Source organism: Carcharhinus amblyrhynchos, chromosome 20, assembly GCF_965287045.1.
Source record: "Carcharhinus amblyrhynchos chromosome 20, sCarAmb.v2.hapA, whole genome shotgun sequence".
NCBI classification, from domain to species: Eukaryota; Metazoa; Chordata; class Chondrichthyes; order Carcharhiniformes; family Carcharhinidae; genus Carcharhinus; species Carcharhinus amblyrhynchos.
Genome location: NC_137343.1, coordinates 41,657,675 through 41,801,853, shown reverse-complemented (window position 1 = coordinate 41,801,853; position 144,179 = coordinate 41,657,675). Strand labels below are relative to the sequence as shown.

The 144,179-nt window shown below is 48.7% G+C and overlaps 2 protein-coding genes across 2 annotated transcripts; one reads left to right on the top strand and one right to left on the bottom strand.

Moving 5' to 3' along the window:
* Positions 1–7,282: 7,282 nt before the first annotated feature.
* slc2a11b (solute carrier family 2 member 11b) lies at positions 7,283–62,689 on the top strand. The gene is made up of 12 exons (XM_080208712.1): positions 7,283–7,766; positions 29,447–29,545; positions 31,846–32,006; positions 34,653–34,777; positions 37,177–37,306; positions 45,551–45,699; positions 47,513–47,700; positions 51,678–51,788; positions 54,396–54,497; positions 56,722–56,797; positions 61,347–61,474; positions 62,467–62,689. Exons 1-12 carry the CDS (start codon positions 7,719–7,721, stop codon positions 62,656–62,658), a joined length of 1,509 nt encoding a protein of 502 aa, XP_080064838.1. The 5' UTR covers positions 7,283–7,718; the 3' UTR covers positions 62,659–62,689.
* Positions 62,690–74,968: 12,279 nt separating this feature from the next.
* Positions 74,969–141,845, bottom strand: LOC145355955 (solute carrier family 2, facilitated glucose transporter member 11-like). Its single transcript, XM_080208468.1, has 12 exons — positions 141,761–141,845; positions 111,458–111,556; positions 111,189–111,349; positions 109,289–109,413; positions 102,317–102,446; positions 95,400–95,548; positions 93,432–93,619; positions 88,898–89,008; positions 85,920–86,021; positions 83,248–83,323; positions 78,976–79,103; positions 74,969–75,390 (listed from the first exon to the last, which is right to left on the bottom strand). Exons 1-12 carry the CDS (start codon positions 141,773–141,775, stop codon positions 75,169–75,171), a joined length of 1,506 nt encoding a protein of 501 aa, XP_080064594.1. The 5' UTR covers positions 141,776–141,845; the 3' UTR covers positions 74,969–75,168.
* Positions 141,846–144,179: the final 2,334 nt, after the last annotated feature.

The following is a 144,179-nucleotide window of genomic DNA, read 5'->3' as shown; positions in this document are numbered from 1 at the left end:
ACATGATGAGTGCTCCTTGGTGATCTATGTATGCTTTGATTTCTGCACCAGTACAATCAGTGGCCCCCTCTAGCTGTGGGAATTCAGCCATTGCAGTAAATGTGAGAACTTTCTCATTCTGTCCTCATCAGTAGACAACCCTGGCCATCTTCGTAATGTTCACCTGTGAGTTGCTGCTGTGAAATCCTGGAGCTGTCACCAGCAGATCCTTCCAAGCAGCTGGTAGAGCTCTCGTGATCTTGACCGCCACTGGCAATGGGTCACCACTGGCCAACTTGGCAGAAGGTCATGTTTTAGAAGGCTACAGATGTCAGCAATAACCTCCTGACAAAGACAGGCCCCTGAGGCATTGCTGCTCAGGTATGGCCAGAGATATGATCCTTTTTGTCTGTATACCTTATGTTGGGTGTGTTGCCTCCATTGGAACTCTGTGTTTGTTCCAACCAGTGCCTGTGGAGGTGTTAGTGCTATTGGTGTTGCTCTTCCTGGAGCAGTTCTTCAGGTAGAGAAAGTCCAAGGTAAAGCTGGATTAGCTGCTCCTGTGACACAGTGAAGGCTGCCAAGCGGGGAAGCCCAGATCAAAATGAAAAAGAGCCAAGTTGTGGAAATGACCTCCAATGAGCTGGAAAGACATTGAAAGCTGACAGTTCCTGTCAACCTCTCACTGACCTAAACAAGAAAAGGGCTGCCCTCGTTTTGAGTTTAAAGGAATTTCAGTTTCACAAAGCTATGGTTGCCAACTGTGTACTCACCTTGTTGACCCAATGAGGTATTAGGTAGCTCAAGAAACCTGTCCAGTTGGCAGTTCTGGCCAGAACGCGGACTTCATAGTTTTCATATTACATTTGCTTACCTGCCAGCCATGCAGGGGTCTTCTACGTTGATTAAATGAGGAAGGGAGTGGATGGCTTTCTGACACACTGAACCTCTGCATGCATTCACAGACCACCAACCAGTGCCCCCCTTCCATCCCTCGTAATAAAATTCCATCCTTTCTCTCTCTCTGAGGTGGTTGATTTGTGTTTGACTGGTTTGCCTTTTCCACTGACTGTTCTCTGAAAGGGAAAGGAGGAGGGGGTTGGGATCTGCACAAAAATTCCATTGGGACTTATTCCTGTTGTGCATTCTGCCCTTGGATTTGTGTGCTTTCACATGCAGTAGCACAGGTATTGTCTCTCTCACCAGGCCTGATCTGGATTCATCTCTGACCCAAACCCTCCACTCCTCACCCTCTTTTTGCTCATGGAGTTCGCTGTGGCCCTGACTGAGTTCTGAGCATTGGGATAGGATAGTCTTGTTCCCAGATCTACTTAGTTGGCTGCTGCAGGGTGGGTGATTCATTGAGGCATTTGGGAATCGCAAATTCCTTTCTCATTAAGATATGAGACCAAAGCAAATGACTGCAGATGCTCAAATCTGAAACAAAAGCAGAAAATGCTGCAAAATCGCAGCAGGTCTGACAGCATCGGTGGAGCGAGAACAGAGTAAACCTTTCCAGTCTGGATGCTCCTTCGTCAGAGCTCGTCATCAAGATTATTTGCATTTACTCAGTGGTGACAAATTACCAAATCCTTACCCAAATCATGATCAAACTTGCATAAAAATATATCCACCTAAGATTAGGTAAATATATGAAGTTTCCAAAATTGACTGCATGTTATTCCAGTATGACCCTAAATTAGACGCAGTAAGAAGTCTCACAACATGAGGTTAAAATCCAATAGGCTTATTTGGAATCACGAGCTTTAGGAGAGCTGCTCCTTCATCAGGTGAGAGGTGCAAATCAGGTGATTCATCTGAACATAAGAAATAGGAGCAGGAGTAGGCCATCTAGCCCCTCGAGCCTGCCTCGCCATTCGATAAGATCATGGCTGATCTGAAGTGGATCAGTTCCACTTTCCCGCTTTCTCCTCATAACCCTTAATTCCCCTACGTACCAAAAACCTATCTGCTCGCGTCTTAAATATTTTTAGCGAGGTCGCCTCCACCACTTCAACGGGCAGAGAATTCCAGAGATTCACCACCCTTTGAGTGAAGAAGTTCCTCCTCAACTCTGTTCTAAACCGCCCCCCCTTTATCCTGAGGCTGTGCCCTCTAGTCCTGCTGTTCCTTCTGAGCGGGAAGAACCTCTCCACCTCATCTGATGAAGGAGCTGCACTCCAAAAGCTCGTGATTCCACGTGAACCTATTGGACTTTAACCTGGCGTTGTGAAACTTCTTACTGTGCCCACCCCAGTCCAGTGCTGGCATCTCCACATTATGACCCTAAATTAGAACTAAGAATTATAAAATAGCACTTCAGTAAGTTTGGAGGAACGTATGCTACAAGCGTATGTGTCTGCAGCAGATTTTGTTTCAGATTCAGCATCACCAGCCACTGTCTCGGTGGCCTTACACTCTGGAGTGGATCTTTCTGTATATGCTGTGTACTGTGTTCTCGAAGATGCTCTGAACAGCATTTGGGTGGGCTGGGGTCAATCTTAAACCAACAAACTGATTCATTTTAAATTAAATGTATTCATGAACAAAAAGACCTTTCACAGTCAGTGTCACCCTTTTCCTTTAGAAATTAATGTGCAATTAGTTACAAGTCAGTAATTTCCGAGCTAACTCATTTGAACTGTTCTGTCGTAGGAAGCGTTGATAACTGTGAAACAGTTGTCATAGAAGCATAGAATCCCTAGAGTGCAGAAGAGACCATTTGGCCCCTTGAGTCTGCGCCGTCTCTCTGACAGAGTATCTTACCCAGACCCTCTTTCCCACACTCTAATCCATCTAACCCACACATCTTTGGAGAGGGGTAGGAAACCGGAGCACCCAGAGGAAACCCACACAGACACAGAGAGAACGTGCAAACTCCTCTCAGTGGGAGGAACAGGGGCAGGGTGATTAGAACAAGAGGCCACAGTTTCCGAACAAGAAGCAGGCCATTTAGAACTGAGATAAGGAGGAATTTCTTCACTCAAAGGGTGTTTAACTTTGGAATTCTCTATCCCAAAGGGCTATGGAGTCTCAGTCATTGCGTATGTTCAAGACACATTGATGAATTTCTACGTATTAAAGATATCCAGGGATTTGGGGATTGTGTGGTGGCACAGTGGTTAGCACTGCTGCCTCACTGTGCTTGACACCCAGGTTCAATTCTGGCCTTGGATGACTGTCTATGTGGAGTTTGCACATCCATCCCGTGTCTACATGGGTTTCCTCCAGGTGCTCTAGTTTCCTCCCACAGTCCTAAGATGTGTGGGTTAGATTGATTGGCCATGCTAAATTGCCCTTTAGTGTCAGGGAGGCTAAATATGTGGGGTAATGGGGATAGGGCCTGGATGGCATAGTTGTCAGTGCAGATTTGATGGGGCGAATGGCCCCTCCCTGCACTTTAGAGATTCTATGAAAATGATTCTGAAGTAAAAGATCAACCACAATCTACTTAAATGACGATACAGGCTTGAGGGGCTGAATGGCTTACTTCAGCTCCTATTTCTTCTTTCCTAACCATGTTATAAGAGCACTGCCTATTTAATGTCCATGAAAGTTATTGTCTTGTTGTTAAAACCTAACTTGTTGACTGACATCCTTCAGGGGAGAGAACCTATCATTCCTACACACTCGGACCTACATGTCGCTCTGGCATTACACTGTGCGGCTGAGCTAAATGCCCTCTGAAGTGAGCCATGGCATTATCAGGGTAACTGGGATAAGAAATAATAATAAGAAAATCCTTGCAGCTGCCCACTACCTAAGGAACAAAATAAAATCCAACAAGGCTCATTGAATCAAAAACATTTGAATGGACATTGTAAACTGCTTGGGGAGGTACTCAATGGCTTACTACTTCAAAACTTAAGTGTAATACCAATGTAAGCAATTTTAATGGTGATGGTTTCTCCTTTAGAGCACAGTGAAATTTTCAACCACCATCGTGTTAACGAACTGTTTATGTTAAGACAAAAATGTATTCTGCAATCCTGGACCTTAGTCCTTCAAAAATTGGATGGGACTTATCCGTCACATAACATACAGTAAGAAATCTCACAACACCAGGTTAAAGTCCAACGAGTTTATTTGGAGTCACAAGCTTTCGGAGTACTGCTCCTCTATCACCTGATGATTCCATGTGGAGTTTGCACATTCTTCCCATGTATGCGTGGGTTTCCTCTGGGTGCTCCGGTTTCCTCCTATAATCTGAAAGACGTGCTGGTTAGAGGCATTGACCTGAACAGGCGCCAGAGTGTGGCAACTAGGGGAATTTCACAGTAACTTAATTGCAGTGTTAATGTAAGTCTCACTTGTGACTAATAAATAAACTTTATTTTAAATACAAATGAGAAAAAAACATTTGATTCAGCCAGAAAGATTTAACAGTTAATAAAAGCAAATTATTGTTCTTTGTTCTTTAGAGGGATACAAACGGATGGTCTAGTTAGGAACACATGATCAGTGCAGGCTTGGAGAGCCGAAGGGCCTGTTCCTGTGCTGTATTGATCTTTGTTCTTTGTACTGTGGGTACTGGCATCAGAAATGAAAAGAGAAAATGCTGGAAAATCTCATCAGGTCTGGCAGCCTCTGTAAGGAGCGAAAAGAGCTGACCTTGAGTCCAGATGATAAAGAGTCACCTGGAGTTGAAACTTCAGCTCTTTTTGCTCCTTACAGAGGCTGCCAGACCTGCTGAGATTTTCCAGTGTTTTCACTGTCCGGTGAAAGCTAGGAGGTACTGTCCAGAGATCGATTTGGGAACAAGGATGGGAAACTTGGGAACAAGGACATCCGTAAGGAGAAAAAAGAGCTGATGTTTTGAGTCCAGATGACCCTTTGTCAAAGCTAGCAAGATTTCGCAGTTGCTGCTTCACTTGTACAAAAGAAATTGTTGTTCCTTCAGTTATTCCAAGAAGTAACAATTAGTTTGTGCCTGAAAGGATCACTGAGGTGAAACTGGTGCCCATGAGTGATCAGTGGAGGGCCACGCAGTGTCAGGAAGTGTTCCCAGAAAGCACTGTGCTGATCCTAACCAGCTGAGATGCCAGGACTACACCAATGTGGTATATCTGGGAAAAGATGGGGATTGGAAGAGGAGATGGTGAGCAGCAGCAGGATCCGCAATTTCAAGTAGCACCAGCTTCCTCCTGGTTCTGCATTCAGGTTAGTAAATGACTATTGTTTGGACTGCTTCAGTTCAGTGACCCATAGACTCAAGCTGCAATCTGACACAACACACTTCAAAAAAAGGATCTTTAAATGGTGTTCAGTCCACCAATTCACAGGCAAAAAGCTTACTGCTTGCTTGAGACACATATCGGGGATCTGTGATTGTAATTAGCATCCTTCCATCTCCTGACCCATGCTTTCCCTAGAAGAAGTATACTTCTACACGTGATGAGAAGGAAACTCTTCAATCTGTCCAGATTTGGAAACCAAGACAAAAGGCCTTTCCTGATCAGAGAACTCCTGTAAGCTGGTGATGCTGTGCTAGTTTCTCAAGTGGCCAGCTCCAAAGCATTGTCTGTCTCCAGCTCCAAAGGATTGTCTGTCTCCAGCTCCAAAGGATTGTCTGTCTCATGCTTGCATCATGTTCCCCTTCCCTCACCATTAGTAGTTCTGGGACAGAGTGTAATGTCTTTGCCTGTGATCAGAGCCAACAACACACCACTGGGAGCAGACTGCAAATTCTGCTTATTTGGATTGATGGTGACACATTAACTGCTTTTGCTGAAGATGTCCTGCATGGCGTAGGGGACATCAATATTGTGTCCATTTGTGCATTTGGGTTGTGTATGATTGACAACAAAACTTGTTGTGAGCTTGTTTAGTGCCCTAACTACATGGGAAGCGAAGTTTAAATTGGTTTCTGGGTTTTTTTAATTCATTCTTGGGAAGGCCAACGTCTGCATTTGCATGTCCAAGGATAACTTGCATCCATTTACTTATTTATATGAAGAATTTATTAATATTAGTCCCTCAAAGAATGTATTCTTTCAGCCACCGGTCAACTGGTGATCTTTTTGCTTCAGAGTCAGAACTGTGCGTTCAAATCCCAGGCCAGGGGACTGACTGTGTGGGATTACAGAGATGAGGGCAGGGGGAGAGGGCCTTGGTAAGATGCTGTATCAGAGAGTCAGTGCAGACCAAATGGCCTCTTCTATACCTAGCTGGTCATTTTTTTATTCATTCATGGGACATGGGCATTGTTGGCTATGCCAGAATTTATTGCCCATCAATAGTCCTTGAAAGTGAATGGCTTGCTAAGCCATTACAGACAGCACTTGAGAGTCAACATTATTGTTGTGGCTCTGGAGTAACATATAGGCCAGACCAGGTAAAGATTTCCTTCCCTAAAGGACATCAGTGAACTAGATGGGTTTTTTTCAACAATAGTTTTATGGTCATCAGTAGATTCTTAATTCCAGATATTTTTTATTGAATTCACATTCCACCATCTGCTGTGGTGGGATTTGAACCCAGGTCCCCAGAGCATTAGCTGAGTTTCTGGATTAATAGTTTAGCAATAATACCACTTGGCCATCGCCTCCCCCGATTGGGAAACTAGTGCAGCATCACCATTTTACAGAAGTTCTCTGACCGGAACAGGTCTTTTGACTTAGCTTTCAAGTCTTGACAGTTTGAGAAGTTTCTTTCTCATCGTGTGTAGGGGTACACTCCTTCCAGGGAAAGCATGGGTCAGGAGAGGAAAGGGTGCTCATTACAATGACAGATCCCTGTTGTGTGTCTCAAGCAAGCAGTAATATGGTGGACTGAATGGCCTCTTCTCCACTGTAGGGATTCTATGACATAGGCCAACACTGGTACTGAGGGAGTGCAGCCACCTCAACACTGTTGCCTTTCAGTTGAGAGGTTCAGTTGAAGCCCTGTCTGCTCCAGGTAATAGCTCCCACTGCACTATTTGGAAGATTGGTGTGGCTAATGTGCCTGTTTCACACAGAGATTTGCTGAGGGGAATTTGCTGGCTAGATATCATCTGCCACCTTTCCTACATTACACCAGTCACTGCCAAGGGATGCCATCACCTGAGATCACAGAAGGCACCAAATCAATGCAAATATGTCAAATATCTGGTGAGGAGGCAAAGTGGCTTCTTAACTGCTCACCAGGTTGGGCCATCTCTCACTGGGACTGTTCACATTGGTTGCTGCTTGGTTTGTGTGACAAGTGCTTGTTCAGTCTGAGGCCCAATCGTGACCAGGGGGAGTGTTTGCATTGCTGGAGTGAAGAGTATGATATATAACATGTAATCAAACTTCTGGATCCCCAGACAATGGCGACAGCAGAGAAATTGTGTGAAGGTGAACAGCATCTTCATTGGAGAAAGGTACTGGGTCTCCAGCATTTATTGGCAAAAATAAATTGAGGAAAGAGAGTGGCGAACGTGCGGAGTTGAATGTATTTGCAACAAGTTGATCAAAGCTCTTTTGTTCTGACTGATATTTCTAAGTGGAGAGACATGTGCTATATTTGATGGGCTGGGGTCAATTTCTAACTCGAATAACTGTCAGATCGTGCTGGGCTCTTACCACTCGCAGCGCAATCGCTAGGGCGATGAATGGCGCGATTATGGGCGAGCCAAAAAAAAATTACTGTTCAAATTTGTTGAAATAAAAGTAAAGAATGCGCAGAAGGTTTTAGCGAGGCGAAGGCACAGCGCCCGACTTCTGGCGTGTTGATGAATTGAGCAGGCGAGGAAACAGCTCTCAGAGATTGAAGCAATGGAACGGCAACCTCTGCTGAAGAGGAGTGAGGAGGACATCGTCAGGGTGAGTTAGATAGTAAGAACTCTCCACATAGCTGCTCACAGTTACATCTGGGGGGCATCTCCTTTCGTGGGGACTTTTCACTTTTACCAAAGGTGCAAGTGTGCGCCGGACTCATGAATATTGTAGAGTGTTGGTCGTGTCTGTTTACCCTAAAAATAACAACCGTTATTTTGTAAGCAATATATCAGAATTTGTACGTTTTACACAGCGGTAGTTTATCGCGAAGCTGTAAAAGTTAAACATTTGGAATGGAGTCAAACTCATGCTCTTGTGTGCGGAGTGTCCTCTTGACAAAGGTTAGAACCAGAGTGGCAGCACCCTCTCACCTGACGAAGGGGCAAACCCTGAAAGCTTGTGGCGTTTACGATCTATTAAACCTGTTGGACTTTAACCTGGTGTTGTGAGATTTCTAACAGCTACACAGAGTTCAGTGAGGAGAGGCTCTTCACTGCCAGAGGAAGTTAAGCGCAGAGTCAGACAGTGGGAAATGATGAAAGGGTTGAGACCCACACGTGAAAGTTGGACTTGCCTTTTCCACCGCAGAAGTTGCTGGATCTTCCCATCATTCTTCGGATTTACAACATCTGCAATGCTTGACTTTAAAAAAAATGGATTGAACAAGATGCCTGACTTTAGGATGTAGATGGCTAGGATGCTAGGGAGAGGCTGGGATAGACAAAGGTATATGGTGAGGTTGAGCAAAATCTAACCCCATGAGAGTCCTGGGAAGAGAGAGACACCTCACTCCAGGGAAATCTAGAAAGGTAAAACAGCCGGAAACAGTGGAGTGAGTATCATTGCGCGTTATTTTAATTATGGAGCAAGCTGGACTTTACGGGAAGAGGATCATGCTTTATTAATTCATGGCAAGTGAGAATCCCTGGAAAAGTCAGTGTTTATTTGCCCATCCCTAATTGCCCTTGAAAAGGGGACGTTCCAGTACCAGTGATGATTTGATCTTATTCACATAGCCGGAGTGTGGGAATGTAGAGCCAAAAGGTACCCAGTCCCACTGGGATCAATCATAATAGACGTTGCTGAATGTGCTGTGTAACATGGTGTCTTGAGATGGGAGAAAGCTGGTCAACAAAGGAAGCAAAGAGTTGAACTAAATGGGTCTTTTTCCAATGGATAAGCAGTGACTACTGGGGTACCATAGGGATCTGTGCTAGGGACCCAAACTGTTCACATTATATATTATGGAGCTGAGGAGGAGGAGCACATGATGATCAGGGCCTCCCTTGCCACCCTTGCATGCCTGATCCTTACTGTCACCAGCCCTCCAACACCATCTTCCTCTTCCTCCTCCTCCTGCCAGCCAGCCTCCTCCCGAGTAGTGCCCGGCTGGTCAGCCTCTACATCCTCCTCCACCTCCAAAATGTCCCCTTGCTGATGCACCGGATTGTGTAGGGTGCAGCACAGCACCACAAAGTGGGGCGATATCAGGGGGCTATATTGGAGGGTCCCACTAGACTGGTCCATGCACCTGAACAGAATTTGAGGAGCCCTATTGAACTCACCCCCCCCAAACCACAGACCCCCGGCAACACACACTCCCCATACCCCCACATACACCCCCGGCAACACACACTCCCCATACCCCCACATACACCCCCGGCAACACACACTCCCCATACCCCCACATACACCCCCGGCAACACACACTCCCCATACTCCCACATACACCCCCGGCAACACACACTCCCCATACCCCCACATACACCCCCGGCAACACACACTCCCCATACCCCTACATACACCCCCGGCAACACACACTCCCCATACCCCCACATACACCCCCGGCAACACACACTCCCCATATCCCCACATACACCCCCGGCAACACACACTCCCCATACCCCACATACACCCCCGGCAACACACACTCCCCATACCCCCACATACACCCCCGGCAACACACACTCCCCATACCCCACATACACCCCTGGCAACACACACTCCCCATACCCCCACATACACCCCCGGCAACACACACTCCCCATACCCCCACATACACCCCCGGCAACACACACTCCCCATACCCCCACATACACCCCCGGCAACACACACTCCCCATACCCCCACATACACCCCCGGCAACACACACTCCCCATACCCCCACATACACCCCCGGCAACACACACTCCCCATACCCCCACATACACCCCCGGCAACACACACTCCCCATACCCCCACATACACCCCCGGTAACACACACTCCCCATACCCCCACATACACCCCCGGCAACACACACTCCCCATACCCCTACATACACCCCCGGCAACACACACTCCCCATACCCCACATACACCCCCGGCAACACACACTCCCCATACCCCCACATACACCCCCGGCAACACACACTCCCCATACCCCACATACACCCCCGGCAACACACACTCCCCATACCCCCACATACACCCCCGGCAACACACACTCCCCATACCCCTACATACACCCCCGGCAACACACACTCCCCATACCCCCACATACACCCCCGGCAACACACACTCCCCATACCCCCACATACACCCCCGGCAACACACACTCCCCATACCCCCACATACACCCCCGGCAACACACACTCCCCATACCCCCACATACACCCCCGGTAACACACACTCCCCATACCCCCACATACACCCCCGGCAACACAAACTCCCCATACCCCCACATACACCCCCGGCAACACACACTCCCCATACCCCTACATACACCCCCGGCAACACACACTCCCCATACCCCACATACACCCCCGGCAACACACACTCCCCATACCCCCACATACACCCCCGGCAACACACACTCCCCATACCCCTACATACACCCCCGGCAACACACACTCCCCATACCCCCACATACACCCCCGGCAACACACACTCCCCATACCCCCACATACACCCCCGGCAACACACACTCCCCATACCCCCACATACACCCCCGGCAACACACACTCCCCATACCCCCACATACACCCCCGGAAACACACACTCCCCATACCCCTACATACACCCCCGGCAACACACACTCCCCATACCCCCACATACACCCCCGGCAACACACACTCCCCATACCCCCACATACACCCCCGGCAACACACACTCCCCATACCCCCACATACACCCCCGGCAACACACACTCCCCATACCCCCACCACCCCCCCGGCAACACACACTCCCCATACCCCCACCACCCCCCCGGCAACACACACTCCCCATACCCCCACCACCCCCCCGGCAACACACACTCCCCATACCCCTACATACACCCCCGGCAACACACACTCCCCATACCCCTACATACACCCCCGGCAACACACACTCCCCATACCCCTACATACACCCCCGGCAACACACACTCCCCATACCCCCACATACACCCCCGGCAACACACACTCCCCATACCCCCACATACACCCCCGGCAACACACACTCCCCATACCCCCACATACACCCCCGGTAACACACACTCCCCATACCCCCACATACACCCCCGGCAACACACACTCCCCATACCCCCACATACACCCCCGGCAACACACACTCCCCATACCCCCACATACACCCCCGGCAACACACACTCCCCATACCCCTACATACACCCCCGGCAACACACACTCCCCATACCCCCACATACACCCCCGGCAACACACACTCCCCATACCCCCACATACAGCCCCGGCAACACACACTCCCCATACCCCCACATACACCCCCGGCAACACACACTCCCCATACCCCCACATACACCCCCGGTAACACACACTCCCCATACCCCCACATACACCCCCGGCAACACACACTCCCCATACCCCCACATACACCCCCGGTAACACACACTCCCCATACTCCACATACACCCCCGGTAACACACACTCCCCATACCCCCACATACACCCCCGGCAACACACACTCCCCATACCCCCACATACACCCCCGGCAACACACACTCCCCATACCCCCACATACACCCCCGGCAACACACACTCCCCATACCCCACATACACCCCCGGCAACACACCCTCCCCATACCCCCACATACACCCCCGGCAACACACACTCCCCATACCCCCTTGACACAGTCCCCCAGCAACACACACTCCCCATACCCCCCCCCACCCCCAGCAACACACACTCCCCATACCCCCACCACCCCCCCGGCAACACACACTCCCCATACCCCCACCACCCCCCCCGGCAACACACACTCCCCATACCCAAATATAGTGTATTCCAAATATTAACCACTCATTGATCAAAGAGTTCACCATTTGCTTAAATTGCTGTTGATCTTTTGCCAGTTACTTGAAATCTATGCCCTTTCCTCACAATATTTTCATCAGTGAGAATAGTTTTTTTTCCCCTGTATCTGTCCAGATCCTTCATGATCTTGAACACTTATCAAATCTGCTCTTGGTCTTCTGGTCTTCTTGGTTGTTTAAGAAGGGTGCCAGGCAAAAGGCGGGGAATTATAGGCCGGTTAGTTTAACGTCTGTGGTAGGTAAAATGTTAGAATCCGTCATTAAGGAGGAAATTGCGAGGCATCTTGAAGGGAATTGCTTGATAGGGCGGACGCAACACGGTTTCATTAAAGGGAAGTCGTGTCTGACAAATTTACTGGAGTTCTATGAGGATGTGTCTAGGGCAGTGGATAGAGGAGAGCCGGTGGATGTGGTCTTTCTGGATTTTCAGAAGGCGTTTGACAAGGTACCTCACAAGAGGTTATTGCAGAAGGTCGAGGGACATGGAGTTGGGGGTAGGGTGTTAGCGTGGATAGAGGATTGGTTGTCAAATAGGAGGCAGAGAGTGGGGGTCAATGGGTGCTATTCGGATTGGCGGTTGGTGACTAGTGGGGTGCCCCAGGGGTCGGTGCTGGGGCCTCAGCTATTTACCATTTATATAGATGATCTGGAGGAGGGAACCGAGTGCAGGGTGTCGAAATTTGCTGATGACACCAAGATTGGGGGAAAGGCAAATTGTGCGGAGGGTGTGGAGAGTCTGCAGAAGGATCTAGATAGGCTGGGCGAATGGGCCAGGAAATGGCAAATGGAATTTAATGTTGGCAAGTGTGAGGTGGTCCACTTTGGTAGGAAGAATGGTAGGAAGGACTATTACTTACGTGGCGAAAAACTGCAGCAGGCGACGGTGCAGAGGGACCTCGGGGTCCTTGTGCATGAGTCGCAAAAACCCAGCTTGCAGGTGCAGCAGGTGGTCAGGAAGGCGAATGGGATGCTGGCCTTCATAGTGAGGGGGATTGAATATAAAAGTAGGGAGGTCTTGCTGCAGCTGTATAGGGCATTGGTGAGGCCGCAGCTGGAGTACTGTGTGCAGTTTTGGGCGCCGCACTTGTGCAAGGATATTTTGGCCCTGGAGGGAGTGCAGAGGAGGTTTACTAGGCTGATACCGGAGTTGAGGGGATTGAGCTATGAGGAGAGGCTGAATAAACTAGGCTTGTACTCGTTAGAGTTTAGAAGAATGAGGGGAGATCGCATTGAGACGTATAAGATGATGAATGGGATGGATAGGATAGAGGTGGAGAGACTCTTCCCGCTCAAAAAAGACAGTAGGACTAGGGGGCACAGCCTCAAGATAAAGGGGGGGGGCGGTTTAGAACGGAGTTGAGGAGGAACTTCTTCACTCAAAGGGTGGTGAATCTCTGGAATTCTCTGCCCATTGAAGTGGTGGAGGCTACTTCGCTAAATATTTTTAAGAAGCGGGTTGATGGGTTCTTGATAAGAGAGGGGATTAAGGGTTATGGGGAGAGGGCGGGAAAGTGGAACTGAGCCACAACAGATCAGCCATGATCTTATTGAATGGCGGGGCAGGCTCGAAGGGCTAGATGGCCTACTCCTGCTCCTATTTCTTATGTTCTTATGTTCTTACCCCCTCATACACCTCCAGCACCACACACTCCTCTTACACCTCCCAGCAACACACACTCCCATAACCCACACCCCCCCCCCACCACACACACATGCACAGTCCCCCAGCAACACACAGTTCCCATACCCTCCCACTCCCCACACACACATGTGTGGGTTAGGTTGAATGGTCATACTAAAATTGTTCCTTAGTGTCCTGAGATGAGTAGGTTAGAGGGATTAGTGGGTAAAATATGAAGGGATAAGGGGGTAGGGCCTGGATGGGATTGTGGTCGATGCAGACTTGATGGGCCGAATGGCCTCTTTCTGTAGTACAGGGTTTGTATGATTTCTATAACCCACCTCACACAGTCCCGCAGAAATACACACTCCCCATACCCCCCTCCGCACAGTCCCCCAGCAGCACACACTCCCCATACCCCCCTCCGCACAGTCCCCCAGCAGCACACACTCCCCATACCCACACCACACAGTGCCCCAGCAACACACACTCCCCATATCCCCTCACACATAGTTCCCCAGTAACGCACACTCCCCATAAGCCCCTCACAGACCCTCGGCAACACACACTCCCCATGCCCACACCACACAGTCCCCCAACAAAATACAACACCCAGCAAAACACAATCCCCATATCCCCTCACACACAGTCCCCCAGCAAACACATTCCCCATACTCCCCCTTGGACCCCCAGCAACACACACTCCCCATACCCCCTTGGACCCCCAGCAACACACTCCCCATACCCCCTTGGACCCCCAGCAACACACTCCCCATACCCCCTTGGACCCCCAGCAACACACTCCCCATACCCCCCCACAGACTCCCAGGAACACACACTCCCCATAGCCCCCCCGCCACACACCAACCAGCAACACACGCTCCCCATAAACCCCCACAGACCCCCAGCAACACACTCCCCATACCCCCCCACACACCTCCAGCAAAACCCACTCCCCATACCCCCCCAATGGAGTCCCAACAACACACACTCCCCATACCCCCCACAGACCCCCAACAACACAAACTCCCCATACTCCCCCCCACAGACCCCCAGCAACACACACTCCCCACACCCCCTTCACAGGACCCAGCAACATACACTTCCCGTACACTTTCCCTCCCATGGACCATAAGAACATAAGAAACAGGAGCAGGAGTAGGCCATCTAGCCCCTCGAGCCTGCCCCGCCATTCAATAAGATCATGGCTGATCTGAAGTGGATCAGTTCCACTTTCCCGCCCTCTCCCCATAACCCTTAATCCCCTCGCTTATCAAAAACCTATCTACCCGTGTCTTAAAAATATTTAGCGAGGCAGCCTCCACCACTTCAACGGGCAGAGAATTCCAGAGATTCACCACCCTTTGAGTGAAGAAATTTCTCCTCAACTCCGTTCTAAACTGCGGCCCCCCCCCCTACTTATCTTGAGGCTGTGCCCTCTAGTTCTGCTATCCTTTCTAAGCAGGAAGAATCTCTCTACCTCTACCCTATCCATCCCCTTCATTATCTTATACGTCTCAATAAGATCCCCCCTCATCCTTCTAAACTCCAACGAGTACAGACCCAGTCTATTCAGCCTCTCTTCATAGTCTAACCCCCTCAACTCCGGTATCAGCCTAGTGAACCTCCTCTGCACTCCCTCCAAGGCCAAAATATCCTTGCGCAAGTGCGGCGCCCAAAACTGCACACAGTACTCCAGCTGCGGCCTCACCAATGCCCTATACAGCTGCAGCAAGACCTCCCTACTTTTATATTCTATTCCCCTCGCTATGAAGGCCAGCATCCCATTCGCCTTCCTGATCACCTGCTGCACCTGCAGACTGGGTTTTTGCGACTCATGCACAAGGACCCCCAGGTCCCTCTGCACTGCAGCATGCTGCAGTTTTTCGCTCTTTAAATAATAATTCCTCCTACTATTATTCCTGCCAAAGTGGATAACCTCACACCTGCCAACATTATACTCCATCTGTCGGGTCATCGCCCACTCGCTCAGCGTATCCGGATCTCTCTGCAGACTTTCCACACCCTCCGCACAATTTGTTTTTCCACTCATCTTGGTGTCATCAGCAAATTTTGTCACCCTACACTCAGCCCCCTCCTCCAGATCATCTATATAAATGGTAAAAAGCTGAGGCCCCAGCACCGACCCCTGGGGCACTCCACTCGTCACCAACCGCCAATCCGAATAGCACCCGTTGACCCCCACTCTCTGCCTCCTATTTGACAACCAATCCTCTATCCACGCTAACGCCTTACCCCCAAATCCATGCACCCTAACCTTCTGGCGCAACCTTTTATGAGGCACCTTATCAAATGCCTTTTGGAAATCTAAAAACACCACATCCACCGGTTCCCCTCAGCATCACATACTCCTCATACCCCTCACCAGACCTCCAGCAACATACATCTTCCATACCCCTTACAGACCCACAGCAACACACACTCCCCATACCCCACACAGACCCACAGCAACACACACTCCCCATACCCCACACAGACCCACAGCAACACACACTCCCCATACCCCACACAGACCCACAGCAACACACACTCCCCATACCCCACACAGACCCACAGCAACACACACTCCCCATACCCCACACAGACCCACAGCAACACACACTCCCCATACCCCACACAGACCCACAGCAACACACACTCCCCATACCCCACACAGACCCACAGCAACACACACTCCCCATACCCCACACAGACCCACAGCAACACACACTCCCCATACCCCACACAGACCCACAGCAACACACACTCCCCATACCCCTTACAGACCCACAGCAACACACACTCCCCATACCCCACACAGACCCACAGCAACACACACTCCCCATACCCCACACAGACCCACAGCAACACACACTCCCCATACCCCACACAGACCCACAGCAACACACACTCCCCATACCCCTTACAGACCCACAGCAACACACACTCCCCATACCCCACACAGACCCACAGCAACACACACTCCCCATACCCCACACAGACCCACAGCAACACACACTCCCCATACCCCACACAGACCCACAGCAACACACACTCCCCATACCCCACACAGACCCACAGCAACACACACTCCCCATACCCCACACAGACCCACAGCAACACACACTCCCCATACCCCACACAGACCCACAGCAACACACACTCCCCATACCCCTTACAGACCCACAGCAACACACACTCCCCATACCCCACACAGACCCACAGCAACACACACTCCCCATACCCCACACAGACCCACAGCAACACACACTCCCCATACCCCTTACAGACCCACAGCAACACACACTCCCCATACCCCACACAGACCCACAGCAACACACACTCCCCATACCCCACACAGACCCACAGCAACACACACTCCCCATACCCCACACAGACCCACAGCAACACACACTCCCCATACCCCTTACAGACCCACAGCAACACACACTCCCCATACCCCTTACAGACCCACAGCAACACACACTCCCCATACCCCTTACAGACCCACAGCAACACACACTCCCCATACCCCACACAGACCCACAGCAACACACACTCCCCATACCCCACACAGACCCACAGCAACACACACTCCCCATACCCCACACAGACCCACAGCAACACACACTCCCCATACCCCTTACAGACCCACAGCAACACACACTCCCCATACCCCACACAGACCCACAGCAACACACACTCCCCATACCCCACAGAGACCCACAGCAACACACACTCCCCATACCCCACACAGACCCACAGCAACACACACTCCCCATACCCCACACAGACCCACAGCAACACACACTCCCCATACCCCTTACAGACCCACAGCAACACACACTCCCCATACCCCACACAGACCCACAGCAACACACACTCCCCATACCCCACACAGACCCACAGCAACACACACTCCCCATACCCCACACAGACCCACAGCAACACACACTCCCCATACCCCTTACAGACCCACAGCAACACACACTCCCCATACCCCACACAGACCCACAGCAACACACACTCCCCATACCCCACACAGACCCACAGCAACACACACTCCCCATACCCCACACAGACCCACAGCAACACACACTCCCCATACCCCACACAGACTCCCAGCAACACACACTCCCCATACCCCACACAGACCCACAGCAACACACACTCCCCATACCCCACACAGACTCCCAGCAACACACACTCCCCATACCCCACACAGACCCACAGCAACACAAATTCCCCATTCCCCCCCCACACAGAGCCTCCCAGCCACACACTCCCCAGACCCCCCCAACTGACCCCCAGTAACACACACTCCCCATACCCCTCACACCCCCAGTAACACACACTCCCCGTACCCGCAATCCATGCCCAGCAACGCACACTCCCCTACCCCCACAGACCTGCAGCAACACATACTCCCCCACCCTACAAACCCCCAGTAACACACACTCCCCTTTCTCCCCCACACATCCCCAGTAACACAAATTCCCCGTACTGTCCTCCACAGAGTGCCAGCAACACCCACTCCCCATCCCCTCTCACACACCCACAACAACACACACTCCCCATATCCCCCCCCACAGACCCCCAGTAACACACATTCCCCCCCCCTACAGACCCCCAGTAACACACATTCCCCCCCCTACAGACCCCCAGTAACACCCACTCCCCCCCTACAGACCCCCAGTAACACACATTCCCCCCCCTACAGACCCCCAGTAACACCCATTCCCCCCCCTACAGACCCCCAGTAACACCCACTCCCCCCCCTACAGACCCCCAGTAACACACATTCCCCCCCCACAGACCCCCAGTAACACACATTCCCCCCCCACAGACCCCCAGTAACACACACTCCCCCCCCTACAGACCCCCAGTAACACACATTCCCCCCCCTACAGACCCCCAGTAACACACACTCCCCCCCTACAGACCCCCAGTAACACACATTCCCCCCCGCTACAGACCCCCAGTAACACACACTCCCCCCCTACAGACCCCCAGTAACACACATTCCCCCCCGCTACAGACCCCCAGTAACACACACTCCCCCCCTACAGACCCCCAGTAACACACATTCCCCCCCGCTACAGACCCCCAGTAACACACACTCCCCCCCTACAGACCCCCAGTAACACACATTCCCCCCCCCCTACAGACCCCCAGTAACACACATTCCCCCCCCTACAGACCCCCAGTAACACCCATTCCCCCCCCACAGACCCCCAGTAACACCCACTCCCCCCCCTACAGACCCCCAGTAACACCCACTCCCCCCCCCTACAGACCCCCAGTAACACCCACTCCCTCCCCTACAGACCCCCAGTAACACACACTCCCCCCCCTACAGACCCCCAGTAACACACACTCCCCCCCCTACAGACCCCCAGTAACACCCATTCCCCCCCCTACAGACCCCCAGTAACACCCACTCCCCCCCCTACAGACCCCCAGTAACACCCATTCCCCCCCCCTACAGACCCCCAGTAACACACATTCCCCCCCCCACAGACCCCCAGTAACACACATTCCCCCCCCTATAGACCCCCAGTAACACACATTCCCCCCCCTACAGACCCCCAGTAACACCCACTCCCCCCCCTACAGACCCCCAGTAACACCCATTCCCCCCCCTACAGACCCCCAGTAACACACATTCCCCCCCCTACAGACCCCCAGTAACACCCACTCCCCCCCCTACAGACCCCCAGTAACACCCACTCCCCCCCCCTACAGACCCCCAGTAACACACATTCCCCCCCCTACAGACCCCCAGTAACACCCACTCCCCCCCCTACAGACCCCCAGTAACACACATTCCCCCCCCCACAGACCCCCAGTAACACACACTCCCCCCCCCTACAGACCCCCAGTAACACACATTCCCCCCCCCTACAGACCCCCAGTAACACCCATTCCCCCCCCTACAGACCCCCAGTAACACACATTCCCCCCCCACAGACCCCCAGTAACACACATTCCCCCCCCTACAGACCCCCAGTAACACACACTCCCCCCCCCTACAGACCCCCAGTAACACACACTCCCCCCCCCTACAGACCCCCAGTAACACACATTCCCCCCCCTACAGACCCCCAGTAACACCCATTCCCCCCCCTACAGACCCCCAGTAACACCCATTCCCCCCCCTACAGACCCCCAGTAACACCCACTCCCCCCCCCTACAGACCCCCAGTAACACACATTCCCCCCCCCTACAGACCCCCAGTAACACACATTCCCCCCCCTACAGACCCCCAGTAACACACATTCCCCCCCCCTACAGACCCCCAGTAACACACATTCCCCCCCCTACAGACCCCCAGTAACACCCACTCCCCCCCCTACAGACCCCCAGTAACACCCACTCCCCCCCCACAGACCCCCAGTAACACCCACTCCCCCCCCCTACAGACCCCCAGTAACACACATTCCCCCCCCTACAGACCCCCAGTAACACACATTCCCCTCCCCTACAGACCCCCAGTAACACACATTCCCCCCCCCCCCTACAGACCCCCAGTAACACCCACTCCCCCTCCCTACAGACCCCCAGTAACACACACTCCCCCCCCCTACAGACCCCCAGTAACACACATTCCTATACCCTCCTCCACAGAATCCCAGCAATGCACATTCCCCATACCACTCTCACACACCCACAGCAACACACAGTCCCCATACCACCCCCCCATTGACCCCCCCCCACCCCCCCGCCCGGTATCACACACTTCCCACAAACCTCCATCGGTCTCTAGCAACACACATTCCCCACCGCCCCCCACAGAGCTCCAACAACACAGATCCCAGCCACACACACTTCCCATAACACCCACAGCAGCACACACTCCCTGAGACTCTGGCCCCTTGTTCAAACACTCAGTGTACCCAGCACTGTCAAAAGTTTATGCATTTCAAAGAGATCCCCTCTCGTTTTTCCTAAATTCCACTGGATACAGGCCCAGTCGGCCCAATCACTCCTCATATGACATTCCTGCCATTCAAGGAATCAGTCTGCTGAACTTTCACTGCACTCCCTCTTTGGCAAGTACATCCTTTCTTAGATAAGGAGTCCAAATTGCACACAATACTTCATTTGTGATCTTGCCAAGGACATGTTCAGCTGCATTTAGACATTCTGTACTCATGTCCTCTTGTAATAAAGATCAACATACCATCTGTCTTCTTAACTGTTTGCTGTAGCTGAATACTTGCTTTCAATTACTGGTGTACTTGGGCGCTCAGGTGAGTATTTCCCAATCTGTCACCACTGAAATAATACTCTGCTATTCCATTTCTCCTTCTGAAGTTGATTACTTCACGCTTATCCATGGAATACTGCATCTGCCATGTATTTGCCAGGTGCTCTTTGCCAAGGATGAGAGGGAGAGACCAATTGCTCACCTGTACGTGGGAGAGGCCAGGTAAATGTGGAGGAGCAGCATGGGTCCCTTTTAATCTGTTATCTGGCCCAAGGTGTTTTCGGACGTCAGAAGGTGTGGATGGCACAGCACGTTCAAGTGCCAGGCCTCACACCCTGGGCAGAATTTAATGCCCATCTCCAAGGCATGTTTGGAGGAGGAGGGGGCATTTCATTTGGCAGGATGGTGCCAGGTGGGGAGCCTTCCTGCCTCTGCCTGGATTAAACCCAGGATGGGAAAGTTCACCAATCTGCCTTGTGGCCAATTGAGACCCTTAAAATGGCATTCAGCTTATCCACAGGCGGTGCTGGGGTGGCATCACGGGTGGGGGTTGGGGGGGGGCATGTCACATTTGCTTGCAACCTCTCAAAGGGGTCCTTCATTGTCACTCAGTGCTAGAGGGGGAGGTCTCTATTGGAAAAGGGATCTTGCCCCTGGACCTGGGGTCCCTCACTGATCCTGGGCCTGTGGTGGGTGCACTGGCACTGTCTGTACTGGAGAACAGCCAACATCTAGGACTGCCCAGGCTGCCAGCCACAATCAGAACCCGATTGACACAAAACGGTGGACCTTCCCCAAAGGAGCTGACACAGAGTTCCTACTGACTCTGCAGCAGGTGAGAGACCCCCATCGCAGGATTAAAAACTCCTCTAACTTTCCCCAACACAGCACTCCTCACTCATTCCTCTGTCCAGGCATCGCCTGGAATCCCCATCAGAGCAACCAGCACATACCTCTGCCTGTGTGCCAATGCCTCGCCGTCACCCTGTCACCCTTCGCTCTCTGCTATCTCTCACTGCAGCAGAAGAAAGACGATGGGGGCACGATCTTACCAGCTGTTCACGCTGCGGTGAGCCGGGAAAATTGGCGCCATCCAAATCTCCATTCACTGCAGCGGGATGGGAAAATTCTGCAGGCGGGAATGGCCATACCATTCCGGCCTATAACTTTGGAGAGAGGCAGAGATTGGTTGGGGAGGAATTGGGGGGGGGGGGGGGCGACGATAGGGGTGACCCTGCAATGCCACTGGTGAAGGATACCCACCTGCTGCACTGGGAAGGCAGCCTTGCTTTAGGAGGCTACAAGTATCAGCAGCAACCTGCCTTAAACTGGTGAGACTCCCCAGGCACTGGTGCTCAGACAGGTTGGGAAAGAGCTGACCTGTTTGTAGAGCCTGTGTTTTTTTATTATTCATCCACAGGACATCACTGGCTGGGCCAGCATTCATTACCCATCCCTCGCTGCCCTTCAAATGAGTCTGTGCTGGGCCATTTCAGAGGGCAGCTGGGAGTCAACCACATTCTGGAGTCACGTGTAGGCCAGACCAGGTAAGGAAAGCAGATTTCCTTCCCTAAAGCACCTTACTGAACCAGATGGGTTCTGCCAACAAGGTTTCATGGTCATCAGTCGATTCTTAATTCCAGATATTTCTTATTGAATTCAAATTCCACCATGTGCCAAGGTGGGATTCGAACCTGCGTCCCTGGGACATTAGCTGAGTTCCTGGGTTAATAGTCCAGTGATAGTACCACTAGGCCATGGCCTAAGGTTGAGGGTCTGAGCTCCTTAGACCTGGAACTCAATGTCCAGCCCACTCTGTGGAGCAGCCTGTGGGTGAGGAGCTGGTGTTGCCCTAGCTGTTGTTATTTGTGCTGCTGCTGCCCCTCTCATACTTTACCCACACTTGCTGTGATGAAGCTGGCAGCAAGGCAACGCAGGTCAAGCAGTGAAAGCACGTTCTCAGCCCAAATACTGTCAGATAGAACAAAGAACAAAATCAGCCCGGGAAACAGGCCCTTCGGCCCAACGAGCCCACGCCGCCATCTCAACACCACCAGTCCCCCTCTCCGCCCACGACCCCTGTCTAATGTTTTATGGCCATCCAGATTGAGGGAAACTGATTTAGGGACAATTTATTACTGTCAATCAGCCTAACAGCACATCTTTGGGGTGTGGGAAGAAACCGGAGCACCCGGAGAAAACCCACGCAAGTACGGGGAGAATGCGCAAACTCCCACAGACACCGGCCCAAATCCATGTGTCTGCACAGCAATCAGTGATAGTCACTGATCTGTCGTCTTGCCCAGTATCTGGTCCAGTTTAGACACGCACTAACGACATGAAGCACTAGGCCAATCTCAAACAACCAAGAACAGCCCAAGTACGACCCATCGCATGTATGCCCCTCGTTGGACATGAGGTGGACCGACTAAAACCTGTGAATGAAAAGAGAAAAGAGATATCAGCCTTTCACCAGGAAAGGGCTGGAACCCTTCAGTATTAGTGAAGAAGCGTTCACCACTGGGCGAGTTCCAGAAATCCACACAATGGCTGTCAAAGCCAGAACGTCTGGTTAAAATAGGAGTTGATTACCCATTTGGACATTACGTTCCTACTCGACAGCTCCAAGGGACTTTCTCTACTCGCGAACTAGTCCGCCAGTGTGAAACCCACAAGTGAATGGGATGCTATCAGGAACCCCCTCTCCCTCTCCCCCACCACCCACACCCCCCCCCCCCCCCACCGTGCCCACCCATCATGTACATGAGCCCACTCCCAATGCCTCTCCCCATTGGCAGTGATGATTTTGGCCAATGTTTAATCTGAACAAAAGCATCATCACAGGAAACAATCAAAATAAACTCGAAGCAAATTACAGCGGGTGCTGGAATCTGAGACGGGGCAGAAAAACACTGGAAAATCTCAGCGGGTCTGTGGAGAGAGTGTTTCGAGTCCGGATGTCTCGAGTCAGAAGAGTGCAACTTAACGATTGATGAAGGAGTAAAACTGAGGGGTGCTGATGAAGGCAGAGAGGCTGAGGCCACATCTAAATCAAGCAGGAAAATTGGCGGAACTTTTTTTGAAAGGAATCAGAATCATGAGGTTTTAGAACTTCACTGGTTTCGGTTGCACTCTGAGCTTTTTTCCATCACTGAAATATAACCTGAACCTCCCTCAGCGTAGTCCTCCATCAGGGAATGTTAATGGTAGGGAGCCGCTGTTACTGTTATGCTGAACATTGCACTCTGGTCTGATTCAGGCTTTAGAATTCGTGAAGTCAGCCCCGTGTATACCCTCCTGTTCTCTGAGGAACACATTAGATTCCTTACTGCCAATGGGTCAAGTACCAGTCCAAGATTATATAAGTTTCAAATCAAAAACTACTTTGTTGGGCAATTTGCTTGAAACAAATCTCTTTGTATATTGTACAGAGTTTTTTAAAAAATCTGCGCAAAGTTCTATGCATTTGTCATGTCACATTACTCATCTAATTATAGGCTAACAAGCAAGATCATATGGCTTCCTGGTTCAAAGATTAGATTCTGAAATGTATAATGGTCTATAACTGCCTTGTTGTTAAGAATGAAAGGATTCTCATGATTATCAAACCAAACCTAGCAGCAAACCACATGAGTACATGCAATATAGAGAACTGAATCCTCGAGTGAATATCATGTGGTGTCTCCTGTGGACAAATACCACGTCATATTTCCCTCGATACAAGGTCCGATTGATGTCATGTGGCCCACATTTAATATATTTTCCTCACGAGGGTTTTTACATTCAGAGTTTTTTTGTTCATGAGCGATTCTACTCAGAATGTGAAATAACACCAACAATAAGCTGCAGGAGCCAAGAATTTTTACAGAAAGCAAATCACTTGATAGTTGACTGAAAGGAGAGAATAGATGTTTATAACGATGTTTGGACAGTGGTAATCATATATTGGGAAGAACTTCCAAGTCATTTCCCTTTGTGGGTTGTTACTTTAACGTTTCAACTTTATTTATTCACATCACAAATAGGCTTACATTAACACTGCAATGAAGTGACTGTGACAATCTCCCAGTTGCTACACTCTGGCACCTGTTCGGGTACACTGAGGGAGCATTTAGCATGGCCAGTGCACCTAACCAGAACCTCTTTCAGACTGTGGGGGGAATCCGGAGCACCCGGAGGAAACCCACAGATACGGGGAGAACATGTAAACTCCACACAGACAGTGACCCAAGCTGGGAATCGAACCCGGGCCCCTGGCACTGTGAGGTGTGAGACGCTGTGCTAACCACTGTGCCACCTTATTACCTGTACGGGGACATTTTCATTTTAATTTGTTACAGATTGCCAATCTCCTGCATCTCCAACATGGAGTTTGGTTGCTCCTGTGGATAGTCTATGAATGTCTTTTAATCAGGGACATGTCTAGTTTAGTTTATTAATATCACAAGCAGGCTTACATTAACACTACAATGAAGTGACTGTGAAAATCCCCTAATTGCCACACTCCGCCGCCTGCTCAGGTACACTGAGGGAGAATTCAGCGTGGCCAATGCACCTAACCTGCATGTCTTTTGGACTGTGGGAGGAAGCCGGAGCACCCTGGAGGAAACCCATGCAGACACGGGGAGAACATGTCGACTCCATACATACAGTGACCCAAGCCAGGAATTCAACCTGGGTCCTTGGCACTGCGAGGCAACAGTGCTAACAACCTATACTACTAGTACTTAACAATGAAACCTCTCTGTGCCCAGAACTAGACTGAATGGGTATAATCAGCACAAAACCCAGATTGTATCAACATTGAGCCTTTTTAAAATCCCACCCAAGTTTTGTTTCTATTGAAGATAATGAGAGCTTCACTCTCCCTTTCTCATGTATCTTCCCATGCCTTTGCCATAATGTCATTTCACAATCAGACTGTGAAACTTGGTGAGATGTAAATTGTTAAGTTATTTATTTTAGAGTAAAGGAATGGAGTGCATCCCACTCAATCTCACTTCTCATCCTTTCTGTGGAATGTTAGCCTTTTAATCAGAATACAAATAACTTCAAAAACTAGGAGTAGTTGAGGCCATTCTGTCACTCTAGCCTGTAGTGCCAGACCTGTTCTCAATCATGAATTAGCTTGACATTTTAAGCCTTGCCTCTCGCACCTAACAAAAATCTATCGACCTCAGTTTTGACATTTTTATTTGACCTTTGTAGAGTTTTGCAGTGACATTTTCACATTACTGCTACACTTTGTGCACAGAAGTGCTTTGTTACATTGCTTTCTGAAAGGCCTCGCTCTAATCTAAAGGATCTGCACCTTGTTCTGGAACCCTGCCTGGGGGAGGTAGTTCCTCTCTTGCCATCAGCTTTACAAGCTGGGCCTGTCTGCTTTAGGAGAACGGAGATTTAAGGAGGCTATTTTAGATAATATATTTGTACAGGTGGGTTATTTGTCAGCGTGACTGGTAAGTAGGGGGTACAGAGTTAAGATAACGAGGGGCGGCACGGTGGCACAGTGGGTTAGCACTGCTGCCTCACAGGGCCAGGGACTTGGGTTCGATTCCAGCTGGAACCGAACCTGGGTCCCTGGCGCTGTGAGGCAGCACCGTCTGTGCAGAGACTGCACGTTCTCCCCATGTCTGCATGGGTTTCCTCTGGGTGCTCCTGTTTCTTCCCACAGTCCAAGTGGATTAGCCATAGTAAATGTATAGGCTTATGGGGATATGGGCAGGTGAGAGGGCCTGGACTCTGTCAGAGAGTCAGTGCAGTCTCAATGGGCTGAATGGCCTTTTCTGCGCTGTAGGGATTCTATGATTCTAATTGAGGAAAGGAGAAGTGATGATGTGCGGGCAAAGATTTAATCAACGTGTGATGTGGAATCCATTGCCCTCCTCTGTGGTGTTTTGGTGCTGGAGTCAGGGATCTGGCTGGAGGAATCCCTGGGTTGTTTAGTGTGCGGCAGGGGCCTGAGAAAGAGGAGATATCCCTCAGCCTGATTATCTGATGGATGCTGCAGTGCTGGACCCTCACTTGGTTCAACACCACTGAGCTCGCCGTCCGCACAGGAATGGCCCACATCCGCCCCCCCGGCCAGCTAGATGGCTCTGTCTTTCACTTATAGAATCATGGGATCCTACAGTGCAGGAGGCCATTCAGCCCATCGAGTCAGCACCACCCACAATCCCACCCAGGCCCTATTCCTGCCAGCTCACGTATTTCCCCTTCTCTAATCCCCCTGACACTAACAGCAACTTAGCATGGCCAATCGACCCAACCCACACACTTTTGAACTGTGGGGGGAAACAGGAGCACCCAGAGGAAACCCACACAGGCACAGGGAGAGAGTGCAACAGACACAGACAGTGACCCAAGCTGGGAATTGAAGCCGGGTCCCTTTCACTGTGAGGCAGCAATGTTAACCACTGTGCCACCGTGCTGCCCATGAGGGCATTCAGATCAGCCATTCCTCCATCAGCCTGTCCCTCCTGTGCGGTGCCAGCCCTTCCTGAATGAAGGCAAACAGGTTGCCTGCCTGGCATGTGTATTTGATGATTGAAGGCCGTGGGCAGGATGAGGGCCCAGCCTGCAGTGGAAATGAAGGTGTGTGTGGGAGAGTGAGTGGTAATGTGCCTTGAGCTGGCAGTAAGGTCATGTCCGTCACCCCATCTTCTCTACCAGTTGGCCACAATATTTCTAATATTCCAGTGGACACAGCCCCTGAGAGAGGAATTCCTCCAGTGTGACAGGTACAATCTCGCGTTGTTATACAACTGCTGGTATGTGTGGGTAACCACCAAACCACTTTCCCCTCTGCCACCTAACTTTAAACACTTGCCTGAGAAAGTGGCATCGGTTTCGACCTTCCCTTTCTTGTCCTCGATTTTCACACCACCCTCTGCTAACTGGACTGGCACGACCAGACCCACATTGTGTTCAGGAGGTTTAAATTTCCTGCTAAATATCAAATCCTGAAGTCCCGTACCTTAGAAAGGATAGCAGACCGTCAGATCGATCGATTCAAGTTACTTTGTAAACGAGGCTAAAATAAATGATTAAACATCAATTTCCTGAGGCCCCATTTTGTTCAGAACTTTTTACTTTAAAACAGATGGGAACAGTGTAGATATCACTGGATGATCCATTGAGAATGAAGTCCGCTCAGCAGTGAATGCAGCTCTGAAACATCTTACCAATTTGTTTATTTAGATTTACAAAAGGCTAAAAATTGGTCCCTTCCAAGATTGATCTTTATTAATATCATCGAATATTAAATCTCTCTGGATAAAGTGGGAATTGTTTTTGATAGCCACCCATCACCATCATCACGGGTGAGGGATATTCACCAACCGCAGTGTTACTGTAGATCAAGGGTGGCATTTCCCACCAGCAGAGGTGACTTGTCATTTACCCGCTGGCAGGATTTTCCAGTCCCGCCATTGTCAATGGCGTTTTGTGAGCTTCGCCCAGCTTGTCACTGGAATACCCACCGCAGGGCGGTTTGGCAGCACCAGAAGATCCCCCTGCTGGGAATGGCCGTAAGTCCCTTCCCAAAAGGGTGGCACGGTGGCACAGTGGTTTGTAGTGCTGCCTCACAGTGCCAGGGACCAGGGTTCAATTCCAGCCTGTGTGGGTTTCCTCTGAGCACTCCAGTTTCCTCCCACAGTCCAAAGACGCGTGGGTTAGATTGATTGGCCATGATAAACTACACCCCCTTGGTGTCAGGGGCATTAGCAGGGTAAGTACATGGGGTTGCAGTGGTGGGGCCTGGGTGGGATTATTTTTGGTGCAGGTTTGATGGGCTGAATGGCCTCCTACTGCAATGTAGGGATTCGATGATTTAAAGACACTGTCACTGACTACTGCAGTTCCACAATCTACCAATCTTTACTGAGTTTTTTGGAACCCATAGCTGGGTTCACCCCCACTGCCCCCCTCCCATCCCCACCCCCCCCACGCCTGTCTATCTGGTATTGGAGATGACCTGCCATAGGCAGGATCTTCCAGTCCCACTGAAGGCACTGGCACCCTCAATGGCTCACTGGCTGTGCCACTGGGAAAGCCGCAGGCCAGTGTGGGGTGGTGGGGGTGCAGCAGACAATCCCAGATCTTATCTTGAGCAAGCGGCTAGCACTGGGGCATCGTTTGTTCACTTCTTCACCATCACCACGGGTATCAGCTGATGTGTTGAATAGAAAAATTTCATCCTTTATTCCATTAATTTGTGGTTGATTTGTAGAAATGAAGATCCGATCAAAGTTGTATGTTTATGGGGACGCAGATAGCACAGTGGAATTGAAACTGAATGGCTCTTGTTTTTATGTGAACATGTTAGCGGATTTGTCTGAACTTCAGTGAGAAAGAGATGAATTTAATCATTCAATTTTATTTCCTAGGCTTTAAGCAGTAATAATGCACAGTAATTAATAGTATCCAGAATGTGGGACACTGGCACAAATAAAATGGCAACAAAAGGATGACGGAGATAGTTACTATTTTGAAATCTCCTTTGAAAGGATGGGAAAGATTATCTGTTCCTTCTTTACCTGGTGCCGTGGTTGGAAAAAAATTGCCTGTTTAAATTTTGTCTTACAGCTTCCATCTGCTACCCTCTCCCTGGCAATACTTTCCTCAGGTATTGGAGGAACGTTTCAGTACGGATACAATGTATCGGTCATTAACGCTCCCACTATGGTAAGTCCCAGCTTTAGTGTATTTTCATCCTGCACAGATATTAAATCCGGCTTCTGTCTGGAACTGCTGCTTAGTTAGACTCTGCCATCAGCACCCGATCAGCTTGGTCACAAACGTGAGCCCTTTATTCATTAACAGCAACTTTCCAGGTGGCGAGTCGACCGAGTGAGAAACAGCAAGGGTCCATCACACGTTGCTGCAACATCGAATGTTACAGCTCTTTATGTGCCCCTAGTTCAGTGGGCAGTTGGGCAATTCCTGGTAGCTGTCTACTACCTTAACAAGTTCCTCCCGAGATCACCATCACATCCTGAATATCTGATCAAATTTTCCAGTTATTGAATGATGCTCACGAACAGGAATCCTGGCTGAATATTTATTGTAAGAAGTCCCACAACACCAGGTTAAAGTCCAACAGGTTTATTTGGTAGCAAAAGCCACTAGCTTTTGGAGCGCTGCTCTGACATCTGTCCTATATCTCTCACCCCTCAATTTAAAGTTATGTCCCCTCATGCTAGCCATCTCCATCTGAGGAAAAAGGCTCTCACTGTCCATCCTTTTGCTGTAAAAAGTCTGACAACACCAGGTTTCGGTCCAACCGATTTATTTGATAGTAAACTCACTAGCTTTCGGGTTAGCCCCTTCGTCAGGTGAATGGAGAGTTCTGGCCTCAGACAGAGCATATAAAGCACAGACAGTTTACAGATTACTGATTAGAATGTGAATCTTTACACCTAACCTGCTGTTCAAGTCTTGAAGTGGCTGACAATGTGAGTGGAAGGAGCACTGATCACAGGTTAAAGAGATGTGTATTGTCTCCAGACAGTACAGTAAGTGAGGTTTTGCAAACCCAGGCAAGTCACGGGGGTTACAGATAGTGTGACATGAACCCAAGATCCCTGTTGAGACCGTCCTCATGTGTGCGGAACTTGGCTATCAGTCTCTGTTCAGCGACTCTGCGCTGTCGTGTGTCGTGAAGGCAGAGTCTCTGCTGTGCAGAGTCGCTGAGCAGAGACTGATAGCCAAGTTCCGCACACATGAGGACGGTCTCAACAGGGATCTTGGGTTCATGTCGCACTACCTGTAACCCCCGTGACTTGCCTGGGTTTGTAAAACCTCACTTACTGTACTGTCTGGAGACAATACACATCTCTTTAACCTGTGATCAGTGCTCCTTCCACTCACATTGTCGGCCACTTTAGGACTTGAACAGCAGGTTAGGTGTGAACGTTCACATTCTAATCAGTAATCTGTAAACTGTCTGTGCTTTATATGCTCTGTCTGAGGCCAGAACTCTCCATTCACCTGACGAAGGGGCTAACCCGAAAGCTAGTGAATTTACTATCAAATAAATCGGTTGGACTGAAACCTGGTGTTGTCAGACTTCTTACTGTGTTTACCCCAGTCCAACGCCGGCATCTCCACATCATGACTACTATCGACATCCTTTTGCTCCCATCCTTCACTTTTTTGCCTAAACATTTGGGCTCCAAAAGTTGACCTTTTCATGGGGAAGGCCTCATCAGTCACCTTGGCAGATGTTAAAACAGAATTTCCTGGATTTCCTTCCCCCTCCCCCGATGAAGGGATCTTGAGTTTTTCTCTTTTTTGACTTGGTGACATTGCTTTTTTTATTTAAAGTTTATTTATTCATTGGTGTCACAAGTAGGCTTACATTAACACTGCAATGAAGTTATCGTCAAAATCCCCGAATCACCGCACTCTGTTGGGGTACACTGAGGGAGAATTTAGTGTGGCCAATGCATCTAGCCAGCATGTCTTTCGGACTTGTGGGAGGAAACCTGAGCATCCAGAGGAAACCCACGCAGACACGGGGAGAATGTGCAGACTCTGCACAGACATTGACCCAAAGTGGGGATCGAACCAGGGTCCCTGGTGCTGTGAGGCAGTAGTGTTAACCCACTGTACCATCATGCCACCCTTGAGGTGGGATGGAGCGTGTGAGACAGGCTGCTTGGGATAGGCTGGATGGACGGCTGGTGGGGAGTCTTTCTCTGCCCATCAATGATCATATGGCATTACTTTGAAGGACAGTGGAGTAGCTCTGACAATATTAAAGCTATGATGCTGTTACATTAAATACAGTGAAAAGTATTTCTGATTGAAAGAACTAAATCCTTTCGATGGATGACACGGGACAAAGTTTATAAAGAGCTCAGAGTTAGCATTAGTGTTGGGCTGAACCATTTGATCGATTTCTCCTCTGCATTGCTGGTGTATGTTAATGGTGTGCGGTGACGGATCGTGTTCCTACTGTTTGTATTGTGTCAAATCTCCAGTATGTACAGAAATTCATTAATGAGACGTGGGCGATTCGATACGGCAGTGATGTGGACAGAGATCTGCTGAGACTTCTGTGGTCCGTTATCGTTTCGGCGTTTACCCTGGGTGGCTTCCTGGGGGCATGGCTAGGAGGACCCCTGGCAATCAAATTGGGTCGGTAAGTCTCTGTATGTTGTCTGTCTCTGATTCCACGGCACAGCTGAAGCGAATGGACTTTTGAATGGCTTGCTGTGTTTTATGGCCTGTCATAGAGGGGAATGAGGATATTGAATCTGATGATCATAATGAATGGTGGAGCAGGTTCGAAGGGCTGAATAGCCTACTGCTGCTTCTAGTTTCTATGTTGCTATGTGACAGGACTGGAATATTCCACCCTTGGTGTTGCAGCACGCACTGTGTGGGGAGCCACTGGTCAAAACTTGCACATCACTTCATATTGTGTGGGTCACCGGACATACCCTCTGTTCACCAAGAGGTGGCAGCAACATTGTCGGGGGCTAGCAGCACATATACACACCTAAAATAGAATAGACTTGCTTTGAAGTTACCCAGTGATCTTTACTGTTGGTGTTTTGGATTGGAAAAATTAAATAAAATTTCTGAGTTAATTCCTCGTAAGTCCTGCATGATCGGGCCTCTGAAAAATGGGCATAAAAATAGAAACTAGAAGCAGGAGCAGGCCATTCAGCCCCTCGAGCCTACTCCGCCATTCATCTTCCTCATGGCTGATCATCAAATTCAATATCCTGATCCCCCCGTCCCTCCCCATATCCCTCGATCCCTTTAGCCCCGAGAGCTGGAGCTAATTTCTTGAAATCACACAACATTTTGGCGCCAACTACTTTCTGTGGGACTGAATTCCACACATTCACCACTCTCTGGGTGAAGAAATTTCTCCTCACCTCAGTTCTAAAAGGTTTACCCCTTCTCCTCAAACTATGATCCCTAGTTCTGGATTCTGAATTTACCGTCTCAGCCTGTTAGAATTTTATAAGTTTCTATGAGATTCCCTCTCACCCTTTTCAACTCCAGTGAATATAATCCTGACTTAGTCTCTCCTCATATGACAGACCTGCCATCCCAGGAATCAGCCTGGTAAACCTTCACTGAAATCCCTCTATAGCAAAGACATCCTTCCTCAGATAAGGACATCAAAACTGCACACAATACTCCAGGTGTTGCCTCACCAATACCCTATACAATTGCCGTAAAACATCCCTATTCTAATACTGAAGTCCTCTTGCTATGAAGGCCAACGTACCCTTTGCCTTCTTTATTGCCTGCCGCACCTACGCACTTACTTTCAGCGACTGATGGATAAGGACAACAAGGTTACATTGAATATCCATCTCTCTCAATTTACACCCATTCAAATAATAATCCACCTTCCTACTTTTGCTAATGAAATGGACAACCTTACATTTATCCACATTATACTGCATCTGCCATGCACATGCCCACACACTCAGCCTGTCCAAAATGGAGCTCCTCTGCATCCTCCTCACAGCTCACCCTCCCACCCAATTTTGTAACATCTGTAAATCTGTGAGGGATCTCTTTGGGACCATAATTTTATTAGTTTTAAGATAGCCATGCAGAATGATAGACCTGGCCCAAGAGTTAAAATTCTAAATTGGGGCAAGGCCAGTTTTGATGGTATCAGGCAGGAACTTTCTAAAGTTAATTGGGGGAGTCTGTGGGAAGGCAAGGGGATGACTGGTAAGTGGGAAGCTTTCAAAAGTGTGTTAACCAGGGTTCAGGGTAAACACATTCCTCCTAGAGTGAAGGGCAAGGCAGGTAGAAGTAGGGATCCTTGGATGACTTGGGATATTGAGGCTCTGGTCAAGAAGAAGAAGGAGGTACACGACATGCATAGCCAGCTGGGATCAAGTGGATCCCTTGAAGAGTATAGAGGGTGAAGGAGTAGAGCTAAGAGAGAAATCAGGCCTGTTTCTATGCTGTAAACCTCTGTGACTCGATCTGAAAATATACATTCAGTTCCCTCTTCCAAATCATTGATATATGTATGTTAGTTCAGATCCCTGCAGAACCCTATTAGTCACTGTCTGCCAATCGGAACAAGACAGATATTAGGCTCACTGGTCTATAGTTCTCAGCTTTTTTGCTACCTGCCGTTTTAATTACTGGGCTTACATTAGCTTCCCTTCAATCTGGGAAACAGAACCAATAAATATCTGCATATACCATTTTTTTGTGACTTTCCACCAATGATCTGCCAGCAGAATAAATTGCTGGGACTCGCAGCTACATTTGCAGATTGAATCCAGATTGTATCTGGATTTGATGGAATTAGTGATATACTGAACCCCTGAACCATCACTGTCACACCACACTGTCCCAACGTGCAATGCTGCAGATGATACGATTTCCTTTGGTTTTATTTGCGGTTCTGTTTCTCTCCTGAGAACTTCAAAGCCTACAATTTATAGTCCTTAAATTTAAAAGGTATATAACCTGCTGGAGGAGCGGGGCCAACAGCACCTTCTCAGAGCAATGGGACTGGACAACAAGTGGGGTCCACAGCTTTTAAAAAAAAAAGATCTTTCAAACATGATCAAAAATCACAGAATCAGTGTGGTGAAAACACAACCCGGCTGATTCAGTCACTGTTCATCAACAGATGAGAACAGGACACACATGCCTCCGTCGTGTGCCGCAGCCTACTCTGGGGCTGAGTCAGTACCAGTAGCTATCAGAGCCCTGTCCCTCCAGGTTGTGCATTGTATTGAGTGCTATTCAGTGCCTAATGTTCTGACAAATGCAGTTTACTTCTGTGTTTCAGGAAAAGGACACTGCTAATCGTCAACATCCTTGTCCTGGTTGGATCTGCCTTGATGGGAGCGAGTAATCCTGCTGGCCTGTTTGAACTATTAATAGTCGGCAGGTTTCTTGTGGGACTACATTCTGGTATGGGGAAGCCTTGGCAATGTTTCCGTAGGTTACAGGAGAATTCAGCAGCAGCAGTGGGCAGGATTTTGTGGCTGCCCCCCCACCCCATGTCACTGCACAAAGCCCTTTGCAGGAATGGACGATAAAGGGGTCTTATTCAGCAACCGGGGGGGGCACTGAGTGAAATGCCAACATGCTCCCTTTTGCAAAGCATGGAGCTCTCTGCTGCGGCAAATCCAGGTTTCTCACTCGCTCACGGGTTTTAAGACTTTCTGCTTGGCTAATGCACCTAAAGGACTAATAAATGCAGGGTTTATTAAAATAAACAGGAGCTCAAACTTTACCGTGTAAGAAACCCTTGTAGTTGAGCGAGAAATTCTGGGAACTTTTAGAATTGGGTCACCATGTCGCAATAAAGACAGGAATTACAGGAGGTGAGTGAAAGTCAGAGTGACCCATTCTGTGTTTGTGTTCTTTATCACAGGCAGCATCCTTCAGAGACTTTACAAATAATAAAATGCCCTTTGTATGGATTCTAATGGCTGGGCAGTTTTTGTGTTAGTTTCACCTCTCCTCGGAAAACCTCAGCGGTCTGGTGTACAAGTTGCTTCATGTGCTGAGCGGTCCCATTCTACCCAATGTTTCCTCTGACTTCCTACCCGAATGAGGAAAGATCATCTTCACATCCTGCGCTTGTACACTGATGGTTTTAAGGACAAATGTACAAGATTGTGTAGCCATTTGGAGTGGGGGAGTTCTTAAATACAGTCACTTGACTGTGACGTATTAGCTGAAAACAGCCAGAATGGGATTCCGATAGTTAACCAAAGTTCCTGGGCTGACTTCCCTTCTTTCTGTCGTTACTCCTATTAAAAATAACTGCAAAGTATCACCTCTTGAATCAATTCCTGATCTCCCCCAGTATACTGGAGAGGCTGGTCAAATATCTGTGCAATGGAAATGGTGGCCGCGATTCTCCCAAAACCACTGAATTGGTGGGAAAACTGCTCTAGATCCCGACTGTTTTGTCAGTTCAGCTTCTCACCCGAATCCCCACACTCTGTGCACTGCAGAGGTCCCAATCGTGAATCTCATTAAGAGCCCAGTGGGGTTGGGGTTGGGGGGGGGGGGGGGGGGGGGGGTGCAGTGTGGGGGGGTGGTGTGGGTATTCATGCTGGACTCTGACAGTTCTGGCGCTCTGCGCATGTGCAGTGGCCCCGATCTGTCAGATCCCCTGTTTGCTGGCCGGCCCAGGACCCCCACAGTGCTGCCCCCCCCACCCCCACCCCCACAGCTCCCCTCCGCAGCCTGTTCGCGACCCCTGCAGCAATTCCCAGGCCACCCCTGACACCCACCTCCCCCCCCCCCCCCCACCCCACCATCGCAGAGTGCCCCGATGTACAGCCCACCCCCTCCAGCAGTAGCAACCCCCCTCACCCCGGCAGACCCTCGCCCCCCCTCCCGCTGATCCCCCTGGGGTCAGACCTCCCACCGGGAGGCCAGTGCACCCCCACCCAGCCCATCCCAACCGCTGCCCTGCCTCCATCCCTGACCTATCCTGTCCTCAGAGCGGCAGTGGAAACCCCCAACCGCCCTCCCCACTGAGTGCCCGATGGCCCTGCCCACAATGGTCCCCACCCCATTGGCACTACCTGATCGATGCCTGATGGGCAGTGCCAAGGTGCTCCCTGGACATGAGCACTTTGCCCCTTGGGCAGTGGCAAGCGCACAGGCTGGCAGTGCCAGGGTGCCCATGCCCAGGGGGCATCACCCCCCCCCCCCCGCTGCACGACCCCTTGGGGGCCCCCCCGATTGTTCCCCCCTTCATTCCAGCGGGGTTTCCCGCTAGTTCCCTGAACGAGGAGGGGGCTAGTCTGAACCCCTCCTGGTGGGGTGGGAGATCCAATCGGGATCTGAAAGTTCCTGATAATTAGATTGAAAACATCTTTAAAATACATTTTAAAATGACTTACCCGCCTTCCCCCCCGGTTTCCAGCGTGGTGTGACCGGTGACTGTTTGCCGGCTCTGGGAGATGCACCCAAATCCAGATACAAGATCAGCGACGTGCATCTCCCACCTCGACCTGCCAGAGAAGTTACGGGTCGCGATGGGAGAACCGCGGTCAGCGTGTGTGTTCGTTGTCTGCCTCTTACTCCATTCCACTAACTTTGGAACTCCTGTCAATCCAACGGAGATCCGAAACTTGGAAAGTGAAAAATTCTCCCGCGGACCTGAACCCTACCCATCGACGTTGCCAGTGGGCTGTGTTGGTCTGCAGTACACAGTAAACCCTGAGCTGGATGTCAGTGCGATGAATGAACCCGGGTCGTTGTCGACTGTTTAGAGATTGCACGGTGTACAATCAGAGGCACCGCATTCTAACCATTTCCCTTTTCCATTCAACTCTTCTTTACAGGAGTCACCCTGTGTGTACAGCCCATGTATTTGGGAGAAATTGCACCCAAGGCTCTGAGGGGGGCAGTAACTATGAGCACGTCAGTGTTCATAACTGCAGGAATTCTAATTGGGCAGGTGATAGGACAGAGGTAAGACAGAAACAGTGTCTGCACTTGCTCACCATTCATTCTAATGAGTAAAAAACATTTGCCTGGCAGGCAAAGCCAGTAGCACACATTAATATCACCCAGAATGGACTGTCCAACATCATTAATTTACCCTATCGCTGCAGGATTCCTTATAAAGCTCATAATGTTTTAACAACACGTAGCATGTATATAATTTAACAAGTTTAATAACCTGAGAAAGGAACGTCTGAACCCGGCAGAGAGGTTTGGCAGTGTTAAAACTTTAACGTTATCTCAGAACACAAAATGAGCTTCTTTTAAGCCCAGTACACTGAAGGTCCTCTTTGCTATTTTATACTTTGAGGAGATTGAAGTATCTGATTGAGTGTTTTATAATGTAACTGTTTGTCTACCTGCTGTATTGAAACAGTCTACTGGTTTTCAACCTTAACAACTGTCCAGTTGAATAGTCAGCCCACTTCTCAAAGAGCAGAGACTGTGGGGGGGTTTACAGTCAGCGGGGCCCTGCCCCCAGCTCCCTCCCCACACGGAGAACTCACAAACTGCTCCGTGCTTCTTCACCTGTGAAACATGTCTGTATGAATAATTACCCTGTTGAAATCCTAGCTTGGTAAATAAGATGGTAAATGTTGTGTCACAAGGAATTTGCCGTCACTTTATACAATTAACCAACACCATTCAATGTGTGCTTTCTCACTCCTTCCTGAAAGTGATCTCCTCAAATCCACTCACTCAATATCATCTCCTCCGATCTGCTCACAGTGACTCCTTCACTCACTTTCAGCAAATCCTCCTAGGCTTTCTCAATAATCCAGGTCTAGAACCATAGAATCTCTACAGTGCAGAAGAAGGCCATTTGTCCCACCGAATCCGCACCAACTCTCTGACACAGCAATTATCCAGGCCCTCTCCCTGTAATCCCACATATTTATCCCACCACTCCCCCTAACCCACACATCTTGGGACACTGAGGGGCAATTTAGCATGGCCAATCCACCTAACTTGCACATCTTTTGATTGTGGGAGGAAACCGGAGCACCCGGAGGAAACCCACGCAGACACGAGGAGAATGTGCAAACTCCACTCAGACAGTGACCCAAGGCTGGGACTGATTTGGGGTCCCTCGCGCTGTGAGGCAGCAGTGCTAACCACTGTGTCACTGTGCTGCCCTGCACTGGATAATCTATTTAAACACAATACACTTCCCTCATTCATTCACTTAATGAGAACCCATTAGATGCAAACACTCAGTGAGTTATTCTGAGATCCACTTTCTCAATAAGATCCCTGAGGCTGAACTCAAATGAATGGAAACACTCAGACCATTTCCTGAATGAGATTTCCCTCTCCCGTCACACATGAAATCTCTCAGAAACCTTCTCTCTGAGAGATTCCTCAGATTCACTCCTCTTAAAGACAGCTCGTCAAACACAATGACCAGAACTTTCCAGTGGGAAATTCCAGTCCCGCTAACAGCGCACCCTTGCTGCAGGTTTCAGGAAACCCCGTTGACAATGGTGGGACCAGAAGCTGATCACTGGGCAGTGACCAATGTGGTGGGCTGTGTAAATCCCACCATAGTCACCGTTTGGGATTTCTTTTTAAAGTAAATACTAAGGTTAGTAGTTTTCTAATGATGTGATTTATGCAGAAACTTGTCTCAAAAGGATTCATTTCCTGGGACAGCTCCATAGTAAGTGATGCTGCCACAGCTAGGCAAGAGATATTTAAAATTCCCTCCTATAATTATTGCTTATTATCATCCTCCACCCCACAAGTCTTTGTGTTTGACGGATAATTCTTGGTCATTTCTGCTATCTCTACCACAATTCCACACTCCTTCCCTCCCACTCCTTTCAATATTCCAACGTGACCATCTCCACCACCACACCCTGGTCCACCGCTCCATCACCTCGAATACCTGCCCTACTCCCGCTTGGTGTTAGAATCCCTCTCCTTCCACCTGTCAGAGCCCAAAACAGCTTCTGGGTGAGGCAGGGATCTAGTTGCATTTCTCCCTCCCCTGTGTACAGTGCCTGCTGCTCGCAGCGTGGTTGCCTCAACATTACGGGGAGACCAAAGTTAGATTAAGGGTTAAACATCTCTGCTCTGCCTGTAGGAATGAAGTTCCCATCAGCGGGAAGGGTTGGAAGGGCCAGCAAATATGCTCCCTCCTTTCAGATCAGCATCAAACAACCTCTCGGGGTGAACCGGGTCCGTGCACTCACAACTATAGATTAGTAACTGAGAATGAGCAGAACTGAATCCATGGGTGAGCTTGATTCACATGCAGAGGACAGAAACCGATTCTCATCTCTATAGACTGTAACAGTGTACAGTCCACACTGTTACAGACACTTACCAGCTACCTCCACCCTGTGCCATTAGTCCCCTCCTCCCACCAAGGCCCTTGGAAAGGAGGCCCCGTTATTCAGCCATGATAGAATGGCGAAGCAGACTCGATGGCCCGAGTGGCCTAATTCTGCTCCTATGTCTTATGGTCTTACTCTGATGACTTTTGCTAACCTTTCCGGTCTCCAGACAAAGTCAACCTTTGGCCCATTGTCGATTGGATGAACATTTGAATTGCTCACCAAATGTCCGCCCCCTCCCCCCTGCTGGAAAAGAGTCAAATGGGGGTCACGAGTTCAGAGGATTGGTCGGGTAAAGGTACGGATAGGGTGGGGGGGGTTGCCTGAGTGGGATGCTGTATCGGGGAGTCGGTGAAGCTCAATGGGCGAGAGGCCTCCTTCCACACTGTGGGGGTTCTATGATTCTAGGCCTGTTCCACTTTCCAAAGAATTCGCTCTTTTAAAAAATGTGTAGCTGTTCCGTCAACAGCAAAATGCAGGGAGGAGTCAGCCTGGGACTGACTGAATAGCTTCACCATTTGTGTCAGTCGGCAGAGCAGTTAGTCCGTCAGTCATGACTGCGAGGAAGAGCCTGGAATGTCAGTTTAACCTGACACTCAGAGACACTACCCTCTTTTGCTGACATCTTTACTTTGCAACCAAAGATGCACCTTTCGAATTGGTTCAGAGTTAGAATCGGTGCAGAAGGAGGCCATTCAGCCCATCAAATCTGTACTGACTCTCCTTACCCAGGCTCACAACACCCCACCCTATCCCCGTACGTTTATCATGGCTAATCCACCTAACCTGCAGATCTTTGGAGTGTGGGAGAAAACCGGAGCACACGGAGGAAACCCACGCAGACGTGAGGACAACAGGTTTAGGAGGAGGCTATTCTCTTTGGTTCTGAGTAGAGAGAAATGTTTTGGAAGTCACTCATTTTGGGGTTTCTTGTCATTCACTGGCCTGTTCCAAGACTGCCCCTGACTGGGGGGGATCACTTGGCAGTATGTGACAGCCCACTCGCTGGTGTACTATGGAATGGTTCTATTCCTGTGTTCCCGAGCCTCATTCATCTGCCTAAATATTGGGTGAGAAAGGGATAGACGATGGACCCTGAAAAATCCACGTTTCTTTCTGGAGGTTGCTGCCAGGATGAAAAACAACAGCGGAAAACTTGTGCAAACCTAGCCATGTTTCTTTGCAGTGTTTAAAATTTGGGAGGGTAGTTAGAGAGAAATCACTTGTTTTGGTGGGGGTGTAGGCGGGTGGTGGGGGCGGGTGTTGGGGTTGCCTACAAAAAAGGGACGTAACCTTTGAGATATAATTAGAGTTTGATCATTCAAGGACAATGTTCACTTTGCACAGTGGAAACCTGCCACGCTCTTCCACAAGAGATTGGTGAGGTTTGGTGTGGTGAAAATGATGGACTTTTCTTAGGCAAACCTTTTGGGGCTAATGGAATTAAAGTGGGTAGATGGAATTAAAGTACAGACCAGCCATGATTTAATTGTATAGCAGATCTGGCTTGAGGAGCTGAATGGCCTATTCCTCTTCCCAGCTACGTCCATTAGGTTTGTTTTAAGTATTAACCCTCCAGGAAGTTGCCTGCTGCACCCTCGGGTTTTAATTAATTGTCACTCACAGCCATGGAGGACATCTGATGTTTCCTTACATAACCATCCCCAATAACCCTGTCTTATTCCGATGTATCTCTTTACTTTGTAACCAGGTGATTAAGATGCACCTTTCAAATTGGTTCAGAGTGAGAATTGGTGCAGAAAGAGGCCATTCAACCCATCAAATCTGTACTGACCCTCCTTACCCAGGCTCACAACACCCCACCCTATCCCCGTACGTTTATCATGGCTAATCCACCTAACCTACAGATCTTTGGAGTGTGGGAGAAAACCGGAGCACACGGAGGAAACCCACGCAGACATGAGGACAACGTGCAGACTCCACACAGACAGTGACCCAAAGCCAACAAATTGAACCTGGGTTCCTGCCGCTGTGAGGCAGCATTGTGCCATCTTACGGACCCAAAACCTTCACTTGGTTTCTCTTTCTACAGATGCTGCCAGACCCGCTGAGATTTTCCAGCATCTTTTTCCTTCTCTCCCTCTTGGTTTGGGAACTGGTTCTTTAGATTGGAAAATCGTGTGTGCCTCTAAACTATTAAAGAAACTTGAGAGAGAGGAAAGCCAAAGGAATTGTGGACCAGTTGGCCTCCCATTCCAACGCCGGCATCTCCACATCATGGCCTCCATTTGTTGTCAGGAAATGGCTGAAAGTCAGTCATTAAAAATCGGATGACTGCGAAACTGAAACTTCAGCCAAAAGTGTCAGCACGGATTTGCCAGACTAGGTCAAATTGACAAATCTAATTTCTAATTAAACACGGGACTGTGGAATTGTAAACACCTTACTTATCTGGACTGCCAAAAGGCATTTATAAAATTGCTCATCAGTGACGGTTAAATAAAAGTTAATGCTGATAAAATGGAAGGCAAATTAAGTTAGGAAGGTAATGGAGACAATATGTAGGCTTTGGAATTGACAGAATGTGTCTAGCAATGTTCAATAGGGTGAGTATTGGAGCCACAGGCATTAACTGTGTGTAGATTTAGATGATAGAATTCAAAGTTTGCTGGTGACACAAGGAGTGGTGGAATTGTAAACAGTATAGATTCAAATGGTAAGTTACAAAGTTGTTACTAGACTAAGTAAATGGACCAAAGTGTGGCAAATGGATTTCCATTTAGGTGAGCGTGAGGTCATCCATTTTGGACCCAAAAAACGGGTAGAACAGAATCCATTCCAGGTGGTGAAAAGCTTGAATTAAGGGAGGTCCAAAGAGGCTTGGGGGATGCTAGCCGTACAGATTGTTTCAAGTGTTGTTAACTGGCACTGAGAATGGGCAGAAAGATTAGGGCTGGAATTTTATGATTGTAGATTGGGCACGCGATCGATCCAGCTGAATGTTCACACGTGGTCAAATTACGTCAGGTGGACTTCCTGACATCATCGCGCACGCGCACGGTTTCGAGATGGGTGGGCACACGTCCAATTTGTGTGTGGTCCTGCCTTCAATCTAAAATCCAATTTAAATTAATCAAGCACCGATTGACTGTAATTTTATGTTGCCCATCTGCAGTTATGATTGGCGGGTGGGCCAACTGGCAAGGCAGCCTTTACATTTAACACTGCAACCTCAATCCAGGGCAGGGTGAAAGATCAGGGTTCAAATCAAATGAACAAATTTGAATTGAATTCAAAAGAAAATCGATGAATCCATTGTCGATTGTGGTAAAAACTCAACTGGTTCACTAATGTCCCTTTAGGGAAGGAAATCTGTCGTCCTTAGCTGGTCTGGCCTACATGTGACTCCAGAGCCACACAGCAATGTGGTTAACTCTGAAATACTCTCTCAATAAGGACAATTAGGGACGGACAATAAATGCTGGTCTAGCCAGTGACACCCAACTCCTGTAAAAATCTCTCTTCTGCAAATGGGATTTTGCACCAGGTGATTGTTAAGTTTAAAACTAAAATCAATAATTTTTATCGGTTAAAGTTATTAACGAAAATGAATGAAGGTAGAGGGTTTATGGAGTTAGGTCACAAATCATGGCTGATCTGTGACCTAACTCCACAAACTCTCTCCCTTTCTCACTGAATAGCTTGGAGTTAAATGGTCTCTCGTTCATATACTCCTACTAACACTTGCCAAATATTTGAACATCATTCGACCATAACAAATACTTTCTTTTAGTGTTTTTGTAAGTTAGCATCTCTGGGGCAGACCTCCGGTTGATTGGAGATAGTAACATTTAAGACACAGAATGTATTCAGCTTGGATATATTACATCCTGCTCAGGGACAGGAGTGGAAACCCAGCTGGGAGATATGAATAGGTGACACAGATCCATTCAAATGGTGGACTGAACATTAGCCTGGAGGGAGCAGACAGAGAAGAACACTAGCTCCATGCAGGTGAAATGCTGTCATTAGCTTTGTTGTTGAAGGGACCCAGGGCTCAGAGAAGTACTGGGAGCCATTGGTAACTCTGTGCTGCTAGGAACTGGGGCTTAGAGAAGCCTGGGAATTATTGATAACTCTGTGCTGCCAGGAGCTGGGGCTTAGAGAAGCCTGGGAATTATTGATAACTCTGTGCTGCTAGGAGCTGGGGCTTAGAGAAGCCCGGGAATTATTGATAACTCTGTGCTGCTAGGAGCTGGGGCTTAGAGAAGCCTGGGAATTATTGATAACTCTGTGCTGCCAGGAGCTGGGGCTTAGAGAAGCCTGGGAATTATTGATAACTCTGTGCTGCTAGGAGCTGGGGCTTAGAGAAGCCCGGGAATTATTGATAACTCTGTGCTGCTAGGAACTGGGGCTTAGAGAAGCCCGGGAATTATTGATAACTCTGTGCTGCTAGGAGCTGGGGCTTAGAGAAGCCTGGGAATTATTGATAACTCTGTGCTGCCAGGAACTGGGGCTTAGAGAAGCCCGGGAATTATTGATAACTCTGTGCTGCCAGGAACTGGGGCTTAGAGAAGCCTGGGAATTATTGATAACTCTGTGCTGCCAGGAGCTGGGGCTTAGAGAAGCCTGGGAATTATTGATAACTCTGTGCTGCTAGGAGCTGGGGCTTAGAGAAGCCCGGGAATTATTGATAACTCTGTGCTGCTAGGAACTGGGGCTTAGAGAAGCCCGGGAATTATTGATAACTCTGTGCTGCTAGGAGCTGGGGCTTAGAGAAGCCTAGGAATTATTGATAACTCTGTGCTGCTAGGAGCTGGGGCTTAGAGAAGCCCGGGAATTATTGATAACTCTGTGCTGCTAGGAGCTGGGGCTTAGAGAAGCCTGGGAATTATTGATAACTCTGTGCTGCTAAGAGCTGGGGCTTAGAGAAGCCCGGGAATTATTGATAACTCTGTGCTGCTAGGAGCTGGGGCTTAGAGAAGCCTGGGAATTATTGATAACTCTGTGCTGCTAGGAGCTGGGGCTTAGAGAAGCCCGGGAATTATTGATAACTCTGTGCTGCTAAGAGCTGGGGCTTAGAGAAGCCCGGGAATTATTGATAACTCTGTGCTGCTAGGAGCTGGGGCTTAGAGAAGCCTGGGAATTATTGATAACTCTGTGCTGCTAGGAGCTGGGGTTTAGGGAAGCCTGGGAATTATTGATAACTCTGTGCTGCTAGGAGCTGGGGTTTAGGGAAGCCCGGGAGCAATATTTGCTCGGTGTAACTGGGAGATTGGACCCAGTGAAGCTGGCTGTTGGGCCGCAGGGAGAAGTCCCGAAGCAGTAAGTGATGGCAGCGTGGCTGAGAAGCGAATTTAGATGCTGGAGTGTATCCTGACCATCACATTAGGGGGTGGTAGGGGATACAGTCTGGGGAATCTGTCAGCCCAGATGGAGAAAGCTGGAGCTGGGAGCAGATTTGTGGGAGATCAGGAATAGTGTCCCTTATGGGTGAGGATTGTACCGAAGGAAGCAGAGTGGAGGAGAATGGCTGTTGGTTGGGGAATATTAGCTCTTGGAAGAAGAGGAGTGGATATTCCTGCTCACCTCCCCCCCCATCTGAATCCATATTCTTTAGCCTCTGAAGACATGATGGTGCATTCCAGTTTAACCTGGTCTAACTCTCCCACATGGATTAGGTTCCTTTGGGAATAAAGTTTCACCTACGAGCGTTGCTGGTGATCCTGAAAATGAACAAAGTATCTCCAAAATCCAAACCTCCGATGGATTCTACTGTGTCTCCATGAGGCAGCTGACTCAAACATCTTCATATGTGAAATGAAGGAAGTGGTTAGTCTGTAAATCACTGCCTGGGTTTACCTGATGAATGATGCTGCTGTTTTGTGGTTGTTGTCTCTGTTCATTATAGGGAGTTGCTTGGGAGAGAAGAGTATTGGCCAAGCCTGCTCTCCACCAGCTGCGTTCCTGCTATGTTTCAGCTTTTACTGTTGCCATGGTTCCCTGAGAGTCCTAGGTACCTCTTCATCGATAGAAAAGAGGAAATGAAAGCCCTCCAGGGTGAGCACTGTTCTTGGTTGAAGAATTCTTTGGCACAGTTTTTAACATCATCGGCTAATTCTGTTCTAAACTGCACAACTTCACTTGGTATAATTCCGCTCCATTTGATATCATCTACCTTCCTTCAGTATATTACAACTCCCATTGGTTTCAGTCTAACCTCCTGCAGAACTCTGATCAACACATCCTGTGAAGCACTTTGGCCCCTTTTTACTACACTAACAATGCAACATAAATGAAAGTTGATGTCTAATCTTCAGGACAATGCTAATCAACACCTTACAGCTCCTAGTGGATCCAGTCTAACTTCCTTCAGTACAGTCCAGAAGCACTTAACACATTCCTACAGCTCCCAACACACTCGAAGGTCAGTCTGTACAATGCAAACTCAGTTCAGCAGCGTGCAGCCCCACTTATTGCTGTGCTACTTTGTATAGTTTCTTTAGTCTAATTCGGGCATCCTCAAAAGTCTAATACGAGCAATACATCCAGCTCTATTCACACTTTAACCTTTGTACAGTCCGAGGCAATCCAACTGCTCAATGCAAGTTAATACTAATCCAATTGTTCCATCGGAATTTCCCTTTGGCTCTCCCCTTTGCCTCAGGAGGTCGTGGGTTCAAGTCTTATCCTTGAAAGTTGAGTGCAAAACCTCGGCTGACGCTTCAGTGCAGAGCAGAAGGAGTGCTGCACTACCAAACATGTGAGACCCGAGTTCACAGGTGGGATTTTCCAGCTGTGCATATCCGAGGCTGGAAACTCCTGCCCAAGCTCGGTGATCTTTAAATGTTCCACCAAGTTTTCTTTCTTGCTCACTACAATTCCCACCGGAGGCCAGGTGAGAAATTTTCACCTCCATGAGACAATTTCAAGGTGTGGAGATGCCAGCGTTGGACTGGGGTGAACACAGTAAGAAGTCTCACAACATCAGGTTAAAGTCCAACCGGTTTATTTGGTAGCAAAAGCCACTAGCTTTTGGCGCAGTGGGTCCAACACTCCGAAACCTAGTGGCTTTTGCCACCAAATAAACCTGTTGGACTTTAACCTGATGTTGTGAGACTTCTTATTACGATTTCAAAGAACATCTGGGGAGTTCTCCCAGTCCGCTGGCCAACATATACCCCTCAACCAATATCACTAACAACAGATCATCTGGTCACTATCATTATGGCTGTTTGGGGGATCTTGCTGTCATTTTCCCTTGTTATTAAAGTGAATTAACCTCAAAAGTACTTCACTGGCTGTAAAGTGCTTTGGGCCATGAAGTCATGAGAGGTGCCATGTCAGTGCAAGTTCCCTTTTCCGTATAGCACATGCTTGACACATGGTTAGCAGACAGCCGGATCATCCTGTGTGATTAAGTATCTGCAAGCCCTGTAAGAGAATTGGGGCATGGCCAACTTTAGATCATCCTCCCTTCAAACATAACCTGTAATGAGATCCGATTGTAAGATAAAGGCACGGTAGCACAGTGGTTAGCACTGCTGCCTCACAGCTCCAGGGAACCGGGTTCGATTCCTGGCTTGGGTCACTGTCTGTGCGGAGTTTGCACATTCTCCCTGTGTCTGCGTGGGTTTCCTCCCACAGTCCAAAGGTGTACAGGTTATGTGCATTGGCCATGCTAAATTGCCCCATAGTTCCTGGGATGTGTAGGTTAAAGGGATTAGTGGGGTATATATATGGGGTTACTGGGATAGGGATTCGATGGGATTATTGTTGGTGCAGACTTGATGGGCCAAATGGCCTCCTTCTGCACTGTAGGCTTTCTGTGATTGTATTTTGATGATAAAGATGGAGTCTATCTCTCCCCCAGCTCTCAGGAAGTTCCATGACGATGACACTTACTTGAGTGAATTGGAGGGTTTGGAGAAGGAATGTGCGGAAACACAATTGCAGCAGAGTAAGCGACTGTGTGAACTTCTCACCGACCGCTCGGCTCGATGGCAGCTGATCACTGTTATCATCATCAACATGGCTCAGCAGTTTAGCGGGATCAATGCTGTAAGTGAGAGAGTTCGATTTTCACAGAGCAATTTACTGCACTTATGTGTGTTAAAATGAACTCTTCAAACAACAAACATTTAAGGTCTCTGTGGGTACATTTGAGAGTTTAAATTAGGAAGCAATCTTCAGCGATTGCTTCTCTTTGCCAATTATAAAGTAGAACTTAAGAAATGTGCTGATGGCCTCACACTGTTAAATTTGGTCTCTGAATAGATGATCTTTAACATTATTTTGTTGACAACTGGTTAGATTAATTCACCAGCAATGGGCTGACAATGATCATTCCCTATGTAACAAACAAGAACAAATTGTATGGCGTATTCATTTTTTTTGTTCCGATGTGTAAGTGAGGTGGATGTCGCTGGCTGGCCAGTGTTTATTGCCCATCCCTGGTCGCCTTTGGAGGGCAGTCAACCACACTGTGTTAGGAGGAAACCCACGCAGACACGGGGAGAATGTGCAGACTCCACACAGACAGTGACCCGAGTGCAGACGTTGGAAATCTGATCGAACTGTTAGTAACACTTGAGATAATGGGGGGGAGTTTTCTGTCCCGCCCACCACAGGAATTGTAGCGGGAAGGTGGGGAGGGGGGGGGGGGGGAGTGATGGGGGTGCGGACCATGCAAAGATCCGCTGACCTCAGGCGGAATTTTCCTGTTTTGGGGCGAGCGTAGCTGGAAAATCTCACCCAGTTTTTCACATCCTGATGAGAGGGCAAAACACCAATTCTGTTTTCTTCCTCACACAAATGTGGGGACAATTGTGATAATTTAACTGTTGATTTGGGGAAAGGGCAGTGAGCAGACCGCACACAACGTGCGGTTATCTTATTTTTCCTAGATTCACATTATTAGACAGATGGAATTGTCATAGATCAGCCTGATTTAGGGAGCAATTAAACTCCGATATACCTTGGCTGGAATATTTACCAGGTCCTGTGCACTGGGCAACTTTCCTCTTGCAGCTGGTGTGAACCAGTGGAAATAATCTTCCACCTCACTTGTACAGTGCAATATTCTGGGGACACCACTGAACAGAAACTAAATACTTTGGCTACAAGAACAGGTCTATTTAGGAACACATGATCGGTGCAGATTTGGAGAGCCGAAGGGTCTATTCCGGTGCTGTATTGTCCTGTGTTCTTTGCCTGAGGCTGGGACTTCTATGACTGGTAGCCCACCTCCCGATTCCCCAAGGCCTGTCCACCATCTCTACAAAGAACAAGTCAGGAGTGTGACGCGATTCTCTCCACTGGCCTGGATGGCTGCAGCTCCAACAACACTCAAAACGTTTGACACCATCCAGGACAAAGCAGCCCTGCTTGATTGGCACCACATCCACAAACGTTCACTCCCTCCACCACTGGCGCACAGTGGCAGCAGTGAGTACCACCTACAAGAGGCACTGCAGGAGTTTATTCCTTCGGCAGCGCCCACTGCCATTCGGGTGGGAAAGGGCTGCCGATACCTGGGAACAGCTGGAAGTCCCCCTCCGAGTCACTCACCGTCCTGCCTTGGAAATATATCACCAGTCCTTCACTGTTGCTATGTCAAAATCCCTGAACTCCCTCCCTAACAGCGTCAAGGGTGTACCTACACCATAGGGATTGCAGCTGTTCCAGAAGGCAGCTCACCACCACCTTCTCAAGGGCACTTAGGGATGGGCAATGATTGCTGGTCTAGCCAGCGATGGCCACTTCTCATGAACAAACATAAAAAAGACTCCATTGATTGGAAAATCATTACTAGCTTTCTGCAACATTAGCACCAGAGTGACCAGAGGCCATTGAATATTTTTACACTTCCATTTATTACTTACGTAAATGTTTCTGCCTTAAAGATCTCTCGCCTTAATCTTGGTCCCTTCATCTTGAATAAAAGTAAAATTATCACTTTGATAAAGGATAAGAACAAAAGTTTAAAGAAGTTTTAACGAGTTAGCACTGCTACCTCACAGCATCAGGGACCCGGGTTCAATTCCCAGCTTGGGTCAGTGTCTTTGAGGAGTCTGCACATCCTCTCCGTGTCTGCATGGGTTTCCCCCGGATGCTCCAGTTTCTTCCCACAGTCCAAGACCATGCAGGTTAAGTGGATCTATGCGTGGGGTTATGGGGATAGGGTAGGGGAGTGGGTCTAGGTAGAGTGCTCTTTCAGAGGGTCAGTGCAGACCCAATGGGCCAAAATGCCTCTTCTGCACTGTAGGGATTCTGTGGATCCAAAGAAGTGCGTATTTGCCATAGAGGAGGTTCAACAGGAGTCCCTGGGGATGGTGGGATTATCCTATGAGGAGAGATTGACAAAACTAGACCTGTATTCCCTAGAACTTTGAAGAATGTGAGATGATTTTCACATTCACAAAAACTTAGACGTTGCTGGGAACATTGAAATAGTGCAAAGTAGGTGAATCCAAATTACACATTGCCGACAAACTGTTGGTTTTGTCCCAGTAAGAAATCTGGTCTCATCCACTAACCTTCTTCTTCCCACATCTAATGGTCTGTTTCCATAGCTGGTAATCCCTGGAACATGTTGCTAGTCTGTCGCCAGGAACTTGTAGCTTGAGGGGCATCACTTTATGGGCGGCACGATGGCACAGTGGTTAGCACTGCTGCCTGACAGTGCCAGGGATCTGGGGTCGACTCCCGGGTTGGGTCACTGTCTGTGTGGAGTTTACACATTCTCTCCGTGTCTGTCTAGGTTTCCTCCAGATGCTCTGGTTTCCTCCCAAAGATGTGCGGGTTAGGTTGATTGGCCATGCTCAGTTGCCCCTTAAGGTCAGGGGGACTAGCAGGGTAAATATGTGGGGTTATGGGAATAAGGCCTGGATAGGATTGTGGTCAGTGCAGACTCGATGGGCCGAATGGCTTCTTTCTGCACTGTAGTGATTCTATGATTCTCACATCAAGAATGGCTGACCGGGGGTCTCTCCCACTCTTACTGCCGGCCATTAACGTGTCTGGAAGGATTTACACTTGACCTGTTTGACTATGTTATGAATGCACCTTCCATGGCCATCAGGTTTCAGGGGGGGACTGGAGCCCAGAGCTTCCGGCTCAGAGGCAGGGACGCTACTCTATGTACTGTGAAATCTCCCCAATCAACTAGTGTTACAAATAAACGTGCCAAGTTAAGATGTTAAATTAGCAGGTATTCGAGTGATTCCAGCTGACCTGGAGCTAGTTCTTGTTGCTATGCTCAAGTTGCCATGGCGACCTCTGATGGTGTCGTTCATAAGTCCTTCAACTCTGTTGTGAGTTATTATCCTTCAGCTTGCTGGAGCCGATGTATTTTCACGACGGGTGTAGCTGACCAATATTGCCATTATTAGAGCAAGATTCCCGGCTTGTAGTCGATTGCACGCCTCCCTCCCCTGGCTCAGAGCCAGCGTCCAGTCCCACATAGTTAATGCTGGATAGGTCATCCCTGCTGGGTGCAGTCTTTCCAATCCTGGCCTTGCTGGCATCTCTCCACTCTTCCACTTCTGCCTTTTTTTAAGAACAAATGTAAGTGAAGGGGAGTGTTTACCTATTGTCTGAACATTGTGGGTTAGCAAACAGGTGGCTCACATCCCTTAACCAAATAAATAGAAATGAGGGGGAAAACCAAAGGCAGACGGGCTCGAATACCAGCTTAAAAAGCTCACTCGGAGCTCATTAAACATTTCTCCATAGACAGCACACCCTCAAAACCCTGGACAGTTATTCTCTGTATGGAGAGGTTGATATCTGATTAGTGTCAATACTTGGGCTATAGTGGAACCAGCTAAATGATACCTTTAGACCAGCATTGTAACAATTCCCCAGCAGATGATGAATGCTTTGGCTGCCAGTACAAACTTGGCCAGGAAATTGAACAAATGTCAGATGGTTCAAACCAGGTGTCTCTCTCCAAATGCCAATCAGAGGGTGATGTGTCTCTCTGCCCCGCGGCCTTGCCTGTCAGATTTAAAGTGAGATTGTTTTCTGTGTTTCAGATTTACTTCTATGCCACCTATGTATTTAAACAAGCTGGTATTGCGGAAGAATATATCCCCTATGTTACTATGGGCACTGGGGCTTGCGAGTGTCTCTCAGCCTTATGCTGTGTAAGTAGAAGCGGCCAATCGAACCCCAATGCATGTGGCAGAAAGCAATGAGGTGGTTTTTGTGGTTTGACTCACCAGGGATTGGTAAACGACGAATTTAAATCGGACTACATTGAGATTCTCTATAATCCCATCCAAAGGATCCCCATCTCAAAACCGCATTTTCGGTGAGACTTTATTGGTTCATTGCTGCCACCTAGTGCTCAGGTGCGATGCCACCAGCGCCAGGGCCAAAGTTGCATACAACTCTCTTAACTTTCCAGCCCTACTGAGGCGGTGCGGTGGCACGGTGATTAGCACTGCGACCTCGCACTGCCAGGGACCCGGGTTCGATTCCCGGCTCGGGTCACTGTCTGTGTGGAGTCTGCACGTTCTCCCTGTGTCTGTGTGGGTTTCCTCCGGGTGCTCCGGTTTCCTCCCACAGCCCAAAGATGTGCGGGTTAGGTCGATCGGCTAAATTGCCCCTTAGTGCCAGGGGGACGAGCTAGGGTAAATACTTGGGGTTGTGGGGAAAGGGCCTGGCTGGGATTAAGGAGAAAAAGTAAAAATATAACAGGAAATGTAAAAACAGTCAGTAAGAGTTTCTGTAGATATTTTAAAAGGAAAAGAGTTAACAAAATGAGTGTTAGTTTTATAGAAGGTGAGTCTGGGGAATGAATAATGGAAAATAAGCAGACAGCAGGTTCATTTAACTGGTTTTTGCATCAGTTTTTACCATCCAGAATACAATCAACATCTCAGAAATAGCTGTAAATCAAGGAAGTATAATCAGCAGGGAACTGGTACTGGGTGAATTGTTGGAGCTGTGTGCTGACAGATCCCTGAGTCCTGATACACTTCATCCTCGGCTCATAAAAGAATTGGCTCATGAAACAGTTGATGTGTTGGTTTTAATTTTCCAAACTGGTTATTCAGTATTATCTCACCTTTAAGCTTCACCTAGAAGGTTCACCAGGCTGATACCGGAGATGAGGAGGTTAGCCTATGAGGAGAGATTGAATAGACTGGGTCTGTACTCATTGGAGTTTAGAAGGATGAGGGGGGATCTTATTGAGACGTATAAGATAATGAAGGGGATGGATAGGGTAGAGGTAGAGAGATTCTTCCCACTTAGAAAGGATAGCAGGACTAGAGGGCACAGCCTCAAGATAAGGGGGGGGCAGTTTAGAACGGAGTTGAGGAGGAACTTCTTCACTCAAAGGGTGGTGAATCTCTGGAATTCTCTGCCCGTTGAAGTGGTGGAGGCTACCTCGCTAAATATATTTAAGACACGGGTAGATAGGTTTTTGATAGGCAAGGGGATTAAGGGTTATGGGGAGAAAGCGGGAAAGTGGAACTGAGCCACTTCAGATCAGCCATGATCTTATTGAATGGCGGGGCAGGCTCGAGGGGCAAGATGGCCTACTCCTGCTCCTATTTCTTATGTTCTTATATTCTTAGTCCTGAATGACTCGCAAATCCTCTGATTTAAAACCTTGAGTAATTGGAAATCATTTTATTTTCCTTCACAAGCTTTGTTAAAGATATGTTATGCTACGATTCACATGTGACAGTCCCAAAGACAGATCGATTGGGTATAAGCAGTGTATGGCACTCCAGCTTGCCTCACTTCTCTTATAATCCAGATTGCATCTACATTTATATTCCATTCAACCTTCCCTGATACATAGGTCCTGAGGGGTTTTAGCCTGGACTCAGTTCCTCTGTGTACCATAGCAGGAACTCTGGCCATTCCCCACTGCGCCTTTGCAGGGGCTGTCCCTACTTTCAACGTGTCTCTCAGCAGCCAATTCCGGAACAGTTGCTTTGGATGAGGCCTAACAAACCCTCAGGTTCCGAGAGGCCAGACACACGGCAAATCAACAAAGACTGTTCCCAAATCACTCTTCAACCCCACCGGGGACTGGAACTTTAATCAGGCTCATTGCCCAATCAGGAACAGCAGTGGGAGGCCTTTTGAAATTCTGTCATGGGCTGTGGGCGTCTCCGGCAAAATATGCATCAAATCTGAGACATTGCAAAGTAGAAATGTCTATCCAGAACTGATAATGAGCTAAAAGACACAAGTTCAGAGACAGACAATGAAGGTATTAAGTGGCACAGTGTGTAGGAGCTGCATTATCATTAGAGACAGTCACACAGAGTGCTTCACTCCGCAATCTCAGTTACATCACAGAATACAGTTTGATTTCTTTTCTCGTGGATACTGAACTCAGTCATTATGCGAAGTGTTTTACCTTTGTCTAATTCTAATGGACGACACTGCCTCACAGCGCCAGGGACCCAGGTTCGATTCCCGGCTTGGGTCACTGTCTGTGTGGAGTCTGTACATACTCCCCGTGTCTGCGTGGGTTTCGTCCGGGTGCTCTGGTTTCCTCCCACAGTCTAAAGATGTGCGGGTTAGGTGATTTGGCCATGCTAAAATTGCTCCTTAGTGTCAGGGGGACTAGCTAGGGTAAATGCATGGGGTTGTGCGGATGTGGCCTGGATGGGATTGTAGTCGGTGCAGACTCGATGGGCTGAATGGCCTCCTTCTGCACTGTGGGGTACTTTGATTCTTCCAGATGTGTATTTGAGACAATGTTGATGCTGCCGTTGCTTCCTCAGGGGCTGCTGATTGAACGTGTTGGAAGGCGAGTCCTTATCCTGGGTGGTTACTTACTGATGGCTCTATGGTGTTCTGTAATGACTGTCACACTAACCTATCAGGTAAGATACCGTTTGTAAAAGCAGGGACTCATATCAGGGAGGCAAAGTGGAAACAGTTTGAGATGCTTCTCTCTTCAAGTAAGATTCATGTTCAAAACTCGGGATACAAATGTCAGCTACCAAGAACCTATAAGATTTGAATTTGATGTTGTTGACAACATCAGACCAATCCTATTGTAGGAAAATTGATAGGTCATCACACGTATAAAAGAGAGTGCAGGAGGAAAAATGGGAGAACAATTGAAAAACTGCCACCTTTCGAGACCCGAGAGGGAGAGAGCAGCTCTCAACTCTGCTAGTTTCAGATATCTCTTAAGAGAACGCACCATCTAACTAACAAAAGGTACCAAGTCAGAAAGAATTTACAGACAGAGAAATCAACAGAGGAACTCCAAAAGTTTCCGAAACCTGCTTATATTTCTTTGAGAGAGACTGAATTCTTTTTTTTTGTCAATGAATGAATATTGTATTTATTTGAACAGTATTCCATTAGAATCATATTTTATTTGGTGGGTTACTTATTTAGTTAAAGTCCCCTGTTAGTTAAATAAATAACTTGTGTTCATTTTAAAGTACATGTCAGGTATTTCTTTTGGTTACCCACAAAACGTTACTGAGGACAGTTCACACCTTCACACACGCTTTTAACCGATTACAGGGTGAGGTATTCCTCTATGGGGGATTTGGTGTTACTTCTCAAAAGGGGGTCAACCTCCACATTGTAACACAATGCACCTAAGCAGCATGTCTTTCAGCTTGTGGGAGGAAACCAGAGCACCTGGAGGAAACCCACGCAGACACGGGGAGAATGTGCAGGCTCCACACAGACAGGGACCCAAGCGGGGGAATCGAACCCGGTACCCTTGCGCTGTGAGGCAGCAGTGCTAACCACTGTGCCACAAACCGTCAGAGAAAGGCTGAGAATTCTGCAGCAACTCCTGACTCCCCAGGGTCTGTCCACTGTCCACAAGTCAGGATGTGATGAGATGCTCTTCACTTGCCTGGACTCCAACACTTTGTGCTGGTTGTGGGACTGGCTGCCGTGTGCAAACGGGCTGTCTGAGTTTGGCCACATGACAATAATAACTTGCTTTTAGCGTGTAGCATCTTTGACCAAGTCAGGTGCTCAAGGTGCTTTGACTACACTTCAGAAGTCAGCCGTTGGTGGTGAAGTCTGAAACATCAGAGATAACAAGATCGATGTGAATAAAGGGAGCCATTTGGTCCAGGTTCAGTGAACTGCCACTGGAGACCTTGTTCACAGGGAACACTGTATAAAGAGTATTTACTTGGCTTGCAGTATTTGCTAGTGTGACCACTGAGGGGGAAAGTAAAGATCTGTTTTCAATGGTTTCATTATGTGGTGTAAAAGGTTTTGTAAAGTTTACTCCTTGGTCAGTGATCTCCAGTGCTTCTCAGTGAGGCCAATAAACAATTATTGAGCAGATAACAGCAATTGTAAATGTCACACTGCCCTGCCTTCTGCAATATACTCGGCACTTCATTGTACTCTGCACCTTATTGCCTCCACTGAAAAGGTTTGCTCCTGTCTCTGTACTTTCCTCTATAGATTGCTCAAGTAAAGTTAAAAAGTAAATGTCAAGTAAAGTAGAAGTAAAAATTAAAGTTTATTTGTTAGTGTCGCAAGTAAGGTTTACATTAACACTGCAATGAAGTTATTGTGAAATTCCCCTAATCGCCACAGTCCGGCGCCTCTTCAGGTCAATGCCCCTAACCAGCACGTCTTTCAGTCTGTGGGAGGAAACCGGAGCACCCGGAGGAAACCCGCGCAGACACGGGGAGAACGTGCAGACTCAGCACAGACAGTGACCCAAGCCGGGAATCGAACCCGTGTCCCCGGCGCTGCGAGGCAGCAGTGCCAAACACTGTGCCACCGTGCCACCCAGAAGTAGCACAGCCCCAGCGTAGGCCCTCCCTCATCGATGTTCTGAGTCAGCCGGTTCCCTGCTCGTGGCCACGATAACATCTCATTTCTGCCTCCCCCACCTTACCACCCCAAACCGACCCCCTACACCAGTCCCCCCACCCACCTCCACCCCCATCCAAACCACCCACCTTTACATAGGGACCTGTTCTATAGATTGAAAACCTTAAGTTGGTAAGTTAAAAGATTCATTGGCATGTACTCTGGCTGTTAAATGATCAGAAAAGCCCTGAGTCCGCAGTGACCCATTCTGTAACCCGCTGTCTTTTGTGTTTACAGGCTTCCTATAGCTGGGTGCCCTACATGACCATGAGCTGTTTGTTTGCATTTATTCTGAGCTTTGGCCTGGGACCAGGTGGGTTTATTCATATGGAAGCCTCCAGCCGTTCTCATCACCTTCCTATTGCCCAAAGACTGCTGGGTCAACAACGTCCTGCTCTGATTCAACTCACACCTTATACCCAGCACCTACCAACAGCCCAGTGGCCTCGTGCTGTGTTACACAGGACACTCTGCGTTCTGTCTGTGGGCATCTTTGCCTCGTTACAAAAACATGTCCTTTGGGAGAAAGTGAAAAAAACTGGCTTAGCTTCAGCTGGAATATCGGGTGGGATTTTCCGGCCATTCCTGCCGGCAGAATCTTCTAGTGCCACCAATGGTGAAGCAACGGCAAACCCCCATCAACCGCGACGGGACTGGAAAATCCTGCCATCAGCCACAAAAGCACGACACCAGAGGGATGGAAAATCCTGCCCATTGGTGTCCACTTCTGGGGGACGGATACTTTAGGACAGATATGGAAGCTTGACAGGGGGGCACACAAAAGATTTACAAGAAGGGTTCCAGAGATTAGGCACTTCAGTTACATGGATGGACTGGGAAAGAATGGGGTTGTTCTCTCAAAGTGAAAGTTGAGAGAAGATCTAATTGAGTTTTTCAAAATTGTGAAAGGCCAAGAGAGAGTAGTTAGAGAGAAGTTGTTCCCATTGTTGGAAGCATCAGAAACCAGAGCACACTGAGTTAAAATGATTGGCAAAAGAACTAACACAGACTTGAGGAAAATCTTCTTTTCAACAGTGTAAGTGTTTACAATCTAGAATGCACTGCCTGAGAGTGTGGTGGAGACTGATTCACGCAGCGAGTGGTTAGGATCTGGAATGCACTGTCTGAGAGTGTGGTGGAGACAGATTCACACAGCGAGTGGTTAGGATCTGGAATGTACTGTCTGAGAGTGTGGTGGAGACTGATTCACGCAGTGAGTGGTTAGGATCTGGAATGCACTGTCCGAGAGTGCGGTGGAGACAGATTCACACAGCAAGTGGTTAGGATCTGGAATGCACTGTCTGAGAGTGTGGTGGAGTCAGATTCACACAGCGAGTGGTTAGGATCTGGAATGCACTGTCCGAGAGTGTGGTGGAGACAGATTCACACTGTGAGTGGTTAGGATCTGGAATGTACTGTCTGAGATTGTGGTGGAGACTGATTCACACAGTGAATGGTTAGGATCTGGAGTGCACTGTCTGAGAGTGCGGTGGAGACAGATTCACACAGCGAGTGGTTAGGATCTGGAATGCACTGTCTGAGAGTACGGTGGAGACAGATTCACACAGCGAGTGGTTAGGATCTGGAATGTACTGTCTGAGAGTCTGGTGGAGACTGATTCATACAGCGAGTGGTTAAGGTCTGGAATGCACTGTCTGAGAGTGTGGTGGAGACAGATTCACACAGCAAGTGGTTAGGATCTGGAATGCACTGTCTGAGAGTGTGGTGGAGACAGATTCACACAGTGAGTGGTTAGGATCTGGAATGCACTGTCTGAGAGTGTGGTGGAGACAGATTCACACAGCGAGTGGTTAGGATCTGGAGTGCACTGTCTGAGAGTGTGGTGGAGACTGATTCACACAGTGAGTGGTTAGGATCTGGAGTGCACTGTCTGAGAGTGTGGTGGAGACTGATTCACAAGTGAATCTCATGCCAGACAGGGATGTACAATTGTCTAAGCTCATCCATGTGTTCTTTAAATGTCTGCCATTGCCTACCCATTGTCAACCCCTTAAGTATCCTTTGCCAGCTTATCCTAGCCAATGCATGTCTCATACCATCAAAGTTAGCTTTCCTCAGATTCAGGACCCTAGTCTCAGACTTAACGGAGTCACTCTCCATCTTAATGAATAATTTGACCATATTATGGTCAGTCTTCTCCAAAGGATCTCGCACCACAAGGTTGCTCATTAATCCTCTCTCATTACACAGTATCCAATCTAGGATGACCTGTTCTCTAGTGGGTTCCTCGGCATATAGGTTGAGAAAACCCTTCCTTTTCCATTCCAGGAAACCCTCCTCCATCGCATCGCTTGGTGATCCCAGTCAATATGCAGATTGAAGTCACCCTAAATAACTGCTGTGCCCTTATCACGCACTTCTCTAATTTCCTGCTTGATACCATCCCAAATCTCCCACTACTGTTTGGTGACCTGTACAAAATTCCCACTCGAGGTTTTTGTCCTTTGGTGTTCCGCAGCTCCACCCATACAGATTCCACATTGTCCGGGCTAACGTCCTTCTCACATTGCATTAATCTGCTCTTTAACCAGGGGGTATGAGCTAGGGGCTGAGTGGCCTACTCCTGCTCCTAACTTCACATGTGCTGGGATCAGGTGGACCGGCAATGGGGTGTCGAATATTCAGCAATGGTGCTGTAGCCCTGGCACGGAACAGCATTACACTCCATGGGTCATGGAGTGGCCGTTAAGAACATCCTTCCCCATCTGGAGCTTGCTCGGAGGCCACCAGGGTTTCGGTCAATGCTGCTGAGGATAAAGTTAAATCTTAGAATCCCTGCCATGCAGAACAGGCCATTCGACACACCCAGTTTGTCCAGCCTCTGCTTATAACTCTTACCCTCTAATCCAGGCAGCAGCCTGGTAAACCTCTCCAAAACCTCCACATCCTTCCTGTAATGTGGCAACCAGAATTGAATACTGTTAGTGCAGCCTAACCAAATTTTTATAAAGCTGTAACATGACATCCTGACCCTTGTACTCAGTGCTCTGACCAATAACAGCAAGTATTCCATCTGCCTTCTTTACCACCCTGTCTACTTGTGTGGTCACTGTCAGGGAGCTGTCGACTTGAACCTCAAGATCCCCCTAACCCTCAATGCTGTTCAGTGTCCTGCCATTTATCGTAGAAACTCCACAGTGCGGAAAGAGGCCCTTCGGCCCATCGAGTCTGCACTGACCACAATCCCCCCCAGGCCCTATCCCCATATCCCTACATATTTACCCACTAATCCCTCTAACCTACGCATCTCAGGACACTGAGGGGCAATTTTTTTTTAAGCGTGGTCAATCGACCTAACCCGCTCATCTTTAGGCCGTGGGAGGAAACCGGAGCTCCCGGAGGAAACCCATGCAGACACGGGGAGAATGTGCAAACTCCACACAGATAGTGACTCAAGTCAGGAATCGAACCCAGGTCTCTGGAGCTGTGAAGCAGCAGTACTAACCGCTGTGCTACCGTGCGCCCCTGTATATTTACTGTATACTTACCCTTAACATTTAATCTCCCAAAGTGCAGCACCTCACATGAGCCCCGAATTTTCATCGACATATTCATTTACATAGCGCCAGTGTCTACAAATCAGCGCCACTCCAACACAAAAATATAACTATCATTTTAAAGTCGTTTGTGAACATGTGTCACTGCGTCTCTATCTTACACAAGCCTGACATTCTCACTGTAAACAGCAACAAGCTCTCTGTGAGATATTATCACAGTAAGAAGTCTCACAACACCAGGTTAGAGTCCAACAGGTTTATTTGGTAGCACAAGCCACTAGCTTTCAGAGCGGAGCTCCTTCATCGGGTGAGTGGGAGTTCTGTTCACAAACAGGGCATATAAAGGTACAAACTCAATTTACAAAATAATGGTTGGAATGGAATCAAGTCTTAAAGATACAGACAATGTGAGTGGAGAGAGGTTAAAGAGATGTGTATTGTCTCCAGCCTGGACAGTTAGTGAGATTTTGCAAGCCCAGGCAAGTCATGGGGATTACAGATAGTGTGACATGAACCCAAGATCCCAGTTGAGGACATCCTCATGTGTGCAAAACTTGGCTATCAGTCTCTGCTCAGCGACTCTGCGCTGTCGTATGTCGTGAAGGCCGCCTTGTCGAATGCTTACTTAAAGATCTGAGGCCGAATGCCCATGACTGCTGAAATATTCCCCACCAGAAGAGAGCACTCTTGCTTGATGATTGTCGAGTGGCGTTCATTCATCCATTGTTGTAGTGTCTGCATGGTCTCCCCAATGTACCACGCCTCAGGACATCCTTTCCTGCAGTGTATCAGGTAGACAATGTTGGCCGAGTTGCAAGAGTATGTTGGCATATTGAGGAGCGAATTTGGTCCCCATGGCTGTTCCGTGTATCACACTATCTGTAACCCCCACGACTTGCCTGGACTTGCAAAATCTCACTAACTGCCCTGTCTGGAGACAATACACATTTCTTTAACCTGTGCTTAACCCTCTCTCCACCCACACTGTCTGTGCCTTTAAGACTTGATTACCTGTAAAGACTCGCATTCCAACCATTATTTTGTAAATTGAGTTTGTGTCTTTATATGCCCCGTTTGTGAACAGAACTCCCACTTACCAGATGAAGGGGCAGCGCTCTGAAAGCTCGTGGTTTGTGCTATCAAATAAACTTGGACTTTAACCTGGTGTTGTGAGACCTTTTACCGTGCTTACCCCAGTCCAACACCGGCATCTCCACATCCTCGCAATTGAATCTCCTTAACCTTATCCAGAGATTAACTAATGGATTGATACAATTGCCTCAGCCACTACGTTCTCCCTGAATAATTCATTATTTTCAGTGTGTTGTGTCTGTGTTTCACCAGGGGGTGTGACCAATAGTGTGACTGGAGAGCTGTTTACACAATCTTTACGTCCTGCGGCCTACATGGTTAGCAGCTCCATGAACTGGATCAGCTTATTCATTATCAGTCTAATGTTCCCCCTCATTGTGGTAAGTACCTCCAGGCATCTTCAGTAAACCCATCAAGCCCTATATCCACTGATGCCGTTCATCGCAACCCCTGGTCTGGGTAAAGACAGGGGGTAATGGGGGAAAGGATAGAAGTGTGGGGGAGAGGGCAGGGGATACGGGGATAGGGCAGGGTGTGGGGGGAAGAGGGCAGGGGATGGGGGATAAGGCAGGAGTGTGGGAATAGGGCAGGGAGTGGGGGGGAGAGGGTAGAGGGTGAGGGGAAGAGGGCAGGGGGAATGGGAGAGGGCAGGGGGTATGGGGATACGGTAGGTGAAGTGGGGAAGAGGGCACGGGGTCAGGGACAGGGCAGGAGGTGTGGGGGAGAGGGCAAGGGGTCAGGGGATAGGGCAGGGGCTGTGGGGGATAGGGCAAGGAGTGTGGGGGAGAAGGCAGGAGGTATGGGTATAGGGGAGGGGGATAGGACAGGGGGTGGGGGATATAGGGCAGGGGGTGGTGTGTATAGGGCAGGGGGTTGGGGTTATAGGGCAGGGGGATAGGGGAGGGGGTAGGGGGATAGGGCAGGGGGTGTGGGGGATATGGCAGGGGGTATGGGGATAGGGGAGGGGATAGGGCAGGGGGTGGGGAGATAGGGCAGGGGGTGGGGGTGAGAGGGCAGGGGGTGGGGCTGAGAGGGCAGGGGGTGGGGGTGAGAGGGCAGGGGGTGGGGCTGAGAGGGCAGGGGGTGGGGGTGAGAGGGCAGGGGGATGGGGGATTGGGCAGGGGGTGGTGTGTATAGGGCAGGGGGTGTGGGGAGAGAGCAGGGGGAGAGGGTAGGGGATGAGACTAGGTGGGGAGAGGGTAGGGGGTGAGGGGGGAGAGGTCAGGGTTGTAACGGGGAGAGATGGGTAGGAGTGTGGTGAACCTGTCAGTGACTGTCCCAGCCCCGGCACTCCGGTACTGTTCCTCAGTGGAGTAGGTTTATTTTGATGGGCTGTACACTGTGTGATTGGCTGTGTGTCTTTGTTTGACAGGAGGGATTGCAGCAGTTTTGTTTCCTCATCTTTCTGGCTGAGTGTCTCCTGGTGACCCTGTTCTTATACATCATCTTACCTGAAACCAAGAACAAGTCCTTCCTGGAAATCGAGAAGGAATTCCGTGCCCGGAATTTAAAATGTGAAATGACAAAGAGCATCGACAGGGACCGGCAGATAACAAGACTTTGAAAAATGTAACTGGCCTCCAAGAAACCAGCCCAACTACTGTCTCGGGGCCCATACAATCGCCCCATTAAAGTACTGCAAAGCATCCCTTCTGTACCCACATGGGGTTTCAGCTTGTCTGCAGAAGGAGGAAATTGCCAGTATCTTACATGAGTGAGTTCAGTCAGTTTTACTGCCTCCTGAGGTAATGTGGGCAGTTTCATTGGGAGTGTGATGGTTTTGATTTGAACCGAATGTGACTACACTGTGTAACACACAGTGCCCAGATAGTCAGGAACTTCCTCAGTCACTTTTGGCAAGATGATTTGAAAACTGGAATTGCAGCTTAGTTCGAAAAAGCCATGGCCTGAGTATAATCATTACTAATCTTCAGTACAAATAAAATGTATGAAGTTTTTACTCATTCAGAGAACTTGTAACTAATGCAATGATGCTGTGCCTTTAAGAAACGTATTTTTGTCAAGTTTCCTGTGCAGTGTTTGTTCTATGCAAGCCTTTCTATTTATTATCTGTATTGTTACTGCAGCAGCATAATTGCTTCTAATTGCTAGCGTATTGATTTTAATCTGAATTAATGCTATTCTGCTCTTTTCGGTATTCCCTGGGATTTTGCAGAGTGGGGCTTGTCAGGGATGATTGACAGGTATGATCATATGACTGAGTACAGCTAGGCTTTTACAGAATATTCCAGCTGAGATGCTGCTTTTGAGTTTAGAGAGAGCAATGTTTTTCTTTTCTCTCTGAAGACTGGAATCTGCTGGGAGATAAGTCTTTTTTTAAGAATCTGCTGTATGAGAGTGGGTCTTTCTCTGAGAGTTGCTGCTTTCAAAGCTGCAGAGAGAGAGAGAGGTATCCCTTTCTGTCTCTGAAGGCTGGAGCTACCAGAGATTCGGTTTACCTCGCTGAAATGTTGCTGTTTCGAGGATATGTCCTTCTCTGGAAACTGCTTTCTGGACCTTTATCTGGAAGTGTTAAAAGGCTGGAAATCCAGCACCACATGAGCATACTTGTTTTTTATGCTAACTAATTTTGAAGAAAGGTGTATATCTATGGGGATATTGTTTTAAATTGGAACAATAGAAATAGCTAGTTGTTAAGGATTATTCTTTGTTATATTTAAGTATTTTAAGAAGTAAAAGTTATGCTAATTGCTTTTGTTATATTTTAACAGTGTTCTGAAATAAAATTCGTTTCGATAAAAGCTTCCTAGTGTGTCACTTGAATCGTACCTGGAGTGAAATACCTTATGCTCACCCTAATTCTAAAATCAAATATAAAATTTAGGGTCTAGATTAACTACACTTGGGGTTTCTGATCTGGACCTTTACATTAAACATACTATCACAAACCTATAAAATAAAAGTTGGTTTCAGATCCATGTGTCTCTTCTATAAAACAGATTAGTTTACACACAGGTCTTTCAACAACTTTACTCTGGTTCTACTCAAATACAAATCTCTGGAATTAGTCAGTGTCATAACAATAATTGACTGTGATTGTGGACTTCAGTATTAGATATAATCCGGTATACTACATGTACTATATAGAGTCACCCAACCTGGTGATCAGAGTCCAATAGCACATGTTAGAGAAAGTTGTAATGAGGCTGCAGATGCCTTGCAGTTATGTGTTCATGTTATGAAAATGTGTTATTAATGATGTTAGTTTGCAGCAATGGTATTGGGTGTCCTGCAATTTAAAAACAAGACCTCATGTCAGAAGTAAGCTAACTGCAACAATAGAGGTTCTGAAATCACGGAGAGAGCTCAGATTGGAGGACAATCCCATTAGGAGGGAGGGGATTCCATCATTGCTTTGGCCAGTACCTCACAGCGACAGGCAATGATAAAAGAGACACACTCGTACACGCTTCCATCTTTCACTGCAGCAGTGAAAGAAGTCCTGGAGGTTTATAGCATATTCACATTTGAAAGTGACGAGAAACAAAATGATTTTAAGGAAATAAGGGGAAATTTGAAGCTTACTGCAGTCCTAAGAAAGATACAATTTATTTTACATGCACGCAAGATAGTGGCAACATTAGTCAGCATGTAACTGAACTGAGGACATGGGCTAAGTCATGTGAATTTGGAGAGCTTGAAGTATCGCTCATCCATAGGATCGCGACAGTGCAGAAAGAGGCCATTCAGCCCATCCATGCTCCAAAGGGGATTCCCACCCAGGCCCTCCTTTCTGCCCTTGCCCCGTAACCCTGCACATTTACCATGGCTAATCCACCTAACCTGCGCACCTTTGGGCACTAAGAGGCAATTTAGCTTAGTCAACCCACCTAACCTGCACATGTTTGGATTGCAGGAGGAAACCGGAGCACCCAGAGGAAACCCACGCAGACGCGGGGAGAATGTGCAGACTCTGCACAGATGGTGGAATTAAACCCAGGTCCCTGGTCCTGTGAGACAGCAGTGTTCACCGCTATGCCACCGTGCCAATCTTGCAACGTAATTCTTTTAGTAAACCGCTGGGCGTTTGAATTTCCAAAGCAAACATTACTGATCTCAACTGGGATCGTAAGTATCTGCTGAATAGTTTTTAGACTGTGTTGCTTTTAGTTTGTTTGTTACAGTGAGTGAGTGTCTTAAAACTTGAAAGTCTGTGTTATCCATTTAGTTGGTCACTGAAAATTCAAATGTCTTTTTAAAGTTCTCAGTCTCTATGGGGTTCGTGACAACATGGTTCATATCTCGAATCAGACAAATATTCTAATTATTTGAGCTCTCAGACGAGTGCTGGACTTGCACAATATCCCTCGGATGCAACAGTGTTTCCCGAAAGTTTGTCAGAAGTGCTAATATCACGATTTTTACACTATTAGCAGCAGCCTGTGTGCTGGATGGTACAACTTGACTGATAGGGCAGGCCTTGCTCATCCCATAACTGTTAATTCCTGCCTGAGGTCATCTCACCTTTCTGTGGAACGCCCGATCCGATTCCCACAGTGGGTGGGACGGTAAAATTTCAGCCAGAGGTCATTTCATATTGAACTGGGGAATATCTTCATCTCTCAGAACAGCAGTGAAATTAAAGTCTTCTCGACTTAACAGTTTTAAAGTTTTGTCATCCATGATTACAAAAGGTTGATAATAATGTTCTATATTTACAGACAGAAATAAATATTCCAGTGGCCAAATTCTGTCTGCTTTTGTATTGAAGGTCCAGTTGTGACACAAAACCAACTCAAGAGAAACACATTATCTACATTTTGATAACTTCTGCCTACACTGGACACTTTCAGGTACGATAAATGCAATACAGACTGTCATTAAATACCAGTTAGCACTGCTACCTCACAGCCCCAGGGACTCGGGTTCGATTCCCGGCTTGGGTCACAGTCTGTACAGAATCTGCACATCCTCCCCGTGTCTGTGTGAGTTTCCTCTGGGAGATCCAGTTTCCTCCCACAGTCTGAAAGACGTGCATTGAGAGATCTTGGCGTACAAGTGCACAGGAGCCTAAAGGTCACAGTATTGGTAAATAGGTTGGGGTTATTTTCCTTGGAACAAAGAAGGCTGAGGATGACTAGATTGAGGTATACAAAATTATGAGGGTAAGGGATAGAGTGGACAGGATAAAATAGTTTCCCTTGGTGGAGAATTCAACAACCAGGGGACATTGATTCAAGATAAGTGGCAGATGGTGTAGAGGGGAGATGAGGAAGGACTTTTTTATGCAGAGGGTGTAAGGAATTCACTGCCTATGTTAAAGACCCTAAATCTTCCAAAATGTACCTGGATCTGCACCCTAAGTACAGGAAGGTGGGATTAGAAAGGGCAACTGAGTGTCCTCAAATTAGCATGGACAAGATGGGCCAAATGGCCCTCCTTCTGTGCTCTAACTTTTCCACAGAGTTGTAAAGAAGGCACATGGAATGCTCTCCTACATTGGTAGAAATATAGGATACAAAAGTAGGGATATAATGATGGAACTCTGTAAAGACACTGGTGATCCAAATCTGGAGTATTGTGTGTGTTCTGCTCACCATATTACAAGGAGGATGGGATCACTCTGGAGAATGTGCAGGGATGATTTCTGGGAGATTGCCAGGGCTGGAGGACTGTAGTTATGAGAAGAGATTGGAGAGGTTGGGGGGTATTTTCCTTGGAACAGACATGGCCGAGGGGGGGTGACATGATTGAGGTGTGTAAATTTGTGAGGGGCAGGGAGAGAGGAATCAGGAGAAACCTGTTTCTCTTGACAGAGAGTTCAAAAACCAAGGGTTATAGATTCAAACTAAGTGGCAGAAGGATTAGAGGAGACATGAGGAAATATCTTTTTACACAGAGGGTGGTAGGTGTGTGTGGAATTGAGATGGTGGTGGAGACAGAGATCCTAAACTCTTAAAAAGTACCTGGATCAGGATTTAAAAGCTGTGAGCTGTAGGGCCATGGGCCATGTGGAGGAGGATGGGATCAGAAAGGGCAACTGGGTGTCTTTGGGTCAGCATGGTCAAGATGGGCTGAATGGCCACTTCCGTGCTGTATCACCCCTGTGGTTCTATGCTGGTGAATTCCAAACTTGACACAAGCAAATGTCATCACCATAAGCCTGTTTGGTAAGATAAGTAAAGAAAAACAGCTAACTAAACAAATGTGAAGCAGTCTATTTACACAAATTGCCGCAGAATGTCAGTGCTTAAAGTCAATGACGGATTATATTCTCAAACACTTCCACCTGCAGGGGTGAAAAAATGATGCAGCATCCACTCTCGCTCGGAACCAGAGCTTGTGAAAATCGGAAACTAATCGAGAGAATAATGACACTGACCTCCGATAACATCCTGAGTGAGAACAAAGGTGTGCTGAAGGGAACTGGTTCCACACAGAGAGAACACAACATCAAGATTGACAGAAAATACTCCCGCCCAGGGAAGTAGCAGCAATGCTGAGAGAGCGACTGGAAGCGGGGCTGGACAGAACGGAGAAACTTCATATCATGGAGGAACTTGAAATGCTAACAAGGTAATTGTAGAAAATAGAATTATACGGTCAGTGCAGAAGGAGGCCATTCAGCCCATTGAGCCTGCACCAACATTCCTACCCAGGCCCTATCCTATTTACATTCCTGCCCAGGCCCTATTTACCCTAATAATCCCCTGACACTAAGGGGCTAATCAACCTAACCAGCACATCTTTGGACTTTGGAAGTAACCCACGCAGACACGGGGAGAACGCGCAAACTCCACACAGACAGTGACCCAAACCGGGAATCGAACCTGGGCCCCTGGCACTGTGAGGCAGCAGTGCTAACCCACCCAACAATAGCCACAATTTCACCAATAGGAAACAACAGTGAAGAGCTCATCTGGGATTTGAACCCGGGACTTCTCGCAAACTCACTAATTGTGACACCCAAAGTGAGAATCATATCCCTAAACCAACGAGCCACGGATATTAGGGATCTGCAGGTCTGTGCGGATCCCGGATAATCCCACACCAGTGAGAGCATTACCAATGGCCCACAGTAGGAGTGATCATGTGTACGCTCGCTGATACTAAAAACCATTCAGTCTTGGATGTGAGTTCAGGCTTCTGGCAGGTCAGGCAGAGTGAATACAGCTCCTATCTCTGTACCATCAGTGCACCATACAGCGCTACAGGGTTTAACACTTAGCTTCTAGTGTTCATTCAGCTCCTGAGGTGTTGCACAGAACAGAGAGGCAACAATTTGAAGAGTTAGAGGATGTAGAAAGCTATATTGACACGGTGCTGGTCTGGGGAGACACACTACAATATAACTACAGACTGAACACCATGACAAATCTTCCCCTAGGGTAACCACTGCAAGGGAATCACTGAGTGACCTCCCTGTGGGGCTCATTGAGTATGAGTTCTCCAGGTAACAGGCAATGGCCTGTCCACCTGGAACTCATCAACTAAGCCTTCTATAAGGCAGGCCCAGGACTGGGCCTGCTGAACTCTAATCCCAGACTAGTGTGTGTATACCACAATAGTGTTTTTACTTTACATTCTGTAGTAAACTATATTCCTTTCCAGTTGAACTTCCTGAATCATTACATCCTCATAACCTTTTCTCTTGTTAGAAGAACAATTGCCATTTCTCCATTATGGGCAACACAATGGCTCAATGGTTAGCACTGCATCCTCACAGCAACAGGGACCTGGGTTCGATTCCCGGCTTGGGTCACTGTCTGTGTGGAGTTTGCACATTCTCCTCGTGTCTGCATGGGTTTCCTCCGGGTGCTCAGGTTTCCTCCCACAGTCCAAAGACGTGCGGGTGAGGTGGATTCGCCATGCTAAATTGCCCCTTAGTGTCGGGGGATTAGGAGGGTAAATATGTGGGGTTATGGGGATAGGGCGTGGGTAGGATTGTTGACTCAATGGGCTGAATTACCTCCTTTTTGCACTGTAGGGATTTAATGATTCCCGTCTGCAGCCCCTCTGTAAATCTCTTCTCCCGCCTCTCCAACATTTTGACATCTTTCCTAAAGTGTGGTGCCTAACATTGAACACAATGTTATAAAGAGTTAGTGTGACTGTATTGCTTTTATTCTCTTCTAAAAAAAATCAAGGATCCCAGAAGCTTTTTCAACAGCCTTCTCAACTCACTGTGTCAGTATCAAACCTGTGTGTTTGGCACTTAAGAACATAAGAACATAAGAAATAGGAGCAGGAGTAGGCCATCTAGCCCTTCGAGCCTGCCCCGCCATTCAATAAGATCATGGCTGATCTGTCGTGGCTCAGTTCCACTTTCCCGCCCTCTCCCCATAACCCATAATCCCCTCTCTTATCAAAAACCCATCAACCCGCTTCTTAAAAATATTTAGCGAGGCAGCCTCCACCACTTCAACGGGCAGAGAATTCCAGAGATTCACCACCCTTTGAGTGAAGAAGTTCCTCCTCAACTCCGTTCTAAACCGCCTCCCCTTTATCTTGAGGCTGTGCCCCCTAGTCCTACTGTCCTTTCTGAGCGGGAAGAGTCTCTCCACCTCTATCCTATCCATCCCATTCATCATCTTATACGTCTCAATGAGATCTCCCCTCATTCTTCTAAACTCTAACGAGTACAAGCCTAGTTTATTCAGCCTCTCCTCATAGTTCAACCCCCTCAACTCTGGTATCAGCCTAGTAAACCTCCTCTGCACTCCCTCTCTCTACTGCCCAATTACAGTTGGACCATTTGACTTTTGTTGCCTCTATTCATCCAATCAGAATGAATTTTCCCACTTTCCCTAGTTAAATGTTATCTTTCACGAGTCAGTGAATTTCAGCAACCCCATTAGGAGCCCCTACCATCCACCCCACTGACCATTCCCTAGGTATCAATCGTAGGCTTTTCAGAAACCCTTCACTGTTGACTTGCCAGATGGTTCCTCATTGAGATGATTCTTGTGCACAGTTGTTGATGGTGGGCCTCCCCCGGGTGTGGACTGGGAGGAGGTGCTGGTGGGTGTGTGGGTGGGTGGGCTGGGGGGAGGTAGTAGGGACATTTGAGTGGGTGGGGAGGTGCAGGGTGGAGAGACCATCACATTCTAGACTTCTCCCAATTGGGCCCAGGGTGGAGAAGGTTGGGCCCAGCTTACCTTGGGCTAAACGAGACCCTAAAGTGGCCAGTTAAGAATCACCTTCGACCTCACTGCACCACTGCGGGTATCTGGTAATTTTACCAGTGGCAATGAAGGACAATCCATCTTGGCAGCCTGGCATAGGATCCTCCAGTTGAGGGACCCTGTGCCCAGTGGAGGGCTCTGCTGGTGACAGGGGCCAGCCCCAACCCTGCACCCCACCCCCTCCCCCCCGAATCACACACACAAATCTGGCTGGGGTCTGCCTGACTGGCTCTGGTTAGACTCTGTTGGCACTCACCTGCCCCTGTCTGCTGCTTCAGGACATGCAGTACCAGCAGAGGCCATCACTCCTGGTGGCGCTGCTGGACTGAAGCGCTGTCCACCCTCTGATTGGAATGGTTATGGGGTGTTGCCTTTGACAGAGTGAATCATCCTTCTCCACTGCAGCTCACCGTGGTACTGCCTTCTGTTCCAGAACTGCAGCCACCGCTCTCTGAGCCTCAGGTGTGTCAGCTTCCCTCACATCCCCAGTGTGGAATCTTAACATCCTCCACCCTACCTCCCAGATGGGTCACCTGTATTCAGGGAAACATCACTGTGTGAGGCATAACTAAAGCATCAACCCTTAAAAGATGCAAAAAGCTAAATTTATCTTTCAAACACTGCCAACTTCTACCAATCACTGCCTTTCACTCTCTCTCCCAATTACTATCCCCCTTTCTCTCCCCAATCACTATCTCTCTCTCTTTTTCCCAATCACTATCCCCTTCTCTTCCTCTCTCCCAGTCTCTATGCCTCTCTCTCTCTCTTTTCCAATCACTATCCCTCTCTCTCTCTCTCTCCCAATCACCATCCCTCTCTCTCTCTCTCTCTCCCAATCACTATCCCTCTCTCTCTCTCTCTCTCTCTCTCTCCCAATCACTATCCCTCTCTCTCTCTCTCTCTCCCAATCACTATCTCTCTCTCTCTCCCAATCCCTATCCCTCTCTCTCTCCCAATCACTATCCCTCTCTCTCTCTCTCCCATTCACTATCCCTCTCTCTCTCTCTCCCAATCACTATCCCTCTCTCTCTCTCTCCCAATCACTATCCCTCTCTCTCTCTCTCCCAATCACTATCCCTCTCTCTCTCTCCCAATCACTATCCCTCTCTCTCTCTCTCTCTCTCTCCCAATCACTATCCCTCTCTCTCTCTCTCTCTCCCAATCACTATCTCTCTCTCTCTCCCAATCCCTATCCCTCTCTCTCTCCCAATCACTATCCCTCTCTCTCTCTCCCAATCACTATCCCTCTCTCTCTCTCTCCCTCCCAATCACTATCCCTCTCTCTCTCTGTCTCCCTCCCAATCACAATCCCTCTCTCTCTCTCTCTCTCTCTCTCCCAATCACAATCCCTCTCTCTCTCTCTCTCTCTCTCCCAATCACTATCCCTCTCTCTCTCTCTCCCAATCACTATCCCTCTCTCTCTCTCTCTCTCTCTCTCTCCCAATCACTATCCCTCTCTCTCTCTCTCTCTCCCAATCAATATCTCTCTCTCTCTCCCAATCCCTATCCCTCTCTCTCTCCCAATCACTATCCCTCTCTCTCTCTCCCAATCACTATCCCTCTCTCTCTCTCTCCCTCCCAATCACAATCCCTTTCTCTCTCTCTCTCTCCCTCCCAATCACTATCCCTCTCTCTCTCTCTCTCTCCCAATCAATATCTCTCTCTCTCTCCCAATCCCTATCCCTCTCTCTCTCCCAATCACTATCCCTCTCTCTCTCTCCCAATCACTATCCCTCTCTCTCTCTCTCCCTCCCAATCACAATCCCTTTCTCTCTCTCTCTCTCCCTCCCAATCACTATCCCTCTCTCTCTCTCTCTCTCTCTCCCAATCACCATCCCTCTCTCTCTGTTCATCAGCTTCCTCTTCTAGATGCTGCTATCCACTCCATCTGTTCTCTAATTCCCAGCTCCCCCACCCCCCCCCCCCCCTCGCTCAGTTGGCTCTCCTTACTCCACTTGTCTGCCTTTCCTAGTTGTTGCCTGAATGTTTCTTATTTGCCCATTCCCAGCCTGCCCCAGTATCTAGCCAGGGGCTATGTTCAGAAATGTAACTGACTGTGATAATAAACTACTCTGGGATGTCCAGCGAGCTCCCTGCTCTCAATTCAGTGAGGCCTGAGATCCAATCGGGAGTGCGCTCTGGTCTGGCCTTCCTGGTATAAGGTCATTCACTGCACACCGAGTGTGTGGGCAGACCCATTCCAACGCAACTCAGTATGACGGTGTATTAACCATTGAGATCAACAATGAATCATATCAGCTGCCTCTGTCCTCTCTGCAAACACAGTAAGAAGTCTGACAACACCGGGTTTAAGTCCAACCGAGTTATTTGATAGTAAACTCACAAGCTTTCGAGGTTTGTCCCTTCGTCAAGCCAGAACTCTCCTGACAAAGAGGCAAACCTCAAAAGCTTGTGAGCTTACTATCAAATAAATTGGTTGGACTTAAACCTGGTGTTGTCAGACTTCTTACTGTGTTTACCCCAGTCCAACGCCGGCATCTCCATATCATGACTCTCTCTGCAAACACCAACCACTAACTACACAATTGGTAGGAATGGTGTGAAATTTATAGCATCTCTGTCTTCAATCCAGTGAATTTCCCTCTATCCATGATCAAGGATCTTTGCAGCAGACAACATTAAGCACAGTTATTTGTGTATATTTTTTGTGGGACGTGGGCATCACTGGTTGGCCAACATTTTTGCCCATCCCTAGTTGCCCTTGTTCAGAGGGCAGATGACAGTCAACCACATTGCTGTGGCTCTGGAGCCACATGTAGGCCAGACCAGGTAAGGAAGGCAGATTTCCTTCCCCAAAGGACATTAGTGAACCAGATGGGTTTTTATGACAATAGTTTTTGGTCATCAGTAGATTCTTAATTCCAGATTTTTTTTTATTGAATTCAAATTCCATCTGCCGTGGTGGGATTCGAACCCGTGTCCCTAGAACATTAGCTGAGTTTCTGGGTTAATAGTCTAGCGATAATACCACTGGGCCATCACCTCTCCATACTGCCTGCTGTAGGAAATAGTTTTTGGTACAATTCCACCCAGTCAGATCCCGACACTTCAGTCATAGTCCGGGAGGGAATGGGGCCTCGAGGGTGGAATTCTCCCATCCCTCTTGTGGAGGGTTTGGTGGTGGGTGGGAATGGAGAATCTATCGGGAGCCAAAAAAGTAGGAAAACCATCGGCATAAAATCACCTTGGAATGTCCCAAGTAGGTAGGTGGGTCTTCCCATTGGCGAACTGGTGCCGTTCACACCATTTACATTTATTTACTCATTTAACCAGCATCCCTCAGTCAAGCCTCCCAATCTTGCGTCAGCCCATTGAGAACTTAACTCGAGTGCGACTGGGTGGTGTGTGCGCACAAGGCGCCCCTCAGTTCGCCAGAGACTGGAGGGTGAGTGCAAAAACTTTCTACCACTGCTCCTGATGCACTCTGCACCTCTCTGCTGGGGCAGACTGGCTCCTGCCCTCCACCTCTATGCCAGGCTGGCCTTCGTGGGCAGAATCGTGTTGCTGGATCCATGGGCCCTCCTGTGTCACTGAGTTAGATCAGTACAGTGCCCGGGGTTAGGGAATACAGGAGTCACCTTCCCCCTGATGCCACACACCAGTGTCTGCCTGGACAGCACGGGGCTGCGGGACCCACTGCAACAAAGGTCTGAAGTTCAACCAGGGGTAGAGAGCGAGGCCGGGGAGTGAATGTGTGATGGTCTCATGAAGACTGGGGGGGGGGGGTGGGCAATGCGGAAGGGGAGGGGAAGGGGAGAGCTCTCATGGGCAGGCAGCAGGGATGGGAGGTAGATTAAGAAAGTGGCACAGTGGTCAGCACTGCTGCCCCAGGGACCCGGTTCGATTCCCAGCTTGGGTTACTGTCTGTGTGGAGTTTGCACATTCTCCCCGTTTCTGCGTGGGTTTCCTCCGGGTGCCCCGGTTTCCTCCCACAGTCCAAAGATGTGCAGTTAGTTGGATTGGCAGTGCTAAATTCTCCCTCAGTGATCCAAGATTAGGGGGATTAGTGGGGGGAAATAAGTTACGGGATAGGGTGGGGGTGGGCCTTGGTGGGATGCTCAAGCGGGAGAGTTGGTGTGGACCCGATGGGCCAAATGGCCTCCTCCTACGCTGTAGAGATTCTATGATTCCATGGACAACGGAAGGCAGAGGGAAGACTGAAGGGAGGGAAACTGGATCCCAACAAACTCCCAAACAAGGGGGTCAAAGGGATACCACATCGTTTACTGGAAGGGGGTTGGATGAAGACTCTAGACGTGGTATGTAGAGGTCCAAGTGGGGCATGGGCGGCTCACGGGTAACAGCAATGGTGGGGGGTGAGAGGGAGTGTGGTTGAATTGAGGAACAGTCTTGTTCCTGAGGCTGTAACCTTATCCCTCCGGGTTGCTGATATCCTGGTCAGGATAGCTGGGCTGGAGAGAGTGATGGAGAGTGTGCTGGACTGGTGTTTAGATATGGTGCCTGGATCTATGAATCTGCCAGCTGGTGAAGAGCAGACGAACCAGCTCCCAGCTCACCAGGAAACTCGGCAGGGAACTGGTCTGTGCGTAATTAATGAGTTTCCAAGTGTGGGGGATCAGTGTGGGATCCAGCATTGCGGGACAGGCATTCTGGAGCCACCTGTCACTGCATTTCGTCTCAAAATGGAGAATTCCACCCATAGCTGCAACAAAAATCACGTCATATGATAAATGTGGCTCACACAGGAACAGGAGGGACTTGTCTTTATTTAACATTCTTGAAAAAGATTGCTGTAAAAATGTTTTTCATGCTGATATTTCATTGAACTGGACAGTTCTATAGAGGGTAAACCTTGACAGGAAAGGCGGGGAGTGTATGGATTAGCCTGTGAGGAGACAGAGTGATGGTTACACACAGTTCCTCGGCCTGGCCTTGTTCTCGTCTTTTCACAGCCGGGTGGATCGGGTCTCTGTCTGGTTAGCGATGACTGGCCTCTTGTAGATCCTGGAGAATATCCCCTTCTGCCACGCAATGCGCAAATTGTTAAAGTCCTCGGTGATTTGGAGAAGAGTTTTCCCCTTTGTCTCGGGAAGGACGTAAAATGTGAACAGCGAAGACAAACAGCAACTTACGAAAAACAGTAAGAAGGAGAAGTGTCCAAGTGCGCTCTGTAAGAGAAAGGAGCATCAGTGGGAAATATAGCTGGGCTTTTTGTTCATTGCCCTGACTGACTCCCATCTCCATGTTTTAGAGAGAGAGAGAGACTAACCCTGTGGACAAGTTGATGTCTATTTAAGAAACAGCTGGATGTTAAAGTTTATTTATCAGTGTCACAAGTAGGCTTACATTAACACTGCAATGAAGTCACTATGAAAAGCCCCTAGTCGTCACACTCTGGCACCTGCTCAGGTACGGAGAATTTAGCATGCCCAATGCCCCTAACCAGGGCATCTTTCTGACTGTGGGAGGAAACTGGAGCACCCGGAGGAAACCCACGCAGACACAGGGAGAATGTGCAAACTCCACACAGACAGTGACCCGAACCAGGAATTGAACCCGGCTCCCTGGCACCGTGAGGCAGCCGTGCTAACCACTGTGCCACTCGCGGGGCTGGGAATGTCTCTGAACTCTAGAAACATAGGAAATAGAAACAGGAGTAGATGTATTTGGCCCTCCGAGCCTGCTATGCATGGCCTTTACCATAAATATTTGTACCGCATTGTTAATCAGCAATGCCAAATTCATCGATTTCACGGCCTGAAGTGTGACCACTCGGGGATTGCCCACAGTGTTCTGTTCAAAGCAGAATATTGACATGTTCAGAATCACACACACAGGGGCAAACTGAACGGATTATCGCTCTGACATTCCCGTCCCAGGTGTGTTCCAGCTTACAGCAAACATCATTTCATTTGGAGTGAGCAACCTTCATTTTCCATGACTGGCCCGAGGGAAATCTAAACCTTCCTGTTTCCCACATTCCTTATGACATCCTGGCTGAGATTAGGAAGGCATCACATGCAATTCCTGGCCTTGGATCTGTGTCTCACCATGGCCTGGTGCACCATAATATACTATCCACCAATCCAACCAGCAATCTTATCCCAAGCTCCTTTTACCGAGTAAAAAGCCTCCTTGAGAAAAAGGGCAATGTCCCCCTGACATCTCTGGCCAGGACTGTCCAGAAACACCCGGGAGGGAGCTGACCACCTCAAGTTTCATCACCGGGGCGAGTGCGACAGTGAAAGGAGCAACCCAGGCACCTCATCTACCCGCTCTGCCAACCACTGTCTTCCTCACCCGTGACTGAGACTGGGAGTCACATAAGAACATAAGGAATAGGAGCAGGAGTAGGCCATCTAGCCCTTCGAGCCTGCCCCGCCATTCAATAAGATCATGGCTGATCTGAAGTGGATCAGTTCCACTTTCCCGCTTTCTCCCCATAACCCTTAATTCCCCTGTCTGTCAGAAACCTATCTACCCGTGACTTAAATATATTTAGCGAGGCAGCCTCCACCACCTCAACGGGCAGAGAATTCCAGAGATTCACCACCCTTTGAGTGAAGAAGTTCCTCCTCAACTCTGTTCTAAACTGCACCCCCCCCCCCACTTATCTTGAGGCTGTGCCCTCTAGTCCTGCTGTCCTTTCTAAGCAGGAAGAACCTCTCCACCTCTACCCAATCCATCCCCTTCATTATCTTATACGTCTCTATAAGATCCCCCCTCATCCTTCTAAACTCCACATGGAGTTTGTGTGGGTTGCGAATGTTCACTAAACTCACACCTTGGACTCTTCAGTCCTGTTACCTGAGAACTCATTTGTCATGTGGAAGTAAGTCACCCTCGACCCCAAGAGACTGCCAAAGAAGGATAAGAATATTGGCCAGTATTATACCAGGTAGCACCGTGGTGAGCACTGCTGTCTCAGCACCAGGGGCCCAGTTCAATTCCCAGCTTGGGTCACTGTCTGTGTGGAGGGTGCATGTTCTCCCCATCTGTATGTGAGTTCCTTCTGAGTACTCTGGTTCCCTCCCACAGTCCGAAAGATGTGCTGGTGAGATGGATTCATAGAATCATAAAATCCTACAGTGCAGAAAGAGGCCCTTCGGCCCATCAAGTCTGCACCGAACACAATTCACAGGCCCTACCCCCATATCCCTACATATTATACCCACTAATCCCTCTAACCTGCGCACCCCTGGACACTAAGGGGCAATTTCTTAGCATGGCCAATCAACCTAACCTGCACATCTTTACTGTGGGAGGAAACCAGAGCACCCGGAGGAAACCCACACAGACACGAGGAGAATGTGCAAACTCCACACAGACAGTGACCCGAGCCCGGAATCGAACCCAGGACCCTAGAGCTGTGAAGCAGCAGTGCTAACCACTGAGCTACCGTGCCACCCAATTGGCCATGCTAAATTCTCCCTTAGCGTACCCGAACAGGTGCCGGAGTGTGGCGACTCGGGGATTTTCACAGTAACCTCATTGCAGTGTTAATGTACTTGTGACACTAATAAATAAACTTGAATTTTTATAACTTAAAGAGCTCACACTCAGAGATTTCCCCTCCTAGACTACCAGAGAGTTAGTAATAAACCAGACACATCTACCGCTCAGCCATGGGTGGCAGGTTTTGGGCAGCAGGGGGCTTTGTGACTGAAACTCAGTATTGTGGGCCTCCCTGCCCAACCGTTCGTCAGTGCTCGCTCCATTGCTACCTGCGTGAAGTTTACACATTCTCCCATTCAGAATAAATCTGGCACTGTGGCTAATGTTTGAGATAATGTTGGCGGTTAGTTTGGAACAGACCAGTTGGTTTGATCGGTAAAAACATTGAGTGCGTTAAACTGCAATGAGCAAGTCCACTTGTGGGTGTAAATGTGAAAAAGATTTGTTAGATGGAGTCATTGAGATGATCTCTACCCCCCTCCCTCTCTTACTGTCCATCATACAGCAGTGGTAAGGGTCTGGCACGTAAAGTGTTAACGTGGGACTGAGTGCAGTGGTGTTTACACAGTGATATAAGAGACACATAAACCACACCCAGGGCTCAGTGTAGTGCTGAGCAGAGATGTGTATGGAGATAGCTCCGAGCTTGTAACTTTTACTGTGCGTGTGCAAATAGCTCTAGGAGTTAATTAAAACTTACAATAACCTACTGAAGACTTTTCTTTAAGACAATCTGCAGCAGGGACCCTCCCATCATCTCATTCTCTGGTAAAATCATTGCATCCATTTTTCTACTTCTAAAGAAACAGAACCCTGCGATTAAATTCCAGTCTGTATCTCACTCCCACTTACCCATTTTCCAATATGTAAAGCACTCAGACCCTTCAATTAAATTCCCGTTTGTAACTCTCTCCTGTTACTCTGTATATAAATTATCCAAACTCCTGGGCTAGGTCCCAGATTACAAATCGAATGCAGATTGCATTATTCTTCCTGTGAACTCCCGGGCAATTTGTTTTGAATGGATTCTTCCCTAATGCATTTCAGGAAAATGCAATTTTAATAAGTGACTCTCTCCCTGACAGTGCTTGTTTCACGCTGTGTAAATGAGCGAGCTTTCTGCTTCCTTGTGCATCAACCGATAAATCCTCCTGCACTGTCGCTGGGAAGAACTCCTTCTGCCGTGTAACCTATTTGGTAATTTCATGAACAATACAGTAACAGGCCTGCGACAGACTTCCCCTCTTGAGGACATTCGCTGCCTGCTGATTATCTGAGAAGATTCAAGCTCGACTTACAATGACAAATGGGAAAACCAATCCCAGGCCAAAGAGGGACAGCCACTGCAAGGAGTTCGCTGTCACCAACGCGATAGATCGGTTCGACTGGGTGAATATTTCCAGAGGCAAAACTCCACTGACGCTACCTGGGTCAAGAACAAAGGATCATTAATCATCTCATTACTGTACAATATCTCACCTAACCTGGAAAAGCTAACAGGAGTCAACAGTGTTGTCTGAGGGAGAGACAGAATGAAAGGTCACCAATTTAAGACTGTGTCCCTCTCCCCCTCAGATGCTGTCTGACAACCTATACTTGGGATATTCCAGCCCCGCCATGGATACGGAGAACCATTCAAATGTCCAGTGATAGCGGCGTGCCGGAAGGGCTGGAAAATCTTTATCCAGTGTTTCCCGTTTCCATTTCACATCTGCAGCATCTGCCGTTATTTTACATTTAATCTTCAGTCTTCAGAACGCATTGAGCACTCATCTGGGGAGCTGGCTTCACTTTACTTGGGACAGCAGCATCCATAAAACCATAGTATCTCTTCAATACAGAAAGGGGCCATTCGGCCCATCGAGTCTGCACTGACTCTCCGCAAGAGCACCCCAAAGCCTACCCCACCAGCCCAATCCCCGGAGCCCCATGAATTTACCCTGCTAGCACCCCTAACCGCACACCTTGGGACAATTTAGCATGGCCACCCCACCTAATCTACACACCTTGGGACACTAAGGGGCAACTGAGCATGGCCAATCACCCTAGCCTACGCACCTTCGGATACGAAGGGGCAATTTAACATGGCCAGCCCATCTAACCTGCACATCTTGGGACACTAAAGGACAATTTAGCATGGCCAATCCCTCTAACCTACACATTTTGGGATACTAAGGGGCAATTTAGTACAGCCAATTTACCTAAGCTGCACACGTTTGGACTGTGGGAGGAAACCCATGCAGACATGGGGAGAATGTGCAAACCCACAGACAGTCACCCAAGGCTGGAATTGAACCTGGGTCCCTGACGCTGTGAGGCAGCAGTGATAACCACTGTGCCACCCATCTTGCACAAAGAGAGACCATATTCACTACTAAAAATATTGGCAAGATTTACGGGCACTGTAACCTTTCCCTTAGATAGTGGTGAAAATCCGCTGACCATAAATGAATTGGACCTCCGAGTAAAAACAGACATACAAATTTACCCAAAACCGTCAACAAGACATCTGGAACAGTAAATAGAGAAGTAACAATGATACTTTCGTCATTGTGAACTATTTCTCTTCGAATTGGCAATAAATGAGAAGTGGTTGCACTACACTATAAGGTGGGTATAATCCTAGACACCAGTTCTTCTTGCTGAATATCAGTGAGTCTCTGCTCTCTCCCCCGCTCTCTGGTGATGCAGTCAGTCTCCTCTATTTGGAAAGAGTGGATTTCTTTCCATTCATTAGAAGTGAGTGTTGCTGGCAGGGTCAGCATTTCTTGTCCATCATCGACTGCGCCTAAGATTAATTGAGTAGTTTGCTAAACCGTCTCAGAGGACAATTAAGCACGACATAAAAACCAGACCAAGTAAGGGTGGCAGGTGTGTTATCATGAGAATCTGGTTGCCCAACAATCATCGTTACTGAGATTTTTATTTCAGTCTTATTTGGGTCACTGGATGTAAATTCACCAGCACTCGTTAGAACTTATGTTATTTGATCATTAATTCAGATCCCTGGAATACTAATCCAATACCACAATCACTGTGCAACAATAGCCCATAGAAATTCCTTTGCCAAAAAATGGTTGAGGCATTGAACTTGACATGTCAAACTGAAAAAGCATTGCTGAGCATATATTTTTTATTCATTCCTAGGTGTCACTAGCTGGCCAGCATTTATTACCCATCCCTAGTTGCCCTTGAGAAGGTGGTGGTGAGCTGCCATCTTGAATCATAAGAACATAAGAAACAGGAGCAGGAGTAGGCCATCTAGCCCTTCGAGCCTGCCCCGCCATTCAATAAGATCATGGCTGATCTGAAGTGGATCAGTTCCACTTTCCTGCTTTCTCCCCATAACCTCTAATTCCCTTGTCCATCAGAAACCTATCTACCTGTGACTTAAATATATTTAGCGAGGTAGCCTCCACCACTTCAACAGGCAGAGAATTCCAGAGATTCACCACCCTTTGAGTGAAGAAGTTCCTCCTCAACTCTGTTCTAAACTGCCCCCCCCCTTATCTTGAGGCTGTGCCCTCTAGTTTTGTTATCCTTTCTAAGTAGGAAGAATCTCTCTACCACTACCCTATCCATCCTCTTCATTATCTTGTAAAATCGCTGCAGTCCACGTGTTTTGGGTTGACCCACAATGCCATTATTTTGGGAATTCCAGGATTTTGACCCAGTAACTGCGAATATATTTCCAAGTCAGTATGATGAGGGGCTTGGAGGGGAACTTGCAGATGGTGGTGTCCCCATGTATCTGCTGCCCTTGTCCTTCCAGATGGAAGTGGTTGTGGGTTTGGAAGGTGTTGTCTAAGGATCTTTGGTGAATTGCTGCAGTGCGTCTTGTAGATAGTACACACTGCTGCTACTGAGCGTCAGTGGTGGAGGGATTGAATATTTGTGGATGTGGTGCCAATCAAGTGGGCTGCTTCACCCTGAACGCTGTCGAGCTTCTCGAGTGTTGTTGGAGCTGCACCTATCCAGGCAAGTGGGGAGTATTCCATCACACTCCTGACTTGTGCCTTGTAGATGGTGGATAGGCTTTGGGGAGACAGGAGATGAGTTACTTGCCACAGGATCCCTAGCCTCTGAGCTGTTCTTGTAGCCAGTGTGTTAATGTGGTGAATCCAGTAGAGTTTCTGATCAGTTGTAACTCCAAGGATGTTGACAAGGGGGGATTCAGTGCTGGTTACACCACTGAATGTCATATATATCGATATCTATTGCAATGTATGGTAACAAAACCATACAGTTCTTGTGTTTGAACTCTTTGGCTGGAATTTTACCACCTTACCTGCCATGGGAATCGGAGCAGGCCAGGAGTGGACCATGGGAAGGCCTGTTGACTTCAGACAGGGTTTTATGGTTTTGGAAAGAGTGAAGCCATAAAGTCCCACCCATTAGTTGGAATTTTCCTGTCCTACCTGCCACGGGAATCTTAGCAGGTGGGACAAGACCTTATAAAGGTTTTCCAGTCTTGGGGAAAGCGTGGCTGGAAAATCCTGCTCATTGTGTTAACTCCTCTTGCAAGTCTCCAAACCTGGTTCTGCACCAATAGGAGCTGTCCCAATCTCAGCGAACAAGCTCTGTTTTTGACTCTGTTGTAGACAAAAATGCTTTATAATTTGTCCGAGGTTTTGGAGTGAATGTTTTTATGGAATAGAGCGTGATGAATTCTCAGCCTGCTGTCTCAATTACTAGAGGCACTGTAATAAATCTGCTCTCTGAATAGCCTTAGTTACTGTATGGGGAAACATTACAATTTAATGCAGACAGCAAAACGAATTACTGAAGAAAAATTATATAATTGCAGTCAGAACTGAAACGTGAAGCATTGCCCCTGGTGTCACTGAATCATAGAATTATAGAAACCCTATAGAAGGTGCAGAAGGAGGCCATTCGGCCCATCGGGCCTGCGCCAATCACATTCTCACACAGGCCCCCTCCCTGTAACTCCACATATTTACCCTGCTAATCCCCCTAGGGTCAATTTAGCATGGCCAATCGGCATAACCTGCACATCTTTGGGCTGGTGTCATGAATGGATAAAACAGATGTACTTCAGCCTGCTAAAAACCTATCTGGTTCACTAATGTCGACTAGGGAAAGAAATCTGCCATTCTTACCCGGTCTGGCCTACACGCGACTCCAGAGCCACAGCAATGTAGCTGACTCTCAAAGAACAAAGAACAACACAGCATGGGAAACAGGCCCTTTGGCCCAATGAGCCCGTGCCGCCATTTTAACACGATGAGCGCCCTCCTCTACCCATGACCTTTGTCTACGCCTGTTGGGGAAGGTTGAGGGAAGACTAATTTAGGGACAATTTGGGACTCTCAACTGCCTTTGGACAATGATGGATGGGCAATAAACACTGGCCAGCCAGTGACCCCCATGTCCCGTGAATGAATAAAAAACTACCTTGCAGTCTGCAACCTGAATATTGAACACAAGGTGGGTTTCACCTCTCAGAAATGGGTTTCACCTCATCTCGAAAGGATGGGGCATTTACCACCTCTGTCAAAGCTTGGCTGGGTGTAACAGGTTCACACTGTTTTGGCAGAGTCTGTACCCACCTGCTCCCATTCCGAATGTAAAGATGTAAGCAAGGATGAAGGCCAGGCTACAGTACGGAATCCAGGAGAACTTTTCCTGAAAGGAAACGACAGAGCCATGAGCAATGTGAGTTTGTCAGTCGATTACCACCGAACCATTGACTTGATCCAGAGTCAAACACCAAACTGTCCCCCACACTAGGGGGTGACCTGCCTGAGGTTATTTCCCTGTTACGGTTGCTGTGACCATTCAGAGTCACTGATTTATCATACTTCCCATTAAAACAACCAAATTTCACCACCTCCCTGTCGGTGAGATCTTCCAGTCCCGCCCACGGCAGCCCCCCCCCCCCCCAATGGGTTTTCCTGCGGAGGGGGTGCAAAAAATGGGAGACCCTGGTGACAGTGGTGGGAACAGAAGATTCCACTGCCAATCGCAGGCCACCGCTGAACACATCCTGGGAGGGGAGCTGGAAATCTGGTGTTTTACTCACTGATGGTTAAATGTTTGGGCTATCGTGGATCTTGCGTGTAGCCAAGGGAGCAACACATTTGCACTAAACAAAGAGGTCCAAATCTTTCTGCAATTGGCCACTCGATACGGAATCAGTGAGGCTGAAGGGAATCTCCTGTGCTGTACTCCTGGGAACGGGGCTATCCAATAGGCAGCGCTGGACACAGAGACAGAGAGGGCACTGAGCGATCGTGTATCTGCATGGAGCAGCAGCAGATAGAAGCAGTCCATTTCCTCCAACTAGTCCATCTAGTTTTCCCTTACCATGAGTAAGTGACCTGAATTTATTTATCCATTTCCATATCATTTCGACTCACTTCCACCAATCCAATTGACAAAAGTAGGACCTAGAGATAGATTTCCGATCCTCCCCATTCTCCACATGAAGAGATTGCTGCTCTCAGTCTCACACTTGCCCACAATCTTCCCCAGATTTTAGCCTTTGCATTTATCCCCTCTCTATCCCTTTGCAGACTTTGGGCATGATTTTCCTGTCCCGGGTGCCTGCCTTGGGAATCATAGTGGGCAGGACACGCACCATGCAAAGGTCCATTGACTCCGAGCAGGATTTTCTGACTTTTGGGCGAATGTGACTGGAAAATCCCACTCTTTGTTTCCTCACAACAAACTTCCCCACCTATCTTTGTACCGGCAGGAAAAATAACCATGATCAGTACGGAATAAGGACTGGGTTAGCTCGAACTCCAGGCTGCCCAGTTACAGGGCAATCTCAGCTTTATGAGAAAAGTGTCTGCAGACATTGATTGGTGGCAATCTTGGAAAATTCCACAAATTGTGGAAAAGATGCTCCCAGAATAGAAAGCCGTTTTGTTCAAGAAAGGAGGGAATGAGAGAAAGAAGGAAGCCATTGGCCACTGGTCATAGAATCTCCACAGTGCAGAACAAGACCATTTGGCCCATTGAGTCTGCACAGACAACAATCCCATCCAGGCCCTCTCCCCACTAATCTCCCTCACCTACACATCTTGGGACGCTAAGGGGCAAGTTAGCATGGCCAATCCTCCAAACCTGCTCATCTTTGGAGTGTAGGAGGAACACCCAGAGGAAACCCACGCAGACATGGGGAGAACATGTAAACTCGGCACAGACAGTGCCCCAAGCCGGGAATTGAACCCAGGTCCCTGGCAATCTAATTGGTGATTTATAAAGGTTTAGTGGGAATGTTGTGGGAATGACTGCACTCGGGGGAGTACAAATTCAGAAAAACAGTCTCCCTTCAGGGTGGCACGGTAGCACAGTGGTTAGCACTGCTGCTTCACAGCTCCAGGGACCTGGGTTCGATTCCCAGCTCGGGTCACTGTCTATGTGGAGTTTGCACATTCTCCTCGTGTCTGCATGGGTTTCCTCCAGGTGTTCCAGTTTCCTCCCACAGTCCAAAGCTAAAAAATTGCCCCTTAGTGTCCTGAGATGTGTAGGTTAGAGGGATTAGTAGGTATAATATGTAGAGATATGGGGGTAGGGCCTGGGTGGGATTGTGGCTGGTGCAGACTCGATGGGCTGAATGGCCTCTTTCTGCACCATCTATGGGAAGGGTCCATGGGCTCTCGATATTCACTGGGAATAGCAGTGACCATATTTATCAATGTTACACCCACAATGTTACAACTGTACAAAACTCTGGTGCGGCCGCACTTGGAGTATTGTGTACAGTTCTGGTCGCCGCATTATAAGATGTGGAGGCATTGGAAAGGGTGCAGAGGAGGTTTACCAGGATGTTTCCTGGTATGGTGGGAAGGTCCTGTGAGGAAAGGCTGGGGAACTTGAGGTTGTTTTCGTCAGAGAGAAGAAGGTTAAGAGGTGACCTAATTGAGGCGTACAAGATGATCAGAGGATAGGGTGGACAGTGAGAGCCCTTTTCCTCAGATGGCGATGGCTAACACGAGGGGACATAGCTTTAAATTGAGGGGTGATAATTATAGGACGGATGTCAGAGGTAGGTTCTTTACTCAGAGGGTAGTAAGGGTGTGGAATGCCCTGCCTGCAGCAGTTGTGGACTCGCCAACTTTAAGGGTGTTCAAATGGTCAGTGGATAGGCATATGGATAACATTGGAATAGTTTAGGTTAGAGGGTCATTAGATTGGTTCCACTGGTCAGCGCAACATCGAGGGCCGAAGGGCCTGTACTGAGCTGTAATGTTCTACAATCTCCAGAACCCACCTTCAGAGACAAGGTAATGATCAGTAGCACCATCCACAAGGCCATGAAGCAGTATCCCTTCCAAAGCAGGGCTTTCCTTCCAGCTCGCTCAATAATGAATCCCTGTTTAATGGAAATTATTATTAGGAGGTGAAGCTTCAATCCAAGATTCTCTAAGTAGGAACATGTGGTTTACAGAACAGAATGAGGTCCCTCTGCCCACTGACTCTGCTCTGGTTCTCAGCCAGAGTGACTCCGCTAATCCCACCATTTTTATAATGTTTTTATCTCCAGGTGATTATCCAATTCTCCTTTGAAATCTGTATTCCACCACACTCGCAGGCACTAACCGCCCGAGAGATAAAAACTGTTTGCTCGTGGAATCCCTCCAGCACAGAAAGAGGCCAGTCGGCCCATCTGCACCGACCACAATCCCACCCAGCCCCTATCCCCATACATTCACCCTAGCCAGTCCCTCTGATACTAAAGGAGAATTTAACATGGCCAATCCACCTAACCCGCACATCTTTGGATTGTGGGAGGAAACCCACGCAGATACGGGGAGAACATGCAAATTTCTCACAGATAGTGATCCAAGGTGGGATTCGAACCCAGGTCCCTGGCGCTGTGAGGCAGCAGTGCTAACCACTGTCCCACTGTGCCTTCACCCACAACCATCTTTTCTCTTTGCTTTGCCTGTTGGCGTCCTTTCACTCTCAGTCCTCCTGTCACGCTCTGTCTCGATCTACTCTGATTAGACCCCCCCAATGATATTCAATACAGCTATCAAATCTCCTTACAGCTTTCCCTTGTCTAAGGAGAAAGCCCCCTCCCCTTCCCACCCTTTTCCAATCTATCCTCCTAACTAAAGTTCCTCATTTTGGAACAGTTCTCACCCTCTCTAACGCCGTCACCTTCTTCCTGAAGTGCGGTGCCCGTATTTGGGCACGGCCCTCTAACTCGGGCCAAATCCTGCGGCATACTTTCCACACCTCACATGGCCTTTCTCATGGTGGGGGAGGCAGCCGCCATTGGCGGAATCTTCTGGTTCTGTCACTGTCAACGGGGTTTCCTATTGTTGTCACTCCCCCACCCCCCACTTCCTCCCCCCGCCGCTGCTGGCTAGACTGGTGGGAATGGCTGGAAATTTGGGCCCCTGTGTTTTAGAGATGTTTATCGTAACATCTGTGTACTCTGCACCTCAATGAATGAAGCCCAGGGTCCTGTATGCTTTCTTAGCCACATTCTTAACCTTAAATGGTTTGTATCCATATATCCTCCCCCAGGTCTCTCTCCTTCCCTGCATCATCTTTAGTATTGAACCCTTTATTTTATATTGCTTCTTCCTGCCAAAACTTAGCACTCCATATTTCTCTGTGTTAAATCTCATCTCAATCCATTCCACCAGTTTATGTCCTCCTGAAGTCTATCACCATCCTGATCACAGTTCACAATATTTACAAGTTTTCTTGTGATCTGTAAATTTTGGACACTGTAAACCCGAGTAGAGGGTCCGTGTTCTCCAGACACCCCCCTGGCCCCACCCCGGGGTGAGCTTTCTGACAGTGGACACTTGCCATTGGCCGCTGGTGGTCAATTGCCATTTGCGTTGCTTACTGGCCCTGCTGCTGGGGACGAAAGGTTTGAGCGACTAAGAAAGTCATTTTGTGTTGCTGCTACACACTGGCTACACGGGTGGTCTTTCCCACTGATAAGGTGCTGCCCGTCAGTCCAAAAAGACTGTTAAGCCGTCACATTTGAGCAACAGCATGCATAGGTTTTAGTACTAGCATAAGGTACACAGGCTGTATATCCCAGTGATAGTCTAATTTAATCAAACAGCATGTTGCTACGATTGTTCACAATAGGCAGGGTAGATCTGTATTCAACCAGCTCATACTTACAAAGCTCAAAACTCACTGTCTATTGTTAGATTACCTGATTGGGCAGCACCTCCTGAATAATCCTGAGTGTGATAATAGCTACATTAACAACAAATTTAAATTAATTGATTGAGCTCATGGCATGGCTCATTTCTGCTCACTAGAAGTAATATTGATTCATTCAGTGGCCAATTCTCTGCAAACAAAAGGAATATGTTCAAGCCTTGTACTTTTTTTCAATAACCCAGAAACTCAGGGAGCAAAATGTTTCCTGGTGCTTTGTCCATGGCAACACCTTGTCCAATTAGAACTCATTTATTAACTGATCAGCACATCCCTCCCCCACCCTCTCTCCAACTTTTCACCTACTGTATAAGTTATTGTGAATGGTTAACATTTAGTTTGTCCTGATGAGAATAAAATCTCTCTTTTCAGCTACACACATGTTCTGTCCCACACATGTTCCATACTGCACATGTTCTGTACCGCACGCGTTCTGAACCACACGTGTTCTGTAACACACATTCCGTTCCACACACATTTAGTAATACACGTTCTATAATATTAAGTGATGTTCTGTAACACTAAGCTTGGATGATCTTTCGGAAGGTCAGTGCGCATTCAACAGGCTGAATGGCCTCTTTCTACACTGTAGAGATACTATGGTTATATGGAGGATTAATTTTGTTTTTGACAACAGTCTCCAGTAATTTTGCCACCACTGACTTTGGACTGGTTGCCCTGAAATTTCCAGGTTTGAACCTGGTCCCCCCGTTTGCATGAGCAGATATTGTAACAACTGTGCTACTCCAGACCTCTGGGACATTCCTATCCCCAAGAGTGCGGTCAGAGTTTTATCCGTCTCTAACTAGTTTCCCTCAGAAACCTACAATGAGGGTGAGTGCAGGTCCGATTGGGTGGAAGCCCTTTCAGATTCTCTCCCTTCATCTCGTACTCAGATTAAGGCGATGGAGAAAAATCTTCCCCATTGGAATTCCCTCCTATTGGGAGTGGTAGAGGTGGGGGGTTGGGGGGGGGGTGCGTTGCAGGTTATAAGCAGTTTATTTCTGGCCGTATTTCCCCAGTGAAGCACGGGGTCCTCGCAGCTGTACTTACACACATCACTGACGTTAACATTTCAATTCCACTCGCTCCAATTCCCACATACGGGATTTTATCCTTGGCGATTCCCAGCTGGTGATAAACATCCGAAGCGTAAAAATAGACCTGCAAAACAGGAAAACCAATGAGCACCCTTCGTTCAGAAGCATCATGTTTTATATCTCATCGATGGAGCAGGAAAAGCTGTGGGAGGTGGGGGTGGGGGTGGGGGACGACAAAATACAGAAAATGCTGGAAAATCTCAGCGGGTCTGACAACATCGATGGAGAGAGAACAGAGCCAACATTTCGGGTCTGGCTGACTCTTTGCCTCCCAGGTTCGAAACGTTATCTCTATTCTCCCTCCACAGAGGCTGCCAGACCTGCCGAGATTTTCCAGCATTTTCTGCTTTTATTTCAGAATCCAGTGTCTGCGGTATTTTGCTTTGGTCTAGGGGTACAAAATTCTGAGGGACATTGATAGAGAAGATAGGAAGAAATGTTTCCCCTTAATAGAGGCATTAATAACCTTGGGGTGTATATATTTAGAGTAAGGGACAGGAGATTTCGAGGAAATGTGAGGAAATTTCACTCAGAGCGTGGTAGGAATCTGGAACTCGCTGTCTGAAAGGGTGATAAGAGGCAGGAACTCTCACAACATTGAAGAAGCATTTAGATGAACACTTGAAAAACAAAGTATAAATATAGAGAAGAGAGTTCATGATCTGAAGCTGTTGAATTTAATGTTAGGTGCAGAAGGCTGTAAAGTACGTAACCGGGAGATGGAATACTGCCCCTTCAGTTTGAACTGGGCTCCAACGTAGCATTGCCAGAATGATAGGGAGTGGGATAGCTTGATCTTGGGTTCGGTCATAGCTCGGCACAACATTGAGGGCCAAAGGGCCTGTACTGTGCTGTGCTGTTCTATGTTCTATGAAACACCACAGTATATAAGGCCACGGACCAAGTGCTGGAAAATGGGATTGGAATAGATCGGAGTTTGATGGTCAGCACAGATATGATGGGCCAAAGTGCCTCTCTCTGTGCTGTAAAACTCTATGACTCTATAATAAAATTCACTTTTGGTAATTGTCTTCTCTTTAAGCAAAACAAAACAAATTGATATCTGCGCCGGTGTAATACTGGCAGTGCCAATTGACTGCCCATTACTAATCCCCCCTCGACTGACACTTCTATTGGAATCTGTACACAAGGATACCTCACTATGTGGTCTCCTCTATACTAAACGCAGACTGGGAAACGCTTTGTAGAACACCTTCGCTCAGCCTGCAAGCAAGCATGACACAACCTTCCTGCCGCTTGTCATTTTAACTCAGCACCTTGTTCTCGTGCCTGTAGGTCCATCCCTGCTGTGAGGCTGCATCGAAGCCCAGTTCAAACTGAAGGAGCAGCATCTCACCTCCCGGCTACATGTTTTACAGCCTTCTGCACTTAACATTGAATTCAACAACTTCAGACCATCAACTCTCTCCTCTATTTTGATGTGTTGTTTTTCACCCCTTCCCTGTCACGCCATCCCGGTTTGCTTTCACTGAATGCTGCCTCTAATTCTGTGATGAACACATTCTGTTGGATTACTTTTATTCCACTATCAACACCTTCTTTAGTCTTTAACACCATCATTTACACTCCCTTTGTCTTGTGTCCACGACATCTTTGTCAATCTCTCCTGAGTTCTCACCTATCCCTGACCTTCTATTCTGCCCCACATTCCCCACCTCCCTCTCCAACTATACATTCCATCACATTCCGACCCCTCTTTAACTGAAGAAGAGCCACGAGGACTCAAAACATTAACTCTGTTTCTCTCTCCGCAGATACTGCCAGACCTGCTGAGATTTTCCAACATTTTCTGTTCGTATTTCAGATTTCCAGTGTTCGCAAATCTTTGGTTTTTATTTCAATGGCTGTTTTCTTGTTGAGTGAGCCTGGGTCTGATTGGGTGGGTGGGTGTGGGGTGGGGGGGAGTGTCGAGCAGCAAGGAGAGTTATTCAATTCTCTGGCGGATCCAGAGATTGTTCTCATCCAGGGCACACGGGATGACAGGCACACAATGACACCTGCTCCCTCTTGGTGAGCTGGTATCTGCATCCAACTCCCCATCCAACATGGGTATGTCCGCATTTCCTGGGCACCAGGTACTTCCACCATTCTTGGCACTCATGTTGCCCTGGGGGAGTTAGACCTTCACAAATCTCTCTCCTGATTCTGATCCAAGGAGGAAGAACAGAAACACAGTAAATACTCTTGGTTCCTGGAATGATAACTCGAGACTGAGTTCGATATTGATGAAAGCGATTTTGTTGAAGCTTCGATGTAACATTGGAATTTTGTAGTCAGTCACACACAGTGGAAGATATTTTATTTTGCAGCTGGTGTAGTAACTAATAGTGAATGGATTGAGAATTGGGCATGGTTACAGCAGCTGTGAATGTGCTGCTAAGTGAATGTGACCCTTTGTCCAATGGTCAGTAAACCAATGGCTTTTTCATTGTTAGTCTCACAACACCCGGTTAAAATCCAACAGGTTTATCTGGTAGCAAACACCACTAGCTTTCGGGGCTTTCCCCCTTTGTCAGGTGCGTGGGGAGTTCTGGTCGTAAACAGAGCCTATAAAGGCACAGTTTACAGAATACTGATTCGAATGTGAGTCTTTACAGCTAATCAATTCTTAAAGGTGCAGACAGTGTGAGTGGAGATAGCATTAAGCATAGGTTAAAGAGATGTGTATTGTCTCCAGACAGGACAGTTAGTGAGATGTTGCAAGTTCAGGCAAGTCGTGGGGGTTACAGATAGTGTGACATGAACCCGAGATCCCGGTTGAAACCGTCCTCACGTGTGTGGAACTTGGCTATCAGTCTCTGCTCAGCGACTCTGCGCTGTTGTATGTCATGAAGGCCGCCTTGGAGAACGTTTACCCAAAGATCAGAGGCCGAATGCCGGTGACATCGTTATTCAGGGTTCAAGATTAATCCCATTGTCCTGGGCTAAAGCTCTGCGGTCACTTTGACATCTGACACAATCAAAGCTGCTGTTTGTCACATCTTCAGGTAACATGCTTGATCCACACGGGGGAATGAACCCCTTTACAATCCTTCTGATCTTTATTTTCCTATTTGCCCTGAGTGAAGGTGGCTGCATCCAGCAGGTATGTAGAGTTCTGAGCTGTGACTTGCAGTGTCTGGCGGGCAGTTTCTCCACCGGGAGACCGAGGTGGTGGGTAACTAGCAGCCCGGGGGCCCACCGGGGCCCAACCCACCAGACATTTTGTTGACTGTTGTCCACACTCCGGTGATTTCCGTCCTTGTAGTGTCTTTTTTTAAGATGTGGCTGAAGTGATACACATAAATCAAGGGCAGTGAAGTGAGGTGTGTGCTGACTGCTCACAACACTGACTGTGAGAGCCCTGCGCTCCCCCTGTGTCCAAAACATCAATGTTTCTTTTGCTTTTACCGTTTGAACTTGATGACAGTTCTATTGATATATTAACCGATTTGGAATTTTCTATAACTCGTGGTGAAATATTAAGCACGTATTAAGTGCACTTAATCTTATTCACGGGTTAGTGAACAGGCCCGATTTCGATCTTGCAACCCACTGAGATGGAGGAGAGCCACTCACTGGCAGAGGTTGCCCGTCACTGCGATAGAAGAAGAGAAAGAAAGCACCCGATTCCTGGGTAGATCTTCACTACGGCTGTGCTCTAAAGGGTGTGAAATAATCCAAGGATAAAGGTGCTGTGCAATACACCACCAGCAGAGGGTACTCTAGAGACCAACCACCGTGAAGGACAACCCTGGACCATCCAGAGGAAGAGGAGGAAGAACAGGCCAGGTCCAGGAGAAGAGGGTCAGACCAGACCAAAGACCAGACCATACCGAGCTGATTGCAGAGATCAACACGTGGACACAGGCCAATGTCTGCTCGGGTACGTGTCAGTCATTCACAGTTAAATCAAAGTCCAGCGTTAAGTTTGAATCTTGATTGTCCTCTAAGAGTAACTACCGTAACTAATATTAATTGTGTAATGAATAAACCTTATTGTATTAACAAGAAGTCGACTCGCAGTTCTCTGTCCACCGTACAAAGGTTAAGAACACACTGTATGACAAGGCACAACGTGAGCTACAAGGATCTAGGTCACGGCACTGACTTCAGTTCACACTCTGCTTCTGGAAACTGTCTGGAAGCTGTAAACACACCAGCCTGAATCCGCTCGGAAATCAGTCACCGGAGAGAATTTCCCAGCCCCTGATTGTTCCAACCTTTCCAGAGTGCCAGTGCTGAAGTCATAGAGCTATTGTACAGTAAATCAGGGGCACTGGCTCATGAACTATTAGAATGTCTTGCTCTGTAATGTATTCGTGCTACTTTAGTTCATTTTGACTTTGTTAAGTGTAACATTGAATGAAACAAATGTTTGACGTTGAGTGTGTGCGGTACATTGACAGCACACTGATTTCTATCTGAGCAGAATGGAGTGGAAACTGTTGTGAAGAGAGAGCTTTAGAAATGGATTTGATACTTACAATGTTGATACCACTCAGCTGCATCCCCGTACTGATGGCCACAGAGGTTAAGAACTGGCACCGAACCATTTTGTCTCTGACCAGCTGGATTACGTTTCTTTTGCTTGAACCCTGCATCTGTGCCTTTTCCGCCATCATGTCCTCAACCTCCTCAGTGAAATCGCCCGTACCCCACAGTTTCTGAAGAGCTTCGAGGGAGAGAAGCAACAAAAGGTGATGAATTAGAATCAGCGCTCCTCTCAATAAGGGGGGGGTTGTGCATTGACGAACGAGTTGGTTGGGTAATCGGAGTTACATGGCGGTTTATCTGCGTGAATTTGCCATTTGGGCAGACACTTGGCAGATACAATTTAACACTGGTAAACTGCCCAGAGATAAATAACAAGTAGGAAAGAATGATTGGAATGGAATCAGTACAAAAAATCTCGCAATGGCACTGGAATAATGGAAGATACACCACTTTCAATGTCTGGCCCACACAATAAAGCATTGAAATTATAATATAATGTTGGGATTATGTTTACAGAACAGTGTCTACATTATCCAGTGTTACTTTAAATCAGTTATGTTAACCTAAGGCCTCACAGAGTTAGGGACCTGGGTTCAATTCCCCGCTTGGGTCACCATCTGTGCAGAGTCTGCGTGTTCTCCCTGTGTCTGCATGGGTTTCCTCCCACAGTCTGAAAGACATGTAGGCTAGGTGTATTGGCCATGCTAAATTCTCCATCATGTACCCAAACAGACACCAGAGTGTAACCATTAGGGGATTTTCACAGTAACTCCATTGCAGTGTTAATGTAAGCCTACTTGTGACACTGATAAATAAATATATTCAGAATGCCACATTCACTTGCGCACTACGTCACAAGGTAAGATCAAAGCAGTGGAATATAAGGGCCCATTACTCAAATCTGGATGGTAGATGTCCCTCGTGGTGAAATGGCCAGACATTCCTCTGGATGGGACTGTAACTGGTGTTGGGTCAGGTGGGGCCTGAGACAAAGTCTAATCCAAAATCTGGAACCAGAGGCTCCAAGGGGGCACTCCCTCATCAAAGAGGGGCATCCTCCCCCTCGCCACAGGTCAAACCCCTGCTGCCCACACCATGCAGGCATGACATTGACCTGACCCAACCCACCTTCATCACTTTCACTCAGCTCCCCCATCCCCCTCAGATCCCCACCCAGCCTCCCCTCCCCGTCAGGCCCACCTACCCACCCCTCTTCCCCCTCAGACCCCCACCCAGCCCCCTTCCCCCTCAGATCCCCACCCAGCCCCCTTCCCCCTCAGATCCCCACCCACCCCCCTTCCCCCTCAGATCCCCACCCAGCCTCCCCTCCCCCTCAGACCCCCACCCAGCCCCCTTCCCCCTCAGATCCCCACCCACCCCCCTTCCCTCTCAGACCCCCACCCAGCCCCCTTCCCCCTCAGATCCCCACCCAGACCCCTTCCCCCTCAGACCCCCACCCAGCCCCCATCCCCCTCAGACCCCCACCCAGACCCCTTCCCCCTCAGATCCCTACCCAGCCCCCTTCCCTCTATGACCCTTACCCAGCCCCCCCTTCCCTCTCAGACCCCCCACTTTGTCCCCTTCTCTACTTGGAAAGAACAACAGTGCCACAACTGTGGGGTGGCAGGGTGGCACAGTGGTTGGCACCGCTGCCTCACAGCGCCAGGAACCCAGTTCAATTCCAGCCTCAGGTCACTGTCTGTGTGAAGTTTGTACGTTCTCCCCGTGACTGTGTGGATTTCCTCCTGGTGCTCTGGTTTCCTCCCACCAGGTTGATTGGCCTTGCTGAATCGCCCCTGAGTGTTAGGGGGTTAGAAGGGTAAATAAGTGGGGTTACGGGGATAGGGCCTGGGTGGGATATTGGTCGGCGCAGACCCGATGGGCTGAATGGCCTCCTTCTGCACTGTTGGGATTCTGTGAACACCTCCCTTTGAGAGCTGCCCGATATTTACACTTACCATCAATGCACAGGTCTCGGTTTCCTTTCTCTATGAGCAGGTATCTGGGGCTCTCGGGAAACCAGGGCAGGATGATGAGCTGTATCAGGGCAGGCAGCCCACTGAAGGCCAGCTGTAGGTGCCAGGTACTTTCATTGCCAAGAATTTGCCTGGGGGGGGGCAGGAGTGCACGATAAGGTTAGATCATGAAACAGAAACAGAAAATGCTGCAAAATCTCAGCAGGTCTGACAGAGAACAGAGCCAGCGTTTCCAGTCTGGATGAGATTCCAACATCCGCAGTATTTTGCTTTTATATTCAGGTTAGGTCATGGTCTGGCCCTATAGTGTGCCAAAACCATAGAAAATTACAGCTCAGAAACAGGCCTTTTGGCCCTCCTTGTCTGTGCGCAACCATTTTTTGCTTAGTCCCACTGACAAAAATACATCCTACTGCGCTACACCCAGCGCCACCCCAGGACATCACAAAAGCAGCTGTCACTGGTCCTCAGGACTCGAGCCTAATATTCACATAGCCCAACTCACACACCTCCCAAAGGCAGCTCCCCCCTGCTTTCAACTATTCAGCTATGGAAGGCACATCACCGAAACACAGTGCAATACAATGACTGATAATCTCTCCTCTCTTGTATGTGAAACAAAGCCAGGAGAGAGGGTGAGCTGTCAGGAGGATGCAGAGATGCTTCAGTGTGATTTAGACAGGCTGAGTAAGTGGGCAAATGAATGGCAGATTCAATATAATGTGGATAAATGTGAGGTTATTCGTTATGGTAACAATAATAGGAAAGCAGATTATTATCTGAACGGCTACAGACTGAGGGAGAGGAAGAGAGTAACACAGGGCCTTGGTGAGACCACGCCTGGAATATCGTGTGCAGTTTTGATCTCCTTATCTGAGGAAGGATGTTCTTGCTCTGGAGACGGTGTAGTGAATGTTTACCAGACTGATACCTGGGATGGTGGGACTGATCTGTAAGTCAGTTAGGGTCGTAATCGCTGCAGTTCAAGAGAACCGGGGGGGGGCACAATCAGAATGAATGATGGGGCAGTTTCAAAGGGCTTGTGTAGGGCAAGGTGTGAGTAACTAATAGTGCAAAGCAAAGCTGGAGACAAGTACACCTGTTAGACTCTAGCCTGCTAGGGAAGACTGTGAGACAGGGTTCCCCATGGCAGGGGTCAGAGCTGCCCAGATCATTCAGGATATTCCTGCTGACGGCCCATCCTCAGCCCCCATCCCACCCTTATCCAGCTGCTCGGCGCGCAAGCTGCAGCTTGTGTCACCATGGACCTCTCACCAGCATCCCCCCCCCAACATCACCAACCTTTCCCTCACCCCAAACTTCCCCTTTCACTTCTCTTAGCTCCTGATCAGCCTGTGCAACCTCACGAGGAAGGGCCAGAGTTCCAGCAGAGCTGTGATGAAGAGTGATGCCCGCAGTCACCCGCTCCAATACTGCACATATAGGATGGTAGCATCCAAGCACGGTGAGTCACCAGGTACGTAGACTGGTCAAGGGTGATGGCACAGTTCATGTGCCAGTTCTCCAGAGGGCACAGTTGCAGATGGCACGCAGTAGATTCTGATGAGGATTTCAGTGGGGGTGGCATACAGCAGAATGCTGGTGAACATAGGCACTGAATGCATTGGCAGCCTGACCAGATTACCGATTCATAGAATCATACAACCCTACAGTGCAGAAAGAGGCCCTTCGGCCCATCGAGTCTGCACCGAGCACAATCCCACCCAGGCCCCACCCCCATATTCCTACATATTATACCCACTAATCCCTCTAATCAATGCATCCCTGGACACTAAGAGGCAATTTCTTAGCATGGCCAATCAACCTAACCCGCACATCTTTGGACTGTGGGAGGAAACTGGAGCTCCCGGAGGAAACCCACACAGACACGAGGAGAATGTGCAAACTCCACACAGACAGTGACCCGAGCCGGGAATTGAACCCAGCACCCTGGAGCTGTGAAGCAGCAGCGCTAACCACTGTGCTACCGTGCTGCTGTTAGAGAGTCTGGAGGAATCCAGCCCTAACACAGCAGAGAGTTCCGAGCCCATCATTCCCACCATGACTAACTCTGTGACTGCACTCATGGGCCCAACTGTGGTGCAGGACATGGTGGCCAATGTCTCAGCTTCCATTGCAGCACAGCAAAGACCATCTAACAGCAGAATGAGCTGCAGGTTAGGACTGCATGTTTGCTGATGTACATCCCAGCCAGATGCTCTGCAGGCTCAGATTGCCACTATATGGCTGTGGTTATGAGTACTTACAGAGTCCAACAATGTGTGCTCCAGCACATTTCCCCTATTGCTGAGGCTCCACCCCGTACCAGTGACCTTGTCTTCATGGGGCATGAGCCTCCTGCCCTCTCTCAGGAAGTCTGTGTTCTGACGATCACCATTCTAATGTGGCCCTTGCTGTTGCCTCTTGGCCAGTCCACTCTCCGCCCGGAATGCAGCTGTCCACACTGAGGTGGTGCTGAAATCAGGCCTGTTTGAAGCCAGGCGAAGGGATATGTGTAACAGGCACTATTACAGAATTGTTCTGGTGCAGAAGGAGGCCATTGGGCCCATCATGTCTGCACTGGTTCTCCAATCGTTCATTATGACTTAGTGCCGCTCCCCTGCTTTCTCCCCATACCCCTGCACATTGTTTCTATTCAAATTATCATCTAATACCCTCTTGAACGCCTCGATTGAAGCTGCCTCCACCACACTTCCTGGCAGTACATTCTGAACACCGATCGCTCATTGCATGCAAAAGTTTTTCTCACATCGCATTTGCTTCTTTTGCAAATCAGCTTAAATCTGTGCCCTCTCACTCTTCATCCTTTTACGAGCGGCAAGTTTCTCCTGATCTTCTCTGTCCAGCCCCTTCAAGATTTCGAACATCTCCATCAAATCTCCTCTCAGCCTCCCTTCCAAGGTGACCAGTCCCAATCTCACCTCATAACTGAAGTTTCTCATTCTTGTAAAAGTCCTCTGCACTCTCTCCAATACATTCACATCCTTCTTACAGTGTGACGCTCAGAGCTGTACACAAAATTCCAGCTGAGGTCTAACTAGTGTCTTGTGTAAATTCAGTAGAGCCTCCTTGCTCTTGTACTCTATGCCCCTATTAACAAAGCCCGGAATATTACACACTTTATTAACTGCTCTCTCCACCTATCCTGCAATGATCTCTGCACAAATACACCCAGCTCCCTCTGCTCCTGCACCCCAGGTAGAATTTTACCCCTAATTTTATATTGTCTCTCCATGTCCTTCCTCTCAAAATGCATCACCTCACATTTCTCCACATTGAACGTCATTCGCCACCTATCTGCCCACTCCACCAACTTCACAGAATCATACAGTGTAGAAGAGGCCCTTCAGCCCATCAAGTCTGCACCGACACATTAGAAACACCTGAACTCCCATCTAATCCCATCTGCCAGCACTTGGCCCGTAGCCCTGAATGTTATGATGTACCAAGTGACCATCCAGGTACTTTTAAAGGATACGAGGCAATCCCCCTCCACCACCCTCCCAAACTGGGCTTTACTTGCCCATGTCCTTTTGAGGTTCTACACTGCCCTCCTCACAGTTTAAAATACTTCCAAGTTTCGTATCATCTGCAACCATTGACATTGTCCCCTGCCTAGCAAGATCTAGATCATTAATATAAACCAGGAAAAGCAAAGACCCCAATATCAACCCCTGGGGAAAAACCTTTCCCCAGCCAAAAAATATCCATTGACCATTGCTCTGTGCTTTCTATTTTTTCACCCACGTTGATACTGTTTCTTTTACTCCATGAGCTCTAAATTTTCTCACAAATCTGTTGTGTGATATTGTTTTAAATGCCTTTTGGAAGTCCCTGTATATCACATCAACAGCATTACCCTCATCAACCCTCTGTGATGTCTTCAAAAAACTCTAGTGAGTTAGATTTCCCCTTTAGAAATCCAGGCTGCCTCTTCCTAATCAACCCACAATTCTCCATGTGACTAATTCTATCCCGAATAATTGTTTCTAGATCGTGTCCATTGCTGATGTTAAACTGACAGCTCTGTAATTGCTGGGACTATCCTTGCAATCTTTTTTGAACAGGGGCATAACATTTAGGGATGTTATGTAGTAGTAGGGATATGGGGATAGGGCCTGGGTGGGATTATGGTCTGTGCAGACTCGATGGGCCGAAGGGCCTCTTTCTGTACTGTAGGGTTCTATGATTCTATGATTTGCAATTATCCTGTCCTCTGACATCTAAGGGAATGCCTGAGGCTAAATAGTTGGGATTTGTATGGAACGCTGGATGCTTTGTTGGATAAAGTTGCTTTGGACTAATTATTTTGCCATCAGGATTATGAGCAAGAGGGGCCCAGTGATGAGCATGAAGGGGAGGAACTGGAGTTTTATTCATGGGAGCCAGAGTCAATGATCAAACTTCAATTTCCAGCCAATTTGATTCATTCCTTGCTGTGAAGAAATGGCTGAGGGAACTGGATGCTGCAAAGCCCCTGATCCTGGCTATAGCACTGAACACTTGTGTTCCAAGCTGTTCCAGTACAGCTACAGCTCTACCCAGCAATGTGGAAATTGCCCAGGTAAATCCTGTCCGCAAAAAGCAAGACAAATCCAACCCAGCCAATTTTCACCTATCAACCTACTCTCAGCAAAGGGATGGAAGGTGCCATTGATGGTGGTATCCAATGGCACTGACTTATTAATATCCTGTTCATTGACACTGAGTTTGGGTTCTTCCAGGGCCACTCAGCTTCTGACCGCATTACGGTCCTCATCCAATTGACAAAAGAGCTAAACTCTAAAAGTGAGGCAAGAGTGACTGCTCTTAACAAGCATCTGACCAAGTGTGGCATCAAGAAGCTGTGGCAAAACTGGACTCGATGGGAATCAGGGAAAACTCTCCACTGATGGTTGTTGGAGGTGGATCATCTCAGCTCCAGGACATCTCTGCAGGAGTTCCTAAGGGTAGTGTTCTAGGCCCAACCATCTTCTGTTGCTTCATTAATGACCTTCCCCCTATCACGATGTCAGAAGTGGGGATGTTGGCCGATGACTGCACAACATTCAGCACCATTCACATCTCCTCAGATACTGAAGCAATCATATCCATACGCAGCAAGATATGAACAATGTTCAAGCTTGGGCTAATGTGGCAAGTAACATTCACACCGTACGAGTGCCAGTCAACGCTCGTAGAATTATAGAATAGAATCATAGAATGCCCACAGTACAGAAGGAGGCCATGCGGCCCATCAGGTCTGTACCCACTCCACTCCCACCCAGGCCCTATCCCCATAATCTTTATTCCTCTTGCTAATACCCTGACACTAACGGTAATTTAGCATAGCTAACCCACCGAACCTGCACATCTTTGGGAGGAAACCGAAGCATCCAGAGAGCACCTGACATGGGGAGAAAGTGTTAACTCTGCACAGACAATGAGCTGAAGCTGGAATTGAACCCGGGAACCTGGGTGCTGTGAGGTAGGAGTGCTAACCACCGTGCCATCGCATCCAACCCCAGACAATCTAATCACCTTGACATTCAATGGCATCACCGTCTTTAAAAGGGGAGGTATTCCTGGGAGAGGCTGGGTAGGGAAAGGCCTGAAAGCCTTCCTCCTACTCTTTCCCCTGTGAACAACTTGTCATCCTCGCTTCCTCTGCTGTATCTCTCTCTGCTGCTACAGCCTAAAGTTGAGCTGCAGTTATACTCCCAAACTGGGAGCCAGTGGTGAATTCCCGACCCTTGTAACTGTAACTAATGCCCTTCCCAGCACTGCTCACTGCTGACTTTACCAACTGCTATCAACTCCTCCAAACATCCAGAACACCCTCAGCCACATAAAGAAACAAGCAACTAATTTGCAAAGTGTTGGTGATCCCTGTAAATAGCACTGATGGGAATGAGAGACCATGCTGCTAAAGACATGTACAGCTGTGCCTGGTTGTAACAGGCATCATCTAGAGCAGCGAGATCACAAATACTGACTTGGGTGTCAAGTCAGTGTTACCTGCTGACTGACATCAAGTTTCTTTATTTATTAGTCACGAGTAAGGCTTACATTAACACTACAGTTACTGTGAAAATCCCCTAATCCCCACACTCCAGCCTGTTTGGGTCAATGCACCCTAACCAGCACGTCTTTCATACTGTGGGAGGAAACTGGAGCACCCAGGGGAAACCCATGCAGACACGGGGAGAATGTGCAAACTCCACACACACAGTGACCCAAGCCGGGAATTGAACCCGGGTCCCTGGTGCTGTGAGGCAGCAGTGCTAACCACTGTGCCAACATACTGCCCCATGGTGTGCCAGTTCAGCATACTTCCAGTGTGCACACAGTACACCTACACTAACACTCTGACTAAGATACCATGCAGTATAAGACACGCTGGATGAGCGCAGAAGCAACACCAACACAGTTTTTCTACCGAATAACATCAAATCATAGCGGCCCAGTGATTAGCACTGCTGCCTCACCGCTCATTCACAGCCGGTTCAATTCCCAGCTTGGGTCACCATCTGTGAGGTGTCCGCACATTCTCCCCGTGTCTACGTGGGTTTTCTCCGGATGCTCCAGGTTTCCTCCCAGTCTGAAAAATGAGCTGGTTAGGTGCATCGTCCATGCTAAATTCTCCCTCAGCGTACCCGAACAGGTGCCGGAGTGTGGCGCCTACAGGATTTTCACAGTAACTCCATTGCAGTGTTAATGTAAGCCTGCTTGTGACACCAATAAATAAACTTTAAACCTTACAGAGCTGGATTCCCATCCATAAACTTCAATCCCAATCAATCACAAGTGTTCAGTGCCTGAGCCGCAAGTGTAGAAATGACACACATTTCTCTGCAGTTGGTTGGTTACTTTAGCTACATTCACAGTTCAGACTTTACCTGAGTCCAACCACCAGCCCCATCCATTTGCCAAAGGCAACGAATACTGCACGGGTCATACACACGGCGCCTCGCATGTTCTTTGGTGCTATTTCCCCGAGGTACAGGCCATGAGCCACTAGTCCAATGCCTTTTGAATAGAAACAGGACAGAGAACATGCATCAGGAGCAATGACGAGAGTTAATTAGACTCTTGCAGGCGAGCATCGATTGTGTTTAGAAATATTCAGCGGGATTGAATATGGTCGTGTTCCATCTGTGAGGTTCAGGAAAACTTTCTCACTTGTCACCCTGGTGTAAAAGTGAACTTTACGATTCACAAAGTCAGCTTTCTGGCCCTTGAGAATCCACTCCAAGCTGTGATTTTGTGAGCAAGTCTCTACTTTACTGAAGTAGGGAAAAGATGAATGCATTTTGTACCTGAAGGGAAAGATTTTGTACCTAGAGTATGTCACAAACATAACCGTTCCTCATGACTGATCTCCTTTAGCTTATACTGCTCCTGGCATTAATATAAGTTATTTGTTCATGTCTTACATGCTTTAATTCTCATTTGTATAAAGACAGATAGTTTAATGTGGCTGTTACTTTGTAGACTTTGCAAATCTTCCCTATTTGTGTTAGTTGGACATTGTTACAGAGGTGGTAGTTTACGATACCGGCTTTCGATGGATGCTGATGGCAGATCGCGATATCGGCTTTTAACAGGAAAAGTCCAGCTGGGTCAGCCTCGATCGCACATTTCTCTTTAAAGACAGGGATGCCGGTACTGCTGCAGAAGAGTTTCCTGTGTCCTGACTGCAGCTGCCAGTGAATCGTGATTAAATCTGGGGCTGTATCACAACCCAGGAAGGAAGACCCGGAGTTCTGGCCGGAATGGGAAACTTGGAATCGTGATTGACTCTAAAACTCGATGTATAAATGCCCACTTGTGTTTGTGTTCTATAAGAAGTTTGGTAGTCCCTGCTTCTACCAAAATTCTGGAGTACCCAGAGTTTTGAAATAGAAACCACTGTATTTTGACTCACTAACAGTCTCAGAGGTATTATTTCACCTACAACATTTCCAAAAAAACTACTTCTTCCTCTTGCTGGTTTCTCAGTGTCCTGTGCTGCTGCTGCTGCTGTGAAATTTGCCACCTCAGGGTGTCTATCTTACCCTTAATGCAAGGGAATGACTGGCTAGTGGTGGGCATCTGCCCATGGCAGCATGGTTACCGTACAGAGCACCAAGAATATAAAGCTGCATTCTCCCCATGCTAGAATGGGCACTGGGGTCAGATTAACGCCCATTCCCAGTGGGCACGTGACCCTCCAAATATAACAAATTAAATGGTTTCCTTTAAGTGTGGTATATGTGTCAGATATACGATTAACTTCAACGCGAATAAATATTCTCCATGTATGGAGTTAATTTCCTTTTCTGAGAGCGCATTCCAGTTCAGATTCTTATTTGTGAAAAATTTCTCCCATTTCCTCTCATTTTTTTACCAATTCTTAAATTCCTTTGCCCTGTGGTCACAGGCCCTCACGCCAGAGGAAAGGTTTCGCCAAACTTTCTCTATCACAGCTTCGTGAATGAATAACATTAATAATTAAAGCTTCTCGCAACAAACAAAAGGAAAATTTCAGCTGTGTTGCCTTTCTCTCCTACCTCGCCAGTGTATGGTTTCAGATTTAAAAATCAGGGATAGCCTCGAGGAAATGGTACATTATTGCTCAGACATACTGCAGTCCAAATGTCTTCTGTGTAATGTTAATGTTTAAGAAGCCATTGACCTTTGCCTTCGAGGTCCAGTTAATGTGATGTTCACAGGATGTAACCAATGTACACAGTATGCAGCACACACAGTATGTAGCCACTATGTAACAAATATCCAAAAGGTGGCCATATACCAGCACCCAGGTTGTTAAGAAGGCGTACGGTGTGTTAGCTTTTATTGGTAGAGGGATTGAATTTCGGAGCCGTGAGGTCATGTTACAACTGTACAAAACTCTGGTGCGGCCGCACTTGGAGTATTGCGTACAGTTCTGGTTGCGACTTTATAAGAAAGATGTGGAGGCATTGGAAAGGGTGCAGAGGAGGTTTACCAGGATGTTGCCTGGTATGGTGGGAAGGTCTTATGAGGAAAGGCTGAGGGACTTGAGGTTATTTTCATTACAGAGAAGAAGGTTACGAGGTGACCTAATTGAGGTGTACAAGATGATCAAAGGATTGGATAGGGTGGACAGTGAGAGCCTTTTACCACGGATGGTGATGGCTAACACGAGGGGAGGTAGCTTTAAATTGAGGGGTAATAAATATAGGACGGATGTCAGAGATAGGTTCTTTACTCAGAGGGTAGTAAGGGCGTGGAATGCCCTGCCTGCAGCAGTTGTGGACTCGCCAACTTTAAGGGCGTTCAAATGGTCAGTGGATAGGCATATGGATAACATTGGAATAGTTTAGGTTAGAGGGTCATTAGATTGGTTCCACTGGTCGGCACAACATCGAGGGCCGAAGGGCCTGTACTGCGCTGTGGTGGTCTATGTGTCTATGTGCCAGCCCAGTGCAGCGCTGAAGGAGTGCAGCACTGTCAGCACTGCTGGCCTATGGTCAAGTGGATGCTAATGGTCACATGGTGCTTCCCAAAGAAGAGAAAAATCATCCACCGCCCCCAACCCTCCCGAGGTGACACTCTAATGAGATTATGTCTAGCAGCCTGTCCCAACACCTCCCCGTCAGTGAAAGATCATCAACAATTTGAGGACCAGTTGCTCGATAACTGGTCTAATGAATAACAATATTCCAGTAAACCAGTTTGTAACAAATAACCCAATCCAATAAAAGCAAACTGCTTTTAGAATTTCCATGATGGGGGTGTCACTGGCTAGGCCAGCATTTGTTGAATATCACTAGTTGCCCTCGCACTGAGAGGTTTGCTAGGCCATTTCAGAGGGCAGTTAAGAGTCAACCACATCGCTGTGGCTCTGGAGTCACACGTAGGCCAGACTGGGTAAGGGTGCTGGATAAAGAATAAGAGGGAACCAGATGGATTTGTACAGCAAACAACACTGGTCACTATCACTGAGACTAGCTTCCAATTCCAAATCTTGGTCCAAAGTCCAGGAACGGATCACCAACTTACAGTCAGGAAGATAGAAGGGGGCAAGTCATTTAGAGACCCAAGGACTGATTAGGGACAGTCAGCTTTGTGAGTGGAAGATCATGTCTCACAAATTCGATTGAGTTTTTTTGAAGAGGTAACCAAGAAGGTAGATGAGGGCAGTGTAGTTGATGTTGTCTACGTGGACTTTAGCAAGGCCTTTAACAGTACCACATAGTAGGCTGTTGCATAAGGTTAAATCTCACGGGATCCAGGGTGAGGTAGCCAAATGGATACAAAATTGACTTGATGACAGAAGCCAGAGAGTGGTTGTGGAGGATTGTTTTTCAAACTGGAGGCCTGTGAGCAGCCTCAGGGATCAGTGCTGGCTTCACTGTCATTGTCATTTATATTAACGGTTTGGATGAGAATTTAGGAGGCATGGTTAGTAAGTTTGCAGATGATAACAAGATTGGTGGCATAGTGGACAGTGAAAAAAGTAATCAAGGATTGCAATGGGATCTTGATCAATTGGGCCAGTGGGCTGATGAATAGCACATGGAATTTAGTTTAAATAAATGTGAGATGATGCATTTTGGTTGACCGAACCAGGACAGGACTCACTCAGTTAAGGGTAGGACGTTGAGGAGAGTTACAAAACAAAGAGATCTAGGGGTACAGGTTCATAGCTCCTTGAAAGTGGAGTCACAGGTGGACAGAGTGGTGAAGAAGGCATTCGGCATGCTTGGTTTCATTGGTCAGAACATTGAATACAGGAGTTGGGATGTCTTGTTGAAGTTGTACAAGACATTGGTAAGGCCACACTTGGAATACTGTGGACAGTTCTAATTACCCCATTATAGAAAGGGTATTATTAAACCAGAAAGAGTGCAGAAGAGATTTAGTAGGATGCTACCTGGACTTGGTTGTTTGAGTTATAAGGAGAGGCTGGATAAACTGGGACTTTTTTCTGAAGCATAGGAGGCTTAAAGATCTTATCGAGGTCTATAAAATAATGAGGGGCATAGATCAGCTAGATAGTCAACATCTTTTCCCAAAGGTAGGGGAGTTTAAAAGTAGAGGGCATAGGTTTAAGGAGAGAGGGGAGAGATACAAAATGGTCCAGAAGAGCCTTTATTTCACACAGAGGGTGGTGAGTGTCTGGAACAAGCTGCCAAAGGTAATAGTAGAGGCAGGTACAATTTTGTCCTTTAAAAAGTATTTACACAGTTACATGGGTAAAATGGGTATAGAGGGATATGGGCTAAACGCAGACAATTGGGACTGGCTTAGCCAGTGGGATTTTCCCATCCTGCTGCAGTGAAGGGAAACTTGAATGGGTGCCAAATTCTCCAACCTCAACAGCTGGTAAGGAAAGATCTAGCTAGCATAAAAGAAATGTTGGAGAGATATGACAGGTTGACACAATTACCAAATTGTTTTACAAAAAGAAATATCTGCTCCAAGAAATTGCTAAATGTTATTGGAAGAGAGGTGTCCAGTGTTATAATGACAAGACAGTTTTTTGCTTTGTAACTGTCACTGAGAATCTTTGGCCTCATTCGTGGCTGGGATTCTCTGGTGCTGCTAAAACAATGGAGTTTTGGATGGAAGGCCAGTTTCTCTGTGCTCACTTGTAGCAGGGTGGGGACAGACACGATCCCACCCTATGTGTATGTATGTTACTAGTTATGGGAATGTAGGATCTATCATGTTAAACACATGACTTTGTTTCCGCTTGTTTGGGTTGAAAAAGTTTAGAACATTTTGGTTTAAAAGACAGTGAGGGGAATCTGTCAATGTATCAGCAATTGCACTAGCTCAGATAATTTGTACAGGGTTATAGGAGGGTTATAGGAGATGGTTTTAAAAAGGGACAGAGCCTCGGGACGATACTGGAAATACAATGCTGCATGTTAATGTTTTGTCTTTTTAATCCGCAGGTGTGTCGGTCCACCTTGTTGTCAAACGAGGGGCATGCACACGGTGGGTCGTGCGTGGGCTGCTCTTGGAGGTTTTGAGAGTGGCCTAGTACTTCGTGTCGTTGTGTGTGCTTAATCCTGGACCAGCAGACGGGCACCGCAACAGCTCAGTGACTATCACTGCTAGCTGTGCAGATACATGGATTTGGGCCTGTGTCTGTGGGAGTTTGTGCATTCTCCCTGTGGTTGCGTGGGTTTCCTCCGGGCGCTCCGGTTTCCTCCCACACCCCAAAGATGTGCTCTTAGGCTGATTGGTTTACCAAATTGTCCCTAAATTATTCTCCCCTGAATCTGGTTTCCAATGGGGGTACCATAAACATAGACACAGGTCAAGGTAGGGGTAGGAAAATGCTTTTAAGATGGCGGTGTGGGCTCGTTGGGCCGAAGGGCCTGTTTCCCGTGCTGGGTTGTTCTTTGTTCTTTGTAATTCTGGGCACCCGGGTTCAAATCCTGCCACGGCAAACGGTGGAGTTTGAATTCAATAAAAAACATGTGGAATTATGAATCTACTGATAACCATGAAACCATTGTCAATTGTCGGAAAAACTCATCTGGTTCAATAATGTCCTTTAGGGAAGGAAATCTGCCATCTTTACCTGATCTGGCCTACATGTGATTGGGTGGCAGTGATCTGCTGCCTCACAGCGCAGGGACCCAGGTTTGATTCCTGGCTTGGGTCACTGTCTGTGTGGAGTCTGCACATTCTCCCCGTCTCTGCCTGGGTTTCCTCTGGGTGCTCCTGTTTCCTCCCACAGTCCGAAAGACTTGCTGGCCGTGCTAAATTCTCCCTCAGTGTACCCGAACAGACACCAGAGTGTGGCGACTAGGGGATTTTCACAGTAACTTCATTGCAGTGTTAATGTAAGCCGACTTGTGACGATAACAAAATAAACTTTAACTTTGACTCTCAACTGCCCTTGAGCAACTAGGGATGGACAATAAACACTAGCCAGTGAGGCCCAGGTCCCACGAATAAATTTTTAAAAATTTGGCAATGACATTGTTTTTAATCCTGTTGCATTGTTAAAGGCTGGTGATAAACATTGGTTCACCTTTTAAAATGGACACAGCTGGGAGAGCTGGGGTGAAAGGAACGGAGAATCTGTCTCTCTGCTGAGAATAAACCTGCTAAAAGTAGAAGACAAGCTTCATATTTACTCTTTCACCATATATATATAAAAGCAGAGTTTAAAAATTAGCAAGTCATGTCGCAGCTTTATGGAACCTTAGTTAGACCACACTTGGAATAAAATGTTCAATTCTGGTCGCCACACTACCAGAAGGATGTGGAGGCTTTGGAGATTTACCAGGATGTTGCCTGGTATGGGGGGCATTAGCTATGAGGAGAGGTTGGAGAAACTTGGTTTGTTCTCACTGGAACGACGGAGGTTGAGGGACGACCTGATAGAAGTCTACAAGATTATGAGGGGCACGGACAGAGTGGATAATCAGAAGCTTTCTCCCAGAATGAAACAGTCAATTTCTAGGGGGCAAAGGTTTAAGGTGCGAGGGGCAAGGTTTAAAGGAGATGTACGAGGCAAGTTTTTTTACACTGAGGGTGGTGGGTGCCTGGAACTCGCTATCGGGGGAGGTGGTATTGGAAGCAGATATGACAGTGACATTTAAGGGGCATCTGGACAAATACATGAATAGGATGGGATATGGTGCCCTGAAGGGTAGGGGGTTCAGATGGGCAGCATGGTTGGTGCAGGCTTAGAGGACTGAAGGCCCTGCTGTAATTTTCTTTGTTCTTTCTTTGAGGTGACCTCAATGACACTGAGTGGATTCCTGTTTCACGTGTGACACTCAGGTGATGACTGAGCCAGTTTTCTCTCTCTGTTCCCAACACATGAAGGATTCTCTTTTACTCGCTGCCAACAAAGCAAAAAAAAAAAATCCAATTACCAACATTAACTCCGTACAGGAATCTCCCCACCACGATCATCTCGAATGACCTTGCCATCTTGCTGAAGCCCATTGTCAGTGCAGCCACAATCGCGACAATGTCATTGCACAGTAGAGATTTCTTTCTGAAACACAGGAGTGTGTAGTTAGTGGGATGTATTGTGAACAATTACAACCTTTCACTGAGTAACAGTTAATAATTAATCTTCTGCACTCAGCAAGATCAAATATTCAAGCTGTCAGCACCATTCATTGACTCTTCAAGAAGCAACCAGACAAGGGGAAGTGTTGGACGTAACCTGTCTTCCGAGTCACTGCTACTTCACTCAAAACATTCATCCTGCTGAATTCTCAATGCTTATTACACAACATACCAGATTAACTGAACTATTACACAAATCCATAGATTAACGAAAGGCTGTAAATTCTCCATACTAAACTCTGCCCAGGTTACTGTCAGATCTTGGAATTAAATCTATACTGAAGGTATATTTACCCTCAACTTACAAGTTCTTACCCAGCCGGATCACCTGCAAATGTGTAAACCCTCAATGTGTTCATCTTTCTTTTCCTCTCCCTCACTCTGTCTATCCATCCCTCTCTTTTCCCTCACTCTGTCCATCCTTCCCTCTCTACTCCCTCACTCTGTCCATCCGTCCCTCTCTGTTCCCTCACTCTGTCTATCCATCCCTCTCTGTTCCCTCACTCTGTCCATCCATCCCTCTCTGTTCCCTCACTCTGTCCATCCATCCCTCTCTGCTCCCTCACTCTGTCCATCCATCCCTCTCTGTTCCCTCACTCTGTCCATCCATCCCTCTCTGTTCCCTCACTCTGTCCATCCGTCCCTCTCTGTTCCCTCACTCTGTCTATCCATCCCTCTCTGCTCCCTCACTCTGTCCATCCATCCCTCTCTGCTCCCTCACTCTGTCCATCCATCCCTCTCTGCTCCCTCACTCTGTCCATCCATCCCTCTCTGCTCCCTCACTCTGTCTATCCATCCCTCTCTGTTCCCTCACTCTGTCCATCCATCCCTCTCTGCTCCCTCACTCTGTCTATCCATCCCTCTCTGCTCCCTCACTCTGTCTATCCATCCCTCTCTGCTCCCTCACTCTGTCCATCCATCCCTCTCTGCTCCCTCACTCTGTCTATCCATCCTTCTCTGCTCCCTCACTCTGTCTATCCATCCCTCTCTGCTCCCTCACTCTGTCCATCCATCCCTCTCTGCTCCCTCACTCTGTCCATCCATCCCTCTCTGCTCCCTCACTCTGTCCATCCATCCCTCTCTGCTCCCTCACTCTGTCCATCCATCCCTCTCTGCTCCCTCACTCTGTCCATCCATCCCTCTCTGCTCCCTCACTCTGTCCATCCATCCCTCTCTGCTCCCTCACTCTGTCCATCCATCCCTCTCTGCTCCCTCACTCTGTCCATCCATCCCTCTCTGCTCCCTCACTCTGTCCATCCATCCCTCTCTGCTCCCTCACTCTGTCCATCCATCCCTCTCTGCTCCCTCACTCTGTCCATCCATCCCTTTCTGCTCCCTCACTCTGTCCATCCATCCCTTTCTGCTCCCTCACTCTGTCTATCCATCCCTCTCTGCTCCCTCACTCTCTCTATAACCATAATGAGGAACAGGAGAAGGCCATTCAGCCCTTCGAGCTTGCTTTGCCATTCAATACGATGGTGGCTGACCTCAGGTTGTCTATCAGTTTATGTTTAACCCCATAGAAAGACGGTCCCACAGCCTCCATCTACTACACCCACCATTCTAATCCCTGGATCGGCAGGATTTTTATCTCGGTCAGTATAATATCATTGCTGAGTCCCATTCATCCAAGTTCAAAGAGGTGAGGAAATGAGGTGCTATATAATTTGGTGATGGATCGATTCCTGGTGTTCTTACCTTCCATACTTCACTGTGAAAATTGCAGCAATCTGTGCTCCTATCAGTCCCCCAACAGGGTATATCGATACAATAAACGACCACAGGAGCATTAATGAATATTCCTGTAGTGGCTTTTCATGTCGCTCCATCCATGTTTCATTGATGAATTTCTTAATATGCTGTAAGAATGAAATACAACGGAAACTTCATTCAACATCAAACTGAAATAGAATTGCAGAATTGTAAATGAGAGGACAAGGGTCCGTAATTTCGGATGATCTTCTTACCTCTGAGGGTGGATTGATGGTGGATATATTGAAGCCAAACTGGAAACTCCCACCAATTCCTATGGTAAAGACGAAGAGTATAAACTTCCTCCTGTGGAGCTGCAAAGTGAAAAGAAACCACCGCTGATAATGAAATAATCCTGTCCGATATCCCGCAGTGTCAGACCTAAATAGGAAGTTTGCCCCGAGTGATCTGGTTTAGAATGAAGATCAGACAATTGGAAAGTTAGCGAAAGAGAACCTGTTAACAGGAGCTGCCCAACCTTCCATCTCTAGCTCCGATTTTTTTTTATTCATGCATGGGACATGGCTGTCACTGGCTGGCCAGCATTTATTGCCCATCCCTATTTGCCCAACGGCAGTTGAGAGTCAACCACATTGCTGTGGTTCTGGAATCACATGTAGGCCAGACCAGGTAAGGATGGCAGATTTCCCTTCCCTAAAGGGACATTAGTGAACCAGATGGGTTTTTCCGACGATGGTTTCATCAGTAGATTCTTAATTCCTCACTGAATTCAAATTCCACCATCTTCCCTGGCGGCATTTGTACCCAGGTCCCCAGGGCATTAATTCAGTTTCTGGTTTAATAGTCTTGAGATAATACCACTTGGCCATCGCCACCCCTATCCAGGAACAGTGCAACACGTATCGACATATCTTTCTCGCACACGTCTCAAATCCTGTTAGCCACCATTCCTTTGGAGTTCTTCATGCATTGTTGCCGGATGTCCCTCCCCGGTGTAGGACTCTGCCTCTGCTGTGCTGCAAGAACTCTCACAACACCAGGTTAAAGTCCAACAGATTTATTGGGAATCACGAGCTTTCGGAGCGCCGTCCCTTCATCAGGTGAGAGGACACTCACTCGCCGACAATGCTCGCCTGATGAAGGAGCGGTGCTCCGAAAGCTCGTGATTCCAAATAAACCTGTTGGACTTTAACCTGGTGTCGTGAGACTTCTTACTCAGCCGATTTGAGGCAGGGCTGATGAGATGGCATCTTCCACCCATTCCTTTGGTTCCTCTGCCCCAAACTCACTCGATTCCAGCAAGAAGTGTGGAGAAGCCGGAAGTGGGAGTTATTCCAGGCTTGGTGTTAGAATGATCAAAGAAAAATTATTTTGTGGCCAAACAGATAACCCTGTTTGTGAAAAGGACCAGTTGCCAGCTTGCTGGGGTTCTTGGAGGTGGTCCTGTTGACTTTACCCTTAGCTGGCTAGCGCGTGCCACATTTTGATGGCCAATGGCCACTTGAGGTGCATCATTACCGAAGCTGGCGCCCCCTGTCTTGTGAAAATGAAGCTGCAGCGAGTCAGCCCAGCCCTTATGCTGTCGACAGGCCCCTGTTATACTCATCAGGGACTGAGGGGGATGACAGGGGACGGGGGGATTGTGCAGTTCTGGCCTGCAAAGCCCACTGCTATATTCCATCTTAAACGTGGAGTCCGTTAACGGTGGACTCCCTTCAATCCTGCTGACTAATAAAATTAAACATCAGCTACTCACAAAAAAAAAGGCAGGATTAGCATTAACATCCTCCTGGCCCTGGCCTTTCTGTCAATGGCTCACTACATTTTGTTTAAACAGTGACTGCGAATGTCATCATGGGGGTTACTGATACGAAGGAGTTACTGAACCTGCGGCTTTACTGGAGCGTTGACTGTGCTGATTGACTCACCCCTCACTTACACCTTATCCCAGGTGAAACCAGGCCAGAAGACTCAGAAGCCTTCGAGGCCACTGCTAAACGGGGTGAGGTGGCAGGAGGAGCGCATTCATTCTGCTCCTTTTTAAATGGTATCGGGCTGGGATCCTCCTGTCCCGCTTGCCACAGGATTCCCAGCGGGACGGTGCCAGGCAAAAGTCTGCTGATTTCGGGCAGGACTCCCCTGTTTTGGGGCGAGCAACGGCCAAAAAATCCCATCCTTTGCCTGTAGACTTGTACATTGTGGTGTCTCGAGCGATCATCTGAACACTCCTTCAATGTTGTGAAGGTTCTTGCCTCCACCACCCTTTCAGGCAGTGAGTTCCAGATCACCTTCTGAGTTTCCTCAAAACCCTTCCAAATCTCTATCCCTCACCCTCAATCTTACCCCTCTCTGCTGAGGGGGAAAGTTCCTTCCTATCTATGTCCCTCGCAGTTGGAGGAATGGGTTGTGTGAAATAAGGTGGGCCACAGACACAATGATAACACTTTTACCCTGGTACAATGGCATATTGTAACCTCAGTCAGTCAGCACCCCACAGTGTTGGGGAATAGCGGGGCTGACTCCAACCTCCCAGTTACAAGGGCTGCTTTCAGAAGGGCAGGTGCCTAATGTACTAAAGAGCTAGGAGCAGGCCATTCTGCCCCTCAAGCCTGCCCCACCATTCAGTAAGGTCAGGGCTGATGTCTCAACTCCACATTCTGCCTACATCCCCCCCCCTCTCAACTTGTTAGTCAAGAAACTATCTACCTCTGCCTTAAAAATATTCGATGACCCAGTCTCCGGGGAAGAGAGTTTGAAGATTCTCGACTCTCTGAGAAAAAGTTTCTCCTCTCCATTTTAATAAGTGAGAGACCCTTTATTTTTAAGCTTAAGTCTCCTAGTTCTAATCTCTCCCACAAAGGGAAACATCCTTTCATCATCCACTCTGTCAGGTCTCCTCAGGATTGTAAATGTTTCAATAAGATCGCTTCTCGTTTTTCGAAACTCCAAGGCCCGGCCTCTCCAACCTCTCCTCATAAGATAACCCCTCCCGCGTCCCAGGAATCAGTCAACTGAACTCTCTCGGAGCTAAAAAGCCATGTTGGCAACCAAATAACATCTCACTGATCAGAGGGTGTATTTACAGCTGGCCATTTTCAGTTAGCACTGCTGCCTCACAGTGCTGGGGGCCCGGGTTCAATTCCGGCCTCGGGTCACTGTGTGTGTGGAGTTTGCACATTCTCCCCGTGTCTGCATGGGTTTCCTTCGGGTGCTCCGGTTTCCCCCCCACAGTGCAAAGATGCGCGGGTTAGGTTGATTGGCCGTGTTAAATTGCGACTTAGTGTCACGGGGGGATTAGGAAAGGTAATTATGTGAGGTTATGGGGATAGGTTTTGTCGTTGGTGCAGGCTCAATGGGCTGAATGGCCTCCTCCTGCATTGTATGACTCAGCAGGTCAGGCAACATTTGTGGAGGGAGGAACAGAATTAACAGGCCCAATTTACCATTGTGTTGTGCCCATTTTTGGGCATGAAAAGTTGGGTGTGGGGTGTGCCCATCCCCACGCCAGTTCCCCCTTGACCAAGGCCCGAAAATGGCCGCCATCGGGACTGTGCCCCAAATAGGCCCGAGGGCCATTTAAATGCATTAGCATCCATTTGAATTGACTTAATGGGCTGCACACTCAACCTTACCGGCACTTCCCCCTTTATCACCGCGTTCACCCAACCAGAATCAGCACAAAACAGACAAACTCCATATAAGCCCAACTCGGGCACTCCAGTTAATGAGGAGGTAAGTGCTGAGGGTCCAATAGATCTCTGCTTGAGATCGGTGCTGGGGAAAGGAGGGGTCCGCTGCCACTCTGCCTGAGATCAGTGAGGGGGAACGAGGGTCCGCTGCCACTCTGCCTGAGATCAGTGAGGGGGAACGAGGGTCCGCTGTCACTCTGCCTGAGATCAGTGAGGGGGAACGAGGGTCCGCTGCCACTCTGCCTGAGATCAGTGAGGGGGAACGAGGGTCCGCTGTCACTCTGAGTGAGATCAGTGAGGGGGGAACGAGGGTCCGCTGTCACTCTGCCTGAGATCAGTGAGGGGGAACGAGGGTCCGCTGCCACTCTGCCTGAGATCAGTGAGGGGGAACGAGGGTCCGCTGTCACTCTGAGTGAGATCAGTGAGGGGGGAACGAGGGTCCGCTGTCACTCTGAGTGAGATCAGTGAGGGGGAACGAGGGTCCGCTGTCACTCTGAGTGAGATCAGTGAGGGGGGAACGAGGGTCCGCTGTCACTCTGAGTGAGATCAGTGAGGGGGGAACGAGGGTCCGCTGTCACTCTGCCTGAGATCAGTGAGGGGGAACGAGGGTCCGCTGTCACTCTGAGTGAGATCAGTGAGGGGGGAACGAGGGTCCGCTGTCACTCTGAGTGAGATCAGTGAGGGGGGAACGAGGGTCCGCTGTCACTCTGAGTGAGATCAGTGAGGGGGGAACGAGGGTCCGCTGTCACTCTGAGTGAGATCAGTGAGGGGGGAACGAGGGTCCGCTGTCACTCTGAGTGAGATCAGTGAGGGGGGAACGAGGGTCCGCTGTCACTCTGAGTGAGATCAGTGAGGGGGGAACGAGGGTCCGCTGTCACTCTGAGTGAGATCAGTGAGGGGGGAACGAGGGTCCGCTGTCACTCTGAGTGAGATCAGTGAGGGGGGAACGAGGGTCCGCTGTCACTCTGAGTGAGATCAGTGAGGTGGGGGAAGAGGATAAGAGCCTGCGATTGATCCGGGTGGCAGAGGGGTGGGGAGATAAAGGGGTCGGTAATGTTGTGGGGGTCAGGCAACGTCTGTGAAGGCCAGGGCGAGGGATTAATGGCCTCAGGAGGGGATGTGGGAGGGGAACAGGACTTTATCTTTTTTTTTGTACACAGACGCAGTTGGAGGCTTAAAATGAACTTAGAACGAAAATGGGCCCAACATTTCAGATCGAGATCATCTTTCCATTAGGATTCGGAATCCAGAGGAAATGAACGCCTTCTGTCTGAAGATACGGGGAAAACCTGATAGAAAAGGTGTTATAAAGACACGAGGATAGGGAGGGGGGGTTTTGTAGATATGGTGCGATCTGATTTTAAGTTGGTGTGACTCAGCAACACCTAATGAAGGGGCAGTGCCAAGCCAGCAAGAGGTCCCTCCAGAAAACTTACCCTGTCTGAAACACTAGGCTTGCACTCAGACCTGACCCTTGACCCAATGGCGCTGGTCACATCTGCTCTGAAAAGTGTTAATATTTAATGAAACATTTATCAAAAAAAAATCCATTTGAGGGTCCAGTCAGTGTGGAGCAAGTGTTGCTGTGTTGTAGTAACCTTACCGCGGATTCTCTCCGGGAGAACGTCAAACCCGAGGTCAAACACGTCACATGATCCGAGGAGCTTTCTGATAAACACACCCACAGTTCAGCCAATCACCCGCAGGCTTTGCGCACATGTGACCTGCATTTGCCCATCATGTAATCTGCTCCAAGTTCCTGCGTACCGGGCAGCGGACACTTCTACTGGGAATCCGTATCAGTGTCAAACACTCAGTAACCAGCCCCCTGGTAAATGATTACAAGTTAACCACCGAGCCAACGCACTTTGAATTTGAAGCCAGTTCCTCACGTGGTGGGAAAGAGTTCCTTTAGGAACCTACAGCGATTATAAATCTGAACAACCTCAGCTCAAAGTGGCACAGCTCGGTATGGGCTCCCGCTCTGCCCGAGACGGCAAAAGGTTGTGAATATAGCCCAGACCATCACGCAAACCAACCTCCCATCCATTGACTCCATCTATACTTCCCACTGCCTCAGAAAAGCAGTCAGCGTAATCAAGGACCCCACACATCCCAGACATCCTTCCACCTTCTTCCTTCGGGAAAAAGGTACAAAAATCTGAGGTACCAACCAGCTCAAGAAGACCTTCTTCCCTGCTGCTGTCAGACTTTTGAATGGACCCACCTTGTATGAAGTTGATCTTTCTCTACACCCTAGCTATGACTGTAACATTATATTCCACAGTCTCTCCTTTCCTTCGCTATGAACGGTATGTTTTGTCCGTATAGCGCTCAAGAAAGAATACTTTTCATTGTATGTTAATACATGTGACAATAATAAATCAAATCAAAGTTGCCCTGATTAAGTCCTCCATGGGTTTGACAATTTTGTCCCATTTGTTCTTACATGGACATCTGAATAATCTCCAGAATGGAGATATCAGTGTCAAATAATCCTCCCATTCCTGTTAGACTCAAAACTCCATCAACATCCAACCCCATGGTGTCAGCACGCTTTCCATTTTATTCCCCTTCACTTTCACTTAACCACTTACTCCAATTCAGGGTTACCGGGAGACAGAGCCTATCTCGTCAGACACTGGGCACAAGGCAGGATACATCCAGGACGAGGCCTCAGTCTATCACAGGACACACACTCACATGCACAGACAAACTGAAGGGTAAATTACCCAACATGCATGTCTTTGCACTGTGGGAGGACACTGGAACACCCAGAGAAAGTCCATGCAGACACAGGGAGAACACGGCACAGTAGTTAGCACCGGTGCTTCACAGCTCCAGGGTCCTGGGTTCAATTCCCGGCTCGGGTCACTGTCTGTGTGGAGTTTGCATGTTCTCCTTGTGTCTGCGTGGGTTTCCTCCAGGTGCTCCGGTTTCCTCCCACAGTCCAAAGATGTGCAGGGTTAGGTTGATTGGCCATGCTAAGAAATTGCCCCTTCGTGTCCAGGGACGTGTAGTTTAGAGGGATTAGTGAGTATAATATGTAGGGATATGGGGGGTAGGGCCTGGGTGGGATTGTGTTTGGTGCAGACTCGATGGGCCGAAGGGCCTCTTCCTGCACTGCAGGGTTCTATGATTCTATGAACACACAAACGTCACCCGAGGCCAGAATTGAACCCGGATCCCTGGCACCATGAGGCAACTGTGCCACCATGCCAATTTATTACTATGAATTCCAAACAGATACATCATGAATATAGTGGAACACATCCCTGGATGCCTAACCAATCCTACTCTTTAACCCATTCCCGCGTTTCCACTGAGGTCTACCTGAGGGTGTGAGAGTGAGGGTGTTGTCGATCCATCAGGAGGGACTCTTCAGTTGTAGGCAATAAAACAAAACTTACTCCAACTTATAAAGAAACTTCATTACTCCAACACTTGAGGCCTCACCTTGGCCCATTCCAAGTTCTAACAATTCCCAACAAGTGCTTATTTATACTGAGTCAGCTGGTCAGCTGACCACCACATCATGTTGTCATTGGTTATATAGTTTACTGGGTCAGCTGACCCTTACAGCTTATCGCCATTGGTCACACTGCAATAGGTCCAATGGTTGCATTCCAACAGATCCCCCTTTTCTTCAAAATGATTTAAGGCAACCATCCCCCAGTATTGTTAACAACTTTCCAGTACCTGCACCCCTTTTAGTAAAACAGTCAGATACCTGTAGACTTGCACCAACCCAGTAGAGTTTGGAAACTTCCCTGTTTTCCAGTGTTTGTTTACTGCTGGCCAAATCGCTTTTTGTCGAGTGAACATTGTCCCATAAAGGCCAATTGTCCACATAACACTCAATGGGTACTTTCTTTCCTGATGTTGCCATTAAAATAACTCTATTCATGTGTCAGACAAATATATCCCCATATCCAGCGTTCCTACTAATGCTCGGGTTTCAGCTGCCAATGTACTTTTGACTACCCTTTTTATTTTCTCTGCTTCCCAGGCCAAGGGGCAACATTTTCCTTCCTTACCCACCAAGAATATTATTAATCCAGCATCTGGTCCAGCTGCTTGATTGATATGTGAAGCATCACTAAACACAACCAGCTTCATATCTTCCAGTTCTCGTGCTGGGAATTCAATTACACATTCCTCTCATTTTAGCTTTTTTAATGTTTTGTTCTCCTGCAAGATCTCACTGACTGAGGCGAGCTTCAACATATTACTGAGCTCTAGGACATTGTGGCTCCCAATCCTGTCTTGCCTGTGCGCACAGCCAATTTAACTATCCTGTCATAATCCTCAACAATCCTGTTCCTTTCCTGTTGGCCCATTCCTCTTTCCCCCATTGACCTTTCTCTGGTGATGGGAATGGGATTAATATTGTTTAGATATCCTTGTTGACTCATCGTTCCCCAGGATTTATTTTATCGGACATTGAGACCGAAATATCAAAAGCACCAGCTGCGTGACTCTCTATTTTAAATTCCGTTTTCAGCTTCTCGATTATCCTTTTCCCAAACTCTTCCATGCTACCCCATAGGAAATCGTCAACATGAAAAATTCCAGCTAAATTTCCTCCAGACTGCCAGGAGAACATTGCTGGATCTGCTTTTAACTGCGCACAGCCAGCCTTCAGCAACACAGAACGTACAGAGAAATACCAAACCCTTGATGCATCACTTAATCCATATACACGTTTGTTTAATTTGCACAGTTGTCTCTGTGTATTACCCACTTCTTTGGGTGGCCTCAAAAAAACTTCTCTTTGAAATGTTCCACCTTGCAGGAAAGCTGCTTTGATATCTATTGATTTACACTCCCAATTATTAGATGCTAGAACAGCCAAAAAGATTTTCAGTGTCACTTTCCCCGTTGTGGGTGAATCGACCCCAGTGTCTCTCCCATACCCATGGGTTACTAATCTGGCTTCTGCTGCGCAAGTCCCATCTTGTAAAACTTTCTCAGTGTAAACCCACCTATGGGACAAAGCAGTCTGGTACCTCGGTGCACGCCTCAAACTCTTTCCAAATGTCCAGCTCTCTCTGTTTGGCCTCTCTTATCTCCATAACTCTATTTCGTTGGCAGCTGCCAACACTTCCCTATCATGGGGATTTCTACTCCGATTCCTATCGGAGTCTCTGTTAACACAAATTCATGAATTCATTCACAGAGTTGTATTTTTTTCTGGGTTCACAAATGCCGACTGTCTCAGCCTCAGGATTTAGGTTTCACTGTTTTTGCTCCCATCCTTCCAACCGATTTCCCCCAATCTGTAGCTTCTGGATGCTGAGCCAGTATTTATACCTTCTCGATTATACTGGGTTGCCTCGCTTGAACCTTCGGGTGTGTATGATATCATTGTGTTTACTTTGGGGAGCTGAACCCTTGAGGAAGCAGCTCCATCCTCTGCTTCACTGGTACTTTGTTCATCATCAGATTCCCTCTCATCCATAGCTGACTGATCCTCATAATAACCCCGGGTGTGTGGACGTCAGGTACAAGGTACCTCCTGCACGTCTACGTCCTGCTCAGATGCTCAAAATTCAGACCCAAGTCTGATTCCACTTGAAGGGTGGCCTCGCACCGTCTGGTTACCGTGTTAGAGTGGCCCCGCACCGTCTGGTTACTGTGTTAGAGTGGCCCCGCACCGTCTGGTTACCGTGTTAGAGTGGCCCCGCACCGTCTGGTTACCGTGTTAGAGTGGCCCCGCACCGTCTGGTTACCGTGTTAGAGTGGCCCCGCACCGTCTGGTTACCGTGTTAGAGTGGCCTCGCACCGTCTGGTTACTGTGTTAGAGTGGCCTCGCACCGTCTGGTAACACTGTTAGAGTGGCCTCGCACCGTCTGGTTACTGTGTTAGAGTGGTCTCGCACCGTCTGGTTACCGTGTTAGAGTGGCCCCGCACCGTCTGGTTACCGTGTTAGAGTGGCCTCGCACCGTCTGGTAACACTGTTAGAGTGACCTCGCACCGTCTGGTTACTGTGTTAGAGTGGTCTCGCACTGTCTGGTTACTGTGTTAGAGTGGCCCCGCACCGTCTGGTTACTGAGTTAGAGTGTCCTCGCACCGTCTGGTTACTGTGTTAGAGTGGTCTCGCACTGTCTGGTTACTGTGTTAGAGTGTCCTCGCACCGTCTGGTTACTGTGTTAGAGTGGCCTCGCACCGTCTGGTTACTGTGTTAGAGTGGTCTCGCACCGTCTGGTTACCGTGTTAGAGTGGCCTCGCACCGTCTGGTCACTGTGTCAGAGTGGCCCCGCACCGTCTGGTTACCGTGTTAGAGTGGCCTCGCACCATCTGGTTACTGTGTTAGAGTGGCCCCGCACCGTCTGGTTACCGTGTTAGAGTGGCCTCGCACCGTCTGGTAACACTGTTAGAGTGGCCTCGCACCGTCTGGTTACTGTGTTAGAGTGGTCTCGCACTGTCTGGTTACTGTGTTAGAGTGGCCTCGCACCGTCTGGTTACCGTGTTAGAGTGTCCTCGCACCGTCTGGTTACCGTGTTAGAGTGGCCTCGCACCGTCTGGTTACTGTGTTAGAGTGGCCTCGCACCGTCTGGTTACCGTGTTAGAGTGGCCTCGCACCGTCTGGTTACTGTGTCAGAGTGGCCTCGCACCGTCTGGTTACTGTGTTAGAGTGGCCTCGCACCGTCTGGTTACCGTGTTAGAGTGACCTCGCACCGTCTGGTTACCGTGTTAGAGTGGCCTCGCACCGTCTGGTAACTGTGTTAGAGTGTCCTCGCACAGTCTGGTTACTGTGTTAGAGTGGCCTCGCACCGTCTGGTTACCGTGTTAGAGTGGCCTCGCACCGTCTGGTTACTGTGTTAGAGTGTCCTCGCACCGTCTAGTTACCGTGTTAGAGTGGCCTCGCACCGTCTGGTTACTGTGTTAGAGTGGCCTCGCACCGTCTGGTTACCGTGTTAGAGTGGCCTCGCACCGTCTGGTTACTGTGTTAGAGTGGCCTCGCACCGTCTGGTTACCGTGTTAGAGTGGCCTCGCACCGTCTGGTTACTGTGTTAGAGTGGCCTCGCACCGTCTGGTTACCGTGTTAGAGTGGCCTCGCACCGTCTGGTTACTGTGTTAGAGTGGCCTCGCACCGTCTGGTTACCGTGTTAGAGTGGCCTCGCACCGTCTGGTTACTGTGTTAGAGTGGCCTCGCACCGTCTGGTTACCGTGTTAGAGTGGCCTCGCACCGTCTGGTTACCGTGTTAGAGTGACCTCGCACCGTCTGGTTACTGTGTTAGAGTGGCCTCGCACCGTCTGGTTACCGTGTTAGAGTGGACTCGCACCGTCTGGTTACTGTGTTAGAGTGGCCTCGCACCGTCTGGTTACACTGTTAGAGTGGCCTCGCACCGTCTGGTTACTGTGTTAGAGTGACCTCGCACCGTCTGGTTACTGTGTTAGAGTGACCTCGCACCGTCTGGTTACACTGTTAGAGTGGCCTCGCACCGTCTGGTTACTGTGTTAGAGTGGCCTCGCACCGTCTGGTTACTGTGTTAGAGTGGCCTCGCACCGTCTGGTAACTGTGTTAGAGTGGCCTCGCACCGTCTGGTTACCGTGTTAGAGTGGCCTCGCACCGTCTGGTTACCGTGTTAGAGTGGCCTCGCACCGTCTGGTTACTGTGTTAGAGTGGCCTCGCACCGTCTGGTTACTGTGTTAGAGTGGCCTCGCACCGTCTGGTTACTGTGTTAGAGTGGCCTCGCACCGTCTGGTTACTGTGTTAGAGTGGCCTCGCACCGTCTGGTTACTGTGTTAGACTGGCCTCGCACCGTCTGGTTACTGTGTTAGAGTGGCCTCGCACCGTCTGGTTACTGTGTCAGAGTGGCCTCGCACCGTCTGGTTACTGTGTTAGAGTGGCCTCGCACCGTCTGGTTACTGTGTTAGAGTGGCCTCGCACCGTCTGGTTACTGTGTCAGAGTGGCCTCGCACCGTCTGGTTACTGTGTTAGAGTGGCCTCGCACCGTCTGGTTACTGTGTTAGAGTGACCTCGCACCGTCTGGTTACCGTGTTAGAGTGGCCTCGCACCGTCTGGTTACCGTGTTAGAGTGACCTCGCACCGTCTGGTTACTGTGTCAGAGTGGCCTCGCACCGTCTGGTTACTGTGTTAGAGTGGCCTCGCACCGTCTGGTTACTGTGTTAGAGTGGCCTCGCACCGTCTGGTTACTGTGTCAGAGTGGCCTCGCACCGTCTGGTTACTGTGTTAGAGTGGCCTCGCACCGTCTGGTTACCGTGTTAGAGTGGCCTCGCACCGTCTGGTTACCGTGTTAGAGTGACCTCGCACCGTCTGGTTACCGTGTCAGAGTGGCCTCGCACCGTCTGGTTACTGTGTTAGAGTGGCCTCGCACCGTCTGGTTACTGTGTTAGAGTGGCCTCACACCGTCTGGTTACTGTGTTAGAGTGGCCTCGCACCGTCTGGTTACTGTGTTAGAGTGGCCTCGCACCGTCTGGTTACTGTGTTAGAGTGGCCCTCGCACCGTCTGGTTACTGTGTTAGAGTGGCCTCGCACCGTCTGGTTACTGTGTTAGAGTGACCTCGCACCGTCTGGTTACTGTGTCAGAGTGGCCCTCGCACCGTCTGGTTACTGTGTTAGAGTGGTCCTCGCACCGTCTGGTTACTGTGTTAGAGTGTCCTCGCACCGTCTGGTTACTGTGTTAGAGTGGCCTCGCACCGTCTGGTTACTGTGTCAGAGTGGCCTCGCACCGTCTGGTTACACTGTTAGAGTGGCCTCGCACCGTCTGGTTACCGTGTTAGAGTGGCCTCGCACCGTCTGGTTACTGTGTTAGAGTGGCCTCGCACCGTCTGGTTACCGTGTTAGAGTGGCCTCGCACCGTCTGGTTACACTGTTAGAGTGTCCTCGCACCGTCTGGTTACACTGTTAGAGTGGCCTTGCACCGTCTGGTTACTGTGTTAGAGTGGCCTCGCACCGTCTGGTTACCGTGTTAGAGTGGCCTCGCACCGTCTGGTTACTGTGTTAGAGTGGCCTCGCACCGTCTGGTTACTGTGTTAGAGTGGCCTCGCACCGTCTGGTTACTGTGTTAGAGTGGCCTCGCACCGTCTGGTTACTGTCTCAGAGTGGCCTCGCACCGTCTGGTTACTGTGTTAGAGTGGTCCTCGCACCGTCTGGTTACTGTGTTAGAGTGGCCTCGCACCGTCTGGTTACCGTGTTAGAGTGGCCTTGCACCGTCTGGTTACACTGTTAGAGTGGCCTCGCACCGTCTGGTTACTGTGTTAGAGTGGTCCTCGCACCGTCTGGTTACTGTGTTAGAGTGGTCCTCGCACCGTCTGGTTACTGTTTAGAGTGGCCTCGCACCGTCTGGTTACCGTGTTAGAGTGGCCTCGCACCGTCTGGTTACTGTGTTAGAGTGGCCTCGCACCGTCTGGTTACCGTGTTAGAGTGACCTCGCACCGTCTGGTTACTGTGTCAGAGTGGCCTCGCACCGTCTGGTTACTGTGTTAGAGTGGCCTCGCACCGTCTGGTTACTGTGTTAGAGTGGCCTCACACCGTCTGGTTACTGTGTTAGAGTGGCCTCGCACCGTCTGGTTACTGTGTTAGAGTGGCCTCGCACCGTCTGGTTACCGTGTTAGAGTGACCTCGCACCGTCTGGTTACTGTGTCAGAGTGGCCTCGCACCGTCTGGTTACTGTGTTAGAGTGGCCTCGCACCGTCTGGTTACTGTGTTAGAGTGGCCTCACACCGTCTGGTTACTGTGTTAGAGTGGCCTCGCACCGTCTGGTTACTGTGTTAGAGTGGCCTCGCACCGTCTGGTTACTGTGTTAGAGTGACCTCGCACCGTCTGGTTACTGTGTCAGAGTGGCCCTCGCACCGTCTGGTTACTGTGTTAGAGTGGTCCTCGCACCGTCTGGTTACTGTGTTAGAGTGTCCTCGCACCGTCTGGTTACTGTGTTAGAGTGGCCTCGCACCGTCTGGTTACTGTGTCAGAGTGGCCTCGCACCGTCTGGTTACACTGTTAGAGTGGCCTCGCACCGTCTGGTTACCGTGTTAGAGTGGCCTCGCACCGTCTGGTTACTGTGTTAGAGTGGCCTCGCACCGTCTGGTTACCGTGTTAGAGTGGCCTCGCACCGTCTGGTTACACTGTTAGAGTGTCCTCGCACCGTCTGGTTACACTGTTAGAGTGGCCTCGCACCGTCTGGTTACTGTGTTAGAGTGGCCTCGCACCGTCTGGTTACTGTGTTAGAGTGGTCTCGCACCGTCTGGTTACCGTGTTAGAGTGGCCTCGCACCGTCTGGTCACTGTGTCAGAGTGGCCCCGCACCGTCTGGTTACCGTGTTAGAGTGGCCTCGCACCATCTGGTTACTGTGTTAGAGTGGCCCCGCACCGTCTGGTTACCGTGTTAGAGTGGCCTCGCACCGTCTGGTAACACTGTTAGAGTGGCCTCGCACCGTCTGGTTACTGTGTTAGAGTGGTCTCGCACTGTCTGGTTACTGTGTTAGAGTGGCCTCGCACCGTCTGGTTACCGTGTTAGAGTGTCCTCGCGCCGTCTGGTTACCGTGTTAGAGTGGCCTCGCACCGTCTGGTTACCGTGTTAGAGTGGCCTCGCACCGTCTGGTTACCGTGTTAGAGTGGCCTCGCACCGTCTGGTAACTGTGTTAGAGTGGCCTCGCACCGTCTGGTTACCGTGTTAGAGTGGCCTCGCACCGTCTGGTTACTGTGTTAGAGTGTCCTCGCACCGTCTAGTTACCGTGTTAGAGTGGCCTCGCACCGTCTGGTTACTGTGTTAGAGTGGCCTCGCACCGTCTGGTTACCGTGTTAGAGTGGCCTCGCACCGTCTGGTTACTGTGTTAGAGTGGCCTCGCACCGTCTGGTTACCGTGTTAGAGTGGCCTCGCACCGTCTGGTTACTGTGTTAGAGTGGCCTCGCACCGTCTGGTTACCGTGTTAGAGTGGCCTCGCACCGTCTGGTTACCGTGTTAGAGTGACCTCGCACCGTCTGGTTACTGTGTTAGAGTGGCCTCGCACCGTCTGGTTACCGTGTTAGAGTGGACTCGCACCGTCTGGTTACTGTGTTAGAGTGGCCTCGCACCGTCTGGTTACACTGTTAGAGTGGCCTCGCACCGTCTGGTTACTGTGTTAGAGTGACCTCGCACCGTCTGGTTACTGTGTTAGAGTGACCTCGCACCGTCTGGTTACACTGTTAGAGTGGCCTCGCACCGTCTGGTTACTGTGTTAGAGTGGCCTCGCACCGTCTGGTTACTGTGTTAGAGTGGCCTCGCACCGTCTGGTAACTGTGTTAGAGTGGCCTCGCACCGTCTGGTTACCGTGTTAGAGTGGCCTCGCACCGTCTGGTTACCGTGTTAGAGTGGCCTCGCACCGTCTGGTTACTGTGTTAGAGTGGCCTCGCACCGTCTGGTTACTGTGTTAGAGTGGCCTCGCACCGTCTGGTTACTGTGTTAGAGTGGCCTCGCACCGTCTGGTTACTGTGTTAGAGTGGCCTCGCACCGTCTGGTTACTGTGTTAGACTGGCCTCGCACCGTCTGGTTACTGTGTTAGAGTGGCCTCGCACCGTCTGGTTACTGTGTCAGAGTGGCCTCGCACCGTCTGGTTACTGTGTTAGAGTGGCCTCGCACCGTCTGGTTACTGTGTTAGAGTGGCCTCGCACCGTCTGGTTACTGTGTCAGAGTGGCCTCGCACCGTCTGGTTACTGTGTTAGAGTGGCCTCGCACCGTCTGGTTACTGTGTTAGAGTGACCTCGCACCGTCTGGTTACCGTGTTAGAGTGGCCTCGCACCGTCTGGTTACCGTGTTAGAGTGACCTCGCACCGTCTGGTTACTGTGTCAGAGTGGCCTCGCACCGTCTGGTTACTGTGTTAGAGTGGCCTCGCACCGTCTGGTTACTGTGTTAGAGTGGCCTCGCACCGTCTGGTTACTGTGTCAGAGTGGCCTCGCACCGTCTGGTTACTGTGTTAGAGTGGCCTCGCACCGTCTGGTTACCGTGTTAGAGTGGCCTCGCACCGTCTGGTTACCGTGTTAGAGTGACCTCGCACCGTCTGGTTACTGTGTCAGAGTGGCCTCGCACCGTCTGGTTACTGTGTTAGAGTGGCCTCGCACCGTCTGGTTACTGTGTTAGAGTGGCCTCACACCGTCTGGTTACTGTGTTAGAGTGGCCTCGCACCGTCTGGTTACTGTGTTAGAGTGGCCTCGCACCGTCTGGTTACTGTGTTAGAGTGGCCCTCGCACCGTCTGGTTACTGTGTTAGAGTGGCCTCGCACCGTCTGGTTACTGTGTTAGAGTGACCTCGCACCGTCTGGTTACTGTGTCAGAGTGGCCCTCGCACCGTCTGGTTACTGTGTTAGAGTGGTCCTCGCACCGTCTGGTTACTGTGTTAGAGTGTCCTCGCACCGTCTGGTTACTGTGTTAGAGTGGCCTCGCACCGTCTGGTTACTGTGTCAGAGTGGCCTCGCACCGTCTGGTTACACTGTTAGAGTGGCCTCGCACCGTCTGGTTACCGTGTTAGAGTGGCCTCGCACCGTCTGGTTACTGTGTTAGAGTGGCCTCGCACCGTCTGGTTACCGTGTTAGAGTGGCCTCGCACCGTCTGGTTACACTGTTAGAGTGTCCTCGCACCGTCTGGTTACACTGTTAGAGTGGCCTTGCACCGTCTGGTTACTGTGTTAGAGTGGCCTCGCACCGTCTGGTTACCGTGTTAGAGTGGCCTCGCACCGTCTGGTTACTGTGTTAGAGTGGCCTCGCACCGTCTGGTTACTGTGTTAGAGTGGCCTCGCACCGTCTGGTTACTGTGTTAGAGTGGCCTCGCACCGTCTGGTTACTGTCTCAGAGTGGCCTCGCACCGTCTGGTTACTGTGTTAGAGTGGTCCTCGCACCGTCTGGTTACTGTGTTAGAGTGGCCTCGCACCGTCTGGTTACCGTGTTAGAGTGGCCTTGCACCGTCTGGTTACACTGTAAGAGTGGCCTCGCACCGTCTGGTTACTGTGTTAGAGTGGTCCTCGCACCGTCTGGTTACTGTGTTAGAGTGGTCCTCGCACCGTCTGGTTACTGTGTTAGAGTGGCCTCGCACCGTCTGGTTACCGTGTTAGAGTGGCCTCGCACCGTCTGGTTACTGTGTTAGAGTGGCCTCGCACCGTCTGGTTACCGTGTTAGAGTGGCCTCGCACCGTCTGGTTACCGTGTTAGAGTGACCTCGCACCGTCTGGTTACCGTGTTAGAGTGGCCTCGCACCGTCTGGTTACTGTGTTAGAGTGACCTCGCACCGTCTGGTTACCGTGTTAGAGTGGCCTCGCACCGTCTGGTTACTGTGTTAGAGTGACCTCGCACCGTCTGGTTACCGTGTTAGAGTGGCCTCGCACCGTCTGGTTACTGTGTTAGAGTGACCTCGCACCGTCTGGTTACCGTGTTAGAGTGGCCTCGCACCGTCTGGTTACACTGTTAGAGTGACCTCGCACCGTCTGGTTACTGTGTTAGAGTGACCTCGCACCGTCTGGTTACCGTGTTAGAGTGGCCTCGCACCGTCTGGTTACTGTGTTAGAGTGGCCTCGCACCGTCTGGTTACCGTGTTAGAGTGGCCTCGCACCGTCTGGTTACTGTGTTAGAGTGGCCTCGCACCGTCTGGTTACCGTGTTAGAGTGGCCTCGCACCGTCTGGTTACTGTGTTAGAGTGGCCTCGCACCGTCTGGTTACCGTGTTAGAGTGGCCTCGCACCGTCTGGTTACCGTGTTAGAGTGACCTCGCACCGTCTGGTTACTGTGTTAGAGTGGCCTCGCACCGTCTGGTTACCGTGTTAGAGTGGACTCGCACCGTCTGGTTACTGTGTTAGAGTGGCCTCGCACCGTCTGGTTACACTGTTAGAGTGGCCTCGCACCGTCTGGTTACTGTGTTAGAGTGACCTCGCACCGTCTGGTTACTGTGTTAGAGTGACCTCGCACCGTCTGGTTACACTGTTAGAGTGGCCTCGCACCGTCTGGTTACTGTGTTAGAGTGGCCTCGCACCGTCTGGTTACTGTGTTAGAGTGGCCTCGCACCGTCTGGTAACTGTGTTAGAGTGGCCTCGCACCGTCTGGTTACCGTGTTAGAGTGGCCTCGCACCGTCTGGTTACCGTGTTAGAGTGGCCTCGCACCGTCTGGTTACTGTGTTAGAGTGGCCTCGCACCGTCTGGTTACTGTGTTAGAGTGGCCTCGCACCGTCTGGTTACTGTGTTAGAGTGGCCTCGCACCGTCTGGTTACTGTGTTAGAGTGGCCTCGCACCGTCTGGTTACTGTGTTAGACTGGCCTCGCACCGTCTGGTTACTGTGTTAGAGTGGCCTCGCACCGTCTGGTTACTGTGTCAGAGTGGCCTCGCACCGTCTGGTTACTGTGTTAGAGTGGCCTCGCACCGTCTGGTTACTGTGTTAGAGTGGCCTCGCACCGTCTGGTTACTGTGTCAGAGTGGCCTCGCACCGTCTGGTTACTGTGTTAGAGTGGCCTCGCACCGTCTGGTTACTGTGTTAGAGTGACCTCGCACCGTCTGGTTACCGTGTTAGAGTGGCCTCGCACCGTCTGGTTACCGTGTTAGAGTGACCTCGCACCGTCTGGTTACTGTGTCAGAGTGGCCTCGCACCGTCTGGTTACTGTGTTAGAGTGGCCTCGCACCGTCTGGTTACTGTGTTAGAGTGGCCTCGCACCGTCTGGTTACTGTGTCAGAGTGGCCTCGCACCGTCTGGTTACTGTGTTAGAGTGGCCTCGCACCGTCTGGTTACCGTGTTAGAGTGGCCTCGCACCGTCTGGTTACCGTGTTAGAGTGACCTCGCACCGTCTGGTTACTGTGTCAGAGTGGCCTCGCACCGTCTGGTTACTGTGTTAGAGTGGCCTCGCACCGTCTGGTTACTGTGTTAGAGTGGCCTCACACCGTCTGGTTACTGTGTTAGAGTGGCCTCGCACCGTCTGGTTACTGTGTTAGAGTGGCCTCGCACCGTCTGGTTACTGTGTTAGAGTGGCCCTCGCACCGTCTGGTTACTGTGTTAGAGTGGCCTCGCACCGTCTGGTTACTGTGTTAGAGTGACCTCGCACCGTCTGGTTACTGTGTCAGAGTGGCCCTCGCACCGTCTGGTTACTGTGTTAGAGTGGTCCTCGCACCGTCTGGTTACTGTGTTAGAGTGTCCTCGCACCGTCTGGTTACTGTGTTAGAGTGGCCTCGCACCGTCTGGTTACTGTGTCAGAGTGGCCTCGCACCGTCTGGTTACACTGTTAGAGTGGCCTCGCACCGTCTGGTTACCGTGTTAGAGTGGCCTCGCACCGTCTGGTTACTGTGTTAGAGTGGCCTCGCACCGTCTGGTTACCGTGTTAGAGTGGCCTCGCACCGTCTGGTTACACTGTTAGAGTGTCCTCGCACCGTCTGGTTACACTGTTAGAGTGGCCTTGCACCGTCTGGTTACTGTGTTAGAGTGGCCTCGCACCGTCTGGTTACCGTGTTAGAGTGGCCTCGCACCGTCTGGTTACTGTGTTAGAGTGGCCTCGCACCGTCTGGTTACTGTGTTAGAGTGGCCTCGCACCGTCTGGTTACTGTGTTAGAGTGGCCTCGCACCGTCTGGTTACTGTCTCAGAGTGGCCTCGCACCGTCTGGTTACTGTGTTAGAGTGGTCCTCGCACCGTCTGGTTACTGTGTTAGAGTGGCCTCGCACCGTCTGGTTACCGTGTTAGAGTGGCCTTGCACCGTCTGGTTACACTGTTAGAGTGGCCTCGCACCGTCTGGTTACTGTGTTAGAGTGGTCCTCGCACCGTCTGGTTACTGTGTTAGAGTGGTCCTCGCACCGTCTGGTTACTGTGTTAGAGTGGCCTCGCACCGTCTGGTTACCGTGTTAGAGTGGCCTCGCACCGTCTGGTTACTGTGTTAGAGTGGCCTCGCACCGTCTGGTTACCGTGTTAGAGTGGCCTCGCACCGTCTGGTTACCGTGTTAGAGTGACCTCGCACCGTCTGGTTACCGTGTTAGAGTGGCCTCGCACCGTCTGGTTACCGTGTTAGAGTGACCTCGCACCGTCTGGTTACCGTGTTAGAGTGGCCTCGCACCGTCTGGTTACTGTGTTAGAGTGACCTCGCACCGTCTGGTTACCGTGTTAGAGTGGCCTCGCACCGTCTGGTTACTGTGTTAGAGTGACCTCGCACCGTCTGGTTACCGTGTTAGAGTGGCCTCGCACCGTCTGGTTACACTGTTAGAGTGACCTCGCACCGTCTGGTTACTGTGTTAGAGTGACCTCGCACCGTCTGGTTACCGTGTTAGAGTGGCCTCGCACCGTCTGGTTACTGTGTTAGAGTGGCCTCGCACCGTCTGGTTACTGTGTTAGAGTGGCCTCGCACCGTCTGGTTACTGTGTTAGAGTGACCTCGCACCGTCTGGTTACCGTGTTAGAGTGGCCTCGCACCGTCTGGTTACCGTGTTAGAGTGGCCTCGCACCGTCTGGTTACTGTGTTAGAGTGGCCTCGCACCGTCTGGTTACTGTGTTAGAGTGGCCTCGCACCGTCTGGTTACCGTGTTAGAGTGGCCTCGCACCGTCTGGTTACCGTGTTAGAGTGGCCTCGCACCGTCTGGTTACTGTGTTAGAGTGGCCCTCGCACCGTCTGGTTACTGTGTTAGAGTGACCTCGCACCGTCTGTTTACCGTGTTAGAGTGGCCTCGCACCGTCTGGTTACCGTGTTAGAGTGGCCTCGCACCGTCTGGTTACTGTGTTAGAGTGGCCTCGCACCGTCTGGTTACTGTGTTAGAGTGACCTCGCACCGTCTGGTTACTGTGTTAGAGTGGCCTCGCACCGTCTGGTTACTGTGTTAGAGTGGCCTCGCACCGTCTGGTTACTGTGTTGTACTATATCTAACTCACCATCTGCCCCATCACTTTCCCAGATCCTTTCCACTCTTTTGTAGTAGACCTTATCCCCTTTCTCAAAGCATATCCCTGACGCTCTTCTGCCTTGGGGCTCATCTTATCCGTTCCGAAACCTCAGCATTAATGAAGATCTTTCTTCCTGCATGCATAGCGTTTAAGTGTGTTGAAAACATGAAGCTAATACTTGCCCCTTCTAATGCCAGAGGAACATCTGTTAACACTGATGGCAACTTTGGATTTCTGCCACATATCAGCTGGAATGGACTATGGGCCCCCCCACTATTTGTAACAAAGTTTTTGCGTGTGTCGCCTCTGCTAATGAAACCTGCAATTTACAACCTGGTTGACCCTCCAAAATTTTATGCAACATCCCATCTCTTTCACAGAAGCCATTGCTGAATGGGCTTTCCGCTGCTGCGTGCGTTATTACAATATCTAAATTTTCACACATATCTTCATACTCATAATTTGCGAACTCACCCCCATTTTCTGTCAAAAAATTAGACGGTGTCCCCAACCCCTGTTCCAATCCAGTGGGTCATAATTTGATCTATAATAGGAATATTATAGATAAATCTTTGTTGTAAATCACCATGGGCCATGCCCACACAGTACAATAGATAGAGTCCCATATCTTTAGATCCATTGCCTTGAAATCTCATTCTAATGGTAGACTCACAACTGGACGCGGGGGTGTCCGTCTATATTTTATATAAGTTTCACACTGGGCTGGTATTTGCTCTGAGATTATATCCGCTGTCCAGCAAACCTGCATCCTGCAGCGGTGCTCTCAGTCTCCGCGGTGCTGGGTGACCAAACTGCTTATGGATTTTCAGAATAATCTTTTTGTCCATCATTGTCTGTTAGTGACACTAATGCCTCGTGAATCCTTTGGTCTGATCATTTCAGTTTGCTTGAGGGAAGACAATAACGGACAGATCTTTTAAAATGTAGCTCCATAGTTTTCCCAAACACCACGACTTCACCCTGTTTCAAATCGATGGTCATCACAGGCCTGCTTAATAATAAAGGCATTTCACCAGAAAATACATCTATACTTGTAAATAAACTGATTCCCGCAATCTTACAGGGAAGTATCACCATTAGTTAGAGTGTTGTCATCTCCAAATCTAAAGCAGGAGGAACTATTGTGTTCCTTCACTCTCTTTTGGTCTTTACGATCAAGAGACCCTCAATAACAATTTAGTCAGTCTTGGCCCCGGACAGTGGAAGTACATCCACAATCTAAAACAGCACAGTTGAAAGAGTCTATCATCAGGATGCTCATTCTATTCTAGGACTCAATTTATGTGCCACCAAAACAATGTCTTTCTGGTCCTCTTCCCTGTCATTTCCTATGTATTCTGTGTCACGTATAATTTCAAAGACACAATTTCTTCTTTTCGGGTAGTTTACCATAGTGGTGTGGGCAATCACATTGGAAATACGATCCCTTCAGCATTTCTTCAATTTAAACACCTTTTTATCAGTTTCCCATGTGTATATTCCTTCCCCATTTTCAAATCGGTTATATCCAGTTTCAACACAAGGTCTATTATTAATGTAACTGTTTCTGTTTAAAGGCCTTCATGTACCATTTAGTCTGGCATGTGATTGAGTCAGCATTGAGTCAGCATTGAGTCAGCATTGACTCCTCTGTTCTGGGAGCTATGGCATTCCGGTTTGTGTTGAACAAGGTGGCGGGGGAAGGATTGTTTCCCGAATAACTTTTTTAATGATGCTAGTATTTGATCGAAGAGGGGCGCTGCTCCCCTTAATTATATTTCAGCCATTACTAAAAGATTATCCATTTGTGACAGACAGTCCAACAACTTAAAGGCCAATACCGCATCTGGAATTTCATTAGCCTATTACGGCTCCTATCAAAATCCATGATATATTCTTCCATGGACTGGGAATCTTGTCTCCTAATCTTGTCAAACATCACCCATCCTTCATCATTCTCCAAGAACTCATCTTTTTGGTAAAGTTTATCTATCGCAGTATCATAAATATCGCAGCAGGAGCTGTAACTGTTCTTCCCTATTCAGGGCATCTGCCATCCAATCGGAAAATACTTTGCTCCTTGTCTTGTTCCTAATTGGAATCTAAAGCCCAGCCTTGCTTTTTTTTCAGTATTGTGGGGGTTAAGTATTCACATTCCCACCTCGGCCTTCCATTGCCGATATGGTTCGGCATCTGAAAGGACAAGGGGACAATCCAATCCCACCGGTTCACCTCTATCGTCTGTTACGATTCTAGCTCTTCGTCAAAAACAAACACCAACTTACAACGGGTTTTCCTCAGCTACCAAGATTGATCCAGCAGAAGTGTGGGTGTGGGCCGGAGTGGGGGTATATGTGGGGGCAGGAGTGAGGGTAGAGGTGTGGGTTTAAGTGTGAGTGTAGGTGTGGGGTGTGGGAGTGTGGGTCGGGGTGTGGATGTGGGTGTGGGTGAGTGTGTGTGTGTGTGGGTGTGAGTATGGGTGGGGTTGGGACTGTGAGTGTGTGTGTGGGCCTGGGTGGGAGTGGGGGTATGGGTTTGGGTATGGATGTGGCTATAGGAGTGGGTGGAGGTGTGGAGGGGGGTTCATTGTGGATGTGGGTGGGGGTGTGGGTGTGGGTGGGGGTGTGGGTGTGGGTGTGGATGGGGGTGTCGGTAGGGGTGGGGTTGGGGGTGTGGGTGGGGGTGTGAGTATGGGTGTGGGTGTGGGTGGAGGTGTGGGTATGGGTGTGGATGGGGGTGTGGGTAGGGGTGGGGTTGGGGGTGTGGGTGAGGATGTGGGTGGGGGTATGGGAGGAGTTGTGGGTGGGGGTGGGGTGTGGGTGTGGGCAGGGGTGTGGATGGGGGTGGGGGTGGGGGTGCTGTGATATTAGTACCCCTTTAGGAGAGGTTTCATTTAAATCATGCTCACAGCCTTCGCTGATGTCATTAGTCAGAGGAGAAAACAGAAACTGTGTGGGTGGGGTGAGCGGGGTTGTGTTTCGTTTGATTTTGGCTGCAGGATTAGAGGTGGTCTGAGCAGCAAACTGGAAAAGAAGTCGCCCTCTCTCGGTTTTGCTTTGAAAGTTTTACCAGTTCGCTGAAGGCACATCTTGTTTGCCATCCTGCAGTAAAGGATCTATATTCTGGTGTTTTGGGAAGATGTCATGTCTTCAAACTGTTCTGAGTCTCAGGAGTGCTGACTGCAGCCTCAATCCCAGTATGAAGTGAGGATTAGTCTGTGCTGTGTTAAACCTGTAAAAAGAGTTTCTTGGTGTCTGTGGGCTTTGGTTTTAATTGGAACACATTAGAGATAAATTAATATCTCTTTACTCTTTACTCTTAATGGAAAGAGTTATACATTACACTGGTTGTTTTGTTTTTTGTTTGCAATCGATAAAAATTCTTGATAATTTTCTTACTATACATGTTAACTATATTCATAAATAACTTTGTTTGATAAAAGCTCCCTAGTGGGTCACTTGAATTCTACCTGAGGTGAAACATCTCATGCTTATCCTCGCCAAATTCAAATTGCAAAAACTTACGATTCAGGAGGGCTCCAAAAACACTTTGGATTTTCTGACCTGAACCATAACACTGTGGGCGGGAGTGTGAGCCTTTCTCATTTAAAACTGTCAGAACCTCTTAAGAAACAAGGTCTAAAAAGGGCAGTTTCCTTCACAGCAGAAATCTAGGAGTGGTCCTCTCAGCCGATGGAGCCGGCTCCACTCAGTAAAATCATGGTGATCCATTGTGACTTTATTCCACTCTGCTCCATAACCTTCGACTCCCTGGTCAATTAAAAACCTGTCCAACTCAGCTTTGAATATATTCAATGATCCAGTCTCCACTGCTCTGTATTGGTCAGAATTCCTAATGACCCTTTTAGAGAAAGAAGTCTTCCTCATTCTTGTCTTAAATGGGGACGCTCTCCTTTTTAAACAGTATCTCCTAGTTCTGATCTCTCCACTAAGGGAAACATCCTCTCAGTATCCATCCTGTCAAGTCCCCTCAGGATCTTGTATGTTTCAGTAAGATCCTCTCTCATTATTCTAAACTCCAATGAATGTCAGCTCAACCAGAATGTCTTGTTTTTCCTATCTATTTCTCCCAAAGCCATTCTGAGCAGTGTTATTTTCACTCCTGTTTATTGGCCCCTATAAATACCCCCGTCGATTGCCTCTTTGTGTTTTGTTGGCCATCTCCCACACCACCACCCCTTCTAAACTCCTTACATTTCCCATTTCTAAGCACTGCTCTATCTCTCGACATCCCTTTAAAACTGAATACAGGATATTTGGAACACTCCTTTCCACCAGATTGCGGATGTTAGGTCAATTAAAATTTCAACGGATCTAAAATGGATTCCAGGATTCTACAGCCCTCGCTCATCCCGAAACCATAAAATCCCGTCCAATGTCAAGGGACCTTTCCATTGCCTGTCCCTCACCTGCCCTGATTCCCGTGGTAGAATTCTGGCCCAGGTATAGATTAGCCACGTAATTCTGATGTAGTTGACTGGGGGAACAGGCTCGAGGGCAGAGTGGCCTATCCTATTCCCATTCTCCCTCTATAAACCCCAACATCCTTCTGTACCATGGTCCCATTCCCATTGCTCACACCCACCATTAAAGCACACTTGCGGACAGTTCTGTGGGTTGGAACCGTTCCGAAATGATTACATTGAGGACTCAGCAATGTTCTCAGACCATCCCAAAGCACAATACAGCTAAGTTTTTCTTTAAGTTTAGTCCATTGTAAATTCAATGTTAGCATTCATATCGAGAGGGCTGGAATATAAGAGCAGGGATGTAATGCTGAGGCTGTAAAAGCCTCTAGTCAGAACCCATTTGGAATATTGTGAGAAGTTTGGAGCCTCATATCTAAGGAAGGATGTGCTGGTCTTGGAGGGAGTCCAGAGAAGGTTCACAAGAATGATCCCAGGAATGAAGGGTTTGTCTTATGACGGGCAGTTGTGGAGTCGGAATCTGTACTCAATGGTATTTAGAAGGATGAGGGGAGATCTAATTGAAACTTACAGATCACTGAGAAGCCTAGATAGAGTGACCGCGGAGAGGATGTTTCCATTAGTGGGACAGACTAGAATTCGAGGGCACAAACTCAGAGTGAAGGGACGCTCCTTTAAAACTGAGATGAGGAGGGATTTCTTCAGCCAGAGAATGGTGAATCTGTGGACCTCATTGTCACAGAGGACTGTGGAGGCCAGGTCATTGAGTGGATTTAAGACAGAGGTAGATAGGTTCTTGATCATTAAGGGGATCGAGGCTTATGGGGAGAAGGCAAGAGGTTGGGGATGAGAAAAATATCAGCCCTGATTGAATGGCAGAGCAGACTCGATGGGCCGAATGGCTTAAATCTGCACCTATATCTTACGGTCTATGATTTCGGGAAATGTGGCAACCAATTTGTGCACAGCAAGATCCTACAATTATTTGACTGAGCTGATGAGAGATGGGACATCCTCCTGTCCTTGTCCTCTAATAACAAGCACCAATTATTCACTAGCTATCCTTTAAGAAACTTGCACGGAACGTGGAAGGTGGAATAACGGTAAAGGAAAGTGTTAAATTAAAAGCGGAGGCATTTAGAGTAGCTAAGAGTAGTGGGCGAGAAGAGGATTGGGAGAGGTTTAAATGTCAACAAAGATTGACAAAGAAGTTGATAAGGAAGGGTAGGAGAAACTATGAAGCTGGGCTAGCGCTTAATATAAAAAAGGATAGCAAGAGTTTTTATAAATATATAAAAAGGAAGAGGCTGGCTAGGGTGAATGTTGGTCCTTTAGAGGATGAGAAAGGGGACCTAGTGGTAGGGGATGGGGATATGGCTAAGGTATTGAATAACTTTTTTGTTTCTGTCTTCACTGAGGAGGACGTGAATAATTTGCCGGATGTTAGCGATGGAAAGGTGGTAGGACTGGAGGGTCTTAATGACATTACTGTTACTAGAGAGGCGGTGCTCGACAGACTGGAGGGGCTGATTGTGGACAAGTCCCCAGGACCGGATGGAATGCATCCGAGGGTTCTGAAAGAAATGGCGGAGGTGATAGTGGATGCCTTGGTGGTTATTTTCCAGACGTCGCTGGATTCCGGGGAAGTGCCGGATGATTGGAAAACGGCTAATGTTACGCCGTTGTTTAAGAAGGGTGCCAGGCAAAAGGCGGGGAATTATAGGCCAGTTAGTTTAACGTCTGTGGTAGGTAAAATGTTAGAATCTGTCATTAAGGAGGAAATTGCGAGGCATCTTGAAGGGAATTGCTTGATAGAGCAGACGCAGCACGGTTTCTTTAAGGGGAAGTCGTGTCTGACAAATTTACTGGAGTTCTATGAGGATGTGTCTAGGGCGGTGGATAGAGGAGAGCCGGTGGATGTGGTCTTTCTAGATTTTCAGAAGGTGTTTGACAAAGTACCTCACAAGAGGTTATTGCAGAAGGTCGAGGGACATGGAGTTGGGGGTAGGGTGTTAGCGTGGATAGAGGGTTGGTTGTCAAATAGGAGGCGGAGAGTGGGGGGTCAACGGGTGCTATTCGGATTGGCGGATGGTGACTAGTGGAGTGCCCCAGGGGCCGGTGCTGGGGCCTCAGCTTTTTACCATTTATATAGATGATCTGGAGGAGGGAACCGAGTGTAGGGTGTCGAAATTTGCTGATGACACCAAGATTGGGGGAACGGCAAATTGTGCGGAGGGTGTGGAGAGGCTGGGCGAATGGGCCAGGAAATGGCAAATGGAATTTAATGTTGGCAAGTGTGAGGTGGTCCACTTTGGTAGGAAGAATGGTAGGAAGGACTATTACTTACGGGGCGAAAAACTGCAGCAGGCGACGGTGCAGAGGGACCTCGGGGTCCTTGTGCATGAGTCGCAAAAACCCAGCTTGCAGGTGCAACAGGAGGTCAGGAAGGCGAATGGGGTGCTGGCCTTCATAGCGAGGGGGATTGAATATAAAAGTAGGGAGGTCTTGCTGCAGCTGTATAGGGCATTGGTGAGGCCGCAGCTGGAGTACTGTGTGCAGTTTTGGGCGCCGCACCTGCGCAAAGATATTTTGGCCTTGGAGGGAGTGCAGAGGAGGTTTCCTAGGCTGATACCGGAGTTGAGGGGGTTGAGCTATGAGGAGAGGCTGAATAAACTGGGCTTGTACTCATTAGAGTTTAGAAGAATGAGGGGAGATCTCATTGAGACGTATAAGATGATGAATGGGATGGATAGGATAGAGGTGGAGAGACTCTTCCCGCTCAAAAAAGACAGTAGGACTAGGGGGCACAGCCTCAAGATAAAGGGGGGGCGGTTTAGAACGGAGTTGAGGAGGAACTTCTTCACTCAAAGGGTGGTGAATCTCTGGAATTCTCTGCCCGTTGAAGTGGTGGAGGCTACCTCGCTAAATATCTTTAAGACGCGGGTTGATGGGTTTTTGATAAGAGAGGGGATTAAGGGTTATGGGGAGAAAGCGGGAAAGTGGAACTGAGCAGCGACAGATCAGCCATGATCTTATTGAATGGCGGGGCAGGCTCGAAGGGCTAGATGGCCTACTCCTGCTCCTATTTCTTATGTTCTTATGTTATAACAAGTTGTCAGGCAGACACCGAGACTTTGAGTGTTCCCACAGCAGCAAATGGCCAGTGAGGCTGAACAGTAACTTGTTGCGTTGCATTGCCCTTTGCATTCTACAATTCAGCTGCTTCAATCCAGGAGAACGAGACAGTGAAATACATCACCGGATCTCACTCACATAATCCTGCAAACTTTAATCTCAGCACCGCAAAATTTCCTTCAGTTCAAACTCTGTGTCTCTATCATCATTAGCCTTTCATTGTACTGTCCCTGATTAACATGTACACACACACACATATGCACTCAAGAACATGCACACATGTATCCAAATACACAGATGTGCACACATTCACACACTTTTGAATGGACCTACCATATATTAAGTTGATCTTTCCCTGCCCTAACTATGACTGTAACTCTATACTCTGCCCCCTCTCCATTTCTTCTCCCCTGTGCATTATGAATGGTATGCTTTGTCGGTACAGCATGCAAGAAACAATACTTTTCACCGATACGTGTGTCAATGATAAAATAATTCAAATCAAAAATGCCGCACATGTACTCGGACACGTGTGCATATGGATGTGCACACACGTGTGTACATGCACATAGATGCACGTATGCACATCTGAACATACATGCACAAGATGCAACATAGATGCACACACACACATCCATAACAACAAATGGGCTTCATTTCAACTGCACAAAGACAGGATAGGTGAGCCAAGATGGATGAAAGATTGTCCCCTGTCTGAAATAGTCGCTAATACAACCTGAGTATATTTTACAGACACAGGCTACACAGTGAGGGAGCTGCTGAGACCTGCCCGATACGCTTCAGCTGTTAACGGTAATCCATCGGAAGTTGATTTAAACAGTCTGACCTTTATTCCACAATGTCTAGCTCTAAATATAAGGCCAGCTGGACTGGTTTATTCCATTTCACGTTTGGAATCTTGCATGTATGATCGGGAATATGAATTGAGAACATAAGAACATAAGAAATAGGAGCAGAAGTAGGCCATCTAGCCCTTTGAGCCTGCCCCACCGTTCAATGAGATCATGGCTGATCTGAAGTGGATCAGTTCCACTTTCCCGCTTTTTCCCCATAACCCTTAATCCCCCTGTCTATCAGAAACCTATCTACCCGTGACTTAAATATATTTAGCGAGGTGGCCTCCACCACTTCAATGGGCAGAGAATTCCAGAGATTCACTGCCCTTGAGCTTTTGTGTTAAAGCCCCACCTCCAACCCTGATTAAATTTTCATTGCCATTTCTGTTCTGCTTACTCTTCTGTCTCTTGCTCTCCTGACTGGCGCTCGACCAGTTTGACTGGCACCTGGTGGTCTCCGTATCTGAGCTGAATCAATGGGAGGCCGCTGCTTGCCCTCATCGTAACGAAGCATGTTCCTGTGCGGGTTAGGCATCTACATTGTGGGCGGAATTCTCCGGCTGTTCCCGCCGGCAGTGAACAGAGACTTGACTCCGCGCCAAATTCCCTGTCCTTGCTTGCAGCGGGGAGTGAAGGTCAGAAAATTCCAGCCTGTGTCTTTTCCCCCACAAGATCCCTGGATAGCAATCGGAGCGAGCACTGTCCCCAGCGGGAGCGCTCACAGCTCCAGAGGTATCCCAACAACAACTTACATTAGAATAGACACATTTCTATAAAGAGAAAAATCAGTAGTTGTTTCATTACAAGTACACTTGGATGGAAATTACAGCTAATAATTTCATTCTTTGCTATTGTAACATCCTTAGAGATGTAACTGAGGACCCTTCCTATCTGCAAACTGAGCTTCAGCCTCACCTAAGTGTGTGAAGCAGAAGAAACGCCACTCATTCCCTATGTTCACAAAAGCAACACACTGCAGACTGGAAGCTGAAACGCAAACAGAAAAATGCTGGAAAATCTCAGCAGGTCTGACAGCGTCTACAGAGAGAGAACAGAGCCAACGTTTCCAGTCTAGGTGACCCTACGTTCACTGTGCTTCCTGAATGAACACGGAGTGTGCCTTTGTCAAACGTTCTGGCTGCACTGTTTTAAGGCAGGCGAGAATGTGCCTCCTGTAAAACAGCCCAGCGAGGAATTTGACGACTTGTTTAGCCACATGGTCATTTCCACTTGCCTGAACCCTTACAACAAACTGCTGGAGCTTAGAAAGTCCTCATTTTGAAAAAAGCTTCCCCTTAATAATCGCAGACAATTTAGAAATAACAAGTCAAACTTCACCAAGAAACTTGATTCCAGCTGCCCCCTTGTAATCGGTAAAGATATCAAACCTTGCCGGAAAGGATCCCTAGGAACAGCAACTGCTCTTCCAATCGCCGCTAATTTGCAGTAATGATGCGCGATAAGGCTTTTCCATCTTAGCTTTGTAAGTGTTGAGACTGTCCGGTAGCTGTGAGTTTCAGAAGAGTTCCCCCTGTGCTGTGCCCGTATCAGCTGTATTAACTATAATCGAATTGCAGAGTCACATTGTAATTGAACCATACCAGCTCCTTCAGCATAATGCCTCCTTTTTCCCAAGCCCAGTCGCCTGGCACTGTGAGCGGCAGCAAAGCTACGAATAGCTTGGCCTTTAATATTTAAGCTGGTTTGAAAGTACTGAGTGCCCTACTAAGGTCCGTCCTGGGGCTAATATGTTACCTATGTAAAGGCCAGATATGTAATACATTATCTGTACTCTCTGCCACCTTCCTTAAGACTGAATCGTTGCTTCTTCAGAGATAAGGAATCAAGAATTAGAGAGGAATCCAATGGACATTAAATCCGATTGATTCACATTGACCGACGCAATGGGATTAGCCTGGGGCAGATTGGGCGAGGGAGCCAGGTGGCAAACCATCTGCCCGGGACCAGCCAAAACGCTGATGGGCAGCAGCGTCCAGCCTGGGAACAGGGTGTCCAGCATTGAGAGGCCCGGCTGAAGCTACAACCTTCGGGGCACTCGGAGGTAAGTTGCTGGGTTCAGAAAAGCCTTGCATTTGGGGAAGCCCGGGGCAGGGGAGAACTGAAACTTCCCTCGAAAGGCCCGGGTGAGCATTCCTGTTCCACCTCACCCCACAAGGCAAGTCGAGAAAGAAAAGCCACTGACCTATTTTTGGTCCCGGTCCCAGTCCCAGTTGGGTTCGCACAGTACGGAAACCAGGGCAGCTTTCCTGTCAGCGCTTGGAGACCGAACTCATTCTTCAAGGAATGATGCCATCGGCTTGTCCTGCTGACACCCCGTAACTGAATCCTGTTGTGATGTTGCGTTAAGGATGTGATGTAATGTTCTGATTAGCATATCACTGAATATGTATTTGAATAAATCATCATTTCGGAAAGTGATGCAAGGCTACACGTGAGGCAGTCGATCCTGGATAGCTTGTGTACGTAGAGCTCTGAATATAGTCAGTCCGTTATTTTTCATTATTTGTTCAGGGATGTGAGCATCATTGACAGGATCTACATATGTTGCCCGTCCGGGGTCACAGGTTCAAGGTGAGGAGGAGGGGGTGAGGTATAACTCAGATATCAGAGGGACGTATTTTACACAGAGGGTGGTGGGAGCCTGGAATGCACTGCCAAGCAGGGTGGTGGAGGCAGACACGCTGGGATCGTTTAAGACTTATCTGGATAGTCACATGAACAGACTGGGAATGGAGGGATACAAACAAATGGTCTAGTTGGACCAATGAGTGGTGCAGGCTTGGAGGGCCGAAGGGCCTGTTTCCTGTGCTGTATTGTTCTTTGTTCTTTGTAATTGCCCTTGAACTGAGTGGCTCACTTGGCCATTTCAGGGGGCAGTTAAGAGTCAACTACATTGCTGCGGCTCTGGAGTCACATGTAGGCCAGACCGGGTAAGGATGGCAGATTTCCCTTCCCTAAAGGACATTAGTGAACCAGAAAGATATCAATGACAATTGACAATAGTTTCATGGTCATCAGTAGATTTTTACTGAATTCAAATTTCATCATTTGCCCTGATGGGATTCAAACCTGGGTCCACAAAGAATTACCCGGCTCTCTGGATTACTAGTCCAGTGACAATGTCACCACACCACCATGGTGAAAACATCCACTACTTTGTGACCCTACATAAAGGTGTGATTAGTAGCTTTTGTTAGTCTAGTAACGCAACATGGTGGCAATGGTATGTGTCTGAAAATCACGTTGACAAAACAGTGAAAGTAGAAGGATAACGGTGGCCGTCGGAGTTTGTGGTGATTCACGTCAGTGATGGGGGCACAAACACGGCAGCAACTGAGCATCAGGAGAAACTAAAGTGACATGAGTCAGCAAAGCTGTGGAAGCGCAGTTAGACTCACAACACCAGGTTAGAGTCCAACCAGTTTATCTGATAGTAAACCCCACAAGCTTTCGGAAACGCTGTTCCTTAGTCAGGTGTGTGGAAGGTTCTGCGCGGTTTACACACTGGGGGTGATCTTACCGTAGCGTTGCGCCCATTTCCAGGCTCAATGTGGTGGCAAAGTGGGGCGTAAAGCCCTTAACAAGATTGGCACCCGCTTTCGCCACTGGTGCCATTTTACAAACACTGGATTTCCAGCGTGGTCAGCCTGTCACCGGGAATGGGCAAGAGGCAGGTTAATGTACGGAAATTTATTTTAATGCTGTTTCACTTCTGCTTAGTGAGCCCGGTGTCGATTGTTCAGGCTCACAGCACCCACCCCCCCACCACCACCACCTCCCCGGGAAAACTTCCCACCGGTGAGGAACGGGCACGCTCCCCACGAATAGGGAGCACCCGGCCTGAGCTCACCGGTGAACCGGAGGTCAATGAGGTCTCCCGGGGAGGCCGAGGACAAGGGTGGGGTGTCCCTTGGGCAGTGCCAGACTGGCACCTGGGTAATACCCACCTGACAGTGCCGAGGGTCAGGGCGAATGGAGGAGGGATCAGTAGGGGCAGGG

Bases quoted from the DNA above. Each gene is read 5' to 3' on its own strand.
- slc2a11b (XM_080208712.1), top strand. From the start codon at position 7,719: ATGGAACGGCAACCTCTGCTGAAGAGGAGTGAGGAGGACATCGTCAGG. The intron at 34,778-37,176 runs GTATGGGGAAGC...TCTTCTTTACAG, and splicing joins TCTTGTGGGACTACATTCTG to GAGTCACCCTGTGTGTACAG. The intron at 54,498-56,721 runs GTAAGATACCGT...TTGTGTTTACAG, and splicing joins CTGTCACACTAACCTATCAG to GCTTCCTATAGCTGGGTGCC.
- LOC145355955 (XM_080208468.1), bottom strand. The intron at 111,350-111,457 runs GTAAGAAGATCA...TCATTCTTACAG, and splicing joins CCATCAATCCACCCTCAGAG to CATATTAAGAAATTCATCAA. The intron at 89,009-93,431 runs GTAAGTATCAAA...CCTGTTTTGCAG, and splicing joins AGCTGAGTGGTATCAACATT to GTCTATTTTTACGCTTCGGA.